This window comes from Saimiri boliviensis, chromosome 4 (assembly GCF_048565385.1).
Source record: "Saimiri boliviensis isolate mSaiBol1 chromosome 4, mSaiBol1.pri, whole genome shotgun sequence".
NCBI classification, from domain to species: domain Eukaryota; kingdom Metazoa; phylum Chordata; class Mammalia; order Primates; family Cebidae; genus Saimiri; species Saimiri boliviensis.
Window position 1 is genome coordinate 165073307 of NC_133452.1, and position 144179 is coordinate 165217485.

The window sequence follows — 144179 nt, forward strand, 5'->3', positions numbered from 1 at the left end:
TTTGAGAGCTTGTAGGTGAGGAAAAGAGAATTGCCTTCCTCAAATCAGGATTAACGTTAGGTGGTGTTCACACCACGATAGACTCTCTCTTATGAATGTTGTTAACTTTGGAGACACGGTTGTGTTCAATGTTGGAGAAGGTTAATGAACTCAGAGAAAGGGGTAAACTATAGCGATGATGACAGCTAGAATGCAGAGCACAACACACAGTTACCAAAGCAGATGACACAACTATAATCGAGGAGACTCAGTTGCCTCAGGGTGCAATGAGAAGGAAACTGGGATAAGTCAGGCTAAAACCTTAGTGGGCAGGATTTGAACCTGTCGGTTCCATTGCCTTACCCACTCGGCTGCAACTACACACCTGTAGGCTGTTCTTGGTTAAAGCTTTTGAAGATGTGAGCAGTGTGATGTTGCCAGGCAGAACAGTAAGTAGATACTACAGTAAAAGATGTTTTGGTGCATGGTTACTCAGTCTAGTAACAAAGAATTTTCTAGGTGCATTAAGACCTTCCAGCTTTTAGATGAAATAAGTCATCCATAGTAAACCGCAATTCAGTGAAGAAAAGTGGAGTTCAAAGGAGCGTTCCAAGACAAGAGATTTGGATTTTCTCTGCCTCTAGAACGCCACTGGCTAGTCAGGGTTGATGTGCTATGCACAGGTATTTGTGAGAAACCAGCAGAAGGGGAGTCTGGCGCTGAGGATCTGATCCTAGTAGCTTCAGATCCTCAAATGCCAGTGGTACAGGAAACCTGCTAGATAAAATCTGAAGGAATTATGACCTTGGAGTCATTTGCTTTTGCTTTCAGTATTTAATGCTAAACCAGAAAGATCCGCAACAGCTTTGAACTGCTTTGTCCTTTCTCTGTCTTAAAGAACTCGTTGAAACCCAATTTGAGCAGGAGTGCTGGGTGAGAAGGGCCAGGGAAGACCTAGCCCTCGTGAACCCTCTAAAGAAAAAGTCCATGTGAAGGTCTTCATCCTCTCAGGAAAAACGAACTCCTTTGCACTTCCCCAGGGAAGGAAGGAGGCAGTCCCAGAAGCCAGGGGAATATGGAGAAGCTTAGATAGCATGTTTTCCAAACTTTTCCAGCTTGAGAACATTCTCTGTCCCTCCTAACACAAAAGAGCTTGTGAATGCCACACTGAATCTGGCTGTATTCATGCCTTGTTTTCCTCCTAGGCTTGAAGACTGTTGGTTCAGGGAGACACTACAGAACCAGGCTTGGCTTTTATGGTTGTTTATCCTTTAATTGGGAATCTCAGGAATTACAGCTTTTGAGTTCTGGGAATTGAAGTGCTTGGCCAAAGTATCACCAAGTAGTTCAGACAGACTTTCAGATACGAACGAGAGAATTCCTTTTACATCTGAGACCGTCAAACACTCTTGCAGACACAGTTCTCCCACATTCACTTTTGTTTAGAACAGACAGAAAGACAGTAGCTTCTGAAGTGAAATGCATCGTGCTGCCCAGAAAGATATGTTGAAATCCTAACCGGTGGTACCTGTGCGTGTGAGCTATTTGAAAACAGTCTTGGCTCATTTAATCAAGTTAAGAGGAGGTCATGCTGGATTCAGATAAACTCCAAATCCAGTCGTCCAGTGCCTGCTGACCTGATAGCAAGCGGAAAAATTAGAGACACAGAGTCACCAGGACAAAGCCATGCTGAGAGGGAGGCAGAGACTGGACTGACACGGTTACAAGCCAAGGATTTTCTTCACTCACTGGGAGCCAGGAAAGAGGCCTCGGATTCTCCCTCAGAGCCTCCGGAAAACAGCCAACCCAGCCAACATTGTGACTTTACATTTCTGGCTTCTAGAGCTGTGAGAGAATGCATCGGTCTTTTTAAATCACCCAACTTACAGTAATTTGTTAGTGCAGGAGACTAATCAGCTCCCTTACCTGTGTTCTTGGAACAAGATCCTTGGTGTGGCCTCCCTGGCACTTCCCCATTCCACCAGGAAGCTCACGTAAGTGGTGACTCACTTCATCCTGAAGAAAACTCACTTAAGGGAATAATCCAGACTAAAAGAAATCATTTATGTGCAAAGATACTTGTGATATTTTTAGTTATAATAATGAAATAATTAAAAGAACAAACATTTCCAACAACGGGAGGGGAGATAATTATGTAACATAGGTTACATCTACCTGGAAACATACTACAAAGCCAATGAAAACACTATTTTGCAACTCTTACTGGTGAATAGCAAAAACAAACAAACAATATTTTTGAAAAGATCCTGATAGTTCAGGTAAGAAGCATGTGATATAATCTTAAATGAAAAGAGCAGAATTTTTTAAATGCATATATTGTATAACCTCATGTAAAATTTTTGCATTATGCATATTTGGGAGATGTGCGAGAATACACCAATGCATTAGTAGTTCTTTCTGGGTTGTAGGATCATAGGGGATATTTTTCTTTGTTTTCCTACGATATGAAGCAAACATTATTATTTAAGTTTAAAAATAAAGGGGCAGGCCAGGTGCAGTAGCTTATGCCTGTTGTAATCCCAGCACTTTGGGAAGTTGAGGAGGGGTGATTACCTGAGGTTGGGAGTTCAAGAACAGCCTGACCAACATGGAGAAACCCCATCTCTGCTTAAAATACAAAATTAGCCAGACATGATGGCACATGCCTATAAATCCCAGCTACTCGAGAGGCTGAGGCAGGAGAATTGCTTGAATCCAGGAGGTACAGGTTCCAGTAAGCTGAGATCGTGCCATTGCACTCTAGCCTGGGCAACGAGAGCAAAACTCCGCCTCAAAAACAAACAAACAAACAAACTGAAGGGGCAGAAATCGTGTTTTATTGTGGGAACAAGGAAAAAGTAGTCCCTAAATACAAGCACTTTTATGTTACTCGGTGGTCGAACATTTGGCTCAAGTGGTCACATTGTTCAAGGGGATTCCTGGTTAAAATGGTGGTGAAACCCAGGACTTTATTTTTGCATTCTTAAGATGCCCGTAAGTTGACAATAAAAGCAATTTAAAAATGTGTGAACCTACAGTGACGAAGAGAGCATGAGAGCAAATAACAGAGAGTAAAAAACATTGTTTGCTTCCCAAATTAAGTAGTTTGATGCCGTGGAGATTTGTGTCTTACCCATGTAACAGTCCATTGCAGATTTTTGTGTCAGGAAAGAAAGAGGAAACTTTTTTGTCCTTGACTTGAGTCAAGGCTCCAGGCCCCTTCCACCTTATGGATCTGTTATCCCCTAGAGCTTGGGAAAGTGCACACTTCTTAAAGGGCTGCAGAAAAACAAACATGCTACTTGCATTCATGATTGATTTATTATAACTAATCATATGGCCTCACTGAGGTATAAGGAGTCTTGGTAAGGACAGACTTTGGCTGGGTACCTTATTCCCACATATAACACTGTACTATGGAAGAGGAGACATGAATTTAGGTGGATACCATAGTTATCAGCAAAATTTTGGAGACAGAAGAGAGTTGGATAAATAGTAATTGAATTGGAGTGGATCAAGCTGAAACCTAGCTGTTTGCAAGGTGGGAAGCCAACAATAATAAAGTTGGTATCACAGATTCTTGGAGAGGCTTAAGAGTTGGAGGAACCATGTAACCTCAGGCTCATTCATCCGTACTGCCCTTCCTTCACAGGTATGGAAGATGGGAGGTTTATTCTGGGGAAAGGAAAAGGCTCCAGAAATGCTCTTGACTTAAGGATGCCAAGTATAACTGAAATTGGGAGTGAAGTGCATGTGGAAAATTGGGAGAGGGACACCTGAGCTCCCTTTCTGTTTCAGAAGAAATGGACAGCTAGGCTGTCGCTACCTCTAGCCCTAAACATGCAGAAGATTGAGGCCGAAAGACCCTGCTCCCCAAGGAAATGGACTATCATAAGAAAACTGACCCATAGATAGGGACATATCAAGGGTCTGGACTGAAATGACTCATGCACATTCTAAAATGAGGCCTATTTATTGGCGTACCATGCCCATAGTACCAATTAGGTTTTGGGGTCTACCTCCTGAATCTGACTGAACTGCTAAGTGCCACCAGAAATTGGAGAAAAGCTATGTACTAAAGCAAACAAATGAAAGAAGAGAGCCTGGTGGAAATAGAGATAAATAGGGAACAGGAGCAAAAAAACAAAAACAAACCTCACAAACCTATCATTATTATTCTCAGGGAAATAAGACAGCATTCTGTATATATGAGAATAATAAGATACTTTCTATTATTATTATCATCATCATTTCAAGAAAGAGTCTCACTCTGTGCCCCAGGCTGGTTCTCGGCTCACTGCAACCTCCATCTCCCAGGTTCAAGTGATTCTCCTGCCTCAGCCTCCAGAGTAGCTGGGATTGCAGGCACGCGCCACCATGCCCAGCTAATTTTTAGTATTTTTAGTAGAGACGGGGTTTCACCATGTTGACCAGGATGGTCTCGATCTCTTGACCTCGTGATCCACCCGCCTCAGCCTCCCAAAGTGCTGGGATTATAGGCTTGAGCCACCGCGCCCGGCTTTTGTATTCTTTTTTAGTAGAGATGAGGTTTCACGATATTGGGTAGGCTGGTCTCGAACTCCCGACCTTGTGGTCCACCCACTTCGGCCTGCTGAAGTACTGGGATTAGAGGCGTGAGCCACCTCGCCCAGCCTAAGATGCTATTACTTCTTAAAGAGCATTAAGGGGAACAAGACCCTTGAAAATAACAAATAGGGCACAGGGCCAGAGTATTTAGCCAAGAAAACTATGTATGCCTCAGGGAAGCTCTGAGAGAATGGCTGTGGACACATGCCTCTGTGGTTTGAATCCACAGGGTAATTTGATCACCCTGCCCATGCTGAAGGTGTTAAACTGCAAATTGAAGGTGAAGGTGTAAACTCTCAATTCAGTAAAAAAAATTTCCAGAAGGTGTCTGACCAGAAAGGAACCCTGAAGCAGCTGCAGGCAGAGCTGAGACCACTAAGGGATTTCCAGGACTGCCAGCAGCCTCTTCCTCATGGTACCATCATTCTCCTCCTTGGCAATCTCCATGAAGATGACAACTGGATCTTTATCTCCAGGCCGGGCTTCTCTCCTGAGTCCTTCTAGTGGACAGGTCCACTTGAATGTACTACAGTTACATCAAAGGGCAACATCTAAAAGAGCAAAAGAAATGTGCTTTTTCCTTGACCACCATCCTAATTAAAAAAAAAAAAAAAAATCCTTCCTTTTAATGCCAAATAAATATCTTCAGGGAGTAACATCTTTTTGAAAAAAGGAAAATAAGTCTGGATAACACAGCGAAACTCCATTTCCACACACAATACAAAAAAATTAGCCAGGCGTGGTGGCACACACCTGTAGTCCCAGCTACTTGAGGGGCTGAAACAGAAGGATCGCTTGAGCCTGCGAGGCTGAGGCTGACATGAGCCGAGATCATTCCACTGCACTCCAGCCTGGGTGACAAAATGAGACCATATCTCAAAAGAGAAAAGAAAATAACAAACATGATGATGGAAAAAAAGTTTACCAGAGAGTTAGATCAAGTTGAGAACATTTCTCATAAAAAGGAACAAAAAAGAAAAATGGAAAAATAGAATAAAAGATAAGAGGCTGGGAGCAGTGGCTCATGCCTGTAATCCCAGCACTTTGGGAAGCTGAGGCAGGCAGAACATGAGGTCAGGAGTTCGAGACCAGCCTGGCCAACATGGTGAAATCTTGTCTCTACTAAAAATACAAAAATTAGCCAGGTGTAGTGGCACATGCCTGTAATCCCAGCTGCTCGGGAGGCTGAGGCAGGAGAATTACTGGAACCAGTGAGCTGAGATCACGCCTTTGCACTCCAGCCTGGACAACACAGTGAGACTTCATCTCAAAAAAAAAAAAAAAAAAAAAAAAAGAAAAGAAAGAAAGGAAAGAAAATTAGAGGACAATTCTAGAAGATTCAACAACATGTGATTGAAAGTTTCATGGAAAGACAACAAAGAAAATAGAGAGGGAAAGCTATTAATGAATTCAATAAAATTTTCTAAACCGAAAAGGGACCCACCTACTGCCTGACACAATGAACAACAACAACAACCAAAAGGACCACCAATTATCCAGGGTGTCTACTTGAGAATGGCATTTAAATTCATTACCACACTGGTAACTAGAAGACAACAAAGTAATGCTCACAGAATTTTAAGATAAAATTATTTGCACACTTGAAATTCCTACCTGACCAAACTAAAATCATTTATGAAGTTTGAATAAATATATTTTAAGAAATGCATTATATTTTTTAGGTCATCAGCACCAGAGACCTCATGGGGACTTAAACTCCAGTGTCTTTCATGCAGGGAACTGGTTACAAGGTGGTGGAAGATCAAAGAAGCCAAGTTGGGTGGGAGGTAGAAATCTATGTAAACCCAAGGGGTGGTATCTCCCTGTGGAGCAGGCATGTCTGTCAGGATCTGGAGCCATGGAGGAGACACAGCTGCTTCCAGAAACCTGCAAGAAACAGGGAGGGAAAGCAAGAAACGCCCTGACTTCTTTCTTCCCTCTCCCTCCCAACAGTCCTTCATTGTCTTCTATTGGCTGAACTCAGGCGAAGTCAGCAGCCCTCCGCAGAAATGCCGCGGCAGGGGCCAGCCACTGGCACTACAGCGATGATCCAGGATTGGCTAGGAATGTATCTGAGCACAAACAGGCTTGAGATTGCCCAATGCAAAATCTCAAAAAATTTCTGTTTTCTCAGAAAGCTATTGGAGGATCTTCTCCACCAAAAATAGTGAGTAAACTGAGACTTGTGACTTAACAAAAAAAGGATTCAACACAGGTGAGTGGCAAAGGGGCTCTTCGGCAGATGGAGAAGCATCAGCGTGATAGCTATAAAGCAGACCTAGAGATTAACCAGCCCAGATTGGACAACTTTAAAAAAAAAAAAGGAACTAAAAAATGTTTGACTGAATTCAGAAGTTTTGCAGCACTGGAAGACAGCTGGGGGACAACATAGTATTTGGTACACGGAGAGAAAGCAAACGAACAAAAGAGGCAGTATTCGAATCAGGAAAAACGGGAATGTAGTTATAGTATACAAGTGATCCTGCTGTGAACAGCATTTCCATGGGCATAATAAGAAACACACTTAAGGCTATTTAGCCACAACACTGTGATACAAATACATTGAAAAGATGACGGTAGAGAAGCTACCGTCATCTTTTCTATTTGTGTTTTGGGCTACATAGAAGAGCTGTGTATCTTTTCTTTCAGAGAGGGAAGTCTTTAGATACCTGTATCGATCAAGACATGAGCAGAAAGTGGAATGTTTACTCGCACTAAGAAAGTTGAGGATAATTTATTTAAATTATTATTTACAACTAAACGGGTAACATTAAATTATCATTTAAAATAAATGTAGGGCAATAACAAGGCTTTTACAGATTACTGGAGCTAGTAATCCGCACTACCTTAGAGCTTGACCGGAGGTACGACGGCGCAGCAGCTCTTTGGAGAGGGCTGTGTAGAGAGGCTTCCTGGCAGATGCTGGGACATTTCGTGGGATATTCAGACTGCAGCCAACAGAACCAGAGGATACATGTACTACCCTCACCTTTCAGTCACAGTCAGTCGTGTTTATGAGGTGTCAGGCACTGTTCAAAGTTCTCAGTGAATTCTTTCAATAACCCGTAAGTGTTCTTTTTATTCCAGTTTGACAGTCGAGGAAACTAAAACACAGATTAAGTTCCTTGCCCAAGGTCATAAAACTGGGAGTGAAAAGCACCTGGACAGTTGACACTAGTAACCCTAAATTCAGTTTAGAGAGAGTTTGGACCAGGAAAATGCTGTGCTGCTTTGTTTATCTTACGATTTTATTTATATGAAAGATCCAGAATAGAGCCATCCATTTCGACAGCGCACAGACTGGGGTGGTTGCCAAGGGCTACAGGGGAGGGAGGAAAGGGGAGAAGCTGTTTAATGAGTAAGGGGTTTTACCCTGGAGGGATAGCAATGTTTCAGAACTAGACAGAGGTGGTGCTTACACAACACTGTGAATGTAGTGAAGGATGTTGAATTGTTCACTTTAAAATGATTAATTGTGGGGGAAAAAACCCAGAAAAGACTGTCTCCCTTAGCTCTCCTGAGCAAATGCAGTGTTAATCCGCTGCGTACAAGTACTGAGGCATCAGCCTAAATCATCGGTTCCCAGTCAGACGTGGTTTTGCTCCCCAGAGGACATCTGACAGTATCTGGAGACATTTTTGATTGTCATAGCAGGAGGGAGGATACTACTGAGCTTAGCAGGCAGGGGCCAGGGATGCTACCGAACTTCGCACAAGTACAGGACGGCCTCCACCACAGGGTGACCCGGGCCAACATGCCCGTGCTGCCGAGTGCCAAGACTTAAAAACCCTGGGCGAGACGATGAGGCGCTGGGGGTGCGGGCAGTAAGGACCCGAGGTGTCACCCGACCAGGAGAGCTCCCCTGTGTCACCCAGGAAAGAGGCCGAGAGGGGAAAGGCAGGAGACGGCCTGTCCCTTTCTTTTTCTGAACACCGTGGAAATTAGTGCGGCCTCGGAGGTCCGCGGCGAAAGTCACATCCTGCCGCGGACACAAGCTCACGGAGCTGCTCCTCCGTCTTTGCTCAGACGCTTTTCTCCGCAGACCCAGCCGGTGTGCGGGGCGCTCCCGCCCCGGCCGCGCGGTCCCGAGGATTCCAGCGCCGGTGCCCCATTGGCGATGGCGAGAGGCCTTCGAAAAGCGTCCGGACGGACGGTGTGGAGGAACCTGCGGCCCGACAGCCTGCACGCTGCCCGGGACAGTCCACAGACATCGCAGCGGCCTGGGAGCCGCGACACTCGACCACCGGGTTCCCGCGGCTGCGTCCCGCGCTCGGCCCAGCGGCCCCGGACGGCGGCCTCCCACACCCCGGACCCCGGGTCCCGCCGCGCCCCACAGCGCGCGAGTTAGCCCTGACACGCCCAGTCCGCTGCTGCTTTGTCTTGATTTAAAAAAAAAAAAAAAAAAAAAAAAAAGGCCTTGCCAATCCATTTGGCTTATAAAAGAATGTATTGTGCACATTTATTATAATGATAATAATGATGTGAGAAACAATTTGGGAGTATGGGGCACGAAAGCAGCTCCAGTCATGACAGTTGCACCTGGAAGAGACTAGACTGCCTCGGGTGCTCACAGCTTGAGAATTAGTTCTTAATGAACAAACGTATGCAGTGCATTTCTGAAGGGTATACTTTCCTTGTTTGAACATGATAGAATCAGCACTAAACAGAAACCAGTAAAATTCTCTGTAACTATCTCAGTAGAGGTCCAATTACCCTGGGATAAATATGCCCCTGTTCGTCTCCCCACTGTCTGACCTGCTTATGTGTGTGTCAGGTATCCCCAAACTGCACCGTCAGGGATATACACCCCAAGAGCCCTCTGAGAACTGGTTTAACTAGTATTTTGGCTTGTTACGGGTACACCTGTGACCTAATTTACAAGACCTAGATTAATGAAATGTTCATCCACAATTAAAAGATCATTTTACTTCAGTAGTATGATGCTCAATTTCTACTTATAGAATTCATTTTTTATTAGTTAAAAATTATGCTAGATGACACAGAACTATCAAATGCAGAGAATTCTTAGCTTGAGATCCATTGACCTCAAGTGTTTCATGAACACCTTAGGATACTTTTCAAAATGGTATATGTGCGTATGTAGGGGCATCTTTCTGAGAAAGGGTTTCCTAGATTTTGGTCTGGACCTGGAGTCCAGACTAAAACAATATTGTACAAATCTTTGCTCTACTGACTTCTTGACATTGGGAATTTGAAGGAGAGGAATTTTCCATCAGCATTTTGATTTTTTGGGAATTAAGTGACTCTAAGCAAACATGAAGATTAATTCCCAAACCGATTCCCAAGGACTGGTACCAGTAGCTCCTGGTGCAGAACCAACTTCAGTCTGGCAGGGAACACAAGAATGTTCAGTTAATACTGAGGGCAAAAGGTCAATAGGAATCTCCTAAGCTCCCCGCAGTCTCTTCTGTGGCTCCCTGATGTTTACAGTTCAAAGCAGATACTTGCTCCTAAAGGAAGCAACCTTGACGCCCTGGCCTGATGCATGGTCTCAGTCTATGGTTCAACTTTTTTTTTTTTTTTTAAATTTTAAAATAAAAAATAGAAGTTTTTATTGAGTTCTTTAAATTACATGTTTTTCTTCTTCTTGGAAAAGGTTTTAAATCAACCATTCATAATTTGACCAAAATTTAAAAAACTGGTATTTTGTAAATGTGTCACAGACACACAGGACAGAACCCTACTTTTTGTAAAGGACCTTACTCCGAATAAAGTCATGAGTTTTTCAGTAATCCTCCGCTGAGTTTTCTGGTAATTTTACAAAAGCAAGCCCATCACTGTCCAATGGAAATGGGTTAGACAGATAGATATTCTTTCAGTTTATCCATGATTTCGTTCATCTTGTCACCTGGAATTAACATCACAGTTCGCAAAGGCTTCACTGGTACGTCATCAAAAGACCATCTGCCACCCAGACAGGCGTCGCTCTCCTCCTGCACTGAGTAGTTGAACTTCAGAATTGCCTTCTCATAGAAAAATTCTTCCTCTGCGTTTGCAAACATTAACTCATCTTTCGTTTGGTTGCTCCATTTCTTTTTGGAATTGTTTTTTCCTGCTTCCACAAATGTCTTACTAATCAGAAGGTAAAAGCAGCACTTCCCACATGGCTTATTGGTTTTGTGTGCCTCCACTACTTCTTTCTGAAGCTGCTGGTACATGGGCAGAGCGATCTGTGGAGGGACGTTAATGAATCTTTCACTTAGGAGAAGGCCCACAGGCTTGGTGGTGTCATTTAAAAGCTTGTCCAGCTGTTCAACCATGCTTTTTTCACAGTTCTTCTCACAGAAGCTTAGAATCAACTCTTTAATTTGTTCAGCACATTGGGTACCCTTTCTTTCAGTTAAACTCAAAAGGCTTATGAAACCAAAAATCTCATCTTCATCCACATCGTCATCGCTGTCTTCCGAAACATCCGTTTGCTTAATCACACTCCCAATACGGTTCTGCTGAATTAAGAGATCTGTTAGCTCTGCAGTGTTCACAGGAGCCTTTAGAAAAAGCTGCTGCAATAATGTCTTAATTCCGTCGTAATCGTCATCTGATATGGAATCAGCTTCGAATTCGATATGCACTTCCTCGACCACGAACTCGTCGTCTTCATCCGCTTCTTCGTCGCTGTCGTCGTCGTCTTCGTCCTCATCCTCGACTTCATCGTCCTCTTCGCCATCGCGCTGGACCTGGGCGCCAGGCGGCTGCGGGGCCCCCCTCCCCGAAGCCCTCCGTTTGGCCCTGGACGCCGTGTTACCCGGTTCAACTTTTTCGCAGCTCTTCTTTTACTTCCGCTATGGTATTGCCACCCAGACAACCAGTCCCCAGACTGTGCCCCTGTCTTGCATCTTATAGTATGTGAAAGGGTTTGGGCCAATGCGGTCTTCTAAATACCATCTTCAATCCCTGCCTAAACTCAAATGCCCAGCCAGCTTCTTTGAGCTTCTCAGTTTATCTAGGCTGTTAGCTTCCAGTCAGCTGCAGTTTCCCCTAACTGTCTCTGTGTGGGTGTTATTTTATTCACAGGTTGTAGCCACAATCCCGTTGCTACAAACTGAAATCTCCACGGGCAGGGCCAGTGCTCAGGGTCCTGTTCAATTCTGTGCCCATAGCACTGAGGACAGCAGTGGGTATGGCACGAAAGTGTGTCCTTCCTATTGCCAAGTCGGTATACTCCCAGGTCAGCTGCAGGCTGTGCAAGCTTCGTCACTAGGTCTGATAATGTGGCTCATTAAGCAAAAAGACTGGAGAATTGTACTAATGCACATTGTAAGCCAGAGTTCTGAATTCACTTTGAAGAAATAACTTCATTTGGTCTCATTTTTGTTCTTATTCCCAGGAGCAAGAGTTTCCATTTAATTGGGAAGATAGAAAGGAGAGTTCTCATACAGCCCACACTCAGTTTCCCTTACTATTAAAATTTTACATCGGTGTGCTACATTTGATACAAATAGTTAACAAATATTTATAGATTATTATTAACTAAAATGAATATGTTATTTAGATTTCCTTCATTTTTTACTTAATTCCTTTCTTGGTTCCAGGATTCTATTCAGAATTCCATGTTATTTTTAGTCATCATGACTCCTTAGGCTCTCTCGCTGTGGCAGTCCTTGATTTTGATGACCTTGACAGTTTTGATGAGTATTGATCAGATATTTTGTAGCATGTCCTTCAACTAGGATTTGTCTGATACTTTTTTCATTATTAGATTGGAGTTAGGGGTTTGAGGGAGCAAGACCACAGAGGTAGTTTTTTTGTTTGTTTGTTTGTTTTCAGACAGAGTCTCCCTCTGTCACCCAGGCTGGAGGGCAGTGGCACCATCTTGGCTGTCTGCAACTTCCGCCTCCCAGGTTCAAGTGATTCTCCTGCCTCACCTCCTGAATAACTAGGATTATGGGTACTGCTGCCATACCTGGCTAATTTTTGTATTTTTAGTAGAGACGGGTTTCACCATGTTGGCCAGGCTGGTCTCGAACTCCTGGCCTCAAGTGATCCACCTGCCTCAGCCTTGCAAAGTGCTGGGATTACAGGCATGAACCACCATGCTTGGCCTAAAGTGCCCTTTTTATGACGTTATATCAAGGCTATATACGATCCACATGGCTTATCACTGCTGGTGTAGTGCTTTTCTGATTTATTCACTGCTTACGTCCCCACCCTTTTTCATACTGTACTCTGTAGAGAGTTACTATAAAGAGGTCACATGAAGCGGTGGAGTTATTTGGAATTCTTCTGCTCAGGAGATTCCCTGAAAAACTGAGATTGGTTGCACATCAGGGAAGTTGTAGGAATTGGTTTGAAGTCTTCTATTTATTGCCACTTAAATTGTTTCAGCTCTGACCATTACAGGCGGTATTTTCACCTTTTTTTTTTTTTTTTTTTTTTTTCTTCTTCAGAGAGCACAGAACTTGGTACAAGCCCTAGCCCTTAGAAATGCTCGTCTTAAATTTGTTACATGGACCTTCAGTTTTTCAAAAGCCTGCAGAGGGCTAGATTTGTATTGAAAATGCTTTGGATCCTCATGCTTCTTGTTCACGAGGCTCCTGGAAACCACCTTCGGTTACCCCGTTTGGCTAGAGGGTTTCATTCTGCCTTGCTCTCTGGTCGTGAGTGAATCAGAAGGCCACGGGGCTGAGAGAAGATGGACCGGATGAGATGTGCACGGGTGCTCTCTTTGCCACTGCACAGCGGCCACTGCAGCTCACGCCGCAGAGCACTCGGCCCCACGGGCGGGGCCCGTTTTAACCTGGTAGTGACAGTGCGACCTCATGTAAGCCGGAAGGGCTTTTGTCCGTGATGTGCAGACATCTGTATGCAATAGAGCCATTTTGGCCGATGCCGATACGTCTCATGGGATCTTGCTGGGAAGGTTCATATCCTGTCACCTGCGATTGTTAACTCTTAAAGACCCTCTGCCTCCTTCCTCAGTCTTTCTGTTTGACAAGATAAGGTCGCTTTTGTCTCCTGCAGTGAACAGTCCTGGACAAGTCACGTCCCGGTCCTGGCATCAGTAAAATTTTACTGCTGAATAATTTGGGAGAGGCTCATAGTTACTCCCATTGAAAAGGAGCAACTCAAAGCTTCATAGGTGAGAAACGAATGAGAAAATCCTGCTTTGCAGAGTGGCGCTTTCATGGTGCTTTACCCGCCGGTGTCCACGAGGCGGCGCCTTCCCGGAAGGCGCAGAGCACCTTCCGGTGTCCGGCGCGTCTTTCACCCCGGGACGCCACAGCCGGGACCGGTACACGCGCTGCCTCCACTCAGGTTATCCACAGTTCACATGTCACGAAACGGAACTTCCAAAAGTGTTCCTAGCGTTAGGCGGAACAAACGCGAGACACGGGCTCGGGAGGCGGCGAGCCTGGCGGCTCTTCCAACAGCGCCACCTGTCAGCGCGGCTGGGCGGGTGCCCTCCCCCTGCGCGGGGACAGCGGGCTGAGCGCGGCCGAACCCTGGCGGGGGCGCCCGCGGGCCCGGGAGGTACGGACCTACCTTTTCTGCCCCTAGAAACCGATTTGCTCTTAGATGTTTCAGAAGAGCCCCGTTCGAAACGCAAAGGGCACTTGGGTCACGGCGGCAGATGACGAACATCGCAGTGGAAACGCAGGTTCTTAAAGGGCAAGTGCTCTGGTCTGCGGACAGGAGGAGGTTTGCCATCAGGAGGGCGTGCTGCCGGGCTGCGCTGGCGCGGGGTTCCATGGTGTAATGGTTAGCACTCTGGACTCTGAATCCAGCGATCCGAGTTCAAATCTCGGTGGAACCTGAGGTTTTTGTTTTTTTTTTTCTTCTGGCTTCCTCACTATTTTTTCTTTCTAAAATTAATTTCCCCTTGATATCATTGGCAGGGAATCTCCAGTTCATATGAACCCAGAATACGATGCGGGCTCTGTGTGGGCCCCGCTGACTCCCTGTTCCATGTTCAGAGCAGGAGAGACCATTCCTCCTATCTCCTTCCTTTTACTTCCCTCCTCACCACCACCTAACAGATATTCTGATGCCCAAAATAATTTGAGTTGCGTTAATCTTTTTATTTGATTTATTGCTTTGTCAAATGCAGGGAATTCACTTCAGAGAACAAAAAGGACTCAACAGATTTGAGGGAGAAGAACGATACTTGTATGTATCTTTTTGCCCAGAGAGAATGAGGCTTTATAATGCCTTTTAGATGCAATCACTAGAATTTATAGGTGGTTGATTTGCCACTGAGAAACCAAGATTCTTCAAAATAAATCTGTACTTGAAATAATTGCTTAAACTCTCTTAGGTATTTGAACACTCTTGGATCCTCACATGATAGCTTGAATCACTGTCAACACAGTAAGTAAATATCCAGATACAGCTTCTAAGTGTTTCCATGGTGTTCTGTTGGTCATTTCTATGACATTAACCAACCACACAGAATTGCTGTCAATGCTGAATATGTTCCATAGAAACACAGAGGTTTAAAATTGTATCCCAGGATGTCTCTGTGATTATTTTATCTTCTAAAACTAAATGTCTCCTGTTGCATGTTAGTTTGCTTTCTGGTAAATGTTTAGATTTGTCACAACTTAAGGTAAGACAAAGAAGTTTTTGGGTCTCTGGAGAAGTAGTTTGATCTTATCTATTAGTATTTATAAAATTGAATATTTTAATTGCAGACACAGGGTATCAGGCTATACATTATAATCTTTCTTCATTTAATCTTATATTGCTAAAATTAATCATCTCTTTTGTTGCATGTAGCTACCATTCATTCATGATTTCATGTTAGCTGCTTTGTAGTATGAATATGCCACAGCTCATTCATTCATCTTTCCACTAATGAGTTAGAGTTGTTTATAATGTGAATTTGATTTTGAATTATGCTAGTTCTTGGGCCACAAAAATTAAAATTATTTTACTGCAGAGGAGATTTCTGATTCCACAACCATACATTTAATGGAGAATCCATAACTTTGAGCTGTCATTTTCATTTTCCAAATGCTTCCACACATCATGATTATTCACCCTTTTATATTGTACTATCCAATCCTTCTAATTCCTCATGCATTTTCTAGTGTTAACTGCTAGCAGAATTATGTTCCGCAACATGGAATACCTTTGCTAGGCTTTTTGCCACCACTGCCTCTAAAAGCTTAAATATCTAACTGCATTTAGCAGATAACTATTCATTCACCCTTACCAGGGCGAATGTTGCAAGAAAATAGATGCTTACTTTTAATTTACATGGACCTAATTTGCTTCTAAATATTTCTTCCTAGATTTATTATACTTGCATAAAGATTTATCACGATATAATACATAATCTTGGAAGTTTTTTCCCTTTGTTTATATGCATGTTTCTTCAGAAAGAAGAAATACATCTGATTTGCAAAGCTCAGGGCACATGCCTGCCATCCTAATTGCATATTAGCCCAGAAAATTGCTTTAGACAGTTTGGACTACTATAACTATATAATATTTGTTGACTTAAGCAACAAACATTTATTTCTCACAATTCTGAAGGCTGGGAAATCCAGAATCAAGGTTCCACCTGATTCAGTGTCTGGTGACGACTCTCTTCTTGGTTTGCAGCCTGCTGCCCTCCTGCTATATTCTCACATACTGGAGGGAGGGAGAGAATTCCTTCAGGGTGATGTCTGATGCCAGCTGTGAAAATGTGGAATCTCTGGAAAACAAACACCAAGTGTTAGAAGTGCAAGATGTTCTTGACAATAATACCCATAACAATAAACAAAGGGGAGAGGGACAGATGAATGCAGGAAGAGCTTTCAGACCAAGATATGCGTCTAGCATGGGCAAAAGGAGGGAAGAAAGAAGTAGGATTCAGCAGAAAAGGCCTGAGGTTTTGACACAGCTCCGAGACTCGAGACTCGGAGAAAGTCTTGTCCAGCCCAGTGGGAAGCTTTGGTATAAAGGTTGCCCTTTGATGAGACCCTAGTTAAGTGGAAATGGCCAGGCTTTAGCATACACCCACCCTGCTCACCAGGAAAAAAATAACCTTAATTTGAACACTGTAGAAGATGGTGAAAGAGCCGTAGAGGCTGTCAGCTGACAGCATTTCTTGCAACTGAAAACAAGTTCTTCCTTGAAGGAAGAGCTGAGCAGCACACCTCCATGTCCACAGAAATTTTACAATACACATTTAATGATATTTCAATATAGATAAAGATTATTGAAACAAATTCATTTACCTAAATGAAAAATATAGAATACTACACTTAACAAAAGATATATTGTTTTATTTATTAATTAAAAGAAATTGGATTGTATATATTTGATGTTTACAACATGATGCTATGAAATACATGTAGATAGTAAAATGGTTGTTGCAGTGAAGCGAATCAGCATCTATCATCTCACATAGTTACATGTTTGTTTGTTGTTTTTTTTACAAGAGCAGGTAACTTTACTCATTTAACGAAAATCCCTAGTATAATACAACTGGATTTACTAGAGTCCTCATGTTGTATATTAGCCCTCTAGACTTGTTCCTACTACATGTCTGCTACTTTGTATCTTTGTGCATTTCCCTATTTTTTTTCTCCTCACCCACCCCGGCAACCAATTTTTTATTTTCTCTGCATGTTTGATCTTTTTTTTTTTTTAACGTCCACATATAATTGAGATATCACAATATTTTTCTTTCTATGTCTGGCTTATTTCACTGAGCATAACATCCTCCAGGGTCATCCATGCTGTGGCAAATGGCAGGAACTGCTTTTTTAAGGCTAAGTAATATTACACACACACACACACACACACACACACACACACAGATTCTTTATCCATGAATCTATTGACAAATACAGGTTATTTCCATATCTTGGCTATTGTGAATAGTTTGGTGTGGTCCCATTTATTTATTTTTGCTTTTTTATCCTGGGCATTTGGCGTGATACCCAAAAAATTATTGCCAAGGCCAATGACAAGGAGCTTTCCCCCTATTTTCTTACAGGATTTTGTGTTTAGGCCTTATATTTAGGTGTTGTATCCATTTTAAATTGATTTTTATGTATAGTATGAGTCTAATTTCATTCTTGTGCATGTGGAAATCCAATTTTCCAAGCTTCATTTATCAGAGATTGTCCTTTTCCCCACTGTGTCCTCTTGGTGCCCTCGTCAAAGATTCGAGGGCAGCGTGTGTTTGATTTATTTCTGGCGTCTCTATTCTGTTGCACTGGTCTATCTTTCTGCTTCTATGCAGGAATGGTTCTGCTGTTCCCAGAACAGTGTGTCTTGATTATCTTAGCTTTATAATTTTAAAGCAGGAATTGTGATGCCTCCACTTTCTCATTATTGCTACGGTGTGTGTGTGTGTGTGTGTGTGTGTGTGTGAGTGTGTGATTCCATATGAATTTTAGGATTATTTTTTCTATTTCTGTGAACAATGTCTCTTTGGAGTTTTGATAAGGATTGCACTGAATCTGTACATTGCTTTGGATGGTATGGACATTTTAACAGTATTAATTCTTCTAATTCATGAACATTGGATATCTTTCCATTTATTTATGTTGTCTTTAATTACTTTCAACATTTTATTGTTTTCAGTGTAAAAATCTTTTATCTCCTCGGTCAAATTTATTCCTAAGTATTTTATTTTTTTGATGCTATCATAAATAAGATTCTTTTATTGACTTGTTTTTCAGTTGGGTCATTATTTTTGTATGGAAATGTTACTGATCTTTATATGTTGATTTATATATTATTTTAAATACCCTTGGTGGGCCTAATGCAAGTCTTTAAAATTTTACAAGGATTGAAATGACACAGAATATATTCTGTGAGCCCAGCATAATGAAAATAAAATCAATATCAGAAATAAAAAGGAAAACCTCCAGATGTTACTAAATGAAAAAAACACTCATCCAAAGCCATAGCTTAAAGAAATTACATTTGGTTAAAATGAATGATAATCAAAATAAGATTTATGAAAATTTGTTACACAAATTTAGCTGTTACACAACGGCTAAACTGTGCCCGCAGTCTAATTTATAGTTCTACTTGCATATTTTAGAATAAAGTTGTTTTGATATTTGATATTAAAGCTTTTTGAGGGGAAAACAGTAAATTAAAATATTAGAAGGAAGGTTATAAAAAGATAGAATTAGAACACACACACAAAACAGAGAACTGCAACAAAGCCAAAATAGGCATTTAGAGAGAATTGACAAAATTATTGCTCTAAATAAAGTATTGTTCAATAAAAGGAAGAGAAAACAGAAAATGCTAATACCACAAATAAATATAGGATAATATTACATTTAAGTATGTGGACATCAAGAATATATTACAGTGTTTTTAAAATGGATTTGACAATTTAGGAACTGACAGAATAAGAAATTAAGACCTTGATTTTTTTACTCCTAACCTTTCTTTCTTCAAATTGGAAACCATACTAAATGAGTAAATCTACTATGTGTTTCCCGAATCGTCTGTGAAGCTCAGATAAGCATTTGAGGAGCATTTAAGTAAGTGGGAACTTAAAAAAAAAAAAAAAGTAGTAAAAATCTCACACTGGTTTGAGATACAGGCAGAGCTGTTTACTGGAGGCCAAAGTGGGAGTTGTCAAGAGGAAAGGATGAAGTTTCTTAGAGGCAATGCCAGGCTCTCAAACTGGCAACAAGTGGATTTCTAGTGTATCCTCTAATACACTGGGCTACAACTGAAATACCAATGTAGTTCCTTTCAGTAAATAGAGCATCTCATTCTTTTTATCAATTGCAGAAGCTCTCATTTTATGGATCTTCCAAAATATATTTTAAAAGTCAAACATTGATGGCCGTTTGAGGTTGTTTAAATCGTCGCTGTCACTCAAAATTCTGCAGCAAAGGTTAGAGCGTGTCGCCGTTTTTGCGGCTGTCTCCTGGAACACCATCGGAAGCTGATGGAGCGGGAAGCCTGGCCTCTGGGTATGCCTCCTGCGTAGTCTCCTTCCATCAGAACATCAGAATAAGGGGTTCTCCCAGGTCCAAGGATAAAGTGTTACTTGTCAGTTTGCCACAACAGCATGATAGTCATCTCACTGATGTCAAAAAATGAGAAACACGGACAGCGAGTACGCTTTTTGGCAGAAGATTTGACCTTTCCAAGAGAGCTAAAGTTCAGTACAGTGACTTATGCTAATGAGCAAAGCATCCTTCATGTAGTCGTGGCCGAGTGGTTAAGGCGATGGACTAGAAATCCATTGGGGTTTCCCCGCACAGGTTCGAATCCTGTCGACTACGGTTTCCTTCTTGTTCGAAAGGGAGTCTCCTGACACCTTGCCAGCTTGAGAGCCTGGTGTTGTCTCTCAGGAAGAAGCTTGCTTGTTCAAACCTATAGGCTTTTCATCTTTATGGACCCATTAACAACAATCCATGTCTCTGAAACAATGAGGAAAAGTCATACCAAAACCAACCAAACAAAAAACTTCTGTCCCAGTCCCACTGATGTTTTCCTTTGTCCTAAGAAGAGCTCAGGATGATGTTTTCCTCTTTCCTGCAACAGATGTCTTTTTTTGAAGACAGCTTTCCTTACAGGGAAATAATTGCCAGGAATGTCTGTGTCTCACAGAATTGTCCCCTTATTAGGGATCTTTTGCAGTCAAGCAATGCCCTGGTTTAATGTAGAAAAGGAAATTTCAGGAAATCTGTGATCAAATACAAGTGAAACAACCCACAGGCATGGTCACCAAGAGGAGAATCTAAATTGGGCATCTATAAGCAAACTACTACCCAATTAAAGATATTGAGCAAAGCATTTTTTTTCATGACCCGATAAAAACAAATGGACGGCGTCAAGTGGAGTGGCTTGTCCTGGGGTCCAGGGCAGTGGTGAAGCAAAGGCGATTAGAAACGAGGTGAGGGCCGGGCGCGGTGGCTCACGCCTGTAATCCCAGCACTTTGGGAGGCCGAGGCGGGTGGATCATGAGGTTAAGAGATCGAGACCATCCTGGTCAACATGGTGCAAACCCTGTCTCTACTAAAAATACAAAAAATTAGCTGGGCATGGTGGTGCATGCCTGTAATCCCAGCTACTCAGGAGGCTGAGGCAGGAGAATTGCCTGAACCCAGGAGGCGGAGGTTGCGGTGAGCCGAGATCGCGCCATTGCACTCCAGCCTGGGTAACAAGAGCGAAACTGCGTCTCAAAAAAACAAACAACGACAACAACAACAACAACAACAAAAAAAAAAAAAAAAAAAGAAAGAAAAGAAAAAGAAAGAAAGAAACAAGGTGAGGTTGTGATTACCTTCTGAGTACAGGAAGAGCCCAGCTCAGATGCAGAATCGCACTGTGATGAACAACTATGGGTTAATGTATTGACCAAAAGACTGTGAACCGCAGTTGAGTACCCCCCTAGGAATTCCTAGGGGAATTCATGCATCGCTGCCTTGGCAGCTTAAGTGGAGCTTGTCCTCACCTCTCTTCTGCAAATCTTCAAAGAATTGTTGTGATTTATTTTACCTCATCCAAGAATGATTCTAATGTATTTTTATAAACAGAGTGCTGGCCCTGTTCATTGATCAAATGCCAGATCCCTTCTTTTTTTTATGTGTCTCTTTAGAGCATTGTGTTTCAGAATTAGTGAGGCAGTGATGGTGAACTGCTGCAAATCCTCTGTTGAGCATGCAGGCAGGAAGAACAAGACTTGTCTCAGTGTCCGGTGATTCAGGTTTCTAGAGGAGGAGCCTGATCAGTTCTCCTGCCCTCTTCCACATCCAGCATGCTGGCTGTTTTGATTCGGAGAAATAATCTAATAGAATTCTGGAAGGTGACAGCTAATGAAATGCTAAAGCCTTTTGTGGAAACAATTTCTAAGACTAGAGTTAAGTGTTCCATCTGACATACACATACAAAAATTGAAAATATAAATTTGTTCAAAAAGATACCTTAGATGGGCAGGGGAGCAGTGGCTCACGCCTGTAATCCCAGCACTTTGGGAGACTAAGGCGGACGAATCACCTGCGGTCAGGAGTTCGAGACCAGTCTGACCAACATGGTGAAACGCTGTTTCTACTAAAAACACAAAAATTGTGTGGGGCATGGTGGTGTGCACCTGTAATTTCAGCTACGCAGGAGGCTGAGGCAGGAGAATCGCTTGAACCCCAGAGGCGGAGAATGCAGTAAGCTGAGATAGTGCCACTGCTCCAGCCTGGGCAACAGAGTGAGACTCCGTCTGAACAACTACAACAAGAGATCTTAGAGAGGAGTGTCGGTAGCCTAAGAAGGAGTTCTCTCCTTCTGGGTGCTTTTTTTCTGGCCAAGCCCATGCAGACTCAGTTCCGGTTCTGGGGCTCAAGCAGAGATCTTGAGCAAGGATTGATCATTCACAGAATTTTCTTTGTAGAACAGCATGTGATCTACTTTTTGAATAATGCCATCAAATTCTAGAAGGGTTTGTTTTTTTCCTCTTCCTACTACTAAGGAAGAGAAAAGATGTCCTATAGACAAGAAAGTCACATCAAAAACAAGACACACTGATGGACAATGTCACAAACACCAACAAAGCAGCAGAGAAGTAAGAAGACACCATATGGTAAGTATAGTAAATAATATTGTAGCGTATATCTCTTTTAAAAAAGTGTTTTTAATTGAAATAGAGATGAGGTCTCCCTGTGTTGCCCGGGGAGTTCTGCCGTCTGTGGCTGCTAGGTAAAAACCTATGCTGCAAAAAGGACTTTATTCTGTGATTTGAGGGATAGTGGTCACTGGTTTGGTGGAAGAAAATGTCACTGTCTTACCTCCCCGAGCCCGCTTCTTGACCCTCACCCCCACACCCTAGGGAGAGCCCACGCATCCCTTCAGAGCACCTTGGCCCACTTGCCCACTGGGAGGGAGACAGTAGAAAGAAGACTTTCTAATAAGTGGGATTTTTAAAAAACTGATATTAAACAAGGGAGTTTAATTATTCTTACCCACAGTCTCAAAAAGTACACATATAAAGATCACTTTTAACATTAGTTTTAGGTTACAGTGAACTTTAAATTTTCTATCTGACATACTTACAATGATCACCTTCTCTACAGGATAGGCTCTGGACTCTATGAAATCAATATATAAATATATATGATCTAGCAAATCAGAGAAGCATTATTCTGCATAAATACAGATCAAGAATATGGAGAAGGAAAAGATTTTCTCCAACAGACATTTAAAAACTAGAGCTTGCAACATGAGGAATACAGTTTCCTCTCCTTCAGTAATTGAACTGCCTCCTCAGACCCAGTAATAGCCTATTGGCCCTGTGGGCAGCCACTTGACTAGCTTAGAGCTGTTCTGACAGAGAATGTAACTTAGAAGGAGGACAGAGAATGAGATGAGAAAGAATTTGAACTGAAATAATCAGCAGATTCAAGTAAGGCAATATGCTAAACTGGTTCTTACTGTGAACAGAACATTCAGTTAGGAGCTCTGAGAAGGTCATTCTTTATATAAATAGTAGAAAATAGGCCAGGCACAGTGGCTCATGCCCATAATCCCAGTACTTTGGGAGACTGAGGCACGTGGATCACCTGAGGTCAGGAATTAGAGACCAGCCTGGCCAACATGGTGAAACACCATTTCTACTAAAAATACAAAAAATTAGCCTGTAATCTCAGCTACTCGGGAAGCTGAGGCAGGAGAATCACTTGAATCTGGGAGGCGAAGGTTGCAGTGAGCTGACATCATGCCAGTGGACTCCAGCCTGGGCAACAGGTAAAATTCTGTCTCAAAAAAAAAAAAAAAAAAGTAGACAATATTAAATTTTCATGGAGGGCCAGGTGTTGTGCTTAGTGCTATAGAAACAAAGGTAAACAAAACTTACCAGCACAGTTGCTGATCTCATGGTGATTAGTGTCTATTAGGAGGAATATTCTACAGACATAAACAAGCCCGCACAGGGAGAGTTTACAGAAACTGCTTGCGGCCAGTAGCGTGAGTGCACAAAGAAGGTGGAATACACAAATAAAAACAAAAACTGCAATTTCCAGGTGGATAAGCCTTGGCGAGGTTAATTAGGGAAAAGTGTGCGTCTGCCATTTCCCAGGTACAAGATTGATGCACAGTGCGAGAAGAGCTTGTGTGCCTGATCACTGAAGGAGATGATTAATTCAGGAGGGCAACAACGTGCAAGGAAAGGGGAAGATGAAGTTTGCAGGGAGATCAGCAGCATGGCTCAGGTACAGCCTGGGAAGTGATGTGCTTTAGGTCTGCATGTGCCTGCACTGGTCTGTGAACATCAGAAATATACTTGGCCCGTGGCACTGAGCACAGCAATTCCTGATGATGCTTTTCACCTTGGTATAGTAGTGAGTGTAGCTTTGCCGCTGGGGAAACAGACGCTTGGCCTCTGTCAGAGAATTTTGTAACAATTGGAGACACCAATCTCTCACATGTATGGATTTTATATATATCCCAAAACAACAAAAAGCAGTTGGCAATTCTTTCTTCCACTTCATGGCCATGAAGTTATTAGAAAAGAGATTATTTTTATTTTCTTATTTTTTTGAGACAGAGTCTCTTTCTGTCACCCAGGCTGGAGTCCAGTGGTGCAATCTCGGCTCACTGCAACCTCCACCTCCTGGGTTCAAGCAATTCTCCTGCCTCAGTCTCCCAAGTAGCTGGGATTACAGGTGCACACAACCACGCCTGGCTAATTTTTGTCTTTTAGTAGAGACAGGGTTTCACCATATTGGCCAGGCTGGTCTCAAAACTCCTGACCTCAAGTGATCACCTACCTCAGCCTAGCAAAGTGCTGGGATTACAGGCATTAGCCACTGCTCCTGGCCAGGAAAGAGATTTTTAAATTCTTAAAAATTCGAAGGCACAGCCAGACAAGGTAATATATGTCTCTATAGTTTTAACGTCTTGGAAGGCTGAGGCAAGAAGATCACTTGAGTCCAGGAGTTGGAGGCCAGAATGGGCAAAATAGAGAAACCCCTGTCTCTTTAAAAAGAAAAATAAAAAGTTCACGCTTTAGAGAAAAAAAAAGTGTGAACTCTCTTACTTTACATGCCCCTGATACAAAACAATTGGAGAAACCATTATCAAGGGGTTAACCAAAACTGTGGAAGACCATGGGGGCTGAGCAGGGAATCACCTGCCATTTGAATTCCCTTCCAGTTCAAATCTCAGCATTTTCATTAGGCGGAGGCAGGCAGATCACATGAGGTCGGGAGTTCAAGACCAGCCTGGCTAACATGCCAAAACCCCGTCTCTACTAAAAATACAAGAACTAGCAGGGTGTGGTGGCACGTGTCTATAATCTCCGCTACTTGGGAGGCTGAGGCAGGAGAATCACTTGAACCAAGGAGGGTGGAGGTTGCACTTCAGCCAGGGTGACAGAACAAGACTCTGTCTCAAAATAAATAAATAAATAAATTACCTTTGAATTGGGGCCATATGATTCATTAATCTCAATCTTGTAAATTAGGAGGTCAGAAAGGCAGACACACCCAAAGCTAAGATCCTAGTCAAACCAGTTCTTTGAGTTTCTTTCTCTTTTGTGAGAGAGTTCATGGGTGTTGGTTCCTCACAATACCCTTTGAGACATTAGAATGAGACATATGCAGGCCCAGCAGAAGGGAGTAAGACCTGGCTGGTTAAGGGATGATGAAAACCTCCACATAAAATTCGTTTCAACCCTTAATGGGTGACCTCCACTGAGAAGAAGCCCTAAATTTGGGATAATTTTCCTTTCTTGTTGAGAAAAGAAGCAGAAGGGAGACAGAAGCAAATGAATGCTCTTTGTCTTAACACTGTATGAGTATTCTGAGTTCTGTGTCATTTCAGCCCAGATGTTTTCACTGAGTGCTATCTTGTTTATTGTGCCACTTGAAAGTGATACTGGCCATGCCAATTTATAAGTATTTCATAAGCAGCATTTTATTTAGGATTTCTTGTTGCTTTGGAAAACAAAAAGATACAGGGAAAAAATAAGCTCCTAAACTGTATGAGATAAAATTTAGGGACTCCTAAAATATATGAGGTAAAACTTTAAAAACAGGAAGAAAAGAAAACGTCAATCACACTTAGAAATTGTAACACAATATATTTCCCTCAGAAATTAATTAAAAAGCAGAAGAGGAAAGGAAAACAGTGAAGATGTAAGCATTTTAAACTATTCCTGAATTTTACCTAACTTACATGTGAAGAGCACTACACACTTAAACTCTTTTTTTTTTTTTTTCACTCTGCTGCCCAGGCTGGAGTGTAGTGGCAGGATCACTGCTCACTGCAGCCTCGACCTCCCAGGCTCAATGATCATCCCACCTCAACCTCCAGAGTAGCTGGGACCACAGGCGCCTGACACCCAGCTAATTTTTTTTGTAGAGACGGCTTTTCACTATGTTTCCCAGGCTGGTCTGGAACTCCTGGGCTTAAGTGATCTGCCCGCCTCAGCCTCCCAAAGTGTTGGAATTATAGGGATGAACCACTGCATCCAGTGGCATTTCAGCTTCTGAAGACAGATTTCTTTTTGAAGTCTGCATGGAACTGAAACAACAAAAACAACCACCACAAAAGAACTTTTGCCTTGCCTGTTTTAAAGTAAGTTTCCAAAATTTAAACAGTCTGAGAGATAAATAATAGGATCTAGCCACAGTACATTTTGCTAGATACAAATTAGAAATTGAAAGTTGTGTTATGTTTGGAAGTTAAAAGATGTGCATATGGTTCCAGGAAAATATCTAAATGGTAATTAAAAATTATATTGAAAAGAATGACATTGAAAATAATGCTTATGAAAAATGTTTCATGCAGTCCAAAATGCATTTGGATGCTTAAACTGTTAAATACAGATGTAAAAATAAAACAAAAGCTGAACATCAATAATCTGAGATCCATTGGAAGAAATGAGAAATTAGTAAATTTTACCCAAAGAAGTCTTAGGAAAGGAAATAAAAAAGAAAAAGGCTGATTTAATGCAATAAAATAGAAACATAAAATGGAGATAACAAAGCCAAAATTTTGTTTGGAAAAAAACTAATAAAATTTCAAAATCCTTGGATAAACTGATTGAGTTTATCCAAGAAGGCACAAATACCTGATATCAGATATAGAAAAAGGAGAATGGTAGGTCTAACAAAAAAGAAGTTGCAGCAAGGCCAGAAGTGAGGATGAGCTGCACCAAGCTTCCAGGGCGGTGATAGAATTCTCCTAGGAATTCCTTAAGCCGTACTCAACTGTGGCTAGCATTCCACTGGCCAAGGCGTTGTTTAACCCATAGCTGTTAACCACACAGTGTGATTCTGCACCTGAGCTGATTATCTTTCCGTGCTCTGAATATAGCCACAGCCTCCCTTGGTTGTCAGTCCCTCTTGCCTCGCCGTCATCCTGGACACCTGGACAAGCCAGTCTGGCTTGACGTCGTCCATTCGTTTTCATACGATTTCAAGGAAAATTGCTTTACTTAATATATTTAATTGCTTAGGCGTTTGCTTGATAATGCCCAAGTTTTTCCCATCTTGGCAACCATATCTGAGTCTTTGCTTTTAGTCGTATTTGACCCTGGATTTCCTGGAATTTCCTTTTCTGTGTGAATGAGCACGTTTACTTGACTGACGCAGATCCCTATCAAGGGAACAATTCTGTGAGACACAAACACTCCTACCAACTTTTTTTGTTTCTAGGAAAGCTGCCTTCAAAAGACAGCGTTGATTGCAGGAAACACGGTCGCATCACCTTGGCTCTTCTTGGGGGTAAAACACCAATAGGACTCTGGTTGAATTACTTTTTTTTTTTTTTTTTTAAACAAGTACACATTTTTCTCGTTGTTTCAGGAAGGTGGCAAAGCATTTTTAGTGGGCATATAAAGAGAAAAAAGTCTGATCAGTTTGGAACAGCCAGGCTTCTTCCTGGGAGAAGATGTCAGTCTCTCCCATCTGATAAAGTGTCACACCCACTTCGCAAAGCATCGTAGTCGGCAGGATTCGAACCTGCGCGGGGAAACCCCAATGGATTTCTAATCCATCGCCTTAACCACTCGGCCACGACTACGTAAAGGATCCTCTGCTTATTAGTGTAAGTCACTGTACTGAATTTAGCTCTCTTGGAAAGGTCAAATTTTCTGCCAGATATTGTATTTGCTGGCAATGTTTCTTATTCTTTAGCATTAGTTAGATGCTGCTGTTGCAAACTGACAAGTAACACTTATCCTCAGAACTGGGAGGACCGCTTAATCTGACGTTCTAACGGAAGGAGACTAAGCAGGACGCATTCCCAGAAATCAAGCTTCCTGCTCCTTCAGGGGATGGGGATGCAGGAGACACGCGCAACAACTGCGACGCCCTCTAACGTTCAAAGCGAAATTTTGTGTCATAGCAACGATTTGAACAACCTCAGATGGTCATCGATGTTTGACCTTTAAAATGAACTCTGGAAGATCCATAGAATGGAAACTTCTGCAACTGATAAAAGTAATGAGGTACACTTCTATAATGCTGATATAAAATGTGCTCCAGGATATACCTTTAGCAAAATAATGTTAGTCACTAGCATGTATATAAGACCCCACATTTTGCAAAATACTCTCATTTATATGTTTGGCCTCATTTGGTCTTCACATCACAAAGGAGGAAATTGAAGGGCTAAGTATGCAAACGTACACAGTACCTGACATCAGTAACCTAGGTATGTATGAGACGCTGGCTCTGCCGCCCATGCTGGAGTGCAATGGTGCAGTTTGGCTCACTGCAACCGGCGCCTCCCGCAGTTACCTGGATATCTTAGATGCATGTTCACTGCTCTTTGCTCATGGACATTATTTGTGCCTTCAGCATTATTTCCAAGTGTCCTACAGAAGCCAAACCAACAAGATGGTTAAACGTGAATGATTAAACATGTTTCTCAGGTAGCCATTCATGAAACTAAGTGGTAAGCAGCCTATGTCAACAGTCAGCCTTAAAAGGCCAAGGCAATTGTCATCCAGTATTTGTCAGTAAGCTGGACTGTCAGTAAGGAAGAGCACTCCACAGGCGTGAAATATGCAGCTGGGGCTGTGGGGGCTGGGGGGGGAGAGGCGGGAATTGATCAGCTGAGCCTGGTGTTAACCATTTTGTAGTATCTGAAGCAAGAATCAGCTTTATTAATTGAGCTAGATGTATCCAGACATTTACGTGTTTTTAGCTTTTTATTCTTTTCAGTGCTAGACTCTCCCTAAGATTTTTGTAAACCTGTGTTCTGAGTTCTTCCTTTGCCCCGGGCTCGGGTGGTTGAAGGCTTTGGGTCTTGGGAGTGGTCTCGTGTCTTTCACCAGAACTGACTGGAATCGATTTGCCTGAAGAGTCGGAGACCTCTCCAGAGTTATCTTTTCCAGTTAGGACAGAAACGAGACCCCTCCTGACCTCGCACGCCCGCGCCAGTCCGGTTTTAGCAGTTCCTTTGAAAGATTAAGTCGGTTGAATGTCATCGAAGAGGTTTCTGATTTAGATTTTAAGTGCACGTAAACGCAGGTGACCCCACTCTCGTACCTTCCCTTCATTCCCGTTCCTTCTCCCATTGGGGCATTTACAGGCCTGAGGTTGCTTGGACTTACAATTCAATAATCCCTTTCTGCAGGTGCGTGAGAATTAGGTGCGCACGTGGTGTCCGCGGGTATCAGCGGCTCCTGGGCCAGCTCCAGCGCCCAGGAACTTTGCGTCGCTGTACTGGACTAGGAGTCCTGTACTGAACTGCAGCGCTGTGCACTACGTACGTGCTGGTTCTTAATGTGTTCTGAATGAGCTCTTTCATTCGTGAGCGGAGGCCTGGACGAGACTGATGCCCAACTGAGTCTCCACTGAGTCCCAGCGCTCCACGCATCCATTATAAGTTCACCCCAGCCGTCCGTTTTTCTACAGTTAGGTAGTCGTGGCCGAGTGGTTAAGGCGATGGACTTGAAATCCATTGGGGTTTCCCCGCGCAGGTTCGAATCCTGCCGACTACGATTTTACCAGGTAGGGTTGCCCGCCTTTCCTTAGCTTTCCCGCAGCAAGTTTAACCAAAACGAATCCAAATTCCTGCACTTCCGTTGCTGCTGTTATGCAATCCTCCCACTGCATATTCCCATAATGTCCTCTTTACCCAGTGAATGGAGACTACTTTCTATTGCAGTTACTTCAAAACTGATATAAATTCCTCTGATTACAGTCAGCAAGAAACTATTCTTACATCGCGTCCTGTCACACCAGCCTCTCCTGCACGAAATAGCATCCTAACGACTGTCAATTCAGAAGTAGGGATTCACCAAAGCTTTACCGCTATCAGGTAATTTTCATTAAATAATTGGTATGTTCCAAGATAGGAGTTAAGAACCAACTGCATATTTTTATCTGCATTTTACAGATGAAGAAACTTTCCAATGCTGCACAATGAAATGGTATTTTAACTTAGGGCTTCCAGATGGAGTTGTGAACTCAAATTTTATAAATTCCGCTGGGGCACCCCCCAAATTACCAAGTTGTCAGCAGGTTCAGGGTTAGATTTGTTAGTACCCAAAAATGATAAATTGCAGGTCCTGTTTTTCAAGTACTTACATCACCATCAAGGTCTTTACATGTCTTATAATTTGTAAATTCTTATAACATACTCATACAGACTGGAAGGTCCATAGGCGTGTGCATATATGTATATATATCTCCAAGGTCTCACAGCGAGAGGGCAGTACATTGACTTGAACATCTCTTGATTTTGGCTCCAAGACCCCGGTACACAACCGGTGTCTCAGTCTTCTGCCTCTCCTGGGAATTAAACACCACCGCCACCTACCTCTATCATTCAGAGTTGGTTCACTGTTCTGACTTTGTCCTCTCTCTCTTGGTGATGGGGCCACAACGTGGTATGATTTAAGCCGCTGGATTTAGCCTGGGATGGGATTTTGCTGCCCACGTGGTGTTTGACGCTTGAGTTACCTTTGATGCGGTACCTCTCATCAGTCCACGGGAGTTTGCCTGTTTTTGAGCAGTGTGTTTCTTAGCAGTTTATAAAGAGTTTGCCAACACATTAGACAATTTCAGCAAGTGAACACTAGAGCCTGATGGCAAAAAATACTTTTCAATCAACAGGATATGCATGCACAGTAGAAGACTGGTTTGAGAGAAAGATAAAAGACTGTTTTGGCCCCAGAGATGGAAAGAAATTGTAGTTATGCTACGTATATTAGAAGTGTAAGTGAGGTAAAAACAACGACGACAAAAAAAAAAAAAAAAAAAAAAAAAAAAAAAAAAAAAAAAAAAAACACCCAAAAAACAAAAAACAAACAAACAAACAAAAAACAAAAAAAACTCTACAAAGCAAAAAATTACAAATTTGCCCAAATTTTGCATTAGTAGTGATTAAAATCCTAGCTCTGCTGCATAAAGACCCAAGAGCAAATTCTTTTTATCAGCACTTCCTGCTTCCCCCAACATGTTCAGGGGACGAAAGTGTTTCTGTGGACTTCACAAATTATTGAAAGAAACAATTCCTTCAGGATGGGCGGGATGGCTCACACCTGTAGTCCCAGGACTTTGGGAGGTGGAGGCAGAAGGAAAGCCTGATCCCAGGAGTCTGAGACCTTCCTGGGCAAAATGGCTAAAACCCTGTCTCCACCAAAAAGAAAACTAATAAATAAATAAACAAACAAGTAAATAAAATTAGCCGGCCGTGGTGGCGCGCACCTGTAGTGCCAGCTACCTGGGATCACCTGAGCCTGGAGAGGTCGAGGCTGTAGTGAGCTGTGATCACGGAAAGTGGATTCTATTCCACCTCCTCACCCAGAGGCAGATATATCAGGACTTAAATTGCTTCTCGGCCTTTTGACTGAGATCAAGTTTGTAACACGGGGACGTGCAGGAATACACGGAAGATATCAGGCCCCACATTGACTTTGGTCATTTACATAGAGGGCGTTTTCCCTGGGGTGGGCAAAAGGCAAAAACAGTGCTCTGTAGGTTCCACCGAGACTTGAACTCGGATCGCTGGATTCAGAGTCCAGAGTGCTAACCATTACACCATGGAACCGTCGGTGCTGTTTTTCACCCCGCAATTGCTTATGGTGGTTATAGGCATTCTACTGATAGCATTTAGTTTATCAAAGCCAAAATTCTTAGTTTTATGCCCACTCATGACACTCTTTCAAAGAAAACCCTGGGGATCTATTTATTTTTGGCTGATTACATTGATCCATAAAGTCTCCCTTCCGCCCAACCTTCAATTAACTCAGAAACTTGGTGGTCCTGAGACTTGCTTTTTTCATTAAGAAAAATTGAGCGATTTTGATACCTGCCAAAACTGGACCGAACGTCTTCTATTCTTGTGCAATTTAATGCTTAAAAGCTAAATTAAGTGGGTGCTTTCCCATAAAAACGGGGAAACTAAGTTTTAGAGAACTCATGTCTTACCTGCAACTCTGCTCAATTTCAGACACTGGATATTTTTCTCCACATAAGTTAGTTATCAGGTGTGTTGCCTCTAGGAAAAAAGACCTTTAATATCTTGATTCCAGGGAATTCACAAAATTATTGAAGGTTCTGTGCGATCGACTGAGATTTATTTATATTTGGCCTTCTCTCTATTATTTAAACTAGTTGTAACAAGAAAAAAATTACTCAAGTGAAATTAAGCACAAAGCTGCTAAAGAAACATGTCTTTAAATTGAGGCTGAGTGATTCACTAACCTCAGTATTGTAAATCAGGAGGCAAATGTGCACCCACGCATGAAGCTACAATTCTAGTCAAGCCAGTTCCCAGTGTCTCCCTGGTCTCGGAGGGGTTATGATGATACAGTTTTGGGAGACTATAGACACAGCCATTTCTAGCTAGGTCAGGTGGAGTCAGCTGGGTTAGGAACCAGGCTCATTTTAAAGAAGAGGTTGATTGGAACCTTTGCTGCAGCTTCTCCTCACCTTTTATCCAGAGTTTCTCATGAGAGAAATTGTATTTCAATTATATTTTCATTATTTCTTTTGAGGAAGGAAACGTGTAAAAGTACATCTAAGTAAAAGTCTTTAAGTCCCAGTGAATATTGTAAGGCTATGTAAATTAAACCCAGATATTTTCTCCTAGGCTTTTCTTGTAGCAGATATCCACTTGTAGGTAGTGCCTGGTATTTCTAAATTATAGCTGCTACATAAGCCATGCTCTATCCAGAATTTCTTGCTTCTAGGACATAAAGAGATGGAGAAAAAAAAAAAACTCCAAGATTTCATGGAAGTAAACAGGGAAACAGATAAATCCACAATTATAGTGTAATATTTTAGCATAATATACCTCTCTGAAAAACTAATAAAAGCATAAATAGAAAAATAACTGTAGAGCAAAGTAATGCAATTCATATAACATACATATATACAAAACAGTACATATATCGACCTCAGGATTCAAACATTTTTCAAACGCACACCTAATTATCTGAAATTTGACATTTTACCAGACCATAAAGCAATGCTCCAAAAATGTAACAGGGTAAGATAGATGTTATTTTTCACAGCAATACAATTATGCCAGAAATCAAAACATAAAAATTAAAAATTGTATTTATTTGCAAAATGATAAAAACACTTAGAAATAATACATGATTTAAAGAAATGACCATCAAAATTAGAAACTATTTTGAAAGAAATGATACTACAAATAGTACATATCAAAACATGTAGTATGCAGCTAGAAATGAGCTAAGAAAGAAATCCTTAAATACTATAGTATATAAATAAAATAAATAAGATTAGTGATCTAAGCATCCATTACATGAGATCAGTGACCAATGAGTAATTTACTCCCAAAAGAACTTTAGGGAAAGAAATAATGAGGCAAACAGCAGATATTAATGCGATTGAAACTAAATATGAAATAGAGATGATCAACAAAGTCAATAAAGTGGCAACCCTTTGTGAATTTTATTGTGATAAAATACATAAAACATAAAAGTTACCACTTTGGCCATTTGTAAGTGTACAGGTAAGTGGCATTATCTGTGTTGCATTGTCGAGCGACCATCCCCACCATGTATCTCCAGAACTTCTTACATCTTCCCTGTGCCCATTAACCGGTAAGTCCCCATTTCACCTGCATTTTAGTAAATATATTACCAGGTTTTGTAAAGATATTGATAAATTCATTAAAAAATAATATGAAAAAGGACCAAAGTAGCCTAACTCATCTTGAAAAAGGAAAGCAAAGTTAGAAGATTTACTTTACCAAACAGAAAGAAAGGTCACATAATTTGAAAAACATGACATTGCCCACGGATAAACAATAGCACTACATAGAATCCAGTCTTTGAATAAATTGTGGATATTTATAGGAAAAAAAGTAATCAGATGATTACTCACAAGGAAAAAAATTAAGTTTTCCTCTTTCACATTATCCACAAAGCCAATTCCAGATAGGCTGTAGATCTCAATATGAAAGTAAACAAACAAAGCTTTAGACTACAACGTCGCAGGACATCTTTATGACTTTGACCCAGGGAAATCTTTTCTAAACTTGGTGCTAAAAGCACTATACATAAAGGGCAATCTTTCCCGTCTAGATATTCAAGTCCTTCAGTTCTGAAAATTTTTCTTGTATTTCTTGATAAAATTATCCTCCGTTTTTCTTTTGTCCTGCTGGAACTCTGAGTAATCAAATGATACTGAATCTCTGGAATGGGCTGTTCAATTTTCTTTCCACTACTATTTTCCATCTTTGATGTTCTTCTCCTGTTTTTGAAGCAATTCTAAACTGTATCTTCCAAATTTTCCATTAAATGCTTTTCTTTTCCCCTGCTACTTTATTCTTTATTACTAGGAGATCTTATCTCCTTATTATCATTAAAGAAATAGTATCCCAAGTACCTATTGCCAGGTGAGATGAAGAAATGAAATGTGTTTTATCTTTTTTCTCCTATCAAATACAACTATAAGTTATGGGCAGCATCCATGAACTATTTGAACACTGATAACAAAAGAGCAAACAAGAGTACAAGGATGGAAAAAGAGCACTGGAATTATCCTATGTATTCTCCCCAAATTGATTATATATGTAATGCAATGACTATCAAGATTCCAGTAGAATTTTTTGGAGATAGAGAAAAGCTGATTCTAAAATTTATATGGATAGACAAAAAAACTAGAATAGCTAAATCAATTTTGAAAAAAATGCAATGAGTAATTACATTACCTGATTTTAACATTTACTATGAATTTCAGTAATCAAGATAGTAAGATATTGGCAGAAAGATAAACATGTAAATCAATTGATCACAATAGAGAGTCTACTAATAAACGACACAAATATGGCTAATTGGTTTTTTTATTGAAGTTAAGAATAAAATCAATGAAGAAATTATAATTGTTCAACGAATAATATTGGGACAGTGGGCTATCCATATGCAAAGGAAAGAAGCAGAAAAGAGAAAAAGGGAGAAGTAAAGGAAGAATAAACCGTAAGGAAGGCATGGATGGAAGAAGTAGAAGGAAAAGTGGAAGGAAGAAAAGAAATGTTAACATAAATCTCACAATGTATACAAACATTAAAAATTGATCATATATGCAAATGTAAACATGAAGCTATAAAACTGTTAAAAGAAAACATAACAATAAAAAAAAAAGAAAACATAACAGAAAATCCACATGACCTTGAGTTGGGCGATGAGTTCTTAGATATGGCACTTTCCAAAAAAGGAGAAAAAAAATACGCTGGACTTAATCAACTTTTAACATGTTTGCTCTGTGAAAGACAATGATAGGACACTGATAAAAAGAAAGACTGGCAGAAAATATTTGTAGAGCATTCATCTGATCGAGGATTTGTATCTAGGATATATAAAGTATCCTCAAAACTCAACAATAAAAATAAAATAAAAATTGGCCAAAGGTAATACAAAAAATTAGCTGGGCGTGGTGGCACACTCCTGTAATCCCAGCTACTCGAGAGGCTGAGGCAGGAGGAGAATCTCTTGAACCCAGAAGGCAGAGGTTGTGGTGAGCCGAGATGGCACAACTGCATTCCACCCTGGGCGACAGAGGCAGACTCCGTCTCTAAATAAATAAAATAAAATAAAATAAAATAAAATAAAAAGGCAAAGGCATAAACACTTTACCAAAAACAGTACAAGCACACAGAAAGATGTTTGACATTATTAGCCATTATGAAATGCAATTTTTTTTTTTTTCGCAATTGCCCCAAACTGGAAACAGATGTCACAGAACACAAATGTCCTTCAATGAGTAGATAAACTGTGGTACATCCGTGCAACAGAATTCTATTCAGGAGCAAAAAAGGAATGAAAGTTTGATATTTGCAACAACTTGGGTAAATCTTACTTACTTCTAAGTAAAATAAGCTAATCTCAAAAAGTTATAAACTGTGATTCAATTTCTATGACATTTTCAAAAAGGCCAAAATATACAAATGGAAAGTGTATTCATGATTGTCAGCTGCTCTGTGTGACTATAAAGGAACAGTGACTATAAATATTAGGATGTGACTATAAAGGAACAGTGTTAGGGAGGCTTATGGATTGATAGAACTGGTGTATATCCTGATAACGGTAATGCCTAGATGTATATACATATATGCTTTTTAAAATAAAGTCAATTTTACTTAATAAATTTAAAAAATACAGATAGGTCCTATTTTATGGCATAGACTTCGTATACTTCAGGGTTTCTCCGGGAAACATTTTCACCAAATTCTTTTCTTGAAAGAGCTTAATTTGAGCCGCGTTTGTTGGGGAGAGAAAACCCAGTGAGACCTTGGAGAACGGCCCGCCTCTTGCCACTGAAGGAAGAATACTGAGGTTACAAGTTGGTTTACTTCGGGCAGCTCAGTGACATTTTGACAGCAAACACACATACGTAGTATTAGAGCCGGGCGAACGATGATGTCAGTGCTCCTGTACTTTCCGATTTACATTAATCTGATTCCTTTTTAGGGTAAAACTTCAGTCGTAGTCGGCAGGATTCGAACCTGCGCGGGGAGACCCCAATGGATTTCTAGTCCATCGCCTTAACCACTCGGCCACGACTACCGACATGGTAAGCTGACTGCAGATATGACAGAACTTTCCTCGAACAGTAAAGGCAATTGTTCCAGCTGGTCGGTGCGAGGCGCGGTCCGCAGTCCCGATAATTGGAAGCACTAAGATGGGAGTATCCATCACAGAAGCGTCTTTATTTTGAGCACACCGGGTCAATTTAACAACCAGCTCCCTTGACGAATTTGGCTCTGTGCTGGCTGCCGGAGTCCTCCAAACTGAAAACAAATGGACTCACCCCGGAGGTGGAGCCAGGCCTTAATCCTAGTTTTCATCCTGGGACCTTCTGCTCGAACTTTCAGGAGCCCAGCCTCCTCGCTGATTGACCCTGTTGCTTAATGGATTTCAGGGAAGGAAATGCTCTCAGAGAAACGATACAGAAAACCTTCTCTGGATTTTCTCACTTGGTGTCCCTAAGACCCTAAATGTAAACCTAAAATATTCGTCTCATTGTGTTCGGGAAATTGTTTTGCAAATGACTGCGCTTTCACTTTCCAGACGGGTTTAGAAGAAATTTACAAGAAAACCGGCCGGTGAGTTCTTTTCCTGTGAAATCCTAGATCCTAATAGATCCTAGTTACTTTCTAAAAAATTGATTACTTGGTTTAATTTTGCGACCAATGCAATTGTTGATCAAACCAAATTTAACCAATATAGCACATTTCCAGTTCTCCTTTTTACATTTGTAACTCACCAGTTCCTTTAGCAGAGTGTCTAGATGCTCCATAGAAATCAACCAACAAACCAACCAACCAACCAACCAAACAAAAACGATAAATGTGGATACTAGATCCCAAGATGCAGAGATGTACAGGTTCCGCTTTATGGTCAGAAAAATGTTAATGGCCAAAATGAATTTGATGCCTCTTAAGAAAGCTGAGCTAACTGCTTGATTTTAATATATTATATTTAACCAGAAGTACCAAAGTGCTTTTTATATAGCTTTCTATTTAATTCATATATCACTGAAAAAGTTTTTCTTTTTTCCGGAAAACTAAATCTTTTCCAAGACTTCCTTTTGTCTGTACCCAGAGAAGGTTAACTATCTCATGAATGATAAACAGAATAAATGCGGTCAACGGAAAGTAAGAATGCACCACACTTACTTTCTATGTATAGATCTTTATGTAGAACGAGAGCTTACTAATGTGTTTTTCAATTGGCCATCTTTGGAAAAAGTCCAGTCATTGGCTTGAAAAGATTGTATATTTTAAATCTTTATTTTCTGCCTGTCCCTTTAGGACCATTTTTGGAGCAGACCTCTGTCATGTGGGTTCCTGAAAAGTTGTTTGAAAGTTGCAATTTTTTGTTATGAATAAAAAGTTTATAAAAGGGTATTTATCAAAGTATATATGCAAAATAATGTTTATAGTTCGATTAAATATTCTCCGGTGAGGAGGGCAAAGAAACCTTCATGAATTCTACAAACCTCTAAATGCTCATTAGAGGCAACATGCCCATTAGAGGAATTATTTTAGTAACAAATTCAAAGAGCATATGATTATGAAGGTTACTGAACAAGACAGTTGATCAAACCATGGACTACTTAATGAAAAGATTCAATGGCATCTATATTTAGAGAATTCATCTTTCTTGTGTCAATATGTAAAATAAATGTTAATTAGAAAAACTTGGGTAATGATAGCTGATTTACACTGGGGGTGGGGAGGGGAGGAGACAGAACGCTCACAATCTTACCTCCCCCAAACGAGCACTAGTAGCACATTGGTGTATCTCTTTTCCTCCTCTTCCCATATTTTGAATGGAAAAAAAAAATTGTAAGTAGTTGAAGTTATACAAAGTGTGCCAACATTCTTCAGCCAGAAATATTCAGAAATACACCTATAGTTGAAGAAATTAGGATTATTATTCCTTACAGCAAGCAAGAACACACAACATAAGGAAGTGGAGGGCATCTCGGTAAGAGTATTAGAAAGTATTAATACTTATAGGATCTACACGTCTTGTGTTAGGTGATTTTAGGGGAAGTTTTAAAGACACAGATTTGCTCTTGGTTAGATGCTATCTGAAAGCAGGGGGTAATTATTTAATTAGATAACTTAACAGATCTTATCTAGAAGGAGGAAAAATAGAGCTAAATTAGCTTCTTGGAAAACCTGTTCTCTGTGCTTTTTCTTTTTTAAATTTATTTATTGTTATTTTTATTATATTTTTTATTTTTTGGTACTGCGACTTGGATGACAGTGCTTTTTCTTTTGGCTCCTGTGTTGTCGGACATTCCTTCCTTGGAAAGTGACCTCTTTGCAACACAAATTCCTCCTTCCTTTTTCTGAAGGGGAGACAGTCCCAGAATCCTCTTTTCTCAGTTAGGCTCTTAACCGACTCTGCTGGCTTTCTTGATCAAATGCACTTTTTTTGGTTTGGTCTGTTTGTTTTTTGAGACGAAGTCCCTCTCTGTCGTCCAGGCTGAAGTGGGCAGTGGGGTGATCTCAGCTCACTACAACTTCCGCCTCCCAGGTTCAAGTGATTCTTGTGCCTCATCCTTCTGAGTAGCTGGAATCACAGGCGCACACCATCACGCCCGGCTAATTTTTGTTTTATAGAGATGGGGTTTCATCATGTTGGCCAGGCTGGTCTCGAACTCCTGATCTCAAATGATCTGCCCACCTAGGTTTCCCAAATTGCTTTGATCACAGGCCTGAGCCATCTTGCGGGGCCTCAGCTGGACTTCTGAATACGTAGTAATCCTTTGAGCTAGGGGAAAAAGCAAGCCAGGTTAATGCCATTAAAGGAGTCATAATCCCAAAGATGATGATAAATGAGGGTCAAACCACACTTAATTGAAAAGAAATTGGATTTTTAAAAATCTGCAAGCAAAACTGAATCCACTTAAAAATTAGATCGCTCAAATTTCATACTAGTAAGAATTATGTTAAATGCCTCCATTCTGCATCGTAGAGACCCCAGTGGGAAATTCTTTGACATAATGTGTACCCTCCCTACCTCCTCCATCACTCTGAAGAATGAAAGCCTTTTTGTGGGCTTCATGAAAGACTCAGTAAGAAGAAAAAGTAGATTCAGAGGCTTATTGACTGGGTTTCAATTCTGGAGAAAGAAGGGTGGGAGAAACGTTCCTGGCAGGAGGGAAGAGATGAAACATCCCCAGTCACAGAAGCTTGCAGTGCCGGCTGCTCTTACTCAGCAAGTGTCCCTTGGCAATCTCTCCTCTCTCTCTCTCTCTCTCTCTCTCTCTCTCTCTCTCTCTCTCTCTCTCTCCCCGTGTGTGTGTGTGTGTGTGTGTGTGTGTGTGTGTGTGTGTGTGTGTCCCTCTCTTTCTCTTTTCCTCTCCTTCTCCCTCTTTCCTATTGTCAGTTGTCAGTCAAGGGCATCTTCGATAGAAGCTTATGAGATGTTAGTTTTTGAGAATATATTAGGATATCCTTCTGTGAGATGATCGCCCAATCTAGATGATTCTACAAAATTTTGTTTATTAACTTCTGGAAGTCAGATGGACTATGAAACAACCAAACTAGCCTTTCAGACTGGCCATGATATATCAACGTTTGTATTATTCCTGATGATAACTAAAGTGCCTGGAGCAAGAACCATGCATGAGACGTTTAGTTAAAAGAGCTTGGTGATCTAAGATAATGAGTTAAGTTCTCTAACTTTTATTAGTGTTTACACATCTTGGCAAAAGTAGTGCTTCCAAGTCTATTCTTTTCAGGAAAGCCAGTGCCTTTGGAGGGAAAGAGAAGGATATGATAAAACATTCTCTAGAAGGTTGTATAGTCGTTTGGTTGGAGGAGGGACGCTCAGAAAGTAAGCTGTTGTCAGGGAGGATGGGGTAACAAGAAACAATTTGACTAAACAACGTGTGGGAGGGATACTGAGGAGAACAAGGCCTAGGGAAACAGAACAAACTTGAAAGTCAAGCAGCTGGTAGGGAACGAGTCGAGTCTGAATTGCACCTATGTATATCCAGCAGTCAACCACCACTCCCCCTTTTCCATGATTCTACTCTGCCTTCTAACAGTAGTTTATGCATATTTTATACTATCTATAGTATTTTACTGCAGAACCTAGTATTACCGACAAATAAAACAAACAAAAATCACCTTTTGATTGCCCACACAGAAAACAGTCTGTACTAAATGACTGACAATTACTGTTTAGAATGTTTGGATTCTCTCCAGTAAAAAATAAATATCTGGCCGGGCTCGGTGGCTCAAGCCTGTAATCCCAGCACTTTGGGAGGCTGAGGCGGGTGGATCACGAGGTCAAGAGATCGAGACCATCCTGGTCAACATGGTGAAACCCCGTCTCTACTAAAAATACAAAACATTAGCTGGGCGTGGTGGCGCGTGCCTGTAATCCCAGCTACTCAGGAGGCTGAGGCAGGAGAATTGCCTGAACCCAGGAGGCGGAGGTTGCGGTGAGCCGAGATCGCGCCATTGCACTCCAGCCTGGGTAACAAGAGCCAAACTCCGTCTCAAAAACCAACCAACCAACCAAACAACAACAACAACAAAAACAAACAAACAAACAAACAAACAAACAAAAAAAACAGAAAAAAACCCAAAAAACCATCTTGACGCTATTAAGTAGAAAGAGCTACTATGTTACAGAATGGACAATGAACAGTGAATGAAAACTGCTTACTGTGGCCAAGTGAAAAAGAAATCACTTACAACCTCAGAAGTGTTTACCAGGTGGTTACCAAGGCAAAGAGATTTCTCCTAATTCTTACTCTCATATGTATCTCAGATTCTATGTCATATAATGTATCACTTTACAGTTACTTCCCAGCCTTTTCCTTCGTCTAGAAGAAAATAAATAAATAAATAAAGGGAATAAGGTATGAGCTGGAGGGAAGAGGACGTGTAGGTGGTGAAGAAAACTGAAGGAAGATTTCTTTGGGGTACGCGAGGAGGCAGCGGCGCTCAAAAGAAGTGTAGGTTGATGCTCGGTTCCCCTGCCGTGGGGGCCAGTTAAAATGCCGGGAGGACTGCACAAGGGACCTGAAGCGTTTGTCACGGGCCCCCTCTCCGTTTATCTTCGTTTCAAAATTAATTTGTAGGAGGAGAAACAAGTCAGCAGCGCGGCCAAGTGGCTGGAGGATTTCCGGTACACCCGCCTGCCGTCCTCTCCGTCCTTAGGTTCCCAGAAGTCTCTCCAAGAAACTGAGGGACCCACGGGCAGTGGGTTCGTGAAGAAACCGCCTCTGAGAAAGCGACGCCGGCCGGGAGCCGGGCGGGCAGCGGGAAACGAGCGTGCCCTGCACCCCGCGCTCCGGGACGGGCAGGAGGTTTCCGCCAGCTCGACCTTCAGCTCCGGTTTGAAATTCCCCTGGGCGCTGCGTTTTCGCCAACAGTTCAGAGCTCGTATTTTGTTTCGCTTTGCTCCCTACGAGTTTCAGAATTAATTACAGGACTTTCGTTCTCGATGCGACATAAAGTCGAGAGGTCATCGGGCCGGCGAAGGTCCTCCCGGTGTTCTTAGCTAGAGAATGGGGACGAGTAAGTGGCCTTCAGGCTCTTCACCCGGGATTCGGCCTCCGCGCGGGGGCCTGGGTTCTAACCCTTCCGGGACGGCCGCATTTGTTTCTCCGCGCGGGTTCTAAACCCTCCGGGACGGCCGCATTTGTTTCTGTCACTTTGCACCAAGCCATCTTCGGGGCGCGCATCACCTGAGATTTCTTCTCTTCCCTCCGCGATTCTCCTCCCATCGCTCAGGTGACAACCGCTCACCCGTTCCACATCGCCAAACTTGGACTCTCCCGCGCTTGAGTGTCACCTTCGACAACTTCCTTCCTTTCTGTCCAGGAAGACAAGAAGCCACCTAACCGACCGCCGCTAACGGAGCAGGGGCGGCCGGCCCACGCCGTCTTACCGAGAGGCGGGAAAGCAAAGGCGCCGTTTTGACATCTCAGTCCAAACATTCGCTAAAAGAAAATGCCCACGTTAGAAAACCTGGGGGCTTTCCAAAGCCACCTGGATGCAGTGAATTTGGGCCACAAGGTCATCGTTTGCTCTGTGAGCTTATTGACAAAATGCACGAAACTCGTTCTCAAACACAAACAAATAAAAAATACGGATATGAACAAGAACGAACAAGAAGGCCTCTCCTTCGAGAGAGAACTCTAGACTGGAGCTAGAGGAAAGGGACTTACGGGGCTCGGCCATGTGTTAAAAATACCGTCCAGTGTCAAATGTTGGAAGTTCCTCAGATTCCATTCTGTGAAATCAGCTGTCCCAAGCGTGGAATTGGAGAGGCCAGATTAAAAGAGATATGGAGCCGGGCGCGGTGGCTCAAGCCTGTCATCCCAGCACTTTGGGAGGCCGAGGCGGGTGGATCACGAGGTCGAGAGATCGAGACCATCCTGGTCAACATGGTGAAACCCCGTCTCTACTAAAAATACAAAAAATTAGCTGGGCATGGTGGCGCGTGCCTGTAATCCCAGCTACTCAGGAGGCTGAGGCAGGAGAATTGCCTGAACCCAGGAGGCGGAGGTTGCGGTGAGCCGAGATCGCGCCATTGCACTCCAGCCTGGGTAACAAGCGAGATATGGATTTTGATCCTTGGTCAAATTTATTCTTTTTTTCTCCTCACATGTGTACCTTTAATAACATGAAAGCTATGACACATACAAAAACGCTAAATGAACTTAGTATTCCTTTTACATCCTAATATTAGTGGGGACGATGAACATACAACTAAAGCAATAAAATGTCTTTGGAAAACAGAAAGGGAAGGGTCCAAGTTTCATAAGAGAAACCCAACAATTGTTCAAACAGCGCGGCGTTTAGGGAAGTCCCTTTTGCCAGTGGCCGCCATGTGTCCATATCTCGGATTGCATTTGGCTGGTGCTTCACGAACAGACCGCCGACCCGGCCTCCTAACGTCCCCAAAAAACTTCTACGTAAGACTATGTTCCCATAGGCTTCTTTGTGATCATGTTTGTTTGGAATGATGGAAAACATGAGAAATGAAAGGCAGCCTCTCATCCCTGGAACACCACTGTCATCGAGAGGATAACGACTCCATGGCGTTTCTTTTTTTAAATTACATTTTTACGTTTTTCCTCTGTCGCCCAGGCTGGGGTGCAGTGGCGCCATCTCAGCTCACCACAACCTCTGCCTCCCTGGTTCAAGTGAATCTCCTGCCTCAGCCTCCGGAGTACCTGTGACTACAGCTGCACACCACCACGCCCAGGTAATTTTTGTGTTGACAATAGAGATGGGATTTCACCAAGTTGGCCAGGCTGGTCTCGAACTCCTGATCTCAAATGATTCGCCCACCTCCTCCTCCCAGAGTGCTGGGATTACAAGCCTGAGCCACCCCTCCCGGCCCCAGCTCTGTATTTCTTAAAATTCTCTACGGTGTTTAGGGGATCCTGTCACTCTCAGGGTCACCTTGCCGCTTAGCTTTCTCTGCCTTCGCGGTGCCTGCAGAGTGCTCTTTCATGCCCACGAGTTGCAGCTGGTAGTGCTTCGGATATTCAGGGAATAGTGACTTTCACTGGGGGCCTGGAGAGAGCCATCTTGCCCCTTTTGGTGATAGTGCCGGCCCCTGAGGCGCGGATCTTTCTGCGGTGCCTGCGTCCTCTCTTCACCGCCCTCCAATAGCTTGGCCCAGGAGACTCTGTAGGAGACCCGCGGTTCCCAGGGGCGGTGCAGGGCAAGTCCACATCCTCAGAGCAAGCCACCTGCTCCTCCTACGTTGCGCCAGGCTGTAGGGTTTACTGGTTTATTATAAAGGATATCGCAAAGGATGCAAATGAAGAGGCACGCAGGGCAAGCTATGGCAGAAGGGGCGGGGAGCTTCCAAGCACTCCCTGGGCCAGGAACCCTCCAGAAACCTCCACGCGTTCAGCTGTCTGGAAGCTATCCAGTTGTTCACACAGAGGCAAGTGAAAATAGTTATTGAAAGGCTCAGTGGCTCCTCTGTGTCGGGGATTGCATATCCCTTGTGTTGTCTCGTTTTTGGGTTTCTTGAACTTTCAGGTGACTGGAGCAGAATATTTTCAGGAAAAATATTACATGAATAACCATATTAGCAATCTCAGGACAGAAGGTGGCTCACAAGCAGGTTCTGTGGCTCAATGGATATCGCATTGGACTTCTAGCCTAAATCAAGAGATTCAAAGGTTGTGGGTTCGAGTCCTGCCAGAGTTACATGTTATATTTTGTGATTTGAGTGAATACCTGTGCAAGTAATTTCTCCTTTTATACATATATATATATATATATATATATATATATATATATATATATGCAGAGTTTCACTCTTGTTGCCCAGGCTGATGTGCAATGGCATGACCTCGGCTCACCGCAACCTCTGCCTCCTAGGTCCAAGTGATACTCCTTGCCTCAGCCTCCCGAATAGCTGGGATAACAGGAATGCACCACCACACCTGGCTAATTTTGTATTTTTAATAGAGATGGGTTTTCTCCATGTTGGTCAGGATGGTCTTGAACTCCCGACCTTAGATGATCCACCCACTTCAGCCTCCCAAAGTGTTGGGATTATAGGAGTGAGCCACTGCACCCAGTCCAATTTCTCCTTATATTAACTGGACGTTTTCTCCAGTCAGCCACTCCCATTTTTCTGTAATTCATTTTCGGCTTTGTAGTGTTAACATCTGAGAAGCTTATTCAGAAACATTTTCATGTATAGACATCTACAGTCGCTAGATGACCAAATCAAAGGGGAAATAATAAAAGTTCGATATTAAAAGGAATACCAGGAACTGTTTCTTCCTTATGAAAAACAACTTTCCGGGGCAGATACATGTATTGTTTTCCCGGCCTCCGCTTGAGAATTGCCAGTAGGCGTCCTAAACGGTGCCTGTAAGAATTCCGCAGCTTCTGTTTGGAAACAGCCCATTTTTCTTGCTGGTGAAAACTCAGGACTCAAGTCTGCTCTTCATCTCATCCTCAACCCCAATAAGCGATCATTGGTAGTGTAAAGACTTCAGCTCTAAGAAATTAATTGAAATCAAATTTGCTTTTAAATGAAATATTATGAATGAGGATCTCTAGCATTGATTTTGATCCAAAATAAAGATTGATAAAAATCCTCCCTTACCCAACTGGGCAAATACAGCTGGAAAATGTCTCCTTTTCATCCGAGAACACTATTTCCTTAATTCCCTCCACTGGTGCTTAGTTTCAAGTATTCTGTGCATTTTCTCAGAAATTTTTTATGTATGTTAACATTAGGAATATGTAATATTTTTCTGGGAAGATGCATATAGATGCATTTATGTACACACATTATCTATGTATACACGTATAGAGGTGTATCTCCACTCGTCTTTGACTGTAGTGATACCATTTAACATACGTAGTGTTCTTTTATTCTTTATATAAATTACGTAATATTCCATAGCATGGACTCTACCATTGTATCACAAACACATCACACCTTAAATCCAGATTGCCTGCCGTCGAGTGGTCTGACGAGAGGCCTACCACTCTCACTGAAGGTCTTAGAAAAGGCTCTTCTGTTTGTGGAGGGTGAGAAACGGGAAAGACGCCTTCTTGTGGACCACAGACCTGCTGTGTTTCCAGTAGTGCCGGTGCCTGGCGTGCTTCTATGTAGAATAAAGAGAGAATTGATCAACCTCTGCCGTTGCTTGCTTAGCAAAATAAATCCACCAACAAAGCCCTTTTTAAAAAACATGCCATTTGACATGGTGGATTTTCCCCTCAACTTGCAAATTTGGCAATAATGTAGCAGATCATTATTGATCAATAATCAACACTATTGATCATTATCAATAATATCCACATTATCATTAATAATAATAATCAGCTAATGTGTTGATTGACCATATGTAGAATATTTATTATTTGTTACATACTCCTCTTCTTATTATATAAATTACGTCTAATCAGGTCAGGCAATGAAAGGGGGTATGATAGAGTCACAGCTTCTGAACCTGTTTATTACTGTATCGATTTCTCAGTAAATTATATCCTCTTACTCCAGCTGCAATGCCACCCTTTATCGTGTATTAAATTTACACGTATGTGCAGATGATTTCGGAGCCCTCTATTCTATGACCTTTTGTTTATCCTTGCAGGAACAATGCATGTTCTGAAATTTTTTTTTTTTTTTTTTTTTTTTTTTTTTTTTGCGATGGGGAGAAGGTATATGAGAAAGGAAAGAAGGCCAGCAGGTGAAGAAAAAGAAGGTCAGGTGAGGGCAATGGAGAAGGAAAGACATACAGAAGTGTGGAAGAGTGCTCAAAATGCCTGCCACTTACAGAGAAGTTGAAGGACTCAAAATAAGGATTAAAGCCCTCTCCTTTTCTGTATTTTAAGACCTAGATTTTAAGGCTGAGCTATTACTATTATTCCATGTAGAAATTTGTGTAATTTTTATTGAAAGGACAGAGGAAGGAAGACAGAGGGAAAGGAAAGGTTGCCTAAACCACACTGGTCCAACAAGAGTGAAAGAAGCGCAATGTTCTAATGAAGAAAGTAGGGAAGAGCAACGTTTGGTGAGTCTGCCAAATATTAAAAAAAAAAAAAAAAAAAAGGGTAGGGTAGTAAAACAGTTAATACGAGAAGTTGCAGGTCTTGAATCTGTGGCAAATGCAAAATAGATAAGTGTCAGAAGTGGGATTCGAACCCACGCCTCCATTCGGAGACCAGAACCCCCAGTGAGGGAAGCCTGCGCTTGAGTCTGGCGCCTTAGACCACTCGGCCATCCTGACACCTGCCTGAAGCGGGTGGTTCAATCATCGACTTAGCGTCATTAACAGTCCGTCAGTTCCAGGGACTGCTTCCCTATCTGGGAAACGGAAGAGTTCTGAGGGAAGCTGACGACTCTCGGTCTGGCGGGTAGTTAAGGCAGCCCCCGGGCCAGGGCCCGGCGTACGGAGAGCCCGCTCCTGCCCACGCCGCCCCTTCCCCTGCCGCCCACCGAGTTCCCCTCTCCCCACTCACCCGCCAGCCCCACGATCCAAGCGAGTGCGGACAGGGTGGGAATTTCACTGCACTTTGCAGATCGTGTTAGCGCAGGCTGCGGAGACGTTTTCCGCTAGCTTTTTGAGGCTTATACTCTCTTCTCATAATTAAATTGAAAAACAACATAGGTAAGGAGGGAGCCGGTGAGAAAGGCTTGAACGCCCCCTTTAACCCCGTCTTCCGGCATCCGGTCGTCCCTCTAAGTGCAGGTGGCGGCACCTTGCACACTCGTCCTGCGTTTCTCCCCGGGTCCCCACTTCTTCCAGCACTGTCTTCACTCGCTGGCTTTTATCTCTCTCGTTTTGTTCTCTTTTTCATTTCTTCCTGATGGCCTGGGGAAGGGGGATGCGGAAGTGAAGGGATGTGATAAATGGTAGGAAGTGTGCGAATAGAGCTACGAGTAAAAAGGGCTTATGGCCATTCCCCAGCAATAAACTGTGTCCGCCTTCCCCTGTCCCTCTTGTCAGTGATGAAGGTGACAGGTTTTAATCCACAGGCTCGCAGATGTCCTTGCTTCCATTTCGCAGGGCAGGGCTTCCAGCATGACAGACGCGCATTGTAAATCAGTTATCGTAGAGTTGCAGGCTGTTTTGTGAATAGACAGTGGCCAGAGGTGTTGGTCTTGTTGTTGTTTACTTCTCTGTCATTTTGAAACGACAACAACAAAATGTGGTTTTGTTTGGCTGCCCAGGCTGGAGCGCAGTGGCTGTTGACAGGCGTGATTTTAGTGCACGGCACGCAGCCTGGAACTGCTGGTCTTAAGAGATCGCCCCGCCTCGGCCTCACAAGTAGCTGGGATTTGTATTAATAAGTTCTTGATGTAGCTGTAGCATGTAAAATATTTTAACAACATATAGAGAAGCGGAAATAATGAAAACCTTGAGTCAGATGTAAGTGGGACTAAATTCAGGCTCAGTCCTTAGGAGAACCTTGTAGTGGTCCAGGCAGAGGTGATGATGGTTTTGACTAGATGATGGTGGGCGTCAGATGCACCACATGGGGAAAATGAGCCAGTAGCTTTATCCATAGGGAAGAGTGAAAGGAAGTGACCCATGGGAAAGAAGCATAGGTAGCAATCAGCAGACTAGGTTCGACCCCATACAAGGGCATCATCACAATTTGCCACCCCATGCTCTCAATATCACAAACCAAAATTAACAGGGAAAAAACGAAATCAAAGTAGTTTTCACCAGTGAAAGAATTTTTTTAAATGCTTAAAGAAGGGCTTTTCTTTCCCCTCCCAAACCAACACAACTGGAGGCAGGCTTTGGCAGAACTATAATGTCTAAATGTTGGAAGGTAGTTTGAGACATTCAGAATAATTTTGAAAAAGACTATCAAAAAGCTTATTTATAGGGCCTTCATCTAAAGGAAATTGTTCCATTTAGAAAAGTGACCTAATTTTTTCTATAAATGGGAATGCCCCCAATCTATACCATGACTTGATGACACTTACATGAAGACCAGAAGTGACTGCATTAGATCTCAAATGCGGCCAATGAAGTGACCAGCGAGGGGTGTCAAACACAAACTTCACTGTTGAACACCAAGGTGATTTTCTCTGTTAAGTAGACCAAACATATTTTACTATTTTTTTCGCTTTTAAGTGGGAAATACTGAGAGATAACATCATATGGTAGAAGAAAATGTGACTTGACAAAAAAAGAAGACATGAAAAGATTTACTGACTCATTATTTACTGTTGACCTGAGTATAAATCAAGAAACTCTTAATATTGATGGTGCTGGTAGAAGAATCCAGCATGAATCCTAACAGATTAATGGTGTTCCCAGTTGAAATGTGGCTGATCTAATTTTGAAGCTCCCACTCATGCCAGGCTTTGCTTGAGTATAAGGAGAGTGGGGAAGAATATAGTATACACAACAAGTGGATTGATTTATGAGCCACCAAGAAACACAGCATGCTACCCTCAAAGAAAATAGCCTGCTTTATTCCAGCTATGCTAATCCAGCCTTTCAGGAGAGCCAGGCATATGGCAAGATTTGCTGCTTTGCTGACCTGCCCTGCTCAGGAATGTAGCCTTTTGCTTTCCTGTGGGCAAAACTGACTTTATTGATCTGTTCACTCATTCATTCATCTCACAAATATTTGTTGAATGCTCGTCAGGTTCTGATTCTGTAGTTGGTACCAAAGATACAGAAGTGGAGCAGTGGAGGGAGACAGACATCCAACTAATTGGTGCCAACGCACTCTCACCAAAGGCCTCCAGGGACACACATGGAGTTGAACAAGTTCCCATGTTGTGTGTTCCCCCTCACTGCAATATATTTATTAGATGTTCATTACATGTTTATTACATGTTGCAGTGAGGGAGAACATACAATATGGGAACCATGGGTGTATCACTAACAGGGCATTAGAAAAAAACAATTATGAAATTCAGACTTTGGCTGGGTGATTTGGGAGAAGGTTAACGAAGTAGGGCTTTGCCCTGCTTTGGATAGAGTCGGGAAGTAGGGGTAATTTTGTGACTGGATATCTTAATAAATCTTATCTAAAGGGAGGGAAGGCTAAAGCAAGCCTAACACTGTAATTGGTAAAGAAGTAGCCATTATTCTTGTGATTTGGAGAGGAAAATGTTTGGTATTTTGTGGTGTGAACAATGTTCATGTTTCGTTTGTGTTCAGATACGATTATGAAATGGCCTGGTTTCTGTCTAATTTATTGCAGAATTTGTTCTGCTAGTGATGTTCCGTAAAATTGTTTATGTTCTACAGAAGAATATCAAGATCTAGGCCGGGCGCGGTGCTCAAACCTGTAATCCCAGCACTTAGGGAGGGGCAGGCAGGCCGATTACCTAAGGTCAGGAGTTCAAGACCAGCCTGGCCAACATGGTGAAACCTCATCTCTACTAAAAATACAAATATAGCCATGTGTGGCGGAAGCACCTGTGATCTCAGCTACTTGGGAGGCTGAGGCAGCAGAATCACTTGAACCCAGGAGGCAGAGGTTGCAATAAGCTGAGATAGTGCCACTGTACTCCAAACTTAGCGACAGAGTGAGACTCTGTCTCAAAAGAAAAGTATCAAGATCTAGTTGTAAGCGCCAGCCCAGCTCGTGGATGTCAGGGGCTGCTTTTCTCATAGTTAAAATAGGTAGACAGATAGATGATGTGTAGCATGTGCCTGTAATCCCAGCTACTTGGGAGGCTGAGGCAGGAGAATCACTTGAACCCTGGAGGTGGAGGTTGGAGTGAGCCAAGATCGTGCCATTGCATCCCAGCCTGGGCAACAAGAGCAAAACTCCAGCTCAAAAAAAAAAAAAAAAAGAAAAAAAGAAAGAAAGAAACATTAAACAAAGAAGAGATATGGGACGTGAGGGAGATTTTCACAATAGTTAATAGCATTGTTACTAAAGAACTCACTGGGAAGGTGAGATTTGAACAAAGACCTGAAAGGATAGAAGATCGAGTCATGTGACTATTTGGGGCCGATGTTTCCTAGTTGAGGAACTAGCAAGCGCAAGGTGGATTAAGTGAAATGAGGCCTGCTGTTTTTGGTAAAGCAAGAAAACCTATTACATGTTGCAGGAATAGAAGTCGTGCAACATGCAATCCCATTGCTAAACGTGTCTTCACCCTTTCCCAGGTCATAATTATCATCCCCTGCTGCCCACTACTTCATTCCAAGGCCTCGCCTGATCTCCACATTCCTTCCACCTCTGATTTATCTCATCACTGAATCATTAAAAGGTACTTAAAATGGCATGAAGCTCAGAAATAGAACAGGGAGGTCTGTTGCATGCATTACTTGAAAATTGGAGGGAAAAATCCTGCAGGCATGGTGGCTTGTTTTTTAGGTCAAACCAAAATAATCTCTAATTGACATTTATTCTTAAATAATGTCATTCTCCTAGGTATATATTTGTCACATTACTTTTAATTCCTGAAATTCTGTATGTAACTTACATAATAAAATACCCTTTACACATATACTATTTTATAATCGTTGGTATCATGGGTACCATGTGACTTTTTCGTATTTGGTTAGACTGTGTTTGTCTTCCTGTATAGAAAAGCTAATAAATAATGTTTTTATTTATTTATTTATTAAGAGAGAGTCTTGCTCTGTCACCCAGGCGGGAGGGCAATGGTGCAATCTCAGCTCACTGCAACCTCTGCCTCCTAGGTTCAAGCAACTTTCCTGCATCACCCTCTTGAGTAGCTGGGATTACAGGTGCCCACCACCAGTCCCAGTTAATTATTATTATTATTTGTATTTTTCTTAGAGACCCGGTTTCGCCATGTTGGCCAGGCTGGTTTCAAGCACCTGACCTCAAGTAATCCACCAGTCTCAGCCCCTCAAAGTGTTGGGATTACATGCGAGAGCCACTGCGCCCAACCTAATGTTTTAAATAATAGAATTACTGACTCCAAAGTAAAAAGTCCTGGGTTAGGTAGCACAGACCTGGTACAGCCCCTCATGTAACAAGTCTCTTCTTATTTTTCTCTTCTGCCACATTTGCTCCGGGGATTTTGTCCCCATGGTACCTCTTTGCAGGTGTCTCAGGAATTAATGAATATGGAACGAACCAGGAGCACGACCTCCTGAACTGCCAGGCCATTCTTGTCTTTGAATGAGTTGAGGTTCCAGACAAAATGTGAAGAGAAAATTAGAGAAAGACTTGTATTTTTATTTCCTCCTAGCTCTAAAGAACCTAGACATTCCATTTTGAAAAGTGTGGGAAAAATACCAACTGAGGCAACAGAGAAGCTTCCCCTTCTTTCCACATTTCTCTCAAGGATTCTCCTCAATTAGGCCAGTCATTCCCGAAGAGGGTCTCCTCCTCCTGGCTCCTCCCCCCAGGATGGCAAGGAGGGACGAAACTCCCTTTGGCAATATAGGAATCATCTTCGTTCTCCCCACAATTGTGCACATTAATAGGCTGTTTAAGGAAAGTACAGTGTGGAGGTTAAATTATCTGCTTGGTGATTAAATGGCTTAGGGGACTGAGCCACAACCCTGGTAGTTTCTGAAACCATGGATTTCCTCCAGCTTTTCTTGGGGAGCCAAATTCCTGATGGGATTACATTATTTAAAGAATTAACAAATTTTCTGTAGATGGGCCTGGGTAGCTCAGCTGGTAGAGCATCAGACTTTTAATCTGAGGGTCCAGGGTTCAAGTCCCTGTCCAGGTGTTAAGTGTAGTTTTGACTTCTGCCACATGTAGAAGTCGGAAACAGCCATACACTTTGCTGGCTTTACTTACTTATACCCTCCAAAGTCTAACTAAATCACATCTTTCAAGAAAATTTAGGATTATGGTAAAGCTATTAAAACAGGTAACTTGCACTGGAGTTACTGGCTAGCCACTTTCAAATTCCCTTACCAGGTGTGGGATAATTACCTTATTCTGCAGGGTGTTGCAGTTGGGAGGACCCTGGGAGTGTGTAGAGTCCGAGAGCAGGGGCCTTTGTCTCTTTCATCTCCGAGTTTCTCAGGTTTTAGATAAGATCATAGTACACAAACCTTGCAGGAAACACTTATAAGCTAAAACCCATACACATTTTGAAATTGTTAGTCATCCATTTTGTGCTTTCATTACAAAGCTAATGTCCTTACCTAGAGATATAGATAATCTATGAAAACCCCAGAAATGGGCTTCCGTGCATTTTTTCTGTGTACAGCACTATAGATTTTTATAAGACTTGCAATGGGGTTTGGACACAAAGTCGAGGTTTTTACCCAGCGGATACTGTGAGCACAGTAAGTGCATATTCTTTAGGACTGTTTCCTTCATTCTCACTAAGACATATGCACCCTGCAGAAGAGAAGCAGAGCTAACCAGATTTCTATCAGAGAAACCCTGTATTTGAAAAGTTGTGGAAGTTTTCCTGTCTTCAAAGTGGACTTCGGAAATCCTTCAGTAGGCAGGGCAGCAGGAATTGTCAGTCCCGAACTGTCAGTCTCTAAGAGGTCGGTACAATGTAAAACCATCTTGCTCTTTATGATAATGTACCATTTTAAAGAAAATATAGTTATTTTTTCTAAAATTTATTTATGTTTCCATGGAATAGGTATATAACTGATATTCCATAGAAGTTATTTAGTCAAGATTTGTAAAGTTCTGAGTTATAATTTCTAATACTATAAATATTTATTGAAAGATATAACCCTGATCAACGAAAGTTCTTTGAGTTTCTCAATACTGTTTAAGACGCAGAATCTCAGGTCTATTTTAAGCTCTGGGCTCTCTCTCTCTCTCTTTCCCCTCCTTCCCTCCCATGGGAGAAAGGAGGAATCCGATGAGTGAGTTTGGAAGAATAACCTGGAGTGAGTGCTCCCTTCTCCAGTGGGTGGTGAGTTTTCCAGAAGGGCTGCTTCCCTCCAGAGAGAGATGGGCAGGAAGAGGGAGTAGGGATGAGATCCTCCGGAGTAGGTACCATTTAAGGGGCACTTTTGGAAGTCAACTTTTTAGACATCCAAGCCGTATTCTCCAGTTCGATTTTAGGAGTAATGCATAATTCTCCATCTAACACTGTCCTCATGCCTTCCTTCATTCATTTTCACCAGTAGTTCTGAATTCCAGAGGGAATGAAGGAGAGTTATTTATTAAACTGTAACAGTCCAAATCAAGCCTTGACATTTTTGTTTTCCTGATCGATTGAGAGAATTCAGGAAAGTGGGAATTGTCTGTGTTGTCAGGAACTCATCAGCTGCAATAATAGTAGAGACGTTTCCACAAGAAACTAAAGAAACATAAGCCAGATGATCCCCTCCAAGAGAACTGTTGGCCCACGGCAAAGGCACATAAAATGCCTAAACTGTCTCCCCTCCTGAACAGGGCAGTGGCTCAACTCTGTAAGATCAACATGCCTCTTACTTCCAGGACTCCAAAGTTCATGGGCTGAAGTCCTAACCCTGAATGTGACAACATTTGGAGATAGGACCTTTAAAGAGGTAATTGAGGTTAAGGAGCTCATAGGCTGGGTCCTAATCCTACAGAATTGAAATCCTCATAAGAATGGAAAGTGTCCCCAGGGATGTGGGCACAGGGAAGAAAGGCCATGTCATGACACAGGAGGGCCACCATTTCAAGCCAAAGAGGGAGGCCTCAGGGGAAGCCCACCCTGCAGACACTCATTGATCTTGAACTTGCGGGCTCCAGGACTCTGAGAAAATAAATATCTGCTCTTTGCAGCATAATCTATGGCTTTTGGAGAGAACAAACAACGTTGACTAAAGATAGGCAGCGCGGATCAGCCCTGTCCAGGTTTTCTGCCATTTGCTCATCAAAGGACAACATCAAATTTTGTAAATCAAACTGTTGATTCTGCTGTTTACAAGTGTTCTTTGTGTCAACTCTAAAAAGAGATATTTCAAACCGCACAACTACCTGGAAATGGAACAACCTGCTCCTGAATAACTGCTGGATAAATACACGTTCATTCTTGTGGCATCATCGTCATCATTAGATGGACTCTGTCTCAGAGATGACTCTTTCGTCTACAAAACATTAAGAGAGACCCCCTCAGGATGCAGCTCCCTAAGCAAGTAAGCCTATAATCACATGTTCCCCTGTGAGCTATACCCCCACCTTCCTAAGAGGCTCTCAGAGTGACTGAGAGATCTATGACACCTGAATGATTCACACCTGCAATATCCAGGAACCGCTTCTCCATACCCTCCATGGTTGTCAAATAATCCTATACTTACTGAGCCTGTGCTGTGCACAAAGCACTGTGCTAGGTATGCGACACCAGGGATAGATTATTTGCTCCAAGGAGCTTACGATGAAGACAAAACAACCGTGTGAAGAGAAAAAGGAATCATCCACGGTAGCTTATGCGAGATGCCAAGTGAATCTCAAGATGAAGAGCAGAGAGATGACTGTGGTGGGAGAGTTGGGAGCCTTCAGGGAGGACATATGGTTCAAAGGAGGTTTTCAGGAAGATGTGGGGTTTGAGTAAAGAAAGGAGAAGAAGGCCTGTCAGAAAGACACAGAGGTCAAGGCGACAAGGAGACCAATCAGAGTGGAGCAGTGAGGTCTCAAACACAGTCCCAGAAAGGCAGCCTCAGGGTTACCTGGAGCATCAGTCAGATCAGGCTGTCATAAAAATACAAAGACGGAGTGGCTCAAACCCAGAAATTTATTTTCTCAGTTCTGAAGGCTGGGGAGATCCTACGTTCTCTGGTGTTTTATTTTATAAGGACACTAATCCCATGAGGCCAGGGCCCCACCCTATTACTTCATTTAACCTTGGTTATCTCCTTAGAGGCCCCATCTCTAAATACAGACACACTGTGGGGTTAGGACTTGGTCATATGAATTTAGGAGAGATACCAACATTCTATCTGTAGCACATGGAAACTTTTCAGAAATGTTAAATCTTGGGCTTTACCATGAAATTACTGTGTCAGAAACCCTAGGATTCAGCCTCCAATATCTCTTTCAATCAGGCTTTTCGGTGTGTCTGAGTTTGAGACCCAATAAGAGTCAATACAGGAAGTGGATGGAGGGGAGATGAAAGAAGTAGATTGTCAGCAGAACGTGGAGAGCTTTGAGGCTCAAGAATGCAAAGGCTGCTCTTAGTCAGTGGGACACCTAGAAGGAGAGGAGCTACATCATTTCTTTTGCCGTCTGTTTGTGGAAGGAAGGGGAGGAAAGAAAGGAGGAGAGAAGGAAAAAAGGACGGAATGAAGAGAAAGGGAAGAAAGGAGAAAGAGAGGGAGGGAACGAGAAAGGGACAGAAGAAGGCCTTTTGGAAAACAGTTTCCCATTTCCGGTGTTTACATTCTAAATACAGTAATGGAGAAATGGATAAATATGATATATATTATGAAAATCTATAGCTCATTCCAGGGTCAAGCCAGCAAAGGAGAAAGGGGAATCAGGGTAACTTGTAGATCTGTGCAACCTCCCACTGACAAACATGTGGACGCTCAGATAGGAAGCTGATGTGAGGCACACATTCAGTTTGATTTATTTGTGCTGCTGTTAACAGGAGGACATCTAAGTGACTGTGTTTACTAAGATAGAGATATAGCTAAGAGAGCAGTCAGTTCTGAAACTACCTTCAGAAGGTGATTACTGAATCTTGTGGATTCTCTGCAAGTTTGAGGAAGGGCACACAGTGAGAGAGGATAAATAAGGTCACAGAGAAAGCGACTGTTTCAAGGAAAGCAAAGACCCAGAAGGAGGGTGAAGATGAGGGCAGGGTAAATCGCAACGACATTTAAATTTTTTTGCCAGTTAGCACCTCAAAAGGCATCCCGGTCTGAGCTCTGCAGAAGGGACGTGTTTGCAACTCACTGTGAGTCCTCTGGGTGAATCACTGACTGTGCCTATGAACAGGACCAACTGGCCAAAACTGTGAATTGTGATGACCACCACTATTGTTAGGCTGAACCCTTGTTCAACAGGATAGTGGTTTTCAGTACCAGCTAAAAGAATTTTAAAATGTTGACCATTTATATTAAATAATGTGCTACCATTTATAAGTAATATAAATGTTGTCCATTTATACTCATTTATATTACATTAATATACCATTTATATTACTTATACCATTCAGTAAAATAAATAGTCAACATTTATATTACTCAAGCAATGTGCTATAGAAACCCTAAAGGGGTCTGTATCAGTAGATTGATGGCTCTCTAGTGCGGTCCAGAATCACCTTGTGGCTTGTTGGGCCACAGATTGCTGGTTTCCACTCAGAGTTTCTTATTCAGTAGGTCTGGGTGGGGTCTGAGAATTTGCATTTATAATAATTTCTCAGACACAACTGAAGATGCTGGGTTCAGGAACCGCTATATGAGAACCATGGTTAAGCCTCACGCCACAGCATTCCTATAACAAGAGCCACCTTTGCTAATTCAGGGTAACTTGTTGGCTGCAAACTATAACCATAGGCAACTTCTTTAGCAATATAAACTTCTAGATAAGAGAAACACTCAAAAGTCACAATAGAAAAAAATACAGTCAATGAAATATGTTTTTTTCCAAATGAGAACATGTGTTGTACAGCCTCAAAAGGATATTTTCATGTAGACTGCACTAAAATAACAAGATATACCTGACACTAAAACTTAAAACAGCCTTATTAACAGAAACACTTTGACACCTCAGGTAAAGGGCTGCATATTTCCCTGCGTTTTTTTCATATCTTAGCTTGCACTTAAATGACATTGTCATGTTACTTTTAATAGGAGAACCTAGAAACTTGATTCCTGCTCACTGGTGCAAACCAAAGGGGTTATTTCCAAATATTTTCAGTTCAGTTTTTGTTCATGTGTAATATAAAGGATTTAAAAGCCAGGGTTTGGGGGAAGCTGCCGTAAATGTGTTTTAATAGTTGCTGCCTCAGCATCCTTTTTCAGGCCTGACCTAAGTTGTCTGAAGCCCAGTCTCACTGCATCCCCTCCGATCTGGGTAACCCTCCCCCTCCCTGAGTGGTCGTGATGCGGCCCATTTGTTCTTCATCCCGCTGAGCCAGAACCCACCCATCACACACCTGATGGTCGACACCAGAGCCCTGTAAATAAGCCCAGCTCCACGTGTTCTCTTAAATCAGCAAAGCCACACCCTCACGGGAAAGCCCGAGAACAAAGCTCCAGGCCCTCCCTCTGCTCTCTGCTTCCTCCTGACCTCTAGACTTCCCCTCGGGCTCCAGACGCTCCCCGACCTTCTCCGGGATGTGTAAGTTAGAGATTTCTTCTGTTCCTGTGTTTTGGTGTTGCCTCCTCCTTGTGCCTTACCTGACTGACGCCCCAGAGCCTGCCTTTCCCCCTGGCCAGGGCTCTCCTGGAGACGGGCTGGCTTCTGGCCTCCTTTAAAGAGAGACCTCAGGACCAAATTAGAGAGAAACCTAAATAAATAAGTCCCAACAGAAAGCTTGGGTGGTAAAATGTGTTTGTGCTAGATTTAGAACACACTAGGCCTGTTCTAGCTCTAAATGGCACTGCTGTCTTGTAGTATGCAGTTATTCCTCATTTTATTTTCCACTTGAAGGCATTGTATTCCCTCAGTTGATAAAACATCTTGAATTCTTTTTTTTTTTTTTTGAGACGGAGTTTCACTCTTGTTACCCAGGCTGGAGTGCAATGGCGCGATCTCTGCTCACCGCAACCTCCGCCTCCCGGGTTCAGGCAATTCTCCTGCCTCAGCCTCCTGAGTAGCTGGGATTACAGGCACGTGCCACCATGCCCAGCTAATTTTTTGTATTTTTAGTAGAGACGGGGTTTCACCGTGTTGACCAGGATGGTCTCGATCTCTTGACCTTGTGATCCACCCGCCTCGGCCTCCCAAAGTGCTGGGATTACAGGCTTGAGCCACCGCGCACGGCCAACACCTTGAATTCTTTAGCTGAAAAGACAAGGTAACTTGATAGGGCATCCCCCTTAGGAACCATAACCCCCAGTGCAGAACAAATTAAATGTGCAAAACTGTGAGCACCATGTCCTATGTTATTAAAGAAAGAAAATAATGTTGAAAGGCAGGAAAGTCTTTATGAAGAAGTTTAAAGGAGTAGAAGAATGGACGGATGAACTGGAAATGGAAAGATCAGTTTTCCTTTCCTTTAGGAGTCAGCCCCTTTGGAAACTAGCTGGTAAATGTCACAGTCCCTTTAGATGGCGAGGTTAGTGACTACTAAGAAAACACTAGGGTACAAGTGTTCATCACGCAAAGCACACCTGTAATATCTCATCTGGTCTTTCAGTGACCCTATAAGAAACATGAGACATTTTCAGATGAGGAGATTGGGCTTCAGGGTGAAATTAGGAGACTGGTAAGACTCACAGAGAGAGTCAGTGGTGGAACAGAGTTCAGATCCACATTCTTCCAACTGTAAGCACAGGGCATTTTCCACGAATCAGCCCACTAACCAGAGAAACCTAATTTTTCCAAACATTTAAAATGATGCTATGGCCATTTGAGTAAAACCAGTTTTGGCTTATACTTCTGATTCCTCATTACCAGCCTACCATTGTTTATCTGATATGGGCAGCAGAATTAAGATGTAACGAAGTCTAACAGAACCCCTCATTATCTGTGTAGATACAGTAGTAACAGAGATGGTGATATCGTTTGGATGTTTGGCCCCTCCAAATCTCATGTTGAAATGTGATCCCCAGTGTTGGAGGTAGGGCCTGCTGGGAGGGAGGTGTTGGCTCATCGGGCAGATCCTTCATGAATGGCTTGGTGCCCTCCTCACGGTAATGGCTGAATACCTGTTCCCTTCACTCACTGAGATCTGGTTGTTAAAGTGTGGTACTGCCCCCGTCTCTCTATTGCTTCCTGTGTCACCGTGTTAGGTGCCAGCTCCCCTTTGCCTTCTGCCATGGTTGTAAGCTCCCTGAGGCCTCACAAGAAGCAGATGCTGGTGCCATGCTTCTTGGGCAGTCTGTACAACCATGAGTCTAATCACCCTCATTTCCCTATAAATTACCCAGCCTCAGGTATCCCTTTATTACAGCAATGCAGATTGGACTAATACAGATGAAGAGATATAAATATTAATTCAAAAGATGTTTATATGTTTAATACTCTCACTGCGACTGGGAGGTGTTAGAGACACATAATTGAAAACAAAATCTCCTCCTAACCTAGAAAACTTCTCCCCAAAGGTAGAAGAGAAAGAAGTATCATTACACTTTAATTTCCGGGGTGCATGTGCAGAACGTGCATTTTGTTACATAGGTATCCACACGTCTTGGTGCTTTGCTGCATCTGATCCTCCCATCAACTACACTAGGTATTTCTCGTGTTATCCCTTCCCAATCCCCCCACCCCTGCCTGCTCCTCCCCACCCCTCCCCCACCACCCACAGGCCCCAGTGTGTGATGTCCCCCTCCCCATGTCCATGTGTTCTTATTGTTCACCAGCCACTTATTTTTTAGAAAAATTTATTTATTATGTTTTAAGTTCTGCAATACATGTGCAGATCATGTAGGCTTGTTCAATAGGTATACACACGCCATGGTGGTTGTTACTGCGTCCATTGCCCTGTCATCTACGTTAGGTATTTCTCCTAATGCTATCCCTCCACAATTCGCCCACACCCTGCTATTCCTCCCCTAGCCCCTCAGCCCCGGGACCCAGTGTGTGATGTTCCCCCACCTGTGTCTGTGTGTTCTCATTATTCAACACCTAGTTATTAGTGAGAACATGCGATGTTGCGATTTCTGTTCTTGTGTCACTTTGCTGAGAATGATGGTTTTCAGCTTATCCATGTTCCAGTAAAGGACATGAAGTCATCATTTTTTTATGGCTGCATAGAATTCCATGATGTATATGTCACATATTTTCCTTGTCTAGTCTATCTATGACGGGCATCTGGGTTGGTTCAAAGTCTTTGCTATTGTAAACAATGCCACAATACACATACCTGTATGTGTGTCTTTATAATTGAATGTCTTATAATCCTTTGGGTATATACCCAATAATGGGATTCCTGGATCAGACAGTATTTCTATTTCTAGATCCTTGAGGAATCACCACACTGTCTTCCACAATGGTTGAACTAATTTGCACTCTCAACAGCAGTGGAAAAGCTTCCCTATTTCCCCACATCGTCTCCAGCAGCTGTTGTCTCCAGGATTTTTAGTGATTGCCATTCTACCTGGCTGGAGGTGGTGTCTCAAAGTGGTTTTGATATGCTTTTCTCTAATGACCAGTGATGATGAGGTTTTTTTCCCCATGTTTGTTGTCTGCATAAATGTCTTTTTTTGAAAAATGTCTGTTCATCTCTGTCACCCACTTTTTGATGGGGTTGTTTTTGTCTTGTAAATTTGTTTAAGTTCTTTGTAGATTCTGGGTATTAGCCCTTTGTCAGATGGGTAGATGGTAAAAAGTTTTCCCCATTCTCTTGGTTGCCAGTTCACTGTAATGATGGTTACTTTTCCTGTGCAGAAGTTCTTAAGTTTAATTAGGTCCCGTTTGTCTATTTTGGCTCTTGATGCCATTGCTTTTGCTGTTTTAGTGGTGAAGTTCTTGCCTATGCTTGTGTCCAGAATGCTATTGCCTAGGTTTTCTTCTAGGGTTTTTATGGTGTTCGGTCTTATGTTTAAATCTTTAGTCCATCCATCTGCAGGTAATTTTTGTAAAATGTGCAAGGAAGGGATCCAGTTTCAGCTTTCTGCATATGGCCAGCCAGTTTTCTCAGAAGCATTTGTTAAATAGGGAATCCTTTCCCCATGGCTTGCTCTTGTCAGGTTTGTCAAAGATCAGACAGTTGTAGCTGTGTGGCGAGGCCTCTGTTCTGTCCCATGGGTCTATATATCTATTTTTGTACAAGTATCATTTTTTTTTTGATTCCTGTAGCCTTGTAGTATAGTTTGAAGTCAGGTAGTATGATGCCTCCATAATTGTGTGTTTAGGATTGTCTTGGCTATGTTGGTTTTCTTTTGGTTCCATATAAAGCTTACGGTTGTTTTTTTCTAATTCTATGAAGAAAGTCTTTGGTAGCTTGATGGGGATAGCATTGAATATGGAAATTATTTTGGACAGTATGGCCATTTTGACGATATCAATTTCTCATAACCATGAGCATGAAATGTTTTTCTATCTGTTTCTGTCCTCTCTCATTTTCTTGAGCAGTGGTTTGTTGTTCTTTTTGAAGAGGTCCTTCACATGTTTTGTTAGTTGTATTTCTAGGTATTTTATTCTCTTTGTAGCAACCGTGAATGGGAGTTCAACTTATGATTTGGCTCTCTGTTTGTCTGTTATTGGTGTATAAGAATGCTCATGATTTTTGCATGCTGATTTCCTATCCTGAGACTTTGCTGAAGTTGCTTATCAGCTTAAGGAGATTTAGGGCTGAGATAATGGGGACTTTTAAATATACAGTCATGTCATCTACAAATAGAGACAATTTGAGTTTCTTTTTTCCTGATTGAATATGCTTTATTTCTTTTAGCATTAAACCAGAGTGAGATGCACGTCTCAGGAAATCAGCTCAGAATTTGCAAAGACAGAAAAGAATCTCACCTTTTTATGCAACAAAGAGATACAACTTTTAACCTACAGATTCTCAAGGTAAGCAATAACTTGTCCTCAAGGGGACTTTACAGTCTCATTTGTTACACACCTCTCATTTTAAATTTTCTTAGTAATTGGAGTAACCATCTGTGTTAGAAAATTGGCTTTATCCAAAGAAAAAATACACTTCTCATGTCTTTATAAAAGTAGGTTGTCTTGCAACTTGGAGTAAGATACCTGCTGAACTTACCCTCCCAGCCTCCTACTGAACCTGAGAAATGGAGGTGTTATCTTCCTTGATAATTTTCAAAGTGATGATTCCCAGGCTTTCAGAACAGCATCCTTGGGTCTTAAAACTAACAAGAGACTAAGTTATGTTTTAAAAATATTTACATACATTTCAAAATGACAAAGATGTACAAGCTTTCTAAAGTAAATGCGCTAAGAAAAAGGTGTTTCTTATTTTTAATGTGGAGAGTATATTAGTCAGTCATTATAGTCTTCCTAACAAAACAGTACGGGTTGGGTAACTTAAACAACAGATATTTATTTCCTCACTGTTCTCGACGCTGAAAGTCCAAGATGAAGGTGCCAGTGGGGTTGGCTTTTGGTGAGACTGCACTTCCTATCTTGGAGACAATTACCTTTTCACTCTCTCCCATGCGACCTTTTCCCCACGCACAGGGAGAGAGATCTCTTGTGTCTCTTCCTCCTCTTAGAAAAACACCAGTCCTATCATACTGAAGCCCAATCCTTGTCATCTCATCTAACCTTAATTAACTCTTTAAAGGCCCTCTCTGCCAATAAAGTCACACTGGAGGGTAGGACTTCCACATGCAAATTTAGTGTGGGGCACAATTCAGTCCTTTACATAGAGTTGATCTTCTTATTTTTAGTTGGCATTTGTCCTTATGGGAATAACAAGCCAGGCTGAGTCCTTCTCATCATGGGGCACGTGTTAGAGGAAGAGATGATGAAAAGCAAGTACATTTATCACTTGCAAGTAATAATCAAGGGAAGAAACAGTGATGAGTGAAGGCCCTTGGCTCAAGGATGAGAAGATACCTGCGAGCTCCTGGTTAGCCAGGTAGTAAATCAAGCATTCCTGATGATTTGGAAAGAATGGAGCTAGAAAAACCAATTCATGGAAGCAGAATCATCTAGATAATCAGTGATGTAACTAAGTTGTACAGACTATTAGGCCATTAATCAATAATTTATCAACATTCCACTTACATATTAACTCATTTATTTATGCACTCAACATTTAATCACCCCTAGATTCATTGTTCACATCAGTATGGCTGAAAACTACCCAGATAATTTTTTCCTTCCTGCAATCACTTATTATCACTGTAGAGTTTATGAAACTATTAATTAGGTTTCAACTTAGATTTTAATTTCAAGCTGTTGTCATGTTGATTTTACATAAATACTTATGAGGTGACATGACAGAATTCTCCTCCTACCAGTACAGTTCACAAAACCCATGAAACATTTGTATGGCTTGAAGCATCGTATGTGCTCAGTTTAAGGTGTGAAAACAGTTATCTGCATTTCATCCCAGTTTTAAAAAACAACTATCAACTAATTGATATGGCATAACTCGCTCAAAATGACTGAAAGACAGTGTGGACAAATTTACAAGATTATGTTGTCTGACAATGTCCACAGATCGATAGTAAACTGACATCTAAGGAGTTTGGGACGAGTCTTCAGGAACCCAGGACTTCCCTCTTCTCAATGTATGGCCATTCTGTTGGGAGGGTGGATTTTCATCACTGGAAGCAGATGTTACACTGCTCCTCCCCTCAGGCAGTCTGGCTTAGAGGAAGGCAAGTGAAGGCCAGATGAGACTGAGCCTGCACCCAGCTCCCCATGCCCATCCAACCCTCTGATTCTCAACCCTGTGCATCCTGAAGTCAAGTTAGATATGTTTTAATGACTGACTCATATTTTAAAGAGATGAAAGAGATGATGATTCATTGTGCATTTGTTAAACCAAGTTTCAGACATGATTAACGGGGGCCCTGGACACCAAGCATGGGTGAATCATTTTAGTCTCAGGAAGACAGGTTTTGTACTGTGTTCTGTATTAGGCAGAATCAGAAAGGAGAGAGATTGGAGAGTCCTAGATAAGATGGTAGAGAATGGGTAGGACACCCTTCTCCTGACCAGCAGACTGCTGGTTAACCCCGACTTTGGCCTCACCTAGCTTCCCACATGGTTCACCAGTAGCAGTGAGGAACAATGCATTATCTGCTGAAACCCAAAGGAAACGCTGATGCATTTTAAATTTATTTCCTCAAGTCAATTGAGCTTTCCCCTAAAATATGGTCACATTATTTATTACTTTAAATCTTGGCTTTGCCACATGTTATGTGTAACATTGAGTAAGTAAGTTAACTTTTCTACGTCTCATTCCCTCATCTGTAAAATGAGGTTGACAATAGTGTCCCCTGAGGGTGGTTGGTGAGAGTATTAAATAAATCAATATATGTAAACCTGCTAGAACGATGCCTAGTGCAAAACAAATACTTCATAAGAAGATTCTTTGTTATTTTATTTTCCACAAGTTATTGGGGTGCAGGTGGTATTTGGTTACATGAGTAAATTCTTTAGTGATGTGTGAGATCCTGGTGCACCCATCGCCTGAGCAGTATACACGGCCTTGTGTTTGGTGCCTTTTTCCCTTGTGCCTCCCCCTCCCCCAAGTCACCAAAGTCCACTGTGTCATTCTTAACCTTTTGCGTCCTCATAGCTTAGTTCCCACTTATCCGTGATAATATACAATATTTGGTTTTCCATTCTCGAGTTGCCTCACTTAGAATAATCGTCACCAGTCTCATCTAGATCACGGCAAATGCTGTTAATTTATTCCTTTTTTTGGCGGAGTAGTATTCCATCATGTATACATATGCCAGTTTCTTTATCCTCACATTGATTGATGGATATTTGGGTTGGTTCCATGATTTTGCAGTTGTGAATTGTGTTGCTATAAACACCCACGTGCAAGTATCTTTTTCAAATAATGACTTCTTTTTTTCTGGGTAGATATTCAGTAGTGGTATTGCTTAATCAAATGGTAATTCTACTTTTAGTTTTTTAAGGAACTCCACCCCGTTTTCAGTAGTGGCTGTACTAATTCACATTTCTTCTAGCAGTGTAGAAGTGTTCCCTAATCGCGGTAACCACGCCAACATCTACTGTTGTTTTTGTTGTTTAAATGCTTTTATTATGGCCATTCTTGCAGGAGTAAGGTGGTATCGCATTTTAGTTTTGGTTTGCATTTCCCACATCATTAGTGATGTTGAGCATTTTTTTAACTGCTTGCTAGCCATTTGTATATCTTCTTTGGAGAATTGTGTATTTATGTCCTTAGCCCACTTTTTGACGGGGTTGGTTGATTTTTTCTTACTGATTTGTTTGTGTTTGTTGTAGATTCTGGATATGAGTCCTTTGTCAGAAGTGTATATTGTGAACATTTTCTCTCACTCTGTGAGTTAACTGTTTATTCTGCTGACTGCTATTTTTGCCATGCAAAAGCTCTTTAGTTATCTCTCAGCTATTTATCTTTGTTTATATTGCAATTGCTTTTGGGTTTTTAGTCATAAAATCTTTGCCTAAGCCAATGCCTGAAAGGGTTCTTCCAGTGTTATCTTCTGGAATTTTTATAGTTTCAGGTTTTAGGTTTAAGTCTTTAATCTGTCCTGAGTTGATTTTTGTATAAGGTGAGAGATGAGGATTCAGCTTTATTCTCCTACATGTGGCTGGCCAGTTATCTCAGCACCATTTGTTGAAAAGGGTGTCCTTTCTCCACTTGATGTTTTTGCTTGCTTTACTGAAGATCAGTTGGCTGTAAGTATTTGGGTTTATTTCTGGATTTTCTATTCTGTTCCCATTGATCTATGTGCCTGTTTTTATACCAGTACCATACATGCTGTTTTGGTGACCATGGCCTTATAGTTTGAAATCAGGAAGTGTGATGCCTCCAGATTTGTTCCTTTTACTTAGTCTTCCTTTGGCTATGTTGGCTCTTGTTTGTTTCCATATGAGTTTTAGAACTGCTTTTCTAACTGTGAAGAATGATGGTGAAATTTTGATGGGAATTGCATTGTATCTGTATATTGCATGCATTTGAACATTGCAGCATGCCCATTTTTGCAATATTGATTCTACCTATCCAGGAGCATGTGATGGGTTTTCGTTTGTTTGTGTCATCTGTGATTTCTTTCCTCAGTGTTATGTAGTTTTCCTACTAGAGATCTTTTCACCCTGTTGTTAGATATATTCCTAAGTATTTTTTTTTTTTTTTTTTTTGCAGCAATTGTAAAAGGGTTTAAGTTCTTGATTTGATTCTCTGTTTTGTCGCTGTTGGTGTATAGAAGAGCTGATTTGTGTACATTAATCTTGTATTGGGAAACTTTGCTAAATTCTTTTATCAGTTCTATGAGCTTTCTGGGGGAGTCCTTTGGGTTTTCAAGGTGGATGATCATATTGTTAGCAAACAGAGACAGTCTGACTTCCTCTTTACCTGTTTGGATGCCCTTTATTTCTTTCACTTGTCTGATTGCCCTGGCTAGGATTTCCAGTACAATGTGGAAGAGGAATGGTGAGAGTGGCCATCCGTGTCTTGTTTCCATTCTCAGAGGGAACGCTTTCAACTTTTCCCCATTCAGTATTATGTTGGCTGTGGGTATGACACAGTTGCCTTTTATTAATTTAAGCTATGTCCCTTGTGTACTGATTTTGCTGAGGGTTTTAATCGTAAAAGGATGCTGAATTTTGTTAAATGCTTTTTCTGCATCTGTTGAGGTGATCATGTAATATTTGTCTTTAATTCTGTTAATGTGGTACAGCACATTTATTTACTTGCTTATGTTACCCCATCCCTGCATCCCTGGTATGAAAATCACTTGATCATGGTGGATTATCTGTTTGATACGTTGTTGGATTTGCTTAGCAAGTATTTTATTGCGAATTTTAGCATGTTCTCTAGAGAAACAGAACTAATAGATGTCGGGGAAAAAAAAAGAATTTTAGCATGTATATTTATCAAGGATATTGCTCCGTAGTTTTCTTTTTTGGTTGTGCCCTTTCCTGGTTTTGGTAATACGGTGATGCTGGCTTCATAGAATGAATTAAGGAAGGTTCTTTCTTTCTCTGTTTTGTGGAATAGTGTCAAAAGGATTGGTGCCAATTCTTAAAATATCTAGTAGGATTCTGATGTGAATCCTTCTGGTCCTGGACTTCTTTTTATTGTTGGTAATTTTAAAATTACCATTTCAGTCTTGCTACTTGTTATTAGTTTGGCGCATCTAGTTGTTTCTGATTAAAGCAAAGAGGGCTGTATTTTTCCAGGAATTTATCCATCTCTTCTAGGTTTTCTAGTTTATTTGCGTAAAGGTGTTCATAATAGCCTTGAGTGATGTTTTGTATTTCAGTGGTATATCAGTTGTAATATCTCCTGTTTTGCTTCTCAGTGAAGTTATTCGGATTTTCTCTCTTTTCTTCGTTATTTTTGCTAATGGTCTATTAGTTTTATTTATCTTTTCAAAAAGAACCAGCATTTTTTAAAATTTAGCTTTTGTATTTTTGTTTGTTTCAGTTACATTTAGTTTGGTTTTGGTTATTTCCTTTCTTCTGCTGTGTTTTGGTTTGAGTTGTTATTTTTTTCTCTAGTTTTTGGAGATACGACCTTAGATTGTCTGTTTTTCCTCTTTCAGACTTTTTGATGTAGGTGTTAAGGGCTATGAACTTTTCTCTTAGTACATCCTTAGTTGCATCTTAGAGGTTTTGATAGGTTGTGTAATTATTGTCATTGAGTTTGATAAATTTTTACATTTCTATCTCAATTTCCTTTTTGACCCAGTGCTCATTCAGCAGCAGGTTATCTAATTTCCATGTGTCTGTGTGGTGGTGAAGTCCCTTTTGCAGTTGGTTTCCAGTTTTATTCGACTCTCGGTATGAGAGAGTGCTTAATATAATTTCAGTTGTCTGAAACTTATTGAGGGTCATTTTATGGCCTCTCATATGGTCTGTACTGGAGAAAGTTCCGTGCATTGTTGAATAGAATGTGTATTCTGTGGTTGTTGGATGAAATATTCTGTATATATCTGTTAAGTCTATTTATTCCAAGGTGTAGTTTAAATCCATTGTATCTTTCTTGACTTTCTGTCCTGACGACCTGTCTAGTGCTGTCAGTGGTGTATTGAAATCCTCCACTATTACGGTGTTGCTGTCTACCTCATTTCTTAGGGTGTATTAAGTAATTGTTTTATAAATTTGGGAACTCTAGTGTTAGCTGCATATATGTTTAGGATCATGGTATTTTCCTGTTGGACAAGGCCTTTTACCATTATATAATATCTCTCTTTGTCTGTTTTAACTGCTGTTGCTTTAAAGTTTGTTTTGTCTAACACAACTGGGAAGTCTCATCCTCAGGAAGAGCTGTCTCTAATCTTTTTGGCACCAGAGACTGGTTTTCATCTTGGGCAGCTTTATCCCAAAACCAGCTGGGATGGTTTTGGGATAAACTGTTCTACCTCAGATCATCAAGCAATAGTTAGATTCTCTTAAGGAGTGCATACGCTAGATCCCTCACATGTGCAGTTGACAACAGAGTTTATGCTCCTGTGAGAATCTAATGCTGGCTGATGTAACAGGAGGCAGGTCTCAGGTGGTAATGCTCACTTGCCTGCCACTTACCTCCTGCTGTACAGCCCAGTTCCTAGGAGGCCACAGACCAGTATCAGTCCATAGCCTGGGAGTGAGGGACCCCTGCTCTGGAAAGTAAGAGCCAAGGGCAATAGCAATGTGCCAGTGAAGAATCCTACCAGGTGAATTAGGAGGTGGCTTAACATGTTTGGAATACAGGGTCCCCTGGTAGAAAGACATTCCACCGGGCCAGGCGCAGTGGCTCACGCCTGTAATCCCAGCACTTTGGGAGGCTGAGGCAGGTGGATCACGAGGTCAAGAGATCGAGACCATCCTACCCAACATCGTGAAACCCTGTCTCTAATAAAAAATACAAAACTTAGCTGGGTATGGACATGAGCCTGTAGTCCCAACTACTGTGGATGCTGAGGCAGGAGAATTGCTTGAACCCAGGAGGTGGAGATTGCACTGAGATGAGATTGTGCCACTGTACTCCAGCCTGGTGCCTGGTGACAGAACAAAACTCTGTCTCAAAACAAAAAAACAAACAAAAAAGACATTCCACTGAACCTGCAGGTCAAAGTTTCTGTGCATGTAAGGTTTTTATTTTACATAGCCCAGGGGTTGTGGTCCTCTGCCTATGAACCCCAAATATGTCTGGGGTAAGACATGGAAGGAGAGGCAAGATTGTTGGGCATGGAGAATCATCTCTGAGACGCTGCAGAAGAGGCTAGAGAGTCACCCCTGTGTAACACATAAGAATTACAATAAAGAATTGAATTTTGATCTTTTTCATGGACTGGTAATCTACACTACATATACTAAGAATTTAAAATATTTAATTAAATAAATGAGTAAATACTGTATTAACACATAGTGTAAGAGATGAGGAGACTACTAACATAGATGATAATTTCAGGTGTTAAAAAGCAGATATGTACGTATTTTATTCTGAGTGTCTAAAAATACATTATGTCCAGCTTATAATATAAAAAATGTTCCAATTATACCTAATATTAATAAAGCACAATAATGACTTTTTTCCTAAATTGAGTCATTAAATGTGTTCCAGGAGGATACAGACTTTGTCTTAATATTTTACCAATGAAATAATCATTATAGCTACCTAATAAAAGAATATGCCTTTTTTAGATGTTTACATAATGGGAAGTAGTCTAGTTTTAAGACTGGTCAAAACTTTCCAAGCATATTTCACAAGACTCCTCCAATGAGTGGAAGATTTAACCTCTAAGGTCCTTTTGTAATTCTAAAATTCCATGATAGTGCTTTGGGATTTAAAAATTGAGAGAAAAGCTGTCCGTATACAGGGAGAGTTGGATGCTCTCCAGAGACACCTCCAGGCACAGGACGTATGATTTGGGTGGATCAAAGTTCTCTTGAATCAACTTGAAGGAAGCAACACTGGTACGGGTTGAAGTTTTCTTAAAAGAATTTAGTTTATATTGATTTAGTTCAAGCACTGTAAAGTTTAAGCTGTAAAAACTGAGACAGTTTCTATGAATTTGATGTCATAACTTTTACTAAGCATTCTAAATTTTCTGTCTTTTTAAAAGAAAACTTGGGCTGTTTCCATGACAGAAAATAGTTTAAGCAAAAAGATTAAGCTCTGAGTGTTTATATGGAAACATTCATGCACTGGTCGTCTAGCCGGCACTCAGGAAATGTTAGCTGTATTGTACTGAGGCACAAACACGTATTTGACAAGAGTATGTTTTCCTTCAATCACTGCAGGAGTATTTGTTTTGTTCGTTTCTCTACCCTGGGAACCTGGTGCTCAACAAGTATTAAAGGGAAAATCAGCAATTGTGCTGTGGTAAAATGATAATATAGTCAAATACTATTCTGATCATATTCTACTTTTATCCACCTAATTTCCCATAAAAATCATACATTTCAGTAATAGCTCACTTTGCTTTAGGAGATGTGTTCAAATTCATGATATTATCTGGTCACATCTATATAGGTAGATAAATATTATCATTCTCATCAATGCGGGAAACACAGAGGTTCAGGGAGATTAAATAATCACATTAGTGACTAGGATACACATCCCTTCTTCAAGATTCCCTGTTCAGAACATTTCTAATAAACGTGAGGGTTTATGCCAGCTTCAGAGGTACAGATCAATAAAAGAGAAAGCCTGAACAATTTCTTCTCCATTTGGTGACTTTTTGCTTGCTTTTGTTTTGACTTAGTGTCTTTTATAAACCTGCAGCGTAATCTCTATTTCTTCAGTATCTGCTTGCAATCATTGTTACATTTTTATGTTCTTAGTGGATAAAAATGGTAAAAACTATTTCTTTCACTCCAGTAAGACTATCCAACTTTCTAAACGTAAGATTTTTCCAAAGATACTTGTTCATAATGGATCTAGCACAGGGGGAGGAGCCTCAAGAAAGCGATTGTTCCTGTAGTAGTAAAATGTTCCGACGAATTGAAACACATGGTTGTCTACACGGTTTTTGAAATTTCCTTCAAGAAGCTTACTTCAGTGATTAGTTGTGCAGTGAAAAATTCTTCCCCACATATAAACAAATTTTCTCTGGGTCTGTGTGAAGCCTATTACATCATATATTTCTGGTCTGTATGGAAATGAAGGACATCTGCTTCTTTACATTCTCCTCACTCGTTTTTCCTCTGACCTCTTCCAAAGAATTGCAGTTAAACTTGAAGAGAATAGTAATTACCTAGGCCACTTTCATTAAAGACATTAGGAAGATTAACCTCTTCTCTTGCTTTTGTAGTAATTAAGTACTTTTTTTTTTTTAGGAATAAATTTTTTCGGTCTAAAACAGCAGGTATATGACCATTTATTAACCTCTTATTCAACCAGGTGATTTGGAACAAAGAGAATAATGGACACCATTCTTACTCCAGAATAGTTTATGATCTAATTTGGCAGGGCACACTAAACAAGTGTGGTACAGTGAGAGAGTCATTTCATGGTAACACGTATTTGTGTGAGAACATGGCAGGCCCTGGACTGTTTCTTGGTCTTATCAAAGTGAGACCTCTCTCAATTCTGCAAGAATAGTATTGTTATCTAGGGAACACTGTGAGGAAAAGGTGTATCTAGGGAGGGATTTTAATGGAGGCATATGATTTAGGGATTAGAGGATTTTTCCATGAACATCAAAAGGTGTCACCAAAGGCAAAGATGTATGAATGAGCAAGCTGTATTCAGAGTATAGGGAAGTGGGCCAGATAAGCTGGAGTAGAAGGTCCAATCTGAGAACAAGATGAACTCAGCTGGCTTATGTTAGATTATAGGGGGCCTTTGAGATTCCTTTGTCCCTGTGGTGCTGTCCTATTGCTAAAGGCACAAAAATTGTCAGATCTGAATACTCAGTTTAGCTCACTTTTTTGGTACCTTATTGTTCAGATATTTATTGAACAATAACATGTCTGCATTATGGATTATTCTCACCATCAGTGGTTTATATCTCTTCTACAAAAAAGGTATTTTATGTTTGAAAAAAAATTTTTTTTCTGTATTGATTCCTTTATTTTTTTATTGTACTTTAAGCTCTGGGGTACACGTGCAGATCTTGCAGGATTGTTGCAAAGGTACACACATGCCATGGCGGTTTGCTGCCTCCATCCCCCCATCATCCACATCAGGCAGCTCTCTCGATGTTATCCCTACCCAACCTCCCCACTCTCCACTGACCATTCCCTAGCTCCCCACACCCCAAGAGAGAACCCAGTGTGTGATGTTCTCCTCCTGTGCCCATGTGTCCTTTTTTTTTTTTTTTTTGAGACGGAGTTTCGCTCTTGTTACCCAGGCTGGAGTGCAATGGCGCGATCTCGGCTCACCGCAACCTCCGCCTCCTGGGTTCAAGCAATTCTCCTGCCTCAGCCTCCTGAGTAGCTGGGATTACAGGCATGCGCCACCATGCCCAGCTAATTTTTTGTATTTTTAGTAAAGACGGGGTTTGACCGTGTTGACCAGGATGGTCTCGATCTCTTGACCTCGTGATCCACCCGCCTCAGCCTCCCAAAGTGCTGGGATTAGAGGCTTGAGCCACCACGCCCGGCCATGTGTTCTTATTGTTCAGTACCCACCTATGAGTGAGAAGATGTAGTGTTTGGTTTTCTGTTCTTGTGTCAGTTTGCTGAGAATAATGGTTTCCACATTCATCCATGTCCCTGTAAAGAATAGGAACTCATCCTTTTTTATGGCTGCATAGTATTCCGTGGTGTATATGTGCCACATTTTCTTTATCCATTCATCATTGATGGGCATTTGGGTTGATTTGAGTCTTTGCTATTGTAAACAGTGCTGCAATGAACATATGTGTGCATGTGTATTTATAATAGAAAGATTTATAATCCTTTGGGTATATACTCAAAAATGGGATTGCTGGGACAAATGCTATTTCTATTTCTAGATCCTTGAGAAATTGCCACGCTGTCTTCCACAATGGTTGAACTGATTTACCCTCCCACTAACAGTGTAAAAATGTTCCTATTTCTGCACATTTTATCCAGCATCTGTTGTCTCAAGATTTTTAAATGATCATCATTCTAACTGGCATGAGATGTTACCTCAATGTGTGTAGTTTTGATTTGCATTTCTCTAATGACCAGAAATGATGAGCATTTTTTCATATATTTACTTGTCTCATCTATGTCTTCTTTTGAAAAGTGTCTGTTCATATCCTTTGCCCACTTTTGAATGGGTTTCTTTCTCTCTTTCTTGCAAATGTGTTTTAGTTCTTTGTAGATTCTGGATATTAGCCCTTTGTCAGGTGGGTAGATTGCAAAAACTTTTTCCCATTCTGTTGGTTGCCAGTTCACTCTAATGATTCTTTCCTGTGCAGAAACTCTTAAATTTAATTAGATCCCATTTGCCTATTTTGGTTTTTGTTGCCAGTGCTTTTGGTGTTTTAGTCATGAAGTCCTTGCCTGTGTCTATGTCCTGAACAATATTGCTAAAGTTTTCTTCTAGGGTTTTATGGTGTTAGGTCTTATGTTTAAGTTTTTAATCCATCTGGAGTTAATTTTTGTATAAGGTGTAAGGAAAGGGTCCAGTTTCAACTTTGTTCACATGACTAGCCAGTTTTCCCAACACCATTTATTAAACAGGGAATCCTTTCCCCATTGCCTGTATGGCTAAGGGCTCCACAGGGTCGTGGGGTGTCCCTTATGCTGTGCTGAGGTGCAGTATCCGAGAAATAAAGAGACAGGACACAGAAGTACAAGAAAAACAGAGCTGGGCTCAGGGGGCCACGCCACCTATAAGCAGAGACAGGCAAGGCCCCGAATGTCCAGAAGCATCTGTATTTATTGTGTATAGTATAGAGAGCAGGGTAGTAAATGAAATCATCTTTAGGGATAGTGATGGGGGTCGTGAGCAATAAAACAAGGGGTCCACCCCTATTAGGTCACCTAGGCCAGGAGGTGGACAGTGCACAGCAAGGGGCCCATTCCCATTAGGTCATTGAGGCCAGGAAGTGGAAAGTGTGCAGTAAGGGGTCCACCCACATTAGGTCACGGAGGTATGGAGGTGGGCCGTGTGCAATATCTCTGTCTAGGGGCATGCTACTTCTAAGAAGATTTATAGGAGGATGCTAAGTCCCACAGTAGTGACAGAGCTGTCAGGGTCTACCACCACCTGCTGGCAGCTTCCAATGAGTTCTATAGGAAGATGATTTTTGAGCGAGCACAGTAACAAGAGCTGATAAAGTTCATCGTCACCAAGGTGCGATTATCCAGAGGGGTTTGAGCCTTCAGATCCTCGAGGGATTGCTGGTCTGACGGCAGCCTTCCATAAGAACTGCACACAAGGTCCTACAACTCCTTTATCAGGAGGAGTGGCTCTTGCCCCAATCCTGCCATACAGCAGGTATCTTTATGATACTGAACGCTGGCACCTGGGCCATGGATTCTTGTCCTGATATAACTGTTGTTTCCTAAATCATGCTCTGCACTGTGTCTGCTCCAGACATTCCTCCAACTATAATCTGCTTATTCCTTAATGCATACTCTGTACTGTATCTGCTCTAGGCATTTCTCTGATTATGAACTAAGATATATATATGGAAATAACTGAGTGGTAAGATACTCTTTAGGCACTCATTCCATGAACTAATATATGATTATATAGAGAGGATTATATAAAGGAAAATAAGTGAGTAGTAACACTATAAACTGAGATATTCTTCAAGCCTTAGTTCTATGAACTAATAAATGATTATATATAAAGGGTTATATAAAGGGAAATAACTGAGTACTAACACTATAAACTGAGATATTTTTCAGGCCTTAATTGTGCCAGGATTCTGCTTAGCTCTCCTTCCTCGGTACCTATAATGGGGGTTACCCACAGTTGCTTGTTTTTGTCAGATTTGTCAAAGATCAGATGGTTGTAGATGTGAGGTGTTACTTCAGAGGTCTCTGTTTTGTTCCATTGGTCTATATCTCTGTTTTGGTACCAGTACCGTGCTGTTTTGATTACTGTAGCTTTCAATACCCTTTATGTCTTTTTCTTTCCTGATTGCTCTGGTTAGAAGTTCCAATACTATATTGAATAGGAATGGAGAGACAGAGAGGGCACCCTTGTCTACTGCCTGTTTTGAAAGGGAATGCTTCCAGTTTTTCCCATTTGGTATGATACTGGCTTTGGGTTTGTCATAAATAGCTTTTATTATTTTGACATATGTTCCATAGATACCTAGTTTATTAAGCCTTTGGCTTCTTAAGGAAGGCAGAGACAGCCAGTGCTCCGCCCAGGGTATGACAATTGCCTCTAGTTTATTTTTCCTGTTTGCAAAGACTTGTCACCCATAGTTGCAGGTAGCACTGGCCGAATGTCCATGAATGATGTTTACACTGAGAGGAAATGTTCATAAATTTTGCTGTAATGAAGGAGAAGGAGGGACAGCATATTGCAAGCAAAATATTTAAGCCATTGAGTGTTGGGGCAGATGCCACAAGTGCTGAGGCAGGAGCATAAAACCTCAGACTATCTCCCTATAAATAATGAAGAAGAAAGTAACTAGAAATGTAACTGTAGTAGTTATTAGTTATTCATATGTGACCTCAGTTATTCATAGGTGATCTTAATTCTTTTCCTAATGCCTCTCAGGTCGGAAGTGTGAGCCTGGGGTGACACTGTGAAGTGAATGACACTAAGGTGCGATGCTCTAAGCTCTCTACACAACCGCAGAAGGGCTGCTGGAGGGCGCCTTGGCTGGGCGGCAGAGCCAGGGCTGGGAAAGCACCCACTGTTTAGCCGGCTAGGGAAGGAGACACCCACAGCAGCTGAGAAGTCTCCTTCCCAGCAAGAATTAGGAGAAAACTCCACTTCCCCAAGCTGTTGTGGTAAGGCCTGATGGCTGTCAGGTAGGCCCACAGATATCCTACGGTATAGCCAGAATTCAAAAGCCAGTCTTTCAGATCACAAAAGTATCTTCCAGTAGAGTTATTTATGTACATACTTCTCTGGAAGTAGAGTATGTGATGCACTCATTTTCTTTGTTTTTTACTTTTTTATTTGTATTTCTTAACAGGTAGCAAACTGGCAGGTTTTATGTGTTAAACAAATGATGAAATCATATTTATTTTAGTCAACATTTTTTATGTATTTCAGATTGCAAAGTCTTATTCAGGATTGCATAATGACAAAAAAAAAAAAAAAACATACACTCAGGAAGTAAAGGAAACACTGAGTGTTTTCTACATTACATCCTCTGTTTATTGTATTTGCTGAAAAATGAAACTATATTCTCTATTTCTCTTCTGACAAATGTGATTCATTCTGTTCATTACAGTTCCTTATCTTGTTATGCTGTCCTTGCTAAATTATGTTAGATTAGACCAATTCTTGATTTAAAAGGTCCGAGCAGTACATTACCAAGCCCTGTGGCCTTTTCTGTAGGATAGTTGATTTGTGTATGCCTGCTTCCTGCAGAGTGGCTGCCTCAAAGTGGGAGTTTCATTTTACTGTTTCAACATTAGCTTCTTACCTTTCTGGGGCTCTTTTTTTTTTTTCTCACAATGACGTCTCCGATATTAAATGAGCTGTCAGCCAACTGTTCTGGACCCTGGGAACTAGCGCTGATAACTGTTGTCATCTCTTAGATGGATTTGCATTGTTGTCCATAACGAAGCTGATTTCTTTTAATTTTTTTAAATGACTTTCTTACTGCTGCCTCCTGAGCATTCTTCTTTGCTGGGTGAGCATTCTTGATTGATGACTGGAATGAAGTCAGTTCTGTCTTCTGCTTTCACCCGGGTACCAATTATTGGATCACTGCGGACACTGCTCCATCAATGCACATTACCAATTTTCCTCTCAGCACTGTTCAGTTACTCACTCAAATGCTCACAAATGTGGCCGTTCGTTCATAATAGCTGCCTGGCGGGGTGGATAACATCCTGGTCAAAATGACTGAGCCACATCAGTGATGTATATATTCTCCAGATAGAGAAAGCACAGGGATTTAAATCAGTGAACGGAACTTGTCATCTACATATTCCTGAGATTTTCAGGTTCTTTTTTATATGTTTAAATATTTTACTTAACAAGTGCTAGATGTTTCTTGGAAGCAATTCAGATAATGAGAGTGTATGACAGCAAAGCTAATACCCTCATTCAACACCATCTCTGCGGGCATTAAGTTTATTCTTCCAGACCTTCAATCATACATATATAATACTTCCTTCTTCCCCAGAAAATTGTGTAATATACATGCGTTAGTCCAGTCTCATGCTGCTAATAAAGACCTATGCGAGACTGGGTAATTTCTAAAGAAAAAAGTTTTAATTGACTCACAGTTCAGCATGGCTGAAGAGGCCTCAGGAAATTTATAATCATGACAGAAGAGGAAGCAGACATGTCCTCCTTCATATGGTGACAGGAAAGAGAAGTGCTGAGCATCAGATCTTGTGATAACTCACTGTCATTAGAACAGCCTGGCAGCAACTGCGCCCTGATTCAATTACCTCCTACCAGGTCCCTCCCATGACATGAGGAGATTGTGGGAACTACAATTCAAGATGAGATTTGTGAAGGGATACAGCCAAACCGTATCAGTGCATACTGAATTATTTAAAAATAGATCTTCATATTTTACATAGAAAAGAGTTCCTTCACTCTTTAGTGAGGAATCTAAGAGTGTGTAACATCACACTGAGAGACTGTGAATTCACATTATATCATATGGTATATGATGATGTACTCACTATTTTACTACTTATAGACATATAAGTTGTGTTTATTTTATTTAGTTGCTTATTTATTTTTTTGAGATGGAGTCTCATTCTGTTGTCAAGGCTGGAGTGCAGCGGTGTGATCTTAACTCACTGCAGCCTCCACCTTCGTGGTCCAAGAAATTCTTCTGTTTCCACCTCCCGAGTAGCTAGAATTACAGGCATGCACTACCATGCCCAACTAATTTTTTGTGTTTTTAGTAGAGATGGGGTTTTATGATGTTGGCTAGGCTGGTCTTGAACTCCTGAACTCAGGTGATCCAGCCACCTCTAAAAATGTAGTCATATGTGTCTTTGTTTAAGTGTTTCTGTAACACAGGTTTATAGAAAAGAAATTGCTAGGTAAAAGGGTTGAATAGCTTAATATTTCAATAACCACCAAAATAATAATAGCAACTGGATTTTCTATATGTCAGGTATTTTACATTATTTACAAGCGATAACCCATTTAATGTTTACAACAATTGAATTAGGTTAAGTATTGTTACTCCTACTTTACAGATGTGGGAATTGAGATTAAGTAACTTGCTCAAGGTCTCCTAGCTGGTATGTAGCAAAGCCTGGATTCAAACCCAGGCAGTATGGCCCAGCGGCCATCATGTACCTCCTACATACACTGCATCACGATTAGGTTTTGTCTCCAAAACCGGCATTTCAGTGTTCAGTTTTTGTATCAGCTATTTCATCAATTTGACCAATAGTAAATATTATTAAAAATTTTAGACAACTATACTTTTTATAATTTAGCATTGAAATTATTTTAATCTTGGTGTAACTATATAGTATAATAGGTTTTTTTTGCGGAAAATCACAGGAATACACAATAATGTGGCATATTAGGTGTCAAAATGGTTGGTATGGAGAGAATAGAGTAGCTACAAGTGTCTGTCAGTCATTTTGGTTGGAGTGATTGGGGAAGCTACTCAGAGATGGCAGAGCTGGGAGTGGAATAGTATTTGTGTATGTTGAAAGAATCTTGTAAAAAGTGTGGTGAGAGGTAAATTTAGTTATAATTGATAGGGAAACAATTTCTAAACCTTAGGCTTAAATTTAAAATTTTACTGAAATCAGCAAGAGCCCTTGGGCTTAGAAGGAGGAGTTAACAGGATGCAATTTGTGTATTGGGAAACTTTGTCCTGCTACAATAAATAAAATGAAATAAATACAGACTAAAACTATGAAAAGAACAATGGACATGATTTAGTTTCTGGTTAGAGTCAGCAAATAAAAGCAAGGTAAATCCCATGGAGTTTCTAGTGAGATGAGCTTGAATAGTAGGAAAATAATGTTACCATGGTTGAAAACGGGAAAGTAAGCACTTGGAGGTATGTTGAGAATATGAAAAACTAACTTTGAGGTTCTGCCAAGATGAAACCATGCAAGGATTTTCCTTAGCTGTCAGAAATGGAGTTCAATCAAAAGATCAGGGTAGCGACTAAGAATACAAACATTAAAAAGATGAAAGTTTAAGAACAGAGAAAGAAGAGTAGAAAGCCAAGAGCCCACATAAGTGGTTGGCACATAACAAAAAGCTAAAAGAAGAGAAAGAGGAAGCTACAATAAGTAATGGAAAGAAGGAGATAGTTAGGGAAGTCCAGGAGAAAAAGACTGCCACAGAGTAATCGACCACATGCAGGCCAAAGACATCGCAAATTCCAAGGAACTGAAATAACACATATAGCTGGCTAAAAAGGAGATCACTAGACTCCCAATTTTCAGCAGAATTATGCTTGAAGAGAAGAGATAAGTGAGACGGACAGCACATTAAAGAAATCTGATTAAGATAACATCTTTTTTTTTTTTTTTTTTTTTTGAGACGGAGTTTCGCTCTTGTTACCCAGGCTGGAGTGCAATGGCGCGATCTCGGCTCACCGCAACCTCCACCTCCTGGGTTCAGGCAATTCTCCTGCCTCAGCCTCCAGAGTAGCTGGGATTACAGGCATGCGCCACCATGCCCAGCTAATTTTTTGCACCTTTAGTAGAGACGGGGTTTCACCATGTTGACCAGGATGGTCTCAATCTCTTGACCTCGTGATCCACCCGCCTCGGCCTCCCAAAGTGCTGGGATTACAGGCTTGAGCCACCGCGCCCGGCCACATCTAAAGGAGTCAGAAGGTCCATGCACAGGTTGGTTGAGTTTTTACTTGTGAAATAATCTCTGGAGGAACTTTTAAGAATTCTGAAAGATTCAACTACTTTAAACTCTTCTGGAAAGTTATTTGCATATATTGTTTGAAACCCCTGTGATTGTGAGTTATAAATCCCTATTTCTTGATAACTGTTATGCTATAGCCATTATTAAATCAAGCCCTCTTAATACTAGTTTTGAAATGTTTTAACTAAATTTGTTTTATTTTACTGAAAAGATAACATGCAATTGGGAAACAATAGAAAATAGAATATCAAGATAATACTAAAAAAATTAAGCTTTTCTTATATTTTCTTGTAGTTTAATCTTTAAATGCTTCAGCAGGCTTATACACAATTACGTATCCATTTACATTACCTTGCAACATAAGTATTTTATGTAATAACTCTGTAAACTGTCATGTTACAATTGTTGCACTGATCACATGGATATCTCATCTGATGATTTACTCAGCAATTACAAAATAAGTTTCTCATTTTCAACCAGACTTTTATAAAATACCATCTTTCACATGTATTTTGAATAGAATTTCATAATTGAAATTACTAAAGTTAAATATGCAGGAAGCATACCTAAGTTGCTTTCCACCTTGAATCATTTTTATTTTCTCTTCCCGGCAGTAGTGTCCTTGCGAGTTAGGTTTTTCACCAAATCTTTAGCATTAGGTGGTTGTATTTGTTTAAAATATATGCTAATGTGATAGGCAATACTAGATACCTCATTTGAATGTTACACATTTATTAACCATTTAAAATTCTTTCTGTGAATTGTCTGTTTACTTCATTTATGCTGGCAACTTAGAGTTTATCTATTTGTATGACTTCTTTATACATTAAGGATAGTAACCCTCTGTGTGTAACATCTGTTGCAAACATTTTCCCAGTGGACAAATTGATCTGCAAATGTTTTCTGTTTTAAAGTTTGTGTTTTGATTTCAAGTTGCAAAAGATTTTCTATATACAGATATCAAATGATTCTTCTATATTGTCTTTTTCACAGTTCCATTTTGCAAGTTTAACTTTTTCCCCAGTATTGAAAAACTCTTCTAGAACATTTAATTGAATAACTGGACTCTTTCTCACTGACTCTGTTGCCACTGCTATCTTAACCATACTGGATTTCTGTGCCACTCATGCTAGTCTGTCTGGCTATTTAAGTCCAGGATTAGATTAATTTAATCATTGTTGCTTAACAAAATGCTTAAATATTTTATAGAAATAAGGTTTTTCTTTAATACGTTCTTAGTTATTGTAATTGCATTTCTTAAAGAAGTTTAGATGTTTTGGAGGTAATGCAGATGAGAACTCAATAAAACAACAACTAAATATACAAATAAATGAGATTCATGAGGTATTTTTAAAATGATACATGGATTTCTTTCTTAATTATTCTTTGATGTCTAAACCAAATTTCAGTGTCTTACCACATTCTTGATCCTCATTTTTTGTAACTCTGGTTTTGCATTTTTTAATATAAGCATATTGTCACAAAACTGTCACTATTTGCAAGAATTAAATCAATTTTTATTATTGGCTTTATATATATTTTCAGACCAATTTATTTTCACATAGTCTTATTTTGTTTGCTTTAAAGTGCAATTTTTAATGATTTATATGTGTATATAAAATTGGTTGTTGTTGCAGAAGAAGTGGCTATTTTTGAAAAATCACATGGAAAAGCTACCCTCCAAATAGAAATAATCTAAGTTTTGAACATGAATGAGCATTGAATTTTATCGAATGCTTTATTACAATGTGCAACATTTATTAGGGTAATAGTTTAAAGCAACCTTTTCTTGTTACTATAAGTTTTGATAAGCTTTATCTGTTCAATGGCTTGCATGTTTTTTTTTTTTTTTAATCATACTTTACATTCTGGGGTACATGTGCCAAACATGCAGGTTTGTTACACAGGTATATACATGACATGGTGGTTTGCTGCATCGATCACCACGTCATCTACATTAGGTATTTCTTCTATATTATTCCTCCCTGAGCGCCCCCAACCACAACAACTCCTGCTATCCTTCCCCAATACCCCCATCCCCTAACAGGCCCTGGTGTGTGATGTTCCCCTCCCTGTGTCCATGTGTTCTCACTGTTCAGCACTCACTTATGAGTGAGAACATGAGGTGTTTGGTTTTCTGTTCTTGTGTCAGTTTGCTGAGAATGATGGTTTCCAGCTTCATCCATGTCCCTGCAAAGGACATGAACTCATCCTTTTTTATGGCTGCATAGTATTCCATGATGTACATGCACCACATTGTCTTTATCCAGTCTATCATTGCTGGGCATTTAGGTTGGTTCCAAGTCTTTGCTATTGTGAGGAGTGCCATAGTAAACATATGTGTGCATGTGTCCTTATAATAGAATGATTTATAATCCTTTGAGTATATACCCAGTAATGGGATTGCTGGGTGAAATGGTACTCTGTTTCTAGGTCCTTGAGGAATGATCACACTGTCTTCCACAAAAGCTTGCATTTTATCAGTATTTCACTTAGGATTTTTGCACTTATATGAATGAGCTTGGTGGGGTTCTAATTTCATGCTCTCCACGTCACTTTTATTTAAATGTTATATTCACATAAAACGGGATTATTACTTTCTCTCTACATGAAAAAAAGGATTTTTCAAAAATTATAGAAGCAGACAACATAATTATCCACATAGAAAGCATAAATAGATCAAACCACCTTGCCGTGTACGTACCTATGCAACAACTCCGCATGATCTGCACACGTACCCCAGAACCTAAAGTACAACAACAACAACAATTAGTAGTGTTTACTCACGACAAAACGAACAGCTTTTCTTTTTCATAAGAGCGAATTTTTATATAATGTTATTCTATAAGTGTTCCAACTTCTATATCAGCATATTTGTTTAAAGTGTTGCATAAGAGAAAAAGGCTTAGGCTTCTGGGATATGAGCTCTGTGATGTCGAGTGTCATTTCAGAGATATCAAGGGGACCTGAATTAGATGATAATAATGTAACAATAGGAGAATGGTGGCGCCATTTTTTGTACCTATCTTGCATTGATCAAATTGTATTATTCCAATTGAACTTCTCTATTACAGTAATAAATTCCTTCTTCCAATTCTTTTTCAATGCCTCTGCTTTTTTTTTTCTTTGTAGCAATAATTTCATGCAAGAGAAAATGGCCTGAAAAAGAATTTCTTGGAGAAAACCCCAGATCTTAAGTCTCTGAAATGTGCCCTCAGTCTTTATACCCAAACTAAACCTGGTATTTTTGTTTTCAGTTCTGTTCATGTGAAGAGTCATAGTTATTGATTTGAATATGTTGAACCAACCTTACATTCTACATATAAAGAATATTAGATCTTTATAAATTAGCAGTTTGATGTGTTGTTGAATTCAGTTTGGAAATATTTTGTTAAGATTTTTAGTATTAATATTCATCAAAGATTTCCACCTGAAGTTTTCTTTTTGTGTGTGTCTCTGCCAGGTTTTTGTATCAGGATGATGCTGGCCTTATAAAACGACTTAGGGAGAAGGCCCTCCTCCTCAAGTTTTTGAAATAGTTTCAGTAGCAATGGTACTAGGTCTTCTTAGTATATTTGGATTTTGTCTGTGAACCCAACTGGTTCTGGGCTTTTTCTGGCTGGTAGGCTTTTTATTACTGATTCAAATGTAGAACTCGTTATTGGTCTGTTCATTTGCTTGTCTGAAATGGATCTTGTTTTCTTTGTTTTCTGTTTTGGTTGTTAATGACAAATGAAATGGATCTTCTCTTTCACTGATGAACCTTAGTATGGCTGGATACACAATTCTTGTATGCAAATTCTTTTAAGAATGCTGAACATAGGACCCCCATGACTTCTGGCTTTTGGGGTTTCTGCTGAAAGGTTTCCTGTTTGCCTGATGAGTTTCCCTGCCTAGGTGACATATCCCTTCTTCCAGCTGCCCTCAACATTTTTTCTTTGGTTTTGACCTTGGAGAATGTGACGAATATGTGTTTTGGGGATGGGTTTCTTAGGTAGCATTTTGCATGGATTTTATGCATTTTTTGCATTTGAATGTTGGCCTCCAACAAGGCTGAGGAAACTTTCATTAAAGATATCCTGAAATATATTTTCCAAATTGCTTCCTTTCTTGGCTTCTCTTTCAGGGATGCCTCTGAGTAATCAGCTTGGTCTTGTTACATAATCCCACATTTCTTAGAGGTTTTATTAATTCTTCTTTATTTTTTTTTCTTTATTTTTTCTGACTGAATTATCTCAGAGAACTGGTCTTTGAGCTCCGAGATTCTTTTCTCAGCTTGGTCTATTCTGCTGTTAATACTTGAAGTTGTGTTGTGAAATTCTCGACAGGAGTTTCTCAGCCCTATCAGATCAGTTTGGTCCTTCTTAAAATAACCATGTCACCTTTATCTCCTGGATTGTTTTATTGTATTCCTTAAATTCTTGGCTTGGGTTTTGACTTTCTCTTGAATCTTGATGATCTTCATTCCTATCCGTATCTGAATTCTATTTTTGTCACTTCAGCCTGGTAAGAACCATTGCTGGGGAGGTAATACAGTTGTTTGGAGGTAAGAAGACACTCCAGCTCTTGGAGTTGCCTAAATTCTTGTGCTAGTTCTTTTTCATCACTGTGCGCTGATGTTCCTTTAATTTTTGAGGTTGCTGTCCTTTGTATTTTGTTTTTCTTTTACCTTTTTGATGTTCTTGGGGGTTTAATTGTGTTATATGGTAGGTTCAGTGCTGGAGGCACTCTGGTTGGGCATCCAAGGATGTACTGCGAGCATGCACAGCCAGGCTGGGGCCCTGGAAGAGGGCAGCTGACAAGGGGGAACTGAAATCGGACTGCTTCGTCTTACAGGCAAGGCCACCTTGCTCTGTTCAGGCCTAACAGTTTCTCTAAGGCTAAAGTCTCCTAAGGGCACATGGCCAGCCTTGAGGGGTAGGCATTCCTGGTCATGCTCCACTGAAGACATTTCTGTAGGAAACCCCCTGGGCAATGCAGAGGCTGGAGCCCTACCCCCAGCCCCTCTCTAAGCAGGTCACTCTGCTAGCTCAGGTGTCTGTGGGCGTCATGGGATCTGTTGCTGCCATGATTTCAGAGGTCCAGAACAAGAGGAGGTCATTCCTTGCCTGATCAATGCACCCATTCCCCAGTAGTCCTGGGACCCAGGAAGGAATCCTGGTGTGCTGTAGCCCCAGGCAGAGTTTTCAGCTTTCTCTTCCTTCAGCCCAGCATCTGTGTTCTCCCTCTATTCTCAATGCCTTCCCTCTGAAGATCTGCTCAGACTGCACCAGTGTTTTCTATGTCTTAGTCTCTCTCTGGGGTATGTTCTCACTGGCTGTGACTAGTCAGCCATCTCTATTTTGTCCAGGAAACATTTTTGTTTTTTGTTTGCTTGTTTGTTTGAAGTCAGGGTCTTGCTCTGTCCTTAGGCTGGAGTCCAGTAGCCAGATCATAGTTCGCTGCAGTCTCAGCCTCAGATCCCTGGGCTTGTGTAATTCTCCTGTCCCAGCCTCTGGAGTAGCAGGAACTACAGGCACACAATACCACTCTGGGCAATTAAAAAAAAAACTTTTTTTTTGGGATATTGTCTCCTTATGTTGCCCTGTTTGGTCTCAAACTCCTGGCTGGAAGCAGTTCTCATGTGGTGACCTTCCAAAGCACTGAGATTATAGGTGTGATCCAGGGTACTTAGCTCCATTCTTCTGAGTTCTGAATTTGTTTTTATTTTTTGTTTTTATATAAGTACCTGAGGATATACCTTTTTCTCTTATTATTGTTTATATTTTATCCAATAGGTACTTATGTGGAGTGTTTCCATTATTAATTCTAGAAATTGTACATGCTGTCATTAGTCTATTCCACAAATTGTTTAATAGAGAGGCTTTTACTTTTAAAGTGAGAGCTTTACAAATAAAAAAATTAATTGTTAGTTTTATTGTAATGTGTTAAGATAGTGTTTCCATCGTTTGTATTTTGTAGAACGAATTGACTTTTCTTTTTTTATGGTACTTTAGGTTCTGGGGTACGTGAGCAGATCATGCAGGATTGTTGCATAGGTACACACATGGCAATGTGGCTTGCTGCCTCCATCCCCCATCACCTACATCTGGCACCTCTCCCCATGTTATCCTTCCCCTGACCTCCCCACCCACTCTGCTGTCATTCCTTTGGTCCCTCCAACAGGCCCCAGTATGTGATACTCCCCTCTCTGTGTGCATGTGTTCTCATTATTCAACACCTGCCTGTAAGTGAGAACATGCGGTGTTTGGTTTTTCTGTTCTTATGTCAGTTTGCTGAGAATTATGGTTTCCGGATTCATCCATGTCCCTACAGAGGACACAAATTCATCATTTCTTACGGCTGCATAGTACTCCATGGTGTATATGTGCCACATTTTCCTTGTCCAATCTATCATTGATGGGCATTTGGGCTGCTTCCAGGTCTTTGCTATTATAAACAGTGCCACTATGAACATATGTGTGCATGTGTCCTTATAATAGAATGATACTTCCTTTGGGTATATATGCAGTAATGGGATTGCTGGGTCAAATGGAATTTCTATTTCTAGGTCTTTGAGGAAACACCAGACTGTCTTCCACAATGGTTGAACTAGTTTATACTCCCACCAACAGTGTAAAAGTGTAAAAGCATTCCTATTTCTCCACGTCCTCTCCAGCATCTGTTGTCCCCAGATTTTTTAATGATCAGCATTCTAACTGGCATGAGGTGGCATCTCAATGTGGTTTTGATTTGCATTTCTCTAATAATCAGTGATGATGAGCATTTTTTCATATGTTTGTTGGCCTTATATATGTCTTCTTTTGAAAAGTGTCTGTTCATATCCTTCTCCCACTTTTGGTTGGGTTTTTTGGTTTTTTCTTGTAAATCTGTTTTAGTTCTCTGTAGATTCTGGATATTAGCCCTTTGTCAGATGGGTAGATTGCAAAAGTTTTTTCCCATTCTGTTGGTTGCCAATTCACTCTAATGATTGTTTCTTTTGCTGTACAGAAGCTCTGGAGTTTAATTAGATCCCATTTGTCTATTTTGGCTTTTGTTGCCATTGCTTTTGGTGTTTTAGTTATGAAGTCCTTGCCTATGCTTATGTCCTGAATAGTTTTGCCTCAGTTTTCTTCTAGGGTTTTAATGGTGTTAGGTACTAACTGACTTTTCTTTGTGATTCATTTTTCATGAATGTTTCATATGTGGTTAAGAACAAGTGATGATGGATTGTTAACTTGATTGTGATAATCATTATAGAATATGTATGTCAAATCATAACATTGCACATCTTGAATATATACAATCTGTTTGCCAATTAATTACTTTAAAATACATATTTTTCTTTTTAAGCTTACTATTCTATATATATATTCGATCTACCTATTTCTTTTATATATTTATATTTTACCTGTGTTAGACTAAGAGTGGTGTTCTGTTATGAGTGTGTTTCTATCAGTTTCTCTTTGCATGCTTGTCATTTCTGCTTGATGTATGTCATTGCTGTGGGATTTTGGTATATGGATTAATAACTGATACTTTTATTATAAATCTTCCTTCTATTACAAAGGATTATTTTATTTTTTCATCATGAATTGCACTGTGTCTGATATCAGTATTGCAAATCCTTTTTTCTCCATGTTTGCATTTGTTTCACATGTTACTCTGTATTGTCTTTTATTCATAATATTTCTGGATTATTTTTAGTTGTATCTATGTCTTGCATAGAGTGTAGACTCTTATTTTGCTTTGAGAATGAATTTAAATTTTTTTTTTGTTATATTTCAAGTTCTGGGATACTTGTACAGTTCATGCAGGATTGTTACGTAGGTATATACAGGCCAGGGTGGTTTGCTGCATCCATCCCCCCATCATCTACATTAGGTACTTCCCCTAATGTTATCCCTCCCCAGAAGGTCATGTTTTCTTCCCCTCCTCCATTATTTTAAGTTTCCTGTGGCCTCCCCAGCCATACTGAACTGTGAGTCAATTAAACCTCTTTTCTTTATTAATGACCCAATCTCAGGCGTGTCTTTATTAGCATCCTGAGAGTAGACTAATACACCTTACTTGTAGGTGGATGCAGTATTATAGTCTCCATGTATTTCTCAGCGGTCGTCCATCTAGGAATGATTTGGAGTGTTTCAGTGGCCCAAGCTAAGAATCTGTGGTAGTGGTAGTTCAGCTTTGCCAGAGGTGGGCTCGCCATGTTGTTTCTCAGGTCAGAGGTGTATGTGTTTATAAGGTGGGTTAACCAACTCGCAATCTACTTCACTGTGGTTAGTACTACAGGATTGTCAGTCTGGCCAGGGGCATGGATATACATTTACTTGGCCAGCCTTGAGGTGTGACTGCCAGGAGACCTTCAGAGCTGTTTCATAAGCTCCAGAAGTAGCTGTAAGGGACTGAGTGGGACAGGAGTCAGGCTCAGTATCAGAGGCCCTTGGGTTTGTTTTTCAGGCCCAGGATGCAGCTGAATGTTGTCTCTGCTAGCCTGGAGGTGTATAGAGTATGAACATCCTGTGGGGCTATTTCTCAGTCCTGGCGCATGAGTACCTAGCTGTTCAGTCAGCTTGGGGTCATTTCATCCAGGGGCAGCCCACTGGGCTGTGTATCAGGCCCAGCACACAGGCACACAGCTGCTTAGTTGTCCTGGGGATTCAGATCGGGATGTTTCTCAGGCTCAGAACATGATTGTACAACTTCTTGGCTGGCTTGGCAGTATATCTGATGGAGGTGGACCACGGGGCTCTTCCTGAGGCCTGTGACATGGGCACAGAAATACCCAGCCATACGTTTCAGGGTGGCCTGCAGGGCTGTTTCTGAATCATGAAATGTGGAGTTACAGCTGCCATTCTGGCCTGGAGGTATGTCTCCCAGGGACAGCCTGTGGGGCTGTTTCTTGTGTCTGAGATTTAGGTGCCCAGCTCTTGGTTAGGCTGGGCATGTGTTTTCAAGAGATGGTGCAGCAGATTCCTCCTGAAGCCCTGAGCATGCGTGTATAGTTGCTGTGCTCTCCCAGAGGTATGTCAGCTGCTAGGTGACTCACAGACTTTTCCTCCTTTGGGGAAGGCATGCAGTAGTTTGACTGCTTCAAGGAAAGGTTTGCCCTGGGCGAGACTGCCAGACTCTTTTTCCAGCAGACACAATGGCAGTCGGAGTTGGTTCCTCTGCTATCAAAGACAGAGTCCCAGGCCATCCTGGACTCAGGCTCTGCACAGCTAGGGTTGTGTTATTTAGCCACCCGTGTGGGCTTGGAATAATGAAAATGAAGCCCCAGTGCTGAAGAGGTGTGGTGGCTACTGTACCCCAGACCAGAATACACTCCAGATACAGCGCTTGTCTTAAGATGCTGCTCTGCTACAGCAGCGTGGCTTACAAGGGGTGATTGGGCAGGGGAAAGTATACATTTTATGCTGCTAATCCAGAACAGTGCAGCTGTGTGAATTCCTGTTAGCACTCCAAACTGGACTCGGCTTGCGAGGACTGTGGGATTCTCCTGTGGTAAGAACTGTAGGTATTCGTGGTGGCAATGAAGGCTGACAGGATTCTTCTGCTTACTTTCTTCCCATAGGGAATTCCCTCCTGTCTCTGGGACAGTCTAATCCAGGTGACGGAGATGGGGCTGCAGAGGGTGAGTGTCAACTTTGACACCCTCCTGGGCTTCCAGTCACCAAGGTTTTTTCTTGTGGGAGAGATAAGTTTCAATGATCACTAGTCAGCCATCTTGCTAATTATCATTCTGTGTATTAATTTTGTATTCTGCATCTTCACTTAATTAGAATAGATGTATTAGAATTAGAATAGAATTATTAGAATAACCATTGTGACATCTAAACTTTTAATGAGATATTAGAGCCAAATATTATGAAGAGTATTACATATGGTCAAAGGAGCCTAGAGATTTTATTTTGAAATAATGAGATGATGTTGCATAAATGAAATAAAAAGGCAGAAGATACAATACAATGCTGCATGTGCTCAATATACATCCATTCATTAAAGCATATACCAGAGGATCACACGGCACCATGCATTTAGAGAAGTTGTTAACAAAGCAATGGCCTCACAATTTAACATGAATTAGCCAGCCTCACTGGTCTGTGATTTTACACTCAGTAGCAGAATGGTTCTGACAGTCATGATACTAATGACTTCTGTTGTTAACGTATTAGATCAGCTTGTTCATAAAGCACAATCATTATAACAGTTTGTTTCTGCTTTTGTAAGTAGTCTCAGAGTTACGACCATAAGTTATAATTACAAAGTACTTGTTTTACAGCCATATATTTTGGCATAGACTCTAAAAAGTCAAATTGGAATGTAACTGGGTGTTCCTGGTTCGTGGTTCCCCTGCCCCAGGAATGGGAGAAGAGGCCCTGGAGGAAAGAGAATGAGGGAGAGGGAGGGAGAGGGAGGGAGAGAGAGGGAGCGAGAGGGAGAGGGAGAGAGAGGGAGAGGGAGGGAGTGAGAGGGAGCGAGAGGGAGAGAGAGGGAGCGAGAGGGAGCGAGAGGGAGCGAGAGGGAGCGAGAGGGAGCGAGAGGGAGAGAGAGGGAGCGAGAGGGAGCGAGAGGGAGCGAGAGGGAGCGAGAGGGAGCGAGAGGGAGAGAGAGGGAGCGAGAGGGAGCGAGAGGGAGAGAGAGGGAGAGAGAGGGAGAGAGAGAGAGGGAGCGAGAGGGAGCGAGAGGGAGAGAGAGGGAGAGAGAGGGAGCGAGAGGGAGAGAGAGGGAGAGAGAGGGAGCGAGAGGGAGCGAGAGGGAGCGAGAGGGAGAGAGAGGGAGAGAGAGGGAGCGAGAGGGAGCGAGAGGGAGCGAGAGGGAGAGAGAGGGAGCGAGAGGGAGAGAGAGGGAGAGAGAGGGAGCGAGAGGGAGCGAGAGGGAGCGAGAGGGAGCGAGAGGGAGAGAGAGGGAGCGAGAGGGAGCGAGAGGGAGCGAGAGGGAGCGAGAGGGAGCGAGAGGGAGAGAGAGGGAGCGAGAGGGAGCGAGAGGGAGAGAGAGGGAGCGAGAGGGAGAGAGAGGGAGCGAGAGGGAGCGAGAGGGAGCGAGAGGGAGCGAGAGGGAGCGAGAGGGAGAGAGAGGGAGCGAGAGGGAGCGAGAGGGAGAGAGAGGGAGCGAGAGGGAGAGGGAGAGAGAGAGAGAGAGGGAGAGAGAGGGAGAGAGAGGGAGAGAGAGGGAGAGTGAGAGAGAGAGAGGGAGCGAGAGGGAGCGAGAGGGAGCGAGAGGGAGCGAGAGGGAGCGAGAGGGAGCGAGAGGGAGGGAGAGGGAGGGAGAGAGAGGGAGCGAGAGGGAGAGAGAGGGAGCTCCCATGCTGTCATGGGAGGGGATCCAGAGATGGAGTCCATACAGGTAAGGGGCAGGGGGACTTTTAATCTGGGAGTTACTCCCGCCCCATTCAAGTCCTCGTCCAGTGAGAGAAGTTCTTCCAAACTTCTCTGAAGTGACTGATTTTTGACTCTGATGCTGGATTGGTTGCCCAGCCCCCAGTCCTCGCATAGCTTTTCGTGGGCTTTCTAAACAAAGGGAGCTCACTTGGGCAGTCTGCCTTTCCTGTGCCTGTGAACGTTAGACAGAGAACTCTGCGCTCCAGGATGGAGATGTAAAAGAAGGCAGGTCAGGCATGTCACTGGGAAGTTCTTGTCTTTGAAACCATGCCCCTTTTGGACCCGGGAAGAGAAGTTAATACATTCTCTCAATAAAAATACAGAAAATGCAAATATTAATGTACTGTTTTATATTCAAAATGCTTTAACAAGATTTCTTCACAGCGATTCCGTACCAGTTGTTTCCTTTGCCAACAGTCAGAGCTGTCAACTGTGCGGCCTAACTACCACCCAAGACAGCTTGTCAGTGTAGAGCTGAAGATAATAAAGAAGGCCCAGTGCCAGCAAGGTAGACAGAGTCTTCCACCACCCCTTATTTTTGTTCATTCTCATATTCTTGACTTTCTAATGAATGTACATCTATTTCTCAGCTGTACCAGCTTTCAGATTCCTTCCTTTTACAGGTGATTTTTTTTCTGATGACACATTTTGCAGAGTCAAACTTTCATTTCCAGGCAACATTGGTAACTAAATTCTGTACTTCAGAGAAAATCTGAAATAGTGTGAAAGAAAACGGAAGCCTAGGGGATAAGAGTAGAAGAGCAAAATATGGTAGGAACCAGATCTCCTGAGTTAAAAATGCTGCCTTTAAGTAGATCACCATGTTATATTTAAGAAGAAACTTTAGTTGGGTCAAGGTTTTTGTGTAGGTTGGAGAAGTAGATAATGAAATGTTGTAAGCTGATTGATTAGCAGGCAATGTGATCTATTAGGACCCTTTGGATTGATAGTGTAGGATGCTGCGGTTTTCATAATACGAGAGTGAATTTCTCAGAGCAGAGTGCTGAAAGGACTGTGGGAAAGCACGAACACACATCCTAACCTGTAAGGGACTGTTCTGGTGTGTAAATCCTTGGGACTTTTTCCTAGGCCAGATTATTTATAGAATTAAATGACATCTCTAGAGAGTGACAGGCATCTCCAAATTAATAGATTTGAAACACTGTTATTTTTTTTTCCATCTTGGTAAATTATGATCTTCCCAACTACACATGCCAAACGGAGGGTTGTTCCTTGACCTTATTCAGTGCCTGGTGTCTCCCATTTGCCCCTGTGGATCAACCCTGCTTTTTGCAGTTTGCAATAGAAAACTCATCTGTTGGGACTGTCTCAGTAGGGTTTCATCTTCCAGTAGATTTTGGGCAAAAGGGAACCCCATCAATGTCAGCAGTGGGATCAGGGTCTTTATTTCCCTGCTCTTTGCCTGTGAGGCTGCTTTCCTCCATGGAATATCACTGCTGCTTTCAAGGTGGCTGAGGGCTGAGTATACATCAAGTTTTCACTTTCCAGTTTTACTAATGACCCTTCCTCTCTTCTTTTCAGGCCTAAGAGTGCTAATGGCCTGGTTACTGTTAGCCCCAGGTCCCATTATTACTTAAATTTCCCTGCAGTTACCACTTTGTAAATTCCTTTGTAAGTAAGCTCATTTTGAATTACTCTAAATTGAGCATTCTTGGGAATTACTCTTTCATGTTCTACCTCCATCCTGTGGCAAGAATCTACTTTCAACACATTATACAGAATCTTCCACATCTATCTCCCTACTACGATCTGGTTAGTCGTAAATAGCTATTGCCTGGGCTATTGCAATAGCCTTCTAACTGATCTTTACATATTGGTCGTATTGCCATATATTTTTTTCTGTACACAACAACAAAAAAAAGATGTAAATCATGTTGTTCATTTCTTCGTTAGAAAACCTTTCAGTGGACCACCTATTAAATTTAGAACTGCAAAGCCCTGACTTGTATGCATAGAGTTGTTTGTAGTAATCTCTGATGGTAGTTTTTCTGTGGAATATGTGGTGATAACCCCTTTATAATTTTATATTGCATTGATTCGATTTTTCTCTTTTCTTTTTTACTAGCCTAGCATATGGTTTATTTTGTTCATATTTTCAAAAACTCACTCATGGATTTATTGATTTTTTTGAAGTGTCTTTGTGTCTCTATCTCCTTCAGTTCTGCTCTGATCTTGGTTATTTGTCTTCTGCTAGCTTTTGATTTTCTTTGCTCTTGCTCCTCTAGCTCTTTTAATTTTGATGATAGGGTATCGATTTTAGATCTTTCCTTCTCATGTGGGCATTTATTGCTATAAATTTCTCTCTAGACTCTGCTTCAAATGTGTGTCAGATATTCTCATATGTTGTGTCTTCATTCTCATGGGTTTTGAAGAACATCTTTATTTCTGCCTTCATTTCATTATTTTTCCAGTAGTCATTCTGGAGCAGTTTGTTCAGTTTCCATGTAGTTGTATCGTTTTGAGTGAGTTTCTTAATCCTGAGTTCTAATTTGATTGCACTGTGGTCTGAGAGACCGGTTGTTATGATTTCTGTTCTTTTGCACCTGCTGAGGGGTGATTTACTTCCAATTATGTGGTCAATTTTAGAGTAAGTGCAATGTGGTGCTGAGAAGAATGTATATTCTATGGATTTGGGGTGGAGAGTTCTTTAGATGTCTTTTAGGTCTGTTTGGTTGAGATCTGAGTCTGTTTTTATATATAAAACCAACAAAGTGAGCCACTCATTATTTAAAAAACAAAACAAAACTCTAGGCCAGTTGTTAGCAATCACATGGAAAAAATATATATATTGTGTGAACTGTAAGAACATTCTGACTTAATATGTAAAGTATGATTGTTCAATGAGTATCACGGTAACAACTACAAAATGTCAGACACAGTAAGTATGGAAATTTAATCAGTGTATTTATATATTTTGAATAAAGCAGGCTAAACATCAGTGCCATTGATATTTTTCTATTTCAAACCCAAAGTTTGTGTTTCATTAGGCAATTTTGAGCATGCCCTAAAATAATTATGCATATTTTTTAAAAGGCAAGAAAAGTTACATTGCTGATATCAGTATTCCTGCAGAAATTTAGTAGGCTGTTTAATTTCTCTAGACCTGAAGTATACCTTTTACAGTGATTTTATGATCGCCTGTTCCTGGGGTGGCAGTGATGTCACATGAAGAGATATCTGACCCACTGTATCTTTGTAGGAATGACCTGAAAATAAGCAGAAGTTTACTTGCCTGAACTTTCAGATGAATTAGTAATGGACAATTTCATGCTATGCATACGACTTAAAATTTATTATTGGCAATGAATAGTTTTTTCCATTAACAGCACAGAATAGGTGATGATAAATACTCAAATTTCATGTGCAAGTTTGAGGCTTGAATGTAATACTTAGCCCATTAAACTAAAATTTCACTTGGCTTGCAGAAATCATAAGACATTCTGTTACTCTTGTGATGGTTCAAAGAACTAGTGGTTGATTTATTCACCAATTAATGAAGTTATATGATTGCTTGTGCATAAAAAATGCAGCATTAATTTTTATTACTTTAAAAACTTTTCTACAGTGTGCCATACCAGATCACTGGGAACAGAAAGGTAGCTTTCTATGGTACCTGCCTTCATGAAACTCAAAAATAAATTGTAATATGTTTGCAAGGTCTACCAATAGCATTTTAAAACTTCAACTCTATCCTGGATAAGATTAGTCAGGGGTTAAATGTATCATATTGGAAAGGGCTTGTGATTTGGGTTCTGATAAATTCAAATCACAGTGTGCCACCACTGATTCTATGGTCCTATTTTCTTAAGCTTCTTAAACATCTATTTTCTTATTTGTAAAATGAGGTAACACCCACCTCTTACTATATACACATTAACGTATCATTTATGAATATACAGAAATTTTCCCAAACTGAAACATGCTCTGCTATTTTGCCTACAAATATATCATGGAAGTCATTGCAGTTCAATGTAGATAGAGCTGCCACTTTGTTTTATGTGGCCTGGAATATCACAGGACTAACTACAAAGTAAATGTTCAGTGACAGCATGCTTGGAAAATAAAACGTTATTTGACCTTTAATCCATTATATGAATATATAATGTAACCATATTTCCATCGTTTTCAATTCCTTGCTATTATAAACTATAAGGAATTATTATCATGTTACAAGTTTGTCTATGGTATAGTTTTTAAAAGCATAATATTTGTGACAAAGTTATGTGAAATTTTAATTTCTACCCATAGAGATTGTAACTTTTGCAATCTCATTTGCAACGCATGAGATTAATAGGATGTTATTTTCATTAAAATGAAGGGTAATGCTGATAAGCCCAGAATGAAAGATGCTCAAAGACTTTCAGTTTCTATCTTGAGAGAATCAAGATTTGGGCCAGAACCTTTCAAGAGAACCTGCTGAGAGGAGCCATTTCCCCAGAGGGGTCTCTCTCCTTGCCACAGCCACATGATGATAAAAGGACTGGAAGATAGATAGAAAGTGGTCACTTTGGACATAAGAATTAAAACAGCAACAGCTCTTCACACTAACAAACTATATAATGAGCCCTCACCACTGCAGGACAAATGAAGTCATCTTTTTTCTTTCCTTCTTCCCCCACACCAGGGAGACTACCACCAGGAGAAAGAGGAAAACTGTACATGAAAGGACGTCGCACCTTTCTCATTTACACTTTGTACTACTGAAGGCACAATTATAGCCTGCTGTTGGGAGAGAGGTGGGTTTTGTTTGTTTGTTTTTGTTTTTTTTTGTTTTTTTTTTTTTGTTTTTTTTTTTTTTTGAGACAGCGTCTTGCTCTGTTGCCCAGGCTGGAGTGCAGTGATGCGGTCATCGCTCACGCCAGCCTCGACCTTAGGGCTCAGGTGGTTCTCTCACCTCAACCTCCCAAGTACCTGGGACTAGAAATGTGCACCACCATGCCTGGGCCTCCCAAACTGCTGGAATTACAGGCATGAGCTGCCATGCCAGGCTGAGAATAGAGCTTTGAACCAAAGCTTTAATGTGAGCACAATGAAACTTTAAGAAATGAGTAATTTTCTAGCAGCACAGGTAACTAATACAGTATGAACCTGGATTGTGATATCCAAAGTGCCGCACCTGGCCGTGACATTCTAAGACACACAATAGGTGAGTTTCAGTTTGCTGCCCTTCGTTGTGGAGAAAGACTCTTCTATTTTAAAACAAGTAACATCTAAAGAAATGTGCCTAAAACCTTTAAAAAGGGACTCTTTAAATGTATACAATGTAAGGTTTTCCTTTCTCAAATTGCTTGTCTGTGGTCTTCCATTTATACACCCTACCTGTGTGGTGTTTTTACAGTAAGATATTGGGGGTTGTATTGACATCAGGGGAGGAGGATTTAGAAATCTTGCTGACATACGCAGCAGTGCCTGAACACTTTTCTGAAGCCTCCTGGGGGAAAACATTTACTAGACTCTCAAATTATTTCCTTTTCTAAGACAAAATGTGAAATTTACTCTTCAATTAGGTCAAACATAGTCTTGAACTGGCTTTGTAAGGCAGTACAATCCTAAAAAGGTACAATTAGGAACGTAACTTTTCTGACAGTTATGGGTAGAAACAACAGGGCTCTTAGTGATTAACAGTTGCTTCCACAGTTTAAGCAACATTAGTATCCCTCTAACCAGTTCACATTTCAGTTATTTTGCTATATTAAAGGACAAACTTCACAGGCTAATTCTGTAGACTGCTCATGGCTCTGTGGATTGCATATACATATCATCAGTGACCAATCTCTTCTTTCAAATAGGTCACTGTGTATCTGTTCACACAGACAATGAAGTGTGGTCACCTTGTTTCCCAGTTATAAACTCATGTGATTGTTTTACAGACCTGGATAATCAAAAGATGAAACTGGCCAGGAACGAGGAAAAGCGATAATGCTAGAGTGAATCATGCATAAAGTGCAAATGGGTCGACTGAAGAAATTACTGACTGTTGGAATCCTGCCACTGCCGCCACTGGAGAGACTCTAGGTAAGCATCCAAGGAGATGACTGAAGCTGGGGTTGTTAACATGAGTGAGGACAAGGATACAGATATCCTAGCAAAGTTTACATGGAGAAAAACTCACATTTAAGCAACTCACAGATAGGTGATGGCATAAGAAGCTGAAAGGATTACAATGTTGGTGGATTGTCAGAGTCCTAAGTTTGGATCCGTTTCCAAGGCATAGAAAACATGCTCAGCCCTTACTTTGCCAGGAGAATTAAAAGGCAAACGCTGTTCAAACTACTCTTAAAAAGACTTTAGTACATTAGAGTGTTTTATTAGAGTGTTTACACTAATGTACTAAACAAATATTTTCCTGTATTTTAAATTTCCGTATACATTTATAAATGGAAGTAAGAGGTGTTTTTTTGTTGTTTTTTGAAAAACTGTTTTAAAAGGTCACAGAATTTTAAGTTTTTTCATAAGTTATCAGGATTGCTTTGCACAGTTTGTCTCCAGCTATTTCCATAGTCCTGTATTACTGTGAAAAGAACTATACATATACTTCAATGGATTCATTTACTGCTTTTGTTGATACTGAAAGTGTAAAAGCTGCTTCATTTAGTCACATACATGTTATACTGGGCAGTATCTTTTACCTCACATCTGGAAGGTTGGCTTCACTACATCCTTGAATATAGGTGTGGTGAAATTTGCCAGGATAAAATTTCCCAGGATAAAAATAACTGAAGCAAAGCATTTTGAAGCTGAACACCGGGTATCTCAATCAACTAGTTATTTGCCCAAAACAGCAAAAAAGCAGCCAGTATTTCCATATTCATATTTTGAATATGGAAATAATTTAACATATTCTTTATTCAACAAAGTTTTAGTGAGCAATTCAGAAAAGTTTAATGAGAGGCTATGCCTGTTGCATAGTCTTGCTTATTCTAAATCGATAGCAATTGGGCTACATCTCAAGTCACCGTCTGTGTGTCTACAGCTGCCCTCTGTCACTAACATTGGGTCATGAATCCTTCAAGAATGGGTAGTGCCCAAGTGAGTATACGCTGACAAAGGGCAGGTAGCTGAAAGAACTGATTATCTGCTGTATTTGAACTGCTCTTTGGAAGAGCAGCTTTTGAGGATTAAAAATTCCTGCTTACTGTCATTATAACATGGGATTAATAAGCACTTTGAGTCTCTCATCTACCATACTCTTAGTATGCTACGTGAGGGAATGAACAGCCTCTCACATTTAATGAAGACTGCTCATATAATGCTTTGAACTGGTAATGACCTACAAAACGTGAGATGGATAAAACATCACAGCTTCTCCAGTGAGCCCTGTGGGTTAGCCAATTGCTTAAGTTTCTGACAAATCATAATCTGTCCCCATGCGCCTTTGCTGGGCCCCACAAAACAAGGAGGTGGACTATTTTCTTAGCTGCCTCCAAGAACACAGAGTTCTCTCTTCCCTCAGCCGCCTCTGCTTCCTTCCTGGGAGGAGCAGGCTATCAGCATTTCTCATCTGGCCCCCAACTACCTGTCACTGAGGCCGAGTTCCAGGCAAGTGCAGCGAGGGGTGAGGGGTGAGGGCTCCCTTCTTCTGCTCAGCCTGTGCTATGCAACAGAGGAAGCTGAAAATACTAGGACCCTCATCACTCTTCTCCCACCACAGCTTGTGGGGTGATGGTTCCGTGTCAGAAGAGGTAAGCCAAGAAGACCCCAGTCTGATGTCACACCCCTGTTCCCCCAACTCCACTGAGGACTCAGCTAGAGCAGAGCAGCTTGGCATCATTCTCCCCTCCAGCTCCAGAGCTGTCTCAGAGCTTCTGCCTAGGGGAGATGCAGGCCATGTGACAGGGAGCTCCTAATCTCTTCCCGAAAGAACTGACTTCATTTGCAACAGAGAGCAGAGGAGTTCCAACCTAAGGGTCCTCTCTGCTGAAAGGCAAATGATTCATGGTCTAGGTCTAAGGACAAGACTTTCTACACAGTACAACTGGCCAGCTTGTCTGCAGGAGAGAACTGCAGAATTAAATAGGTGGGAGAAGTCCTGCTGGGGTCAGAACAGATCTCAGACATGAACCTCAGAAACTGTATCTCCAAATGAGTTACAATTTTTTGGATTAGTTTATAAAGAAAACTTTATGCCTTAGGGAATTGTTGAAAACAACGGAATGATCAGCAGGCAATTAGCAGAGTTAAACATCTAGGAGTCAACAGGGAAAGAAAGAGAACTGTACCAATACGGTTCATCCCAGAGTCATCCGGGGTGACTGGTCATACCCAAACCTGTATCTCCCTAAGGAGCAACATCAAAGGCTTAAGACTATGGGGTAGGGGTAGGGAGTAAAGGGTGGGAGAAATAAACCTCACTAATCACCGAAAAATAAGCAAGTAACTAAAACAAGTCTTAAAGGGAATGCCAGTACCCAGTGCCGATAACATATTATCTAAAATGTCCAGTTTCAAAAAATTATCGTAAGCCAATGAAGAAACCGCAGAGTATGACCAATACACTGAAAAGAAGGCAGTAGAAACTGCTTGTGAGAGTAACGAGATATCATATTCAATAACAAAATACTTTATGATGGACATTATCCAAATATGTTCACAGAACTCAAGGAAACAGTGATTAAAGAAGTAAACGAAGGCGGGGTGACAATGTGACATCAAACAGAGACTGTCAAGAAACAGAAATTACGAAACAGAACCAAATGGAAATGCTGGGATTGAAAACTACGTAACTGAAATAAAGCATTTACCAGAGTGGCTCAAAATGGATTTGAACTGGTGAAAAAAAAAAACAACAACAACTTAAAGATAGATTGATAGAGGGTATCAAGATGAAGAACAGAGAGGAAAAAATAATACAAATCAATAGAAAGATGAATAGAATCTTAGAAATTGTGGGAGATTATCAAATACATTAACATAGACATAATGGGAGTATCAGAAGGGGAGGAGAGAGACAGAGGAGGAGAATAAATATTTAAAGAAACTGGTTGAAAAGTTACGTAAAATCGTAATGAAAAGAAACCAGTTTGTCAGACCACAGTGCAATCAAATTAGAACTCCGGATTAAGAAACTCACTCAAAACCCCTTAACTACATGGAAATGGAAAAAAATGCTCCTGAATAACTGCTGGAAAAAATAATGAAATGAAGGCGGAAATAAAGATGTTCTCAAAACCAATAAGAATGAAGACACAACATACCAGAGTATCTGACACACATTTAAAGCAGTGTCTAGAGTGAAATTTATAGCAATAAATGCCCACATGAGCTGCAAGGAAACATCTAAACTCAACACCCTATCATCAAAATTAAAAGAGCTAGAAGAGCAAGATCAAAAAACTTCAAAAGCTAGCAAAAGACAAGTACTAAGATCAGTGCAGGACTGAAGGAGATAGAGACACAAAAACACTTTAAAATACCAATAAATCCAGGAGCTAGTTTTTGAAAATATCAACAAAATAGACTACAAGCTAGTCTAATGAGAGAGAAAAATAGAATAGATGAAATAAAAAATAAAAAATTACACGCCCCACAACCCTAGGGCATTTTCCTACAATGGAAAGTGGATTGGGGAGGCGGCCAGGGTCCTGAGGGCATTCATTCCGGCCTTGGCCATGTGGCCCCGCCTTCTTTGAATTGTGGCCTCAGAGGTACCTCCCTGCAAGTTTATACTCCTAGGTTAGCTTTATAATCAGGCCAATGTTAATGGAACTCTTGCTAAGGAATATTGATGCCCATCACCCAAATCTCACTGACCTGGCTCAGGGACACACTGGTATGAACCACCCATCCTGGAAGTCCACATCTTTATGGTGGTCACTAAAGGCATGCAGACAGTGAGCTTGAGTAACCATGATGCTAGTAAGAGTGATTAAGCTCAGCACATGGGAGGCCCCAAACAGATGATCGTGCATCTTAGCACAAGGAAATTATGAGGTGCCATAACGGGGAGGCCCCAGGGCTTGCACCATAAAATGGGGGATGCCCGAGACTTAGCAACTGCAGTTAATAACCAGGGATGTGGGTGTTCCTCTATTTGATTTCAGATGGGTGCTACTCTTCCCAAGATAAAGTCTCCTTTAAAATGCATCCTGGGGAACTGGAACCAATTTGACACCCAATCTTTGAAGAAGAACTGGTTCATTTTTCTCTGCTGAACAGCATGGCCATGATACCCCTGCCAAGGAGGAAACCTTGCCTCCTAAGGGAAGTATCCAGTATGACACCATTCTACAATTCGAGCTGTTTTGTAAGAGCAAAGGTAAATGGTTTGAGGTCCCCTATGGGCAAGTTTTCTTTTTTCTAAGGAATAATCTCGTTATGGAAGGGCCTGTTCCCCACACCCTACTAACCCCTCCTCAGGGCTACCCTCACGTTTGGGATTCCCTGTGGCTCCGCCCTCCACCAAGGCTGACCAGACCTCCTTAGCTCCAAAAATCCAAAAGGAACTCTGGAGGCCAAAATGGCCAAGGCTTCTCAGGCTACTAGGATGCCCAGACTCTGCCCCCTACAGGCAGTAGGAGGAGAATTTGGTCCAATTAATGTGCACACCCCCTTTTCACTTTCTGACTTAAAGCAAATCAAGTGGATTTAGGAAAATTTTCAGATGAACCAGACAAGTACATAGATGTTTTGCAGAGCCTGCATCAGCCCTTTGAATTAGATTGAACAAATACCATGTTATTGCTTAATCAAACCCTAACCAGCAGTGAGAGGGAGGCTGCTCTAGCAATGGCTCAAGAGTTTAGGGACACCTGGTACCTTAGTCAAGTATATGATCACATGACACCAGAGAAAAATGATAGATTTCATATAGGTAGACATGTAAGCTCTAGCATGGACTCTCGCTGGGATCCTGACTCAGAATGGGGGGGCCTGGAGTCATGGGCACCTCTTGACCTGCATATGTGAGAGATTAAGGTGAACTAGGAAGAAGTCCATGAACTATGTTATCCACCATAACTCAGGGAAAGAAAACCCAACAGCTTTCCTTGAGTGAATGCAGGAGGCCTTGAGAAAGTATACTCCCCTGTCACCAGGCTCCATCGAGGGTCAGTTAATACTAAAGGGACAAGTTTATTCTGTAGTCAGCAGCAGACATTTGGAGGAAGCTCCAGAAGCTGGCCCTGGGGCCACAACAGAGTCTGGAATCCTTACTAAACCTAGAAACCTCGGTGTTTTACAATAGAGACCAGGAGGAACAGGCTAAAAGGAACAGGAGAGATCAGAGAAAAGCCACGGCGCTAGTCATGGCCCCGAGGCACGCAGACCCCAGGGGCTGAAATGAGGCCAAGGCTTGGGTTAGCCACCAGTCTGGCAGAGCTTGTTACCACTGTGGCCTAATGGGGCGCTTTATACGGAATTGTCCCCAAAGAAACAGACACCTCGTCCTTGCCCCCTGTGCCAAGGGGATCCCTGGAAAGCCCACTTTCCCAGGGCCTGAGGTGGCTAACCAGATGGCCCAACAGCAGGAATGAGGATGCCCGGGGCAAGTGCCAGCCCAAGTCCTCACCCTCACACAGCCACAGGTAAAGCTGACCATAGAGGGCCGGGAAGTTGATCTCCTGGACACCGGTGCAGCCTGCCCTGCTTTACTCTCCTGCCCTGGACAGCTGTCCTCCAAGTGTGTAACTTTCCGAGAAGTCCTAGGACAAGCAGTCTCCCGATACTTCCCCCAGCCCCTAAGCTCTAATTGGGGAAATATGCTCTTCTTGCATGTCTTCCTCCTCATGCTAGAAAGTCCCACTCCCTTACCACGGTGGGACCCCACAGTCAGAGCAGGAGCCATTTTCTGTATGAACGTCATCAGGGAGGAAAATCTCTCTCTGCTGCCCATTGTTTCGAGATGGGATTAATCCCGAGGTCTGGGCAATGAACAGACAATTTGGACAGCCAAATAATGCGTGCCCAATTTGGGAAGGCTAAAGGATCCCATCTCTTTTTTTTTTTTTTTTAACCAAACAGTACCCCTAAAGAAGAGAAGCCAACAAGTGGCTACAGGATATTATAAAGGACTTAAAAGCTTGCAGTCTAGTAAAGTCCTGCAACAGCCCTTGTCATACTCCAGTTGTAGGAGTACAAAAACCTAACAGACAATGGAGGCTTTCGGGAGAGCTCAGGCTTATGAATGAAGCTGTAATTCCTTTATACCCGGCGGTACCTAACCTTTACACCTTGCTCTCTTAAATACCAGGACAGGCACAATGGTTTACAGTCCCAGACCTTAAGGATGCCTTTTTCTGTGTACCCTTACATTCTGACTCCCGCCTTTGAAGACCCTTTAGACCAGAGTTCTCAGCTCACCTGGACAGTGTTATCCCAGGGCTTTCGAGATATCTCCATGTGTTTAGCCAGGCTCTAACCTAGGACCGTAGCAACTTTTTATATCCAGGTACTGTGGTTCTTCAATATCTGGGTGACTTACTTTTAACTGCAAACTCAGAAACCCAGGGTCAGCAGGCCACCCAGGACCTCCTAAACTTCCTCGCCACCTGTGACTATACGGTTTCCAAACCACAAGCCCAGCTTTCTAGGGCTTATCTTGTCTAAGGGCACTTGTGCCCTTGATAAAGAGCGTCTCCAACCCATACTGGCCTTCCCCCATCCAAAGACCTTAAAACAGTTGTGGGAATTCTTGGGAGTAACTGGTTTTTGCCGATTTCCCAGATGTGGTGAAATAGCAAAACCCCTGCATACTCTGATTAATGGAACTCGAAAAGCTAACGCCCATCTAATACGATGAGACGCTATAGCTGAGGCAGCCTTTCAGACTCTAACGCAGGCACTACTGCACGTTCCAGCTCTAAGCCTCCCTCCAGGAAACAACTTCTCCCTATATGTTTTGGAAAAGTCAGAAGTGGCAATGGGGGTTCTCAGGCTCAGGGGACCATGCACAACTGGTGGCATGCCAAAGTAAAGAAGTGGATGCAGTAGCAAAAGGCTGGCCACACTGCTTGTGAGTTGGAGCCACGGTGGCTATACTGGTCTCAGAAGCAGTTAAAACAGTGCAAGGGAAAGATCTAACTGTATGGACTTCACAGAATGTGGCTAAAATGGTGGCCCCTAAAGGAGGTTTATGGCTGTCTGACAATGGCTTACTCAAATATCAGGCCTTAATGCTCGAAGGGCCTGTACTTCAGCTGCGCACCTTTGCAACCCTGAACCCAGCTACTTTTCTTCCTAAGAAGCACGCACACAACATGACTGTCAGCAGCTTACAGCTCAGAACTGTGTGTCTCAAGAGGATCTCTTAGACACTCCTCTAGCCAATCCTGACCTTAACCTATACACTGACAGAAGTACATTTACAGAAAATGGAGTTTGAAAGCAGGATATACAGTAGCCAATGATCAAACAGTGCTTACAAGTAATTCCCTTCCTCCTGGAACTGGTGCCCAGGTGGCAGAACTGGTAGCCCTCACTCAAGCTTTAAAATTAGAAAAAGGAAAGAGAATAAATGTATACACAGATGCCAAATGTGCTTACCTGGTTCTGCATGCTCATTCTGCCATATGGAAGGAAAGAGAATTCCTAACCTCGGCAGGAACTGCCATTAAATATCATAAGGAAATTTTAGACTTACGAAAAGCTGTCCAAGATCCCAAGGAGGTAGCAGTCTTACACTGCCGGGCTTACCAGAAAGGAGATAAGGAAGCAGAGGGCAGTCACCAAGCTGACCTAGAAGCAAAAAGGGCAGCTAGACAAGAATTTACAGAAGAAACTTTAATGCGGGAAAATCCTCACCGGAAAACCAAATCTCAGTACTCATCAGAAGAGGTCAAGTGGGCAATCCCCCAGGGACATAATCTTCTTCAGGATGGTGAGCTACTGAGGAAGCAAAAGTGCTCCTTCCTGTGGCCAGCTGGTGGCAAGTACTTAAAACCCTGCATCAAACCTTCCATATGAGTACAGAGAATACACATCGGATGGCCAAATCTATATTTGCAGAAAAAGATCTCTTCGTGGCTGTCCAACAAATAGTCAAAGGATGTGAAGTAGGCCAGAAAAATAATCCTTTAGCACATTGCAAAGCTCCTCCTGGGAAACAGTGAGCCAGTCGTTACCCAGGTGAGGACTGGCAAATGGATGTCACCCATATGCCTAATTCTGGGGGATACCAGTATCTGCCAGTATGTGTAGATACTTAACTAAACTGGGTTGAGGCTTTCCCCTGCAGAATGGAAAAGGCCCAAGAGGTAATAAAAGTCCTGATTAATGAAATAATCTCTACATTTGGACTCCCTGTCTTCAAATCAACGACCCTGCCTTCAAAGCTGCAGTGACTCAAGGAATTTCCAGGGTGTTAGGAATACAATATCATCTCCACTGTGCTTGGAGGCCTCAGTCCTCAGGAAAAGTAGAAAAGATGAATGAAATTCTTAAGAGACACCTAAAGAAACTGGCACAGGAAACCCACCTCTTGTGGCCTTCTCTATTACTAATAGCACTGTTAAGGGCTTGAAACTCTCCTCAGAAAATGGGACTCAGCCCCTATGAGATGCTTTCTTACTAATGATCTTGTATTAGACAAGGAAACAGCAGATCTAATAAAAGATATAACTTCCTTGGCTAAGTACCAACACGCTCTTAAACCCTTACCTGAAGGACACCCTAGGGAAAGAGTTGTTCTGCCCCGGAGACTTAACGCTTGTTAAGTCTTTCCCTTCAGACTCTCCCTCTTTAGGTCCATTTTGGGAAGGATCATTTTTGGTTATTCTGTCTACTCCAGTGGCAGTTAAGGTGGTGGAATTGACTCATTGATTCATCACACTCGACTGAAGCCTTGGACACTTCCTAAGGAAAATCATAGGCCCTCCACTCTGAAGCTTTTTTTTTTTTTTTTTTTTGAGACGGAGTTTCGCTCTTGTTACCCAGGCTGGAGTGCAATGGCACGATCTCGGCTCACCGCAACCTCCGCCTCCTGGGTTCAGGCAATTCTCCTGCCTCAGCCTCCTGAGTAGCTGGGATTACAGGCACGTGCCACCATGCCCAGCTAATTTTTTGTATCTTTAGTAGAGACGGGGTTTCACCATGTTGACCAGGATGGTCTCGATCTTTCGACCTCGTGATCCACCCGCCTCAGCCTCCCAAAGTGCTGGGATTACAGGCTTGAGCCACCGCGCCCGGCTCACCCTGCAGCTTTAAGTTCCAGGAGACAACCCTTTGTACACCTGCAACCCATTAGAAAATATACGTTTGCTCTTCCAACAAAATCTCCAGGAAAGTAACTACTCATGAGTCTAATTTACATCCTGGAATTACCAGAACTCACTCTCTTAACTTTGCTCTCTCAAACTCCAATAGTACTTTCCATAGTGGGAGGAAAGCCAGAATAATAGGAAAACTTAGTACTGGCATTAGAAAAGTTACTACCTTTACTCAGTTTTAATATAAGCTATCTCGAGTCCAATAATAACATGGAGAAGGTTGCTAATTCTCTCTGCAAAGGCAGCTCAGGCTGCAAAAACAGCTTAACTCTTTAGCTGCCATAGCTCTTCAAAGTAAAAGGGCCCTAAATCTACTAACAGCTGAGAGAGAGTGAAACTGTCTCTTTCTAGGAAATATGCTGCGACTTTGCAAACCCATTAAGTGCTGTGTTAAACAAAGTTAAAGAACTCAGGGATCAATCGAAAACAGGGCTAAAGACCTTCAAAAAACTGTATCATAAAGCTTGTGTAACAACTGGCTGTCCTGACTCCATCCTCTCCTAGGCCTGTTTATAACTGTTCTATATTTGTTGGCCTCTGGGCATCTCATCTTTAACTTTCTTGTCACATTCATTTCTCCTAGAATTCAAACCACATGGCCACAAATAATTCTGCAACTAAAAACTCCAGATGTCCTTGGCTCATGAGCTCTATCATGGACCTCTGGAACCACCTGCACCCCTGAAAGACTCCCCTCTGGAGGAAACCCCCTCTACCTCCAATTCAGCAGGAAATAGCTAAAGAGTGACCCACACCTATGTCCCAACAGAAGTTGGAATTTCTTGTTCAGAGTGTGGACTGAGGAAATGTATTAACTTCTCTTCCTGGGTCAAATAGAATTTCAATTTTTAGGTCCTTAAGAAATCGCCACACTGTCTTCCACAATGGTTGAACTAATTTACACTCCCACAAACAGTGTAAAATTGTTCCTATTTCTCTACATCCTCTCCAGCATCTGTCTCTAGATTTTTTAATGATCGCCATTTGAACTGGCGTGAGATGGTATCTCAATGTAGTTTTGATTTGCATTTCTCTAATGACCGGTGATGATGAGCATTTTTTCATATGTTTCTTGGCCTCATGTATGTGTTCTTTTGTAAAGTGTCTGTTCATATCCTTTGCCCACTTTTGAATGGGCTTGTTTTTTTCTTGTAAATCTGTTTTAGTTCTTTGTAAATTCTGGATATCAGCCCTTTGTCAGATGGGTAGACTGCAAAAATTTTTTCCCATTCTGTTGGTTACTGATTCACTCTAATGACTGTTTCTTTTGCCATGTAGAAGCTGTGAAGTTTGATTAGCAATCCCATTACTGGGTATATATCCAAAGGATTATTAATCGTTCTACTATAAGGACACATACACACGAATGTTCACTGCAGCACTACTTACAATAGCAAAGACCTGGAACCAACCCAAATGCCCACTGATGATAGACTGGACAGGGAAAATGTGGCACATATACACCGTGGAATACTATGCAGTCATCAAAAACGATGAGTTCATGTCCTTTGTAGGGACATGGATGAACCTGGAAACCATCATTCTCAGCAAACTGACACAAGAGCAGAAAATCAAACACCGCATGTTCTCACTCATAGGCGGGTGTTGAACAGTAAGAACACATGGACACAGGGAGGGGAGCACCACACACTGGGGTCTGTTGGGGGGAAATAGGGGAGGGACAGTGCTGGGTGGGGAGTTGGGGACAGAGCATGGAGAGAAATGCCAGATATAGGTGAAGGGGAGGAAGGCAGCAAATCACACTGCCACGTGTGTACCGATGTAACAATCTTACATGTTCTTCACATGTACCCCAAAACCTAAAAATAAAACTTCTCTTCCCAGGTCCACAAGACGCACGGTTTCAAAGGCAAGAACTCTGCAGCGACATGCCTGACCTGCCTTCTTTTATGTCTCCATCCTGGAGCCTAGAGTTCTTTGTCTAGCTTTCACTGGCACAGGAAAGGCAGACTTCCCAGGTGAGCTCCTTTTGTTTAGAAAGCCCACGAAAAGCTATGGGAGGACTGTGGGCTGGGCAACCAATCCAGCATCACAGTTAAAAATCAATCACTCCAGAGGAAGTTTGCAAGAACTTCTCTCACTGAACGAGGACTTAAATGGACAGGGAGTAATTCTCAGATTAAAAGTTTCCCTCCTTCTTACCTGTGTGGATTCCATCTCTGGATCCCCTCCCATGACAGCATGGGAGTTCGCTCTCTCTCTCTCTCCCTCTCCCTTCTCTTTGTCTCTCTATCTCTGCCTAATAAATCACTTTCTGCCAAATTCTTTAGGTTCAATATTTACTTGAACGAGCCCACCACACATACAGGAGCTCTTCCATCATTCCTAGGGTCCGGGGTCGGGGGAACCTGGAATACCCGGTTATGTTATGATATGACTTTCTAGAGTCTATGCCAAAATATATCGCTGTAAAACAAGTACTTTGTAATTATAACTTATGGTCATAACTCTTAGAGATTACTTACAAAAGCAGAAACAAGAAACTGTTATAAAGATTGCGCTTTGTGAACAAGCTGATCTAATATGTTAAGCACAGAAGTGATTAGTACCATGACTGTCAGAGCCATTCTGCTACTGAGTGTAAAATCACAGACCAGTGAGTGTAAAATCACAGACCAGTGAGTGTAAAATCACATATCCAGACTCTTTTGAACATATGTAATAGTCTTAATATTTGGCTCTAACATTTCATTAAAAGTTTAGATATTGGAATGGTTATTCTACTTTAATAATTCTATTCCAATTCACCTATTCTAATTAAGTGAAGTTGCAGAATACAAAATTCATACACAGAACGATAATTAGTAAGATGGCTGACTAGTGATCATTGAAACTCATCTCTCCCACAAGAACAAACCGTGGTGACTGGAAGCCCAGGAGGGTGTCAAAGTTGACACTCACCCTCTGCAGCCCCATCTCCTCCACCTGGATTAGACTGTCCCAGAGACAGGCGGGAATTCCCTATGGGAAGAAAGTAAGCAGAAGAATCCTATCAGCCTTCATTGTCACCATGAATACCTACAGTTCTTACCACAGGAGAAGCCCACAGTCCTTGCAAGCCGAATCCAGTTTGGAGTGCTAACAGGAATTCACACAGCTGCACTGTTCTGGATTAGCAGCATAGAATGTATACTTTCCCCTGCCCAATCACCCCTTGTAAGCCACGCTGCTGTAGCAGAGCAGCATCTTAAGACAAGCGCTGCATCTGGAGTGTATTCTGGTCTGGGGTGCAGTAGGCACCACACCTCTTCAGCACTGGGGCTTCATTTTCATTATTCCAAGGCCACACAGGTGGCTAAATAACACAACCCTAGCTGTGCAGAGCCTGAGCCTGGGATTACCTAGGACTCTGTCCTTCACAGCAGAGAAACCAACTCCGACTGCCATGATGTCTGCTGGAAAAAGAGTCTGGCAGTCTTGCCCAGGGCAAAACTTTCCTTGAAGCAGTCAAACTATTGCATGCCTTCCCCAAAGGAGGAAAAGTCTGTGAGTCACCTAGCAGCTGACATACCTCTGGGAGAGCACAGCAACTATACACACATGCTCAGGGCTTCAGGAGGAATCTGCTGCACCACCTCTGGAAAACACATGCCCAGGCTAACCAAGAGCTGGGCACCTAAATCTCAGACACAAGAAACAGCCCCACAGGCTGTCCCTGGGAGATGTACCTCCAGGCCAGAATGGCAGCTGTAACTCCACATTTCATGATTCAGAAACAGCCCTGCAGGCCACCCTGAAACGTATGGCTGGGTATTTCTGTGCCCATGTCACAGGCCTCAGGAAAAGCCCCATGATCCACCTCCATCAGATATACTGCCAAGCCAGCCAAGAAGTTGTACAACCATGTTCTGAGCCTGAGAAACATCCCCATCTGAACCCCTAGGACAATTAAGCAGCTGTGTGCCTGTGTGCTGGGCCTGATACACAGCCCAGTGGGCTGCCCGTGGATGAAATGACCCCAAGCTGACTGAACAGCTATGCACTCATGTGCAGGGGCTGAGAAACAGCCCCACAGGATGTTCATACTCTATACACCTCTAGGCTAGCAGAGACAATATTCAGCTGCATCCTGGGCCTGAAAAACAAACCCAAGGCCCTCTGATACCGAGCCTGACCCCTGTCACACTGAGTCCCTTACAGCTACTTCTGGAGCTAGTGAAACAGCTCTGAAGGTCTCCTGGCAGTCACACGCCAAGGATGGCCAAGTAAATGTATATCCATGCCCCTGGCCAGACTGACAGTCCTGTGGTACTAACCACAGTGAAGTAGACTGTGAGTTGGTTAACCCACCTTATAAACACACACACCTCTGACCTGAGAAACAACATGGTGAGCCCACCTCTGGCAAAGCTGAACTACCACTACCACAGATTTTCTTAGCTTGGGCCACTGAAACACTCCAAATCATTCCTAGATGGACTACTGCTGAGAAATACATGGAGACTATAATACTGCATCCACCTACAAGTAAGGTGTATTAGTCTACTCTCAGGCTGCTAATAAAGACATACTGGAGACTGGGTCATTTATAAAGAAAAGAGGTTTAACTGACTCACAGTTCAGTATGACTGGGGAGGCCACAGGAAAGTTACAAAATGGGGGAGGGGAAGAAAATTCGACCTTCTCGTGAAGGATAACATTAGGGGAAACACCTAATGTAGATGATGGGTGGATGGATGCAGCAAACCACCCTGGCCTGTATATACTTACGTAACAATCCTGCTCAATCTGTACAAGTACACCAGAACTTGAAATATAACAAAAATTTAGATTCATTCTCAAAGCAAAGTAAGCATCTACACTCTATGCAAGACATATAGATACAACTAAAAATAATCCATAAATATTATGAATAAAAGACAATACACAGAGTAACATGTGAAACAAATGCAAACATGGAGAAAACAGGATTTGCAATACTGATATCAGACATACAGTGCAATTCATGACAAAAAAATTGAACAAAAAATCCTTTGTAATACTAAGGAAAATTTGTAATAATCAGTTATTAATTTATACACCAAAATCCCACAGCAATGGATACATCAAGCAGAAATGACAAACATGCAAAGAGAAACTGATAGAAACACACTCGTAACAAAACACCACTCTTAGTCTAACACAGGTAAAATAAAATACAAATAAATACATAAAAGAAATAGGTAGATCAAATATATATATATATATATAGAATAAATAAGCTTCAAAAGAAAAATGTATTTTAAAGTAATTGGCAAGAAGATTGTATATATTCAAGATGTGCAATGTTATGATTTGATATACATATTGTATAATGATTATCACAATCAAGTTAACAATCCATCATCATTCGTTCTTAACCACGTATGAAACATTCGTGGAAAATGAATCACAAAGAAAAGTCAATTAGTATCTAACACCATTAAAACCCTAGAAGTAAACCGAGGCAAAACCATTCAGGACATAGGCACAGGCAAGGACGTCATAACGAAAACACCAAAGGCATTGGCAACAAAAGTCAAAATAGACAAATAGGATCTAATTAACCTCCAGAGCTTCTGTACAGCAAAAGAAACAATCATTAGAGTGAATTGGCAACCAACAGAATGGGAAAAAACTTTTGAAATCTACCTATCTGACAAAGGGTTAATATCCTGAATCTACAGAGAACTAAAACAGATTTACAAGAAAAAAAAAAAACCATCCAAAAGTGGGAGAAGGATACGAACAGACACTTTTCAAAAGAAGACATATATAAGGCCAACAAACATGCGAAAAAATGCTCATCATCACTGATTATTAGAGAAATGCAAATGAAAACCACATTGAGATGCCACCTCATGCCAGTTAGAATGGTGATCACTAAAAAATCTGGAGACAACAGATGCTGGAGAGCATGGGAAGAAATAGGAATGCTTTTACACTTTTACACTGTTGGTGGGAGTGTAAACTAGTTCAACCATTGTGGAAGACAGTCTGGTGCTTCCTCAAGGATCTAAAAATAGAAATTCCATTTGACCCAGCAACCCAATTACTGCATATATACCCAAAGTAAAAATCATTCTATTATAAGGACACATGCACACGTATGTTCATAGCGGCACTGTTTACAATAGCAAAGACCTGGAACCAACCCACATGCCCATCGGTGATAGATTGGACAAGGAAAATGTGGCATATATACATCATGAAATACAATGCAGCCATAAGAAATGATGAATTTGTATCCTTTGTAGGGACATGGATCAATCTGGAAACCGTAATTCTCAGGAAACTGACACAAGAACAGAAAACCAAACACCACATGTTCTCACTCATAGGCAGGTGTTGAATAATGAGAACACATGGACATAGGGAGGGGAGTATCACATACTGGGGCCTGTTGGACGGGCCAAGGGAATGACAGTGGGGTGGGTGGGGAGGTTGGGGGAGGGATAACATGGGGAGAGGTGCCAGATGTGGTTGATGGGGGATGGAGGCAGCAAACCACATTGCCATGTGTGTACCCATGCAACAATCCTGCATGATCGGCACATGTAACCCAGAACCTAAAGTACAATAAAAAAAGAAAAGTCAATTAGTTCCACAAAACAAAAAGGATTGAAACACTATCTTAACACATTGCAATAAAACTAGGAATTAATTTTACTATTTGTAAAGCTCTCACTTTCAAAGTAAAAGCCTCTCTATTAAACGATCTGTGGAATCAACTAATGACAACATGTAGAATTTCTAGAATTAATAATGGAAACACTCCACATAAGTACCTATTGGATAAAATATAAACAATAATAAGAGAAAATTGTATATCATCAGGTACTTATATAAATAAAACAAAAAATAAAAACAAATTCTGAACTCAAAAGAATGGACCTAAGTACCTTGGATCATGCCTATAATCTCAGTGCTTTGGAAGGTCAATACCTGAGAATTGCTTCCAGCCAGGAGTTTGAGACCAAACAGGGCAACATAAGGAGACAATAAAAAAAAAAAAAAAAAAAAAAAAAAAAAAAAAAAACTTTAAAAAATTGCCTAGAGTGGTATTGTGTGCCTGTAGTTCCTGCTACTCCAGAGGCTGGGACAGGAGAATTACACAAGGCCAGGGGTCTGAGGCTGAGACTGCAGTGAACTATGATCTGGCTACTGCACTCCAGCCTAAGGACAGAGCAAGACACTTATTTAAAACAAACAAACAAAAATGTTTCCTGGACAAAATAGAGATGGCTGACTAGTCACAGCCAGTGAGAACATACCCCAGGGAGAGACTAAGACATAGAAAACACTGGTGCAGTCTGAGCAGATCTTCAGAGGGAAGGCATTGAGAATAGAGGGAGAACACAGATGCTGGGCTGAAGGAAGAGAAAGCTGAAAACTCTGCCTGGGGCTACAGCACACCAGGATTCCTTCCTGGGTCCCAGGACTACTGGGGAATGAGTGCATTGAACAGGCAAGGAATGACTTCCTCTTGCTGTGGACCTCAGGAATCATGGCAGCAACTGATCCCATGACGCCTACAGACACCTGAGCTAGCAGGGAGAGCTGCTTAGAGAGGGGCAGTGGGTAGGGCTCCAGCCTCTGCATTGCCCAGGGGGTTTCCTACAGAAATGTCTTCAGTGGAGTATGACCAGGAATGCCTACCCCTCAAGGCTGGCCATGTGCCCTTAGGAGACTTTAGCCTTAGAGAAACTGTTAGGCCTGAACAGAGCAAGGTGGCCTTGCCTGTAAGACGAAGCAGTCCGATTTCAGCTCCCCCTTGTCAGCTGCCCTCTTCCAGGGCCCCAGCCTGGCTGTTCATGCTCACAGTACATCCTTGGATGCCCAACCAGAGTGCCTCCAGCACTGAACCTACCATATAACACAATTAAACCCCCAAGAACATCAAAAAGGTAAAAGAAAAACAAAATCCAAAGGACAGCAACTTCAAAGATTAAAGGAACATCAGCACACAGTGATGAAAAAGGACTAGCACAAGAATTTAGGCAACTCCAAGAGCTGGAGTGTCTTCTTACCTCCAAACAACTGTACTACCTCCCCAGCAATGGTTCTTACCAGGCTGAAGTGACAAAAATAGAATTCAGATATGGATAGGAATGAAGATCATCAAGATTCAGGAGAAAGTCAAAACCCAAGCCAAGAATTTAAGGAATACAATAAAACAATCTAGGAGATAAAGGTGACGTGGTTATTTTAAGAAGGACCAAACTGATCTGATAGGGCTGAGAAACTCCTGTCCAGAATTTCACAACACAACTTCAAGTATTAACAGCAGAATAGACCAAGCTGAGAAAAGAATCTCGGAGCTCAAAGACCAGTTCTCTGACGTAATTCAGTCAGAAAAAAAAAGAAAGACAATAAAGAAGAATTAACAAAACCTCTAAGAAATATGGGATTATATAAAAAGCCCAAGCTTATGACTTATGGGCGTCCCTGAAAGAGAAGCCAAGAAAGAATTCAATTTGGAAAATATATTTCAGGATATCTTTCATGAAAGTTTCCTCAGCCTTGTTGGAGGCCAACATTCAAATGCAAAAAATGCATAAAATCCATGCAAAATACTACATAAGAAACCCATCCCCAAAACACATATTCATCACATTCTCCAAGATCAAAAGCAAAGAAAAAATGTTGAGGACAGCTGGAAGAAGGGATATGTCACCTATGCAGGGAAACCCATCAGGCAAACAGGAAACCTTTCAGCAGAAACCCCAAAAGCCAGAAGTCATGGGTGTCCTATGTTCAGCATTCTTAAAAGAATATGCATACAAGAATTTTGTATCCAGCCATACTAAGGTTCATCAGTGAAAGAGAAGATCCGTTTCATTTGTCATTAACAATAAAAAAAAGAAAAACAAACGATCCATTTCAGACAAGCAAATGAACAGACCAATAATGAGTTCTAAATTTGAATCAGTAATAAAAAGCCTACCAGCCAGAAAAAGCCCAGAACCAGTTGGGTTCACAGACAAAATCTCCCAAATATACAAAAAAGCGCTAGTACCATTGCTACTGAAACTATTTCAAAAACTTGAGCAGGAGGGCCTTCTCCCTAAGTCGTTTTATAAGGCCAGCATCATCCTGATACAAAAACCTGGCAGAGACACACAAAAAAAGAAAACTTCAGGTTGAAACCTATGATGAATATTAATACTAAAATTCTCAGCAAAATATTTGCAACCTGAATACAACACATCAAACCGCTAATTTATAAAGATCTAATATTCTTTATATGTAGAATGGAAGGTTGGTTCAACATATTCAAATCAATAACTGTGACTTGTCACATAAACAAAACTAAAAACAAAAATACCAGGTTTAGTTTGGGTATAAAGACTGAGGGCACCTTTCAGAGACTTAAGATCTGGGCTTTTCTCCAAGAAATTCTTTTTCAGGCCATTTTCTCCTGCATTAAAGTATTGCTACAAAGAAAAAAAAAAGCAGAGGCATTGAAAAACAATTGGAAGAGGGAATTTATTACTGTAACAGAGAAGTTCAATTGGAATAATACAATTTGATCAATGCAAGATAGGTACAAAAAATGGCGCCACCTTTCTCCTATTGCTACGTTATTATCATCTAATTCAGGTCCCCTTGATATCTCTGAAATGACACTCGACATCACAGAGCTCATATCCCAGAAGGCCTAAGCCTTTTTCTCTTATGCAACACTTTAAACAAATGAGATTTATGCTGACATAGAAGTTGGAACACTTACAGAATAACATTATATAAAAATTCGCTCTTATGAAAAAGAAAAGCTGTTCATTTTGTCGTGAGTAAACACTACTAATTGTTGTTGTGGTGGTACTTTAAGTTCTGGGGTACATGTGCAGATCATGTTGCATAGGTACGTACATGGCAAGGTGGTTTGATCTACTTATGCTTTCTATGTGGATAATTATGTTGTCTGCTTCTATAATTTTTGAAAATTCTTTTTTTTCATGTAGAGAGAAAGTAATAATCCCCTATTTTATGTGAATATAACATTTAAATAAAAGTGACATGGAGAGCATGAAATTAGGACCCCACCGAGCTCATTCATAGAAGTGTAAAAATCCTAAGTGAAATACTGATAAAATGCAAGCTTTTGTGGAAGACAGTGTGATCATTCCTCAAGGACCTAGAAACAGAGTACCATTTCACCCAGCAATCCCATTACTGGGTATATACTCAAAGGATTATAAATCATTCTATTATAAGGACACATGCACACATATGTTTACTATGGCACTCCTCACAATAGCAAAGACTTGGAACCAACCTAAATGCCCAGCAATGATAGACCGGATAAAGACAATGTGGTGCATGTACATCATGGAATACTATGCAGCCATAAAAAAGGATGAGTTCATGTCCTTTGCAGGGACATGGATGAAGCTGGAAACCATCATTCTCAGCAAACTGACACAAGAACAGAAAACCAAACACCTCATGTTCTCACTCATAAGTGGGTGCTGAACAGTGAGAACACATGGACACAGGGAGGGGAACATCACACACCAGGGCCTGTTGGGGGATGGGGAGATTGGGGAGGGATAGCAGGAGATTTCGTGGGTTGTGGGGGCGGGGGCTCAGGGAGGAATAATATAGAAGAAATACCTAATATAGATAACGCAGTGATGGATGCAGCAAACCACCATGGCATGTATATACCTATGTAACAAACCTGCATGTTCTGCACATGTACCTCAGAACGTAAAGTATGATTTAAAAAAAAATGCAAGCCATTGAACAAATAAAGCTTATCAAAACTACAGTATCAAGAAAAGGCTGCTTTAAACTATTACCCTAATAAATGTTGCACATTGTAATAAAGCATTCGATAAAATTCAATGCTCATTCGTGTTCAAAACTTAGATTATTTCTATTTGGAGGGTAGCTTTTCAATGTGATTTTTCAAAAATATCCACTTCTTCTGCAACAACAACCAATTTCATATCCACATGTAAATCATTAAAAATTGCACTTTAATGCAAACAAAATAAGACTATGTGAAAATAGAAGAAATTGGTCTGAAAATATAAAGGCAATACTAAAAACTGATTTAATTCTTGCAAATAGCGACAGTTTTGTGACAATATGCTTATATTAAAAAATGCAAAAACAGTTTAAGTTACAAAAAATGAGGATCAAGAATGTGATAAGACACTGAAATTTGGTCTAGACATTAAAGAATAATTAAGAAAGAAATCCATGTATCATTTTAAAAATACCTCATGGATGTCATTTATTTGTATATTTAGTTGTTGTTTTATTGAGTTCTCATCTGCATTACCTACAAAACATCCAAACCTCTTTAAGAAATGCAATGACATTAACTAAGAACTTATTAAAAAAGAAAAACCTTATTTCTATAAAATATTTAAACATTTTGTTAAGCAGCAATGATTAAATTAGTCTAATCCTGCACTTAAATAGCCAGACAGACTAGCATGAGTGGCACAGAAATCCAGTATGGTTAAGATAGCGGTGGCAACAGAGTCAGTGAGAAAGAGTGCAATTATTTAACTAAATGTTCCAGGAGAATTTTTCAATATGGGGGAAAAGTTAAACTTGCAAAATGGAACTGTGAAAAAGACAGTATGGAAGAATCATTTGATATTTGTATATGGAAAATCTTTTGCAACTTGAAACCAAAACACAAACTTTGAAACAGAAAACATTTGTAGATCAATTTGTCCACTGGGAAAATGTTTGCAACAGATGTTACAGAGAGATGGTTACTATTTTTAATGTATAAAGAAGTCATACAAATAGATAAACTCTAAGTTGCCAGCATAAATGAAGCAAACAATTATCAGAAAGAATTTTAAATGATTAATAAATGTGTAACATTTACATAAGGTATCTAGTGTTGCCTATCACGTTAGCATGTATTTTAAACAAACACAAGCACCTAATGCTAAAGTTCTGGTGAAAAATGTAACTTTCAGGTACACTACTGCTGGGAAGAGAAAATAAAACAATGATTCAAGTTAGAAAGCAACTTAGGTATAATGCTTCCTGCATATTTAACTTTAATTCAATTATGAAATTCTATTCAAAATACATGTGAAAGATGCTTTTTTACAAAAGTCTGGTTGAAAATGAGAAACTTACTTTGTAATTGCTGAGTAAATCATTAAAAGATGAGATATCCATGTGATCAGTGCAACAATTGTAACATCACAGTTTACAGTTATTATGTAAAATACTTAGGTTGCAAGGTAACGTAAATGGATATGTAATTGTGTATAAGCCTGCTGAAGCATTTAAAGATTAAACTACTACAAGAAAATATAACAAAAGCTTAATTTTTTGAGTACTATCTTGATATTCTATTTTCTATTGTTTCCCAATTGCATGTTACCTTTTTAATAAAATAAAATAAATGTAGTTAAAACATTTCAAAACTTGTATTACTAGAGCTTGATTTAATAATGGCTAAAGCATAACAGTTATCAAGAAATAGGGATTTATAACTCACAATCATAGGAGTTTCAAACAATATATGAATATAATTTTTCAGAAGGGTTTAAAGTAATTGAATACCTCAGGATTCTTAAAAGTTCCTCCAGAGATTATTTCACAGATAAGAACTCAACCAACCTATGCATGGACCTTCTGACTCCTTTAAATGTTATCTTAATCAGATTTCTTTAATGTGCTGTCCGTCTCACTTATCTCTTCTCTTCAAGCATAATTCTGCTGAAAATTGGGAGTCTAGTGATCTCCTTTTTAGCCAGCTCTATGTGTTATTTCACTTCCTTGGAATTTGCGATGTCTTTGGCCTGCATGTGGTCGATTACTTTGTGGCAGTCTTTTTCTCCTGGGCTTCCCTAACTATCTCCTTCTTTCCATTACTTATTGTAGCTTCCTCTTTCTCTTCTTTTAGCTTTTTGTTAGGTGCCATCCACTCATGTGGGCTCTTGGCTTTCTACTCTTCTTTCTCTATTCTCAAACTTTCATCTTTTTCATGTTTGTATTCTTAGCCCCTACCCTGATCTTTTGATTGAACTCCATTTCTGACAGCTAAGGAAAATCCTTGCATGGTTTCATCTTGGCAGAACCTCAAAGTTAGTTTTTCATATTCTCAAAATACCTCCAAGTGCTCACCTTCCCCATTTTCAACCTTGGTAACATTATTTACCTACTATTCAAGCTCAACTCACTGAAAACTCCATGTGATTTGTCTTGTTTTTACTTGCAGACTCTAACCAGAAACTAAATCGTGTCCATTGTTCTTTTCATAGTTTTAGTCTGTATTGATTTCATTTTATTTAGTGTAGCAGGACAAAGGTTCCCAATATACAAACTGCATCCTGTTAACTCCTCCTTCTAAACCCAAGGGCTCTTGCTGATTTCAGTAAAATTTTAAATCTAATACTAAGTTTTAGAAACTGTTCCCCTATCAATTATAACTAAATTTACCTCTTACCACACTCAACAATATCCCTTTTTACAAGACTTCTTTCCACATACACAAATATTATTCCACTCCCAAGCTCTGACATCTCTGCATAGCTTCCCCAATCACTCCAACCAAAACGACACACAGACACTTGTAGCTACTGTATTCTCTCCATACCAACCATTTTGATACCTAATATGCCACCTTATTGTGTATTCCTGTGATTTTCTGCTAAACAATCCTATTATATTATACAGTTACACCAAGATTAAAATAATTTCAATGCTAAATTTTAAAAAGTATAGTTGTCTAAAATTTTTAATAATACTTACTATTGGTCAAATTGATGAAATAGCTGATACAAAAACTGGACAGTGAAATGCCGGTTTTGGAGACAAAACCTAATCGTGATGCAGTGTATGTAGGAGGTACATCATGGCCTCTGGGCCATACTGCCTGGGTTTGAATCCAGGCTTTGCTACATACCAGCTAGGTGACCTTGAGCAAGTTACTTAATCTCAATTCCCACATCTGTAAAGAAGGAGTAACAGTACTTACCTAATTCAATTGTTGTAAACATGATATGTGTTATCACTTGTAAATAATGTAAAATATCTTAAATATAGAAAGTCCATTTGCTCGCTGTTAGTATTTTGGTGGTTGTTTATTCAAATATTAAGCTATTCAACCCTTTTACCTAGCAATTTCTTTTCTATAAGCTTGTGTTACAGAAACACTTGAACAAAGACACATATGACTAACATTTTTAGAGGCAGCTGGATCACCTGAGTTCAGGAGTTCAAGACCAGCCTAGCCAACATCGTGAAACCCCATCTCTACTAAAAATACAAAAAAATTAGTTGGGCATGGTGGTGCATGCCTGTAATTCCAGCTACTCAGGGGGGTGAAAACAGAAGAATTTCTTGAACCCCGCAGTTGGAGGTTGCACTGAGTTAAGATCAAGCCACTGCAGTCCAGCCTTGGCAACAGAATGAGACTCCATCTCAAAATAAAGAAATAAAATAAACACAACCTATATGTCTATAAGTAGTAGAAGAGTGAGTACATCATCATATACAATATGATACGATGTGAATTCACAGTCTCTCAGTGTGATGTTACACACTCTTAGATTCCTCACTAAAGAGTGAAGGAACTCTTTTCTATGTAAAATATGAAGATCTATTTTTAAATAATTCAGTATGCACTGATACGGTTTGGCTGTATCCCTTCACAAATCTCATCTTGAATTGTAGTTCCCACAATCTCCTCATGTCATGGGAGGGACCTGGTAGGAGGTAATTGAATCAGGGGGCAGTTGCCGCCAGGCTGTTCTAATGACAGTGAGTTATCACAAGATCTGATGCTCGGCACTTCTCATTCCTGTCACCATATGAAGAAAGACATGTCTGCTTCCTCTTCTGTCATGATTATAAATGTCCTGAGGCCTCTTCAGCCATGCTAAACTGTGAGTCAATTAAACCTTTTTTCTTTAGAAATTACCCAGTCTTGCATAGGTCTTTATTAGCAGCATGAGACTGGACTAAAGCATGTATACTACACAATTTTCTGCGGAAGAAGGAAGTATTATATATGTATGATTGAAGGTCTGGAAGAATAAACTTAATGCCCGCAGAGATGGTGTTGAATGAGGGTATTAGCTTTGCTGTCATACACTCTCATTATCTGAATTGCTTCCAAGAAACATCTAGCACTTGTTAAGTAAAATATTTAAACATATAAAAAAGAACCTGAAAATCTCAGGAATATGTAGATGACAAGTTCCGTTCACTGATTTAAATCCCTGTGCTTTATCTATCTGGAGAATATATACATCACTGATGTGGCTCAGTCATTTTGACCAGGATGTTATCCACCCCGCCAGGCAGCTATTATGAACAAATGGCCACATTTGTGAGCATGTCAGTGAGTAACTGAATGTGCTGAGAGGAAAATTGGTGATGTGCATTGATGGAGCAGCGTCCGCAGTGATCCAATAACTGGTACCCGGGTGAAAGCAGAAGACAGAACTGACTTCATTCCAGTCATCAATCAAGAATGCTCACCCAGCAAAGAAGAATGCTCAGGAAGCAGCAGTAAGAAAGTCATTTTAAAAAATTAAAAGAAATCAGCTTCGTTATGGACAACGATGCAAATCCATCTAAGAGATGACAACAGTTATCAGCGCTAGTTCCCAGGGTCCAGAACAGTTGGCTGACAGCTCATTTAATACCAGAGACGTCATTGTGAGAAAAAAAAAAAAAAAAGAGCCCCAGAAACGTAAGAAGTTAATGTTGAAATAGTAAAATGAAACTCTCACCATCACTTTGAGGCAGCCACTCTGCAGGAAGCAAGCATACACAAATCAACTATCCTACAGAAAAGGCCACAGGGCTTGGTAATGTACTGCTCAGACCTTTTAAATCAAGAATTGGTCTAATCTAACATAATTGAGCAAGGACAGCATAGCAAGATAAGGAACTGTAATGAACAGAATGAATCACATTTGTCAGAAGAGAAATAGAGAATATAGTTTCATTTTTCAGCAAATACAATAAACAGAGGATGTAATGTAGGAAACACTCAGTGTGTCCTTTACTTCCTGAGTGTATGGTTTTTGTCATTATGCAATCCTGAATTAGACTTTGCAATCTGAAATATATAAAAAATATTGACTAAAATAAACGAATTCATCATTTGTTTAACACATAAAACCTGCCAGTTTGCCACCTGTTGAGAAATATAAACAAAAAAGTAAAAAAAATGAAAATGAGTGCATCACATCCTTTACTTCCAGAGAAGCAAATAAAATATGTACATAAATAACTCTACTGGAAGATACTTTTGTGATCTGAAAGATTGGCGTTTGAATTCTGGCTATACAATAGAATATCTGTGGGCCTACTTGACAGCCATCAGGCCTTACCACAACAGCTTGGGGAAGTGGAGTTTTCTCCTAACACCTCCTGGGAAGGAGACTTCTCAGCTGCTGTGGATGTCTCCTTCCCCAGCCGGCTAAACAGTGGGTGCTTTCCCAGCCCTGGCACTGCTGCCCAGCCAAGGCGCCCTCCAACAGCCCTTCTGCGGGTGTGTAGAGAGCTTAGAGCATCGCGCCTTAGCGTCATTCACTGCACAGTGTCACCCCAGGTTCACACTTCCGACCTGAGAGGCATTAGGAAAAGAATTAAGATCATCTATGAATAACTGAGGTCACATACGAATAACTAATAACTACTACAGTTACATTTCTAGTTACTTACATTTCTAGCCAGAGCAATCAAGGAAGAAAAAGACATAAAGGGTATTGAAAGCAACAGTAATCAAAACAGCACAGGGCTGGTACCAAAATAAAGATAGAGACCAATGGAACGAAACAGAGACCTCTGAAGTAACACCTCACATCTACAACCATCTCATCTTTGACAAATCTGACAAAAACAAGCAACTGTGGGTAACCCCCAATATAGGTACCCAGGAAGGAGAGCTAAGCAGAATCCTGCCACAATTAAGGCCTGAAGAATATCTCAGTTTATAGTGTTAGTACTCAGTTATTTCCCTTTATATAATCGTTTTTATATATACAATTATATATTAGATTGTAGAATTAAGGCTTGAAGAATATCTCAGTTTATAGTGTTACTACTCAGTTATTTTCCTTTATATAATCCTCTGTGTATAATAATACATTCCTTCATAGAATGAGTGCCTCAAGAATATCTTACCACTCAGTTATTTCCATATTGTATACATATAACTATATCTTAGTTCAGAATTGGAGAAATGCATAAAGCAGACATGGTAGAGAGCATGAGTTAAAGAATAAGTAGCTTATAGTTGGAGGAATGTCTGGAGCAGACACAGTGCAGAGCATGATTTAAGGGAAAAACGGTTATACCAGGACAAGAATCCATGGCCCAGGCGGCAGCGTTCAGTATGGTAAAGACAGCCGCTGTATGGCAGGCTTGGGGCAAGAGCCACTCCTCCTGATAAAGGAGTTGTAGGACCTTACTCCAGTTCTTGCAGAAGGCTGCCCTCAGATCAGCAATTGCTCCAGCATTCTAGGGCTCAAAACCCCTCTGGATAATCGCACCTTGGTGACTGAACTTTATCAGCTCTTGCTCCTGTACTGCGCAAAAAGCATTCTCCTATAGAACTCATTGGAAGCTGCCAGCAGGTGGTGGTAGGCCCTGACAGCTCTGTCACTGCTGTGGGACTTAAGCGTCCTTCTATAAATCTTCTTAGAAGTAGCATGCCCGTAGATAGAGGTATTGCACACGGCCCACCTCCATACCTCCGTGACCTAATGGGAGTGGACCCCTTACTGCACAGGGCCCACTTCCTTTTCTCGATGACATAACGGGAATGGACCCTTTGCTGTGCACTGTCCACCTCCTGGCCTAGGTGACCTAATGGGGGTGGACCCCTTGTTTTATTGATCACGACCCTATCACTATCTTTAAAGATGACTTCACTCATTACCCTGTCCCCTAACCTATACACAGTAAATACAGATGCTTCTGGACATTTGGGGCCTTCCCTGTCTCTGCTTATAGGTGGCATGACCCCCTGAGCCCAGCTGCGTTTTCCTTGTACTTCTGTGTCTTGTCTCTTTGTTTCTCCGATCTTGCACCTCAGCACAGCATAAGGGACATCCCAGGACCCTGCGGGGCCCGTAGCCCTACAATCGATGGGGAAAGGATTCCCTGTTTAATAAATGGTGTTGGAAAAACTGGCTAGCCATGTGAAGAAAGTTGAAACTAGACCCCTTCCTTACACTTTAAACAAAAATTAACTCCAGATGGATTAAAAATGTAAACATAAGACCTAATACCATAAAACCCTAGAAGAAAACCTAGGCAATGCCAGTCAGGACACAGGCATAACCCAGGACGCTGTGACTAAAACACCAAAAGCACTGGCAACAAAAGCCAAAATAGGCAAATGGGATCTAATTAAACGTAAGAGTTTCTGCACAGGAAAGGAAACCATGATTAGAATGAACTGGGAACCAACAAAATGGGAAAAAATTGTTGCCATCTACCCATCTGACAAAGGACTGATATCCAGAATCTATAAAGAACTAAAACAGATTTACAAGAAAAAAAGAAACACATTCAGAAGTGGGCAAAGGATATGAACAGACACTTTTCAAAAGAAGACATTTATGAGACTAGCAAATATGTGAAAAAATGGTCATCATCTTTGATCATTAGAGAAATGCAAATCAAAACCACAATGAGAAACCATCTCACGCCATTTAGAATGGTGATCATTAAAAACACTGGAGACAACAGATGCTAGAGAGGATGTGAAGAATTAGGAACACTTTTATACTGTTAGTGGGAGTGTAAATTAGTTCAACCATTGTGGAAGACGGTGTGGCAATTCTTCAACGATCTAGAAATAGCAATAGCATTTGACCAAGCAAACTCAAAGATTTACTGAGTATATACCCAAAGGATTATAAATTGTTCTATTATAAATACACATGCACACATATGTTCATTGCAGCACTGTTTACAAGAGCAAAGACTCAAACCAACCCAAATGCCCATCAATGATGACTGGGTAAAGAAAATGTGTCACATATACACCATGGAATACTATGCAGCCATACAAAAAGATGAGTTTCTGTTCTTTGCAGGGACATGGGTGAATCTGGAAACCATCATTCTCAGCAAATTGACAGAAGAACAGAAAACCAAACACCACATGTTCTCACTCATGGTGGATATTGAACAATGAGAACACATGGGCACAAGAGGGGAACATCACATACTGAGTTCTGTTGGGAGGTAGGGAGCTGGGGGCGGAACAGCAGGGAGTGGGGAGGTTGGGTAGAGATAACATTGGGAGAGCTGCCTGATGTGGGTGATGGGGGGATGGAGGCAGCAAACCGCCATGGCATGTGTGTACCTTTGCAACAATCCTGCAAGATCTGCAGGTGTACCCAAGAACTTAAAGTACAATAAAAAAAATTAATGAATAAAACAAAGGAATCAATACAGGAAAAAAAAGACTTGTTTTCAAAGATAAATTTTTTTTTTTGAAGAGATATGAACCAAACACTGATTGGTGAGAATAATCCATAATTCAGACATGTTATTGATCGATAAATATCTGGACAATAAGGTACCAAAAAAGTTGGTTAAACTGAGTATTCAGATCTGACAATTACTGTGCATTTAGCGATAGGACAGCACCACAGGGACAAAGGAATCTCAAAGGCCCCCTATCATCTAACATAAGCCAGCTGAGTTCATCTTGTTCTCAGATTGGACCTTCTACTCCAGCTTATCTGGCCCACTTCCCTATACTCTGAATACAGCTTGCTCATTCATACATCTTTGCCTTTGGTGACACCTTTCGATGTTCATGGAAAAATCCTCTAATGCCTAAATCATATGCCTCCATTAAAATCCCTCCTAGATACACCATTTCTACACAGTCTTCCCTAGATAACAATACTATTCTTGCAGAATTTAGGGAGGTCTCACTTTCGTAAGATCAAGAAACAGTCAAGGGCCTGCCATGTTCTCACACAAATATGTGTTACCATGAAATGACTCTCTCACTGTACCACACTTATTTATTGTGTCCTGCCAAATTAGATCATAAACTATTCTGGAGTAAGAATGGTGTCCATTGTACTCTTTGTTCCAAATCACCTGGTTGAATAAGAGGTTAATAAATGGTCATATACCTGCTATTATAGACCTAAAATATTTCTTCCTAAAAAAATCAAAACTACTCAAAACAATTACTACAAAAGCAAGAGAAGAGGTTAATCTTCCTAATGTCTTTAACTTAAGTGGCCTAGGTAATTACTATTCTCTTCAAGTTTAATTGCAATTCTTCGGAAGATGTCAGAGGAAAGACGAGTGAGGAGAAAGTAATTTTTTAATGTTCTATGTACTACACAAGAAGCAAAGACGCAGATGTCCTTCATTTCCATACAGACCAGAAATATGTGATGTAATCGGCTTCACACAGACCCAGAGGAAATTTGTTTATATGTGGGGAAGAATTTTTCACTGCACAACTAACCACTGAAGTAAGCTTCTTAAAGGAAATTTCAAGAAGCGTGTGGACAACGATGTGTTTTGCGTAGCTGGAACATTTTACTACTATAGGAACAATCGCTGTCTTGAGGCTCCTCCAGTGCCCTAGATCCACCATAAACAAGAAAAATCTTACATTTAGAAAGTTGGATCGTCTTACTTGAGTGAAAGAAATAGTTCTTACCATTTTTATCCACAAAGAACATAAAAATGTAACAATGATTGCAAGCAGATACTGAAGAAATAGACATTACACTGCAGGTTTATAGAAGACACAAAGTCAAAGAAACGAAAGCAAAAAGTCACCAAATGGAGAAGAAATTGTTCAGGCTTTCTCTTTTCTTGATCTGTACCTCTGAAGCTGGCATAAACCTTCAAGTTTATTAGAAAATGTTCTGAACACAGATCTTGAAGCAGGGATGTGTATCCTAGTCATTAATGTGATTATTTAATCTCTCTGAACCTCTGTGTTTCTCCCACTGATAAGATGAGAATGATAATATTTATCTACCTATATAGGTGTGACCAGATACTATCACGAATTTCAACATATTTGCTAACGTAAAGTGAGCTATTACTGAAATGTATGATTTTTATGGGAAATTTGGTGGGGAAAAGTAGAATACGATTAGAATAGTATTTGACTATATTATTATTATTTTAGCACCGCACAATTGCTGATTTTCTGTTTAATACTTGTTGAGCACCAGGTTCCCAGGGTAGAGAAATAAACAAAACAAATACTCCTGCAGTGATTGAAGGAAAACAAACTCTTGTCAAATACGTGTTTGTGCCTCAGTACAATACAGCTAACATTTCCTGAGTGCCGGCTAGACAACAAGTGCACGAATGTTTCCATATAAACACTCAGAGCTTAATCTTTTCCCTTAAACTATTTTCTGTCATGGAACCAGCCCAAATTTTCTTTTAAAAAGTTAGTACATTTAGAATGCTTAGTCAAAGTTATGACATCAAATTAATAGAAACTGACTCAGTTTTTACAACTTAAACTTTACAGTGCTTGAACTAAATCAATATAAACTGAATTCTTTTAAGAAAACTTCAACCCGTACCAGTGTTGCTTCCTTCAAGTTGATTCAAGAGAACTTTGATCCACCCAAATCATACGTCCTGTGCCTGGACGTGCCTCTGGAGAGCATCAAACTCTCCCTGTATACGGACAGCTTTTCTCTCCATTTTTAAATCCCAAAGCACTATCATGGAATTTGAGAATTACAAAAGGACCTCAGAGGTGAAATCTTCCACTCGTTGGAGGGTCTTGTGAAACATGCTTGCAAAGTTTTGACCGGTCTTAAAACTTGACTACTTTCTATTATGTAAACATCTAAAAAAGGCATCATACTCTTTTTTTTAGGTAGCTGTAATGATTATTTCATTGGTGTTTTCAATGAATTATATTTCATTTCATTTTCATTTATGAAAATCAGGTATAATTGGAAAACTTTTTACATCGTTAGCTAGATATAATGTATTTTTAGACCCTCAGCATAAAATATGTACATATTTGCTTTTTAACACCTGAAATTATCATTAATGTTAGTAGTCTCATCTCTTACACTATGTGTTAATATAGTATTTACTACTTTATTTGCTTAAATATTTTAAATTCTTAGTATATGTCATGTAGATTACCAGTCCACGAAAAAGATCAAAATTCAATTCTTTATTGTAATTCTTATGTGTTACACAGGGGTGACTCTCTAGCCTCTTCTGCAGCGTCTCAGAGATGATTCTCCATGCCCAACAATCTTCCCTCTCCTTCCATGTCTTACCCCAGACATATTTGGGGTTCATAGGCAGAGGACCACAACCCCTGGGCTATGTAAAATAAAACCTTTACACGCACAGAAACTTTGACCTGCAGGTTCAGTGGAATGTCTTTTTGTTTGTTTGTTTGTTTGTGTGTTTGTTTTGAGACAGAGTCTTGTTCTGTCACCAGGCACCAGGCGGGAGTACAGTGGCACAACCTCATCTCAGTGTAATCTCCACCTCCTGGGTTCAAGCAACTCTCCTGCCACAGCCTCTGTAGTAGCTGGGACTACAGGCGCATACCACCACACCCAGCTAAGTTTTGTATTTTTTCTTAGAGACAGGGTTTCACCATGTTGGCCAGGATGGTCTCGATCTCTTGACCTCGTGATCCACCTGCCTCAGCCTCCCAAAATGCTGGGATTACAGGCGTGAGCCACAGCACCTGGTCCAGTGGAATGTCTTTCTACCAGGGGACCGTGGATCCCAAACATGTTAAGCCACCTCCTAAATCACCTGGTAGGATTCTTCACTGGCACATTGCTATTGCCCTTGGCTCTTACTTTCCAGAGCAGGGGTCCCTAACCCCCAGGCCATGGACTGAGACTGGTCTGTGGCCTGCTAGGAACTGGGCTGTGCAGCAGGAGGTCAGTGGCAGGCAAGTGAGCTTTACCACCTGAGACCTGCCTCCTGTTACATCAGCCAGCATTAGATTCTGACAGGAGCATAAACTCTGTCGTCAACTGCACATGTGAGGGATCTAGCCTGTGCACTCCTTAAGAGAATCTAACTATTGCCTGATGATCTGAGGTAGAACAGTTTCATCCCAAAACCATCCCAGCTGGTTTTGGGATAAAGCTGCCCAAGATGGAAACCAGTCTCTGTTGCCAAAAAGATTAGGGACAGCTCTTCCCGAGGACAGGACTTCCCAGTTGTGTTAGTCCATTTTGTATTGCTGTAAAGGAATATCTGAGACTGGGTAACTTATTCAGAAAAGAGGTTTCTTTGGCTCACAGTTCTGCGGGCAATACAAGCATGGCACCACCACCTGCTCAACTAGTGGTCAGACCTCTGGGAGCTTTTACTCGTGGTGGAAGGCAAAGGGGAAGACGGTGTTTCACATTGCAAGAGAAGAGGGAGGTCCCAGACTCTTAACCAGCTAAACTAATAGAGCAGTAAATCATTCATTTCCATGGGGAGGGCATCAAGCCATTCATGAGAGATCTGCTCCCATAACACAAACACCTCCTATTAGACCCCACCTCCAACACTGGGTGAATCACGTGTCATCATGAGAGCTGGAAAAGACAAAACATCCAAACAATATCCCCAGTACTCACACCTGTGCAGTGCCTCCAATCACGGTCATACATAAACCTGGTGGTGCTCTCATTCAGCCTTTTTAGTTATTGTTGTGCATGGGTGTGTGCATATGCATATCAGTGGTAACTCCTCAAAGCAAGTCTGGGACTTATCGTCATTTAAGTTTGCATCATGGTCACACTCTTTATATTTCAATTCCTGGAAGAAAATCCCATGATACTAAAAACAACAAAGCTGGCCTCCATAGTCACCTCCCTTGTGGGAAATGAATTATCTATGATATAGAAATTATTCTTTTTAATGTAGTACTTTTGGTAGAAAGAATACCTACACTTGGGAAAAACAAATTTATATGCCATGAAAAACATACAACTTTGCCGGGCGCTATGGCTCATGCCTGTAATCCTGGCTCTTAGGGAGGCAGAGGCAGGAGGATAGCTTGAGCCCAGGAGTTCGAGACCTGCCTGGGCAATATAGCGAGACCCTGTTCTCCACAAAAAGGAAAAAAACCAAAAAGACAAAAATAAAAAATAAAAAAAATAAAAAAAAAAATAAGCGTAAAAACACACAACTTTGTGGTAAATAAAACCTCTGAGATGGAATTCAACATGTATTTTTTGTTTCGACCTTCAGACTCAGCAGCTCAAACCATGTCCAACTCAACTAGACTCAGTCGTGCAGGGTCGTGGACCAAAATTACCAATGAGCTTAGTAAAAACACACAAACCAAGCTCAAGAAGACAACCAAAACTCCTATTGAAAACCTTTTTTTTTCAAGTTCTTAAAACCATTTTTATAAGTAGTATTTCTTATGCTCTGAAGAAATTTATCTGTTTTATATAATCATTTAAGAGATTAAATAATACAATGAATGGAAAATTACTTTTCAATTATTTGGTTACATTTCTATGCAAGATCAAGTGTATTTCATGGGAAAATGGAATCTGTCCAAATAAACCAAACTATGACACAAATAGAAACTGTCCAAGAATTCTGAATTCTTTCTGGAGAAACTGTTATGCAATGGAATCACTATAACCACTCTTAACATGAGTGGTAGGGAATGTACTTCCAATGCAGTTTTAGTGGCAAAATAAGATCTGAACACAATTGTCTTAAAGAACTTAAAAGAATCACAAATTCCGTAATTAGGAATCTACTTATGGATCAAGGCAGACGAGAGGCAGGACTAGGTGGCAGCTCCAGTCAGAGCAGCATGTGGAGGCTTCCATTGTGAATTTTAGCTCCAGATTGACTCCAAGAACTACAGGACTTGACTCCAGATTGACTCCAAGAACTACAGATTGACTCCACATCTACAGGAAAACCAGCAATCCTGAGATGACTGACAGACCCTCTGAAGAAAACACACTCTTTCTGCAGGACCCCAGAGACACCCCAAATACTCCGAGTGACCCAGCTGTGGAAGTGGAACACATCCCCACTGGAGAAGCTGAAGCTGAAAGAAGGAAACCCTCCCGCAAATTTTCAAGCCCGACTCGTCATTCACCTGGAAACAGACTCGGGGATGCTGCAGGGGGCATGGCGGGAGTGAGACCGGCCCTTCAGGTTTCCTGGGAGCTGGGTGAGGCCTGTGACTGCCAGCTTTCCCCCACTTCCCTGACAACCTGAACAACCCAGCAGAGGCAGCCAGAATCCTCCTAGATACACAATGCCAGTGACCTGGGAGTCTCATCCCCACCCACCACAGCAGCCACAGCAAGACCTGCCCAAGGAGAGTCTCAGCTCACACACACCTAGCCCTGCCCCACATGATGGTTTTTCCCTACCCACCCTGGTAGGGAAAGACAAAGGGCATATATTCTTGGGAGTTCTAAGTCTCCACCCACCAACGGTTTCTCTCCACACTACTACAGTTGATGCTTTCTGGGCTGTGCCACCTCCTGGCAGGAGGCCATTCAGCACAAAAATAGATCTCTAAATCAACAAAGTTAAGAACCCTCATGGGTTCAATGAACCCTACGCCACCTCCTCCAGAACAGGCACTGGTATCCACAGCTGAGAGATCCATAGATGGTTCACATCACAGGACTCTGTGCAAACGATCCCCAGTACCAGCCCAGAACCAGGTAGACTCACCGGGTGGCTGGATCCAGAAGAGACAACAATCACTGCAGTCAGCTCACAGGAAGCCACATCCACAGGAGAACGGGGAGAACACTACACCACGGGAACACCCCATGGGACAAAAAATCAGAACAACCTTCAGCCCTAGACCTTGCCTCTAACACAGCCTAGCCCAATGAGAAAGAACCAGAAAACCAACCCTGGTAATATGGCAAAACAAGGCGTGTCAACACCCCACAAAAATCACACTAGTTCACCAGCAATGGATTCAACCCAAGAAGACATCCCTGATTCCCCTGAAAAAGAATTCAGGAGGTTAGTTAAGCTACTCAGGGAGGGTCCAGAGAAAGGCAAAGCCCTGTGGAAAAAATAAAGAATCCAAAAAATGATACTAGAAGTTAAGAGAGAAATATTAAAGGAAATAGAGAGCTTAAAGAAAAACAAATCCAAAATTCAGGAAACTTTGTTCATAGTTATAGAAATGTAAAATGCTCTATAAAGTCTCAGCAATAGAATTGAACAAGCAGAAGAAAGAAATTCAGAGCTCAAAGATAAGGACTTTGAATTAACCCAACCCAACAAAGACAAAGAAAAAAGAGTAAGAAAATATGAACAAAGCCTCCACAAATTTGGGGATTATGTTAAATGACTAAACCTAAGAATAACTGGTATTCCTGAGTAAGAAGACAATTCTAAAACTTTAGAAAACATTTTAGGGAAATAATTGAGGAAACCTTCCCTGGCCTTGGTAGAGACCTAGACATGCAAATACAAGAAGCATGAAGAAGACCTGGGAAATTCGTCACGAAAAGATCTTTGCCTAGGCATATTGCCATCAAATTATCCAAAGTTAAGAGGAAAGAAAGACTCTTAAGAGCTGTGAGACAGAAGCACCAGGTAACCTATAAAACAAAACTTACCAGATTAAAAGCATTTACCTGCATAAACCCTACACGCTGGAAGGGATTGGTGCCCTATCTTCAGCCTCCTCAAACAAAACAGTTACCAGCCAAGGATTTTGTATCCGGTGAAACTAAGCATTATTTAAGAAGGAAAGATACAGTCGTTATCAGACAAACACACTGACAGAATTCACCATTACCAAGCCACCACTACAAGAACTGCTAAAAGGAGCTCTGAATCTTGAAATAAAATCCTGGAATTACATCCAAACAGAATCTCTTAAAAGCATAAATCACACAAAACCCATAAAATGAAAATACAAGTTAAAAAGCAAAAACAAAAGACAACAAAACAACACAAAGTATGCAGGCAACAAAGAGCATGATGACTGCAATGATACCTCACATTTCAATACTAACATCAAATGTAAAAGGCCTGGATGATCCACTTAAAAGATACAGACCCGCTAAATGGGTAAGAACTCACCAACCAACCATCTGCTGCCTTCAGGAGTCTCGCCTAACACATAAGGAATCACAGAAATTTAAAGGAAAGGGCTGGAAAAAGGCATTTCATACAAAAGGACACCAAACTGAGCAGGAGTAGTTGTTCTCAGATCAGACAAAACAAACTTTAAAGCAACAGCAGTTAAAATAGACAAAGAGAGATATTATATAATGGTAAAAGGCCTTGTCCAACAGGAAAATACCAGAATCCTAAACATATATGCAGCTAACACTGGAGTTCCCGAATTTATAAAACAATTACTTAATACACCTAAGAAATGAGGTAGACAGCAACACCGTAATAGTGGAGGATTTCAATACTCCACTGACAGCACTAGACAGGTCATCAGGACAGAAAGTCAAGAAACATACAGTGGATTTAAACTACACCTTGGAATAAATAGACTTAACAGATATATACAGAACATTTCATCCAACAACCACAGAATACACATTCTATTCAACAATGCACGGAACTTTCTCCAGTATAAACCATATGATAGGCCATAAAACGACCCTCAATAAGTTTCAGACAACTGAAATTACATTAAGCACTCTCTCATACCGAGAGTCGAATAAAACTGGAACCCAACTGCAAAAGGGACTTCACCACCACACAGACACATGGAAATTAGATAACCTGCTGCTGAATGAGCATTGGGTCAAAAAGGAAATTGAGATAGAAATCTAAAAATTTATCAAACTCAATGACAATAATTGCACAACTTTCAAAACCTCTAAGGTACAACTAAGGAGGTGTTAAGAGAAAAGTTCATAGCCCTTAACACCTACATCAAAAAGTCTGAAAGAGCAAAAACAGACAATCTAAGGTCATAACTCCAAAAAGGAGAGAAAAAAATAACCAATCAAACCCAAACACAGAAGAAAGGAAATAACCAACACCAAACTAAATGTAATTGAAACAAACAAAAATACAAAAGCTAAATTTTTAAAAATGCTGGTTCTTTTTGAAAAGATAAATAAAACTGATAGACCATTAGCAAGATTAACAAAGAAAAGAGAGAAAATCCGAATAACTTCACTGAGAAACACAACAGGAGATATTACAACTGATACCACTGAAATACAAAACATCACTCAAGGCTATTATGAACACTTTTACACAAATAAACTAGAAAACCTAGAAGAGATGGATAAATTCCTGGAAAAATACAGCCCTCTTCGCTTGAATCAGAAAGAACTAGATGCCCCAAACAAACCAATAACAAGTAGCAAGACTGAAATGGTAATTTTAAAATTACCAACAATAAAAAGAAGTCCAGGACCAGAAGGATTCACATCAGAATCCTACCAGATATTTTAAGAATTGGCACCAATCCTTTTGACACTATTCCACAAGACAGAGAAAGAAGGAACCTTTCTTAGTTCATTCTAGGAAGCCAGCCTCACCCTATTACCAAAACCAGGAAAGGGCACAACCAAAAAAGAAAAACACAGAGCAATATCCTTGGTAAATATACATGCTAAAATTCCTTTTTCCCCCCACATCTATTAGTTCTGTTTCTCTAGAGAATATGCTAAAAATTTTCAATAAAATACTTGCTAAGCAAATCCAGCAACATATCAAACAGATAATCCACAATGATCAAGTGACTTTCATACCAGGGATGCAGGGATGGGGTAACATAAGCAAGTCAATAAATGTGCTGTACCACATTAACAGAATTAAAGACAAATATTACATGATCATCTCAACAGATGCAGAAAAAGCATTTAACAAAATTCAGCATCCTTTTATGATTAAAACCCTCAGCAAAATAGGTACACAAGGGGCATACCTTAAATTAATAAAAGCCATCTATGTCATACCCACAGCCAACATAATACTGAATGGGGAAAAGTTGAAAGCATTCCTCCTGAGAATGGAAACAAGACACGGATGGCCACTCTCACCATTCGTCTTCCACATAGTACTGGAAATCCTAGCCAGGGCAATCAGACAAGTGAAAGAAATAAAGGGCATCCAAACAGGTAAAGAGGAAGTCAGACTGTCTCTGTTTGCTAACAATATGATCATCTACCTTGAAAACCCAAAGGACTCCCCCAGAAAGCTCACAGAACTGATAAAATAATTTAGCAGATTTCCCAATACGAGATTAATGTACACAAATCAGCTCTTCTACACACCAACAGCGACAAAACAGAGAATCAAATCAAGAACTTAAACCCTTTTACAATTGCTGCAAAAATAAAAATACTTCTATTCTTATTTTAAAAATAAGAATATATCTAACAACAGGGTGAAAAGATCTCTAGTAGGAAAACTACATAACACTGAGGAAAGAAATCACAGATGACACAAACAAACGAAAACCCATCACATGCTCCTGGATGAGTAGAATCAATATTGTAAAAATGGGCATGTTGCAATGCACAAATGCATGCAATGTACAGATACAATGCAATTCCCATCAAAATTTCACCATCATTCTTCGCAGTCAGAAAAGCAGTTCTAAAATTTATATGGAAACAAACAAGAGCCAACATAGCCAAAGCAAGACTAAGTAAAAGGAACAAATCTGGAGGCCTCACACTTCCTGATTTCAAACTATAAGGCCATGGTCACCAAAACAGCATGGTACTGGTATAAAAACAGGCACATAGATCCATGGAACAGAACAGAAAACCCAGAAATAAACCCAAATACTTACAGCCAACTGATCTTCAGTAAAGCAAGCAAAAACATCAAGTGGAGAAAGGACACCCTTTTCAACAAATGGTGCTGGGATAACTGGCCAGCCACATGTAGGAGAATAAAGCTGGATCCTCATCTCTCACCTTATACAAAAATCAACTCAGGACAGATTAAAGACTTAAACCTAAAACCTGAAACTATAAAAATTCCAGAAGATAACACTGGAAGAACCCTTTTAGGCATTGGCTTAGGCAAAGATTTTATGACTAAAAACCCAAAAGCAATTGCAATATAAACAAAGTTAAATAGCTGGCACATAACTAAAGAGCTTTTGCATGGCAAAAATAGCAGTCAGCAGAATAAACAGTTAACTCACAGAGTGAGAGAAAATGTTCACAATATACACTTCTGACAAAGGACTCATATCCAGAATCTACAACAAACTCAAACAAATCAGTAAGAAAAAAAATCAAACAACCCCATCAAAAAGTGGGCTAAGGACATAAATACACAATTCTCCAAAGAAGATATACAATGGCTAAAAAGCAGTTAAAAAAAAATGCTTAACATCGCTAATGATGTGGGAAATGCAAATCAAAACTAAAATGCAATACCACCTTACTCCTGCAAGAATGGCCATAATCAAAGCATTTAAACAACAACAACAAAAACAATGAAACAACAACAAAAACAGTAGATGTTGGCATGGTTACCGCAATCAGGGAACACTTCTACACTGCTAGAAGAAATGTAAACTAGTACAGCCACTAGCGAAAACAGGGTGGAGTTCCTTAAAAAACTAAAAGTATAATTACCATTTGATTAAGCAATACCACTACTGGATAGCTACCCAGAAACAAAACAAAAGTCATTATTTGAAAAAGATACTTGCACATGCATGTTTATAGCAACACAATTCACAATTGCACAATCATGAAACCAACCCAAATACCCATCAATAAATGAGTGGATACAGAAACTGGCATATGTATACATGATGGAATACTCTCAACAAAAAAAAAGAATAAATTAACAGCATTTGCCAAGACCTAGGTGAGATTGGTGACGATTATTCTAAGTGAGGCAACTCGAGAATGGAAAACCAAATATTGTATGTTCTCACGAATAAGTGGGAACTAAGCTATGAGGACGCAAAGGCTTAAGAATGACACAGTGGACTTTGGTGACTTGGGGGAGGGGGAGGCACCAGGGACAAAGGCACCAAATACAATGCCGTGTACACTGCTCAGGCGATGGGTGCACCAGCATCTCACACATCACTAAAGAATTTACCCATGTAACCAAATACCACCTGCACCCCAATAACTTGTGGAAAATAAAATAACAAAGAATCTTCTTATGAAGTATTTGTTATGCACTAGGCATCGTTCTAGCAGGTTTACATATATTGATTTCTTTAATATTCTCACCAACCACCCTCAGGGGACACTATTGTCAACCTCATTTTACAGATGAGGGAATGAGACGTAGAAAAGCTCAATTACTTACTCAATGTTACACATAACATGTGGCAAAGCCAAGATTTAAAGTAATTAATAATGTGACCATATTTTAGGGGAAAGCGCAATTGACTTGAGGAAATAAATTTAAAATGCATCAGCGTTTCCTTTGGGTTTCAGCAGATAATGCTTTGTTCCTCACTGCTACTGGTGAACCATGTGGGAAGCTAGGTGAGGCCAAAGTCGGGGTTAACCAGCAGTCTGCTGGTCAGGAGAAGGGTGTCCTACCCATTCTCAACCAGCTTATCTAGGACTCTGCAATCTCTCTACTTTCTGATTCTGCCTAACACAGAACACAGTACAAAACCTGTCTTCCTGAGACTAAAATGATTCACCCATGCTTGGTGTCCAGGGCCCATGTTAATCATGCCTGAAACTTGGTTTAACAAATGCACAATGAATCATCATCTCTTTCATCTCTTTAAAATGTGACTCAGTCATTAAAACATCTAACTTGACTTCAAGATGCACAGGGTAGAGAATCAGAGGGTTGGATGGGCACGGGGAGCTGGGTGCAGGCTCAGTCTCATCTGGCCTTCACTTGCCTTCCTCTAAGCCAGACTGCCTGAGGGGAGGAGCAGTGTAACATCTGCCTCCAGTGATGAAAATCCACCCTCCCAACAGAATGGCCATACATTGAGAAGAGGGAAGTACTGGGTTCCTGAAGACGCTTCCCAAACTCCTTAGATGTCAGTTTACTATCGATCTGTGGACATTATCAGACTACATAATCTTGTAAATTTATCCAGACTGTCTTTCAGTCATTTTGAGTGAGTTATGCTACATCAATTAGTTGATAGTTGTTTTTTAAAACTGGGAAGAAAGGCAGATAACTGTTTTCTCACCTTAAACTGAGCACATACGATGCTTCAAGCCATACAAATGTTTCATGGGTTGTGTGAACTGTACTGGTAGGAGGAGAATTCTGTCATGTCACCTCATAAGTATTTGTGTAAAATCAACATGACAACAGCTTGAAATTCAAATCTAGGTTGAAACCTAATTAACAGTTTCATAAACTCTACAGTGATAGTAAGTGATTGCAGGAAGGAAAAAAATATCTTGGTAGTTTTCAGCCATACTGACGTGAACAATGAATCTAGGGGTGATTAAATCTTGAGTGCACAAATAAATAAATTAATATGTAAATGGAATGTTGATAAATTATTAATGGCCTAAATAGTACATACAACTTAGTTATATCCCTGACTATCTAGATGATTCTGCTTCCATGAATTGGTTTTTCTAGCTCCATTCTTTCCAAATCATCAGGAATGCTTGATTTACTGCCTGGCTAACTAGGAGCTCACAGGTATCTTCTCATCCTTGAGCCAAGGGCCTTCACTCATCACTGTTTCTTCCCTTGATTATTACTTGCAAGTGATAAATGTACTTGCTTTTCATCATCTCCTCTTCTAAGACATGCCCCATGATGAGAAGGACTCAGCCTGGCTGGTTATTCCCATAAGGACAAAGGTCAACTAAAAAGAAGAAACTCAACTCTATGTAAAGGACTGAATTGTGCCCCACACTAAATTTGCATGTGGAAGTCCTACCCTCCAGTGTGACTTTATTGGAAGAAAGGGCCTTTAAAGAGTCAACTGAGGTTAGATGAGATGATAAGGATTGGGCTTCAGTATGATAAGACTGGTGTTCTTCTAAGAGGAGGAAGAGACACAAGAGATCTCTCTCCCCGTGCATGGGGAAAAGACCACATGGGAGAGAGTGAAAAGGTAACTGTCTTCAAGATAGAAAGAGCAGTCTCACCAAAAGCCAACCCCACTGGCACCTTCACTTGGACTTTCAGCCTTGAGAACAGTGAGGGAATAAATATCTGTTGTTCAAGCTACCCAATCCGTAGTGTTTTGTTAGGAAGCCTATAATGACTAACTGACTAATATATCCTCCACGTTAAAAATAAGAAAAGAAACACCTTTTGCTTAGGGGATTTACTTTAGAAAGCTTGTATATATTTGTCATTTTGAAATGTAAGTAAATATTCTTACAAGATAACTTAGTCTCTTGTTAGTTTTAAGACCCAAAGATGCTGTTCTCAAAGCCTGGGAATCATCACTCGGAAAATTATCAAGGAAGATAACACCTCCATTTCTCAGGTTCAGTAGGAGGCTGGGAGGGTAAGTTCAGCAGGTATCTTACTCCAAGTTACAAGACGACCTCCTTTTATAAAGACATGAGAAGTGTATATTTTCTTTGGGTAAAGCCAATTGTCTAACACAGATGGTTACTCCAATTACTAAGAAAATTTAAAACGAAAGGTGTGTGACAGATGACAAGTCCCCTTGAGAACAAGTTGTTGCTTACCTTGAGAATCTGTACATTAAAGGTTATATCTCCTTGTTACATAAAAAGGTGAGGTTCTTTTCTGTCTTTGCATTTTCTGAGCTGATTTCCTGAGACGTGCATCTCACTCTGGTTTAATGCTAAAAGAAATAAAGCATATTCAATTAGAAAAAAATAAAGCCAAATTGTCTCTATTTGCAGACGACAGGACTGGATATTTAAAAGTCCCCATTGTCTCAGTCCAAAATCTCCTTAAGCTGATAAGCAACTACAGCAAAGTCTCAGAATAAGAAATCAGCATGCAAAAATCATGAGCATTCTTATACACCAATAACAGACAAACAGCCAAATCATAAGTTGAACTCCCCATTCACAACTGCTACAAAGAGAATAAAATACATAGAAATACAACTAACAAAACACGTGAAGGACGTCTTCAAAAAGAACAACAAACCATTGCTCAAGAAAATGAGAGAGGAAACAGATAGAAAAACATTTCATGCTCATGATTATGAGGAATTGTTATCGTGAAAATGACCATACTGCACAAAATAATTTACCGATTCAATGCTATCCCCATCAAGCTACCAAAGACTTTCTTCATAGAATTAGAAAAAAACCACCTTAAGCTTTGTATGCAACCAAAAGAGAACCAACATAGCCAAGACAATCCTAAGCACACAATTATGGAGGCATCATACTACCTGACTTCAAACTATACTACAAGGCTACAGGAATCAAAACAGCATGATACTTGTACAAAAATAGATATATAGGCCAATGGGACAGAACAGAGGCCTCGAAAGTAACACCACACAGCTACAACTGTCTGATCTTTGACAAACCTGACAAAAACAAGCCATGGGGAAAGGATACCGTATTTAACAAATGGTGTTGGGAAAACTGGCTAGACATATGCAGAAAGCTGAAACCGGATCCCTTCCTTGCATGTTTTACAAAAATTACCTGCAGATGGATGGATTAAAGATTTAAACATAAGACCTAACACCATAAAAACCCTAGAAGAAAACCTAGGCAATAGCATTCTGGACACAAGCATAGGCAAGGCCTTCACCACTAAAACAGCAAAAGCAATGGCAACAAGAGCCAAAATAGACAAATGGGACCTAATTAAACTTAAGAACTTCTGCACAGGAAAAGTAACTATCATTAGATTGAACTGGCAACCAAAAGAATGGGGAAAACTTTTTACCATCTACCCATCTGACAAAGGGCTATTATCCAGAATCCACAAAGAACTTAAACAAATTTACAAGACAAAAACAACCCCATCAAAAAATGGGTGACAGAGGTGAACAGACATTTTTCAAAAAAAGACATTTATGCAGACAACAAACATGGGGAAAAAAAACCTCATCATCACTGGTCATTAGAGAAAAGCATATCAAAACCACTTTGAGACACCACCTCCAGCCAGGTAGAATGGCAATCACTAAAAAACCTGGAGACAACAGCTGCTGGAGACGATGTGGGGAAATAGGGAAGCTTTTCCACTGCTGTTGAGAGTGCAAATTAGTTCAACCATTGTGGAAGACAGTGTGGTGATTCCTCAAGGATCTAGAAATAGAAATACTGTCTGATCCAGGAATCCCATTATTGGGTATATACCCAAAGGATTATAAGACATTCAATTATAAAGACACACATACACGTATGTGTATTGTGACACGGTTTACCATAGCAAAGACTTTGAACCAACCCAGATGCCCGTCATAGATAGACTAGACAAGGAAAATATGTGACATATACACTATGGAATACTATGCAGCCATAAAAAAATGATGACTTCATGTCCTTTACTGGAACATGGATAAGCTGAAAACCATCATTCTCAGCAAACTGACACAAGAACAGAAAACCCAACATCACATGGTCTCACTAATAACTAGGTGTTGAATAATGAGAACACACAGACACAGGTGAGGAAACATCACACACTGGGGCCCAGGGGCTGAGGGGCTAGGGGAGGAATAGCAGGGTGTGGGCGAATTGGGGAGGGATAGCATTAGGAGAAATACCTAATGTAGATGACGGGGCAATGGATGCAGCAACAACCACCATGGCGTGTGTATACCTATTGAACAAGCCTACATGATCTGCACACGTATTGCAGAACTTAAAACATAATAAATAAATTTTTCTAAAAACTAAGTGGATGGTGAACAATGAGAACACATGGACATGGGGAGGGGAACATCCCACACTGGGGCCTGTGGGTGGTGGGAGAGGGGTGGGGAGGAACAGGCAGGGGTGGGGGGATTGGGAAGAGATAACACGAGAAATACCTAGTGTAGCTGATGGGAGGATCAGATGCAGCAAAGCACCAAGACATGTGGATACCTATGTAACAAACCTGCACGTTCTGCACATGTACCCCGGAAATTAAAGTGTAATAATACTTCTTTCTCTTCTACCTCTGTGGAGAAGTTTTCTTCATTAGGAGGAGATTTCGTTTTCAATTATGTGTCTCTAACACCTCCCAGTCTCAGTGAGAATATTAAACATATAAACATCTTTTAAATTAATATTTATATCTCTTCATCTGTATTAGTCCAATTTGCATTGCTGTAATAAAGGGATACCTGAGGCTGGGTAATTTATAGGGAAATGAGGGTGATCAGGCTCATGGTTGTGCAGACTGCCCAAGAAGCATGGCACCAGCATCTGCTTCTTGTGAGGCCTCAGGGAGCTTACAATCATGGCAGAAGGCAAAGGGGAGCTGGCACCTAATGCAGTGACAGAGGAAGCAGGAGAGAGGTATTATGTTTGGATGTTTGGCCCCTCCAAATCTCATGTTGAAATGTGATCGCCAGTGTTGGAGGGGCCAAACATCCAAACGATATCACCATCTCTGTTACTACTGTGTCTACACAGATAATGAGGGGTTCTGTTAGACTTCATTACATCTTAATTCTGCTGCCCATATCAGATAAACAATGGTAGGCTGGTAATGAGGAATCAGAAGTAGAGGCCAAAACTGGTTTCACTCAAATGGCCATAGCATCATTTTAAATGTTTGGAAAAATTAGGTTTCTCTGGTTAGTGGGCTGATTCGTGGAAAATGCCCTGTGCTTGCAGTTGGAAGAATGTGGATCTGAACTCCGTTCCACCACTGACTCTCTCTGTGAGTCTTACCAGTCTCCTAATTTCACCCTGAAGCCCAATCTCCTCATCTGAAAACGTCTCTTGTTTCTTCTAGGGTCACTGAGAGACCAGATGAAATATTACAGGTGTGCTTTGCGTGATGAACACTTGTACCCTAGCGTTTTCTTAGTAGTCACTAACCTTGCCATCTAAAGGGACTGTGACATTTACCAGCTAGTTTCCAAAGGGGCTGACTCCTAAAGGAAAGGAGAACTGATCTTTCCATTTCCAGTTCATCTGTCCATTCTTCTACTCCTTTAAACTTCTTCATAAAGACTTTCTTGCCTTTCAGCATTATATTCTATCTTTAATAACATAGGACATGGTGCTCACAGTTTTGCACATTTAATTTGTTCTGCATTGGGGGTTATGGTTCCTAAGGGGGATGCCCTACCAAGTTACCTTGTCTTTTCAGCTAAAGAATTCAAGGTGTTTATAAACTGAGGAAATACAATGACTTCAAGTGGAAAATAAAATGAGGAATAACTGC

The 144179-nt window shown here is 40.9% G+C and overlaps 1 long non-coding RNA gene, 8 other non-coding genes and 1 pseudogene across 10 annotated transcripts; 5 read left to right on the forward strand and 5 right to left on the reverse strand.

The window, feature by feature from the left end:
- Nucleotides 1–10327: 10327 nt before the first annotated feature.
- LOC101031360 (BRCA2 and CDKN1A-interacting protein pseudogene) lies at nucleotides 10328–11685 on the reverse strand (annotated as a pseudogene). The gene is made up of 2 exons (XR_012517068.1): nucleotides 11631–11685; nucleotides 10328–11341 (listed from the first exon to the last, which is right to left on the reverse strand). The product of XR_012517068.1 is annotated as a BRCA2 and CDKN1A-interacting protein pseudogene (transcript).
- A 2584-nt stretch (nucleotides 11686–14269) lies between these two features.
- TRNAQ-CUG (transfer RNA glutamine (anticodon CUG)) lies at nucleotides 14270–14341 on the forward strand. Its single transcript has one exon. It is a non-coding gene; the product is annotated as a tRNA-Gln (tRNA).
- A 5364-nt stretch (nucleotides 14342–19705) lies between these two features.
- TRNAS-AGA (transfer RNA serine (anticodon AGA)) lies at nucleotides 19706–19787 on the forward strand. The gene has a single exon. It is a non-coding gene; the product is annotated as a tRNA-Ser (tRNA).
- Nucleotides 19788–27437: 7650 nt separating this feature from the next.
- Nucleotides 27438–27519, reverse strand: TRNAS-AGA (transfer RNA serine (anticodon AGA)). Its single transcript has one exon. It is a non-coding gene; the product is annotated as a tRNA-Ser (tRNA).
- A 1845-nt stretch (nucleotides 27520–29364) lies between these two features.
- On the forward strand, nucleotides 29365–29446 carry TRNAS-UGA (transfer RNA serine (anticodon UGA)). The gene has a single exon. It is a non-coding gene; the product is annotated as a tRNA-Ser (tRNA).
- Nucleotides 29447–31428: 1982 nt separating this feature from the next.
- TRNAQ-CUG (transfer RNA glutamine (anticodon CUG)) lies at nucleotides 31429–31500 on the reverse strand. Its single transcript has one exon. It is a non-coding gene; the product is annotated as a tRNA-Gln (tRNA).
- A 4898-nt stretch (nucleotides 31501–36398) lies between these two features.
- LOC141584177 (uncharacterized) lies at nucleotides 36399–97859 on the forward strand. The gene is made up of 4 exons (XR_012517116.1): nucleotides 36399–37029; nucleotides 62318–62436; nucleotides 96434–96545; nucleotides 97680–97859. It is a non-coding gene; the product is annotated as an uncharacterized LOC141584177 (long non-coding RNA).
- TRNAS-AGA (transfer RNA serine (anticodon AGA)) lies at nucleotides 36409–36490 on the reverse strand. Its single transcript has one exon. It is a non-coding gene; the product is annotated as a tRNA-Ser (tRNA).
- On the reverse strand, nucleotides 47078–47183 carry TRNAL-CAA (transfer RNA leucine (anticodon CAA)). The gene is made up of 2 exons: nucleotides 47146–47183; nucleotides 47078–47123 (listed from the first exon to the last, which is right to left on the reverse strand). It is a non-coding gene; the product is annotated as a tRNA-Leu (tRNA).
- Nucleotides 52522–52594, forward strand: TRNAK-UUU (transfer RNA lysine (anticodon UUU)). Its single transcript has one exon. It is a non-coding gene; the product is annotated as a tRNA-Lys (tRNA).
- Nucleotides 97860–144179: the final 46320 nt, after the last annotated feature.